At 54.9% G+C, this 140,705-nt stretch overlaps 2 protein-coding genes across 5 annotated transcripts in view; one reads left to right on the top strand and one right to left on the bottom strand.

Annotated features, from left to right (window-relative positions):
- The first annotated feature begins 46,713 nt into the window (after window positions 1-46,713).
- On the top strand, window positions 46,714-131,694 carry COL18A1 (collagen type XVIII alpha 1 chain). 3 transcript variants are annotated; one of them, XM_080656449.1, is made up of 42 exons: window positions 46,714-46,813; window positions 46,921-47,015; window positions 93,585-94,129; window positions 100,677-100,766; window positions 101,636-101,695; window positions 104,279-104,408; window positions 108,206-108,267; window positions 108,647-108,766; window positions 109,150-109,176; window positions 110,470-110,532; window positions 110,623-110,709; window positions 111,110-111,163; window positions 111,327-111,485; window positions 112,368-112,430; window positions 113,422-113,448; window positions 114,643-114,774; window positions 115,360-115,422; window positions 116,388-116,414; window positions 117,312-117,347; window positions 117,839-117,910; window positions 118,255-118,290; window positions 118,518-118,610; window positions 119,121-119,150; window positions 119,233-119,259; window positions 119,528-119,590; window positions 119,939-120,013; window positions 120,992-121,018; window positions 121,219-121,272; window positions 121,654-121,728; window positions 123,141-123,218; window positions 123,816-123,858; window positions 124,106-124,168; window positions 125,300-125,343; window positions 125,614-125,736; window positions 126,422-126,575; window positions 126,658-126,731; window positions 127,308-127,436; window positions 127,898-127,930; window positions 129,174-129,419; window positions 129,925-130,122; window positions 130,449-130,564; window positions 131,276-131,694. In XM_080656449.1, the coding sequence occupies exons 1-42, from the start codon at window positions 46,803-46,805 to the stop codon at window positions 131,484-131,486; spliced, it is 3,915 nt and encodes a 1,304-aa protein (XP_080512575.1). In that variant the 5' UTR covers window positions 46,714-46,802; the 3' UTR covers window positions 131,487-131,694. The 3 variants fall into 3 exon arrangements, with proteins under 3 accessions (XP_080512575.1, XP_080512574.1, XP_080512573.1); XM_080656448.1 differs by lacking the exons at window positions 46,714-46,813; window positions 46,921-47,015 and adding an exon at window positions 81,749-82,420; XM_080656447.1 differs by lacking the exons at window positions 46,714-46,813; window positions 46,921-47,015 and adding an exon at window positions 81,752-83,128.
- A 3,488-nt stretch (window positions 131,695-135,182) lies between these two features.
- Window positions 135,183-140,705, bottom strand: part of SLC19A1 (solute carrier family 19 member 1) — a 16,217-nt gene continuing 10,694 nt past the window's right edge. For both annotated transcript variants that reach the window (XM_080656971.1, XM_080656970.1), the window contains exons 5-6: window positions 138,798-138,939; window positions 135,183-136,578 (exon numbers count right to left, since the gene is read on the bottom strand). In XM_080656971.1, the coding sequence (XP_080513097.1) occupies window positions 136,303-136,578; window positions 138,798-138,939 (418 nt within the window). In that variant the 3' untranslated portion in view covers window positions 135,183-136,302. The remainder of the gene's footprint in view (window positions 136,579-138,797; window positions 138,940-140,705) is intronic.

Here is a 140,705-nt window from a genome sequence, read left to right as displayed (position 1 = left end):
CCCCAGCCAGCCCTTCCCCCAGCAGGCTGCCTTTTCAGAGCTGGCCCTTGCGTGGGCTGCACTGGGTCCTGGAGTCAGGAACATCCCAGCAGGTGGAAGGCCACACACAGCTTCCCGAGGTCCAAGGCTGGACCTGGTCCGCCCCTGCCTGCTTGGCTCACACGCTGTGCCCAGGTGGCAGACCACGGCACCCCAGGGTTTCCGTCACTAAGGGCATGGACTTTTTTTTTTTAAGGGCGTGGACTTTTGCTTTTCTGTCCAAGTGCTCTTTCCACACGCTGTGGGTCAGCATTGTAGACTAGCTGTCCCCACGGTGGGTGCACAGTCAGGACACTCTGGTCACCTGTGGGAGCTCCACGTGAAGCCGGCCAGCTGCCTCTCAGCCCCATCAACTCAGCTCCTCACACAGCCTGGCCCCCGCCCGCCTCAGGGGCCCTGTAGGAATGCTTGCCCCTCACTTCCTCAGCTCTCTAGTTACCAAGGGACTTAAGGGAGAAAAGATGGAGAGGGGCATCTTCAATGGCAGGAGGAGCAGATGGTGGGTATAACTAGCCTCATACATGCACACACACATATGCACACACATGCATGCACACACATGTATGCACATGCTCATGCATGTGGTCCGGAGTGAGTGACTGAGGCAGAATGCTCACAGGCCAGGTGTCTTGGCTGCTGTCCCAGAAGTCTGGGAGGAGCTGGCCGTGGGGGGAGGGCACCGGGCCCCGACCTTGGGCCGGACGTGTAGTGAGAATAGAACAGAGATTCAGCAGATGTCTCAGGTGGGCCTGGGAATCCCACAGAACTGGGATGTGGGCAGAGAGCCAGACTGGTTCTCCGTCTCCAAGGCCAGGATGATGCAGCCATCTGGGCAACGCCCCCACCCAGTGCAGAAGGGCCTGAGCTCCGCCCTCCCCTGCCCAGCTGGCCCAATTACCTCGGAGGCTGCTCCCATTCCCAGGCCCCCTGACGCCACTGCTGAAGTGGCTCTGAGCCTGGAGGGCTGCCAAGGGCACTGACCTTCCTTCCTGACTTCCAGCCCGCTCTCCAGCGCCTTCCGCTCTCCGCACCCCATGAGGGCCCTAGATGGCTGGTACCCCTGAGGACCTGGGGTGGGGTAGAGAGTCAGACTTTGACTCCTCCCTTCCGTCTTGTGAGCTTTCTCAGAACGTGCTGCTAACACGTCTGAGATCCCTGCTGACACTTAATCTACCCTGGGCCTGAGGGAGGAGGCGCCTTCATTGGGAGGGAGGAGGCTGTGCAGCGGGCCAGCCCCTCCTGCTCTCCCATCTCCCCGGAGCCCCTGAAGGTCCGGACAGGGCTCTCCTTCCCCGGGAATGGGCAGCCTGGACGCATCTCATTGATTGTTAGTGAAAATGCTGACGCGGTGATTTATCTGCCCATCTCCCCGGGAGGTGCCAGTATCACGGGCTCCTCGTATAATGGGGGAAACGCTAGAATCAGGCTGTTCAGACTCTGGCCGGCCTCCACCTCACTGTTCACGCTCCAGCTCCCACTTCCTCTGGTCCTAAATGAGCAGAAGTTGTTGAAGGCTGTTTACCCCATCAGAGCTCCAAGGGCCTGTGTGACTCATGGTCTGGCTGCTTGCTTCTGGATGCCTTTACCAAACATCCACTGTTTTAGACCCAGAGGCCAAGAAATTTCCATCTGCTCAGGACATACAATCAAGAAACATCCAACCTCAGAGGAACCAATGAGTCAGCAGAATCCCCAACGCACTCACCAGCACTGAGAAACTGGCTCCACTTTCCTGTTTTAATTCACCCGGGGAGTCCTCGCCAGGCCGCTGCTCCGTGCCAGGCACCAGGTGGACCGGCTCCTGCTGTCTCCACACCCAGGAGCTCACAGTCCATCGCGGGAACAGGCCGGGCCGTCATCACATAAGTGGAGCTGTGCTCAGGGCCTGGCAGGACCGGGGAGGAAGTGAGGTGCCCGTGTAGCATCTCAGGGGCCCTCGCACCCAGATTCCCATTGCACCCCCACCCCCTCACAGGGACCTCCTTACGCCAGCTCTTCCCAGCCATCTGTGCGTCTGTCCGCGAGGTGTGCCTCTTTGCTGCGTGCAGCAGAACTTGGTTTCGTGGCTGCACGGTGTCAAAATGCCAAAACCATCCCACCCTCGCTCGTTCCGACTCAGGGCACCGGAACAGGCTGCTATGGATAACCCCGTGCGTGCCTTCGGGTGGGCATGAGCAGGTACTTCTGTAGGGCACATATGGGAGTGGAGGTGCCAGGCCACAGGCTGTGAAAAGGTTAAGCTTCAGCCAATAGTGACCGGCGGTTTTCCAGAGTGGCTGTAACAGCCTGCCCACCCACCAGCTTCCCCTGTCCTTGCCCACAGCTGGAACGGTCAGTCTTCAGTTTTAGCCACTGTGGTGGACAGAGTCTCATCGCCCGACGAGTAAGGGTGGGAGCTACATTCCATGTATTCACCGGGCATCCTCCCCGGGGCGGTGACTAAGTGTCTGACCCTGTGTCCAGAGGGTCGTGCACTCCATTGTTCTGGATTTGTGAGAGTTCTTTGTAATTCTCCAGATAACGCCCTTGTGAATTCTACGTGATGTGCACCGTGGCACCTTCTCTCTCGCTGACTGACGTTCTCGCTCCGAAGCTCAGGCTTTCCACAGTCTTTAGGACACACACTTCCGCTGGTCGTTTAGGTTACAGCTGTATCTTCCCTTATGTCATATATTTTAAAAAATATATATTTTATTAATTTTTTACAGAGAGGAAGGGAGAGGGATAGAGAGTCAGAAACATCGATGAGAGAGAAACATCGATCAGCTGCCTCTTGCACACCCCCTACTGGGGATGTGCCCACAACCAAGGTACATGCCCTTGACTGGAATCGAACCTGGGACCCTTCAGTCCGCACCCGACGCTCTATCCACTGAGCCACACCGGTCAGGGCCCTTATGTCATATTTTAAGTCTTCGTGGTTTTACCTTTCACCTTGAGAGCAGCCATCCCTCTGGCACTGGTGTCTTAGGGCAGCGGTCGCCAACCTGTCGGACCTCACGGACCATGTGAGGTGAAGCTGAGATTGTTTTTCTTCCTGGAGAGATATCTCTACATGTTTTCTAATTACAGTTCACATGAAATATTACGTTAATTTCAGGTGTATAACATAGTGATTAGACATGTATACGCCTTACAAAGTGATCACCCCAGTAAGTCTCATGTCCATCTGGCACCATACAGTTATCACAATATTATTGACTACATTCTCTATGCTGTACTTCACATCCCTGTGACTATTTTGTAACTACAAATCTGTGCTTTTTAACCCCTCCACCTTTTTCACCCAGTGCCCCAACTCTCCTCCCCTCTGGCAACTATCAAGATGTTTGGTTTAGCCCAGCCAGCGGTGGCTCAGTGGTTAAGTGTCGACCCATGAACCAGGAGGCCACAGTTCGATTCCCAGTCAGGGCACGTGCCTGGGTTTCTGGCTCAATCTCCAGTAGGGGGTCTGCAGGAGGCAGCTGATCGATGATTCTCTCCCATCATTGATGTTTCTATATCTCTTTCCCTCTCCCTTCCTCTGTGAAATTAATAAAAACGCATATTTTTAAAAAAATTTGTTTTAGCCCTGGCTGGTGTTGCTAAGTGGTTAGAACGTTGATCCGTACACCGAAGGGTCACAGATTCAACTCCCAGTCAAGGGCATGTATCTGGGTTGTAGGTTCGATTCCCAGCCCCAGTCAGGGTGCGTGCAGGAGGCAACCCATCAATGTGTTTCTCTCACATCAATGTCTCTCTCTCTCTTTCTCTCTCTCTTTCCTCCCCCTCCTCCTTCCCTTCCACTCTCCTTAAAATCAATGGGAAAAATATTTTTTAAATGTTTATTTCTTCATTTATTTTGTTTTTTTAAGATTCCACATATAAGTGAAATTATATGCCATTTATATTTCTCTGTCTTAGCATAACACCCTCTAGGTCCATTCACGTTCTCTCAAAAGGCAAGATTTTATTCTTTTTATGGCTGAGTAATATTCCGCTGTATATACCGTATTTTTCCGTGTATAAGAAGCTATTTTTTTTTCTAAAATGGTTAAGACTTGAAATCTGAGGAGTGTGCCGCGCCAGCACAGCCAAGGGTTCAGCGAGCCTGAGGGAGGGCGGTGAAGGATGAAGAATAAGACAGAACAAGAGAATAAGCTGGATCTAGGTCAGGGGTGGGCAAACTTTTTGACTCAAGGGTCACAATGGGTTCTTAAACTGGACCGGAGGGCCGGAACAAAAGCATGGATGGAGTGTTTGTGTGAACTAATATAAATTCAAAGTAAACATCATTACATAAAAGGGTACGGTCTTTTTTTTTATTTCAATAGTTTTATTCATTTCAAACATTTTAACAAGAAGAATGTAAACACTAATTATTATAATTTGAAACTTCAAAAAATGGAGGAATCATAGCACAATAACATTCCTTATATTGAAGATGGCAAAGGCAAAATAAAATTGCCTAACAAAGGAAAGGTACAAAAGCCTTTCAAATTAAACTTAAATATAATAAAATAATTTAAAACTAAAACAAATAGAAAAGAACAAAATGTGTAAACAGTAAATTAAACATTTTCTTTAGTGCAACTTCCAAATTATGCCCGGGACGTAGATGTAGATGGCAATGTAGACTGGGTTGAAAGGTTTTTGGTCTTTAAAACATCAACTTCAGTGGGAACAGTGTTGTTGGTCTCCTTTTTAGCTAATGCTTTGATACTGTGCTCTCCAGGGGCGTGTCTCCCTACATCACCACAATAACGTGTCTACGCATTCCCAGGGTGATGTCGGGGGACACGTCCTCGGGCATTACAAGGAGCCTCTGGAAGATTGAGAGGTTGTTCCTTCTACTGAATGGGCAGATATAAATCTGCCCACTCAGAAGAAGGAGCTGCGGCCCTGTTTCCCAACGTTGCCATGTTAACACTGCTGCTGGTGAAAGAGCGCAGGGGAGAGCAAGAGAACCCTCCGCTCTTTCAGCTTAGCGGGCCGGATAGAACAGCCGAACGGGCCGGATCCGGCCCGCAGGCCATAGTTTGCCCACGGCTGATCTAGGTGGATCTTCTGTGCCTTGCTGAGGCCACAGAACAGATCCAGACTGCAAAGCTGATGCTTTATTTATAGTCAGGGACAAACAAGGTAATCTACAATGTTCTTGTAAGTTTCACTTGTTTTGGCAGCACTTGCTGCCCCTCCCACAGCCCTTTAGCTACCCAGGAAAGATCTAGGGAGCAGTCACAAGATCAAGCTTTATGCTTAGAGGACTGTGCCCTCCAAGCTGGGACTTGTTTGCGACTTTGCCAGCAGGTCAGTCAGAGGCTTAACCCTATAACCGCTCCCTACAGAGGAGGGAGTCGCGTGGGTGCCTAGCTGCCCACACACACCTTGTCAAACAGGCTTCCTCCAATCATGAGCCTTATTGTTACTGACGTCAGCTGATGCCGTAATTGGAGGAGGTGGAGAATGGGCAGATGCAACAGGAACCTCAGTGTTCTGAGCTCATAAAGATGTAAAAAAATAAAATAAAATAAAATAAAAAGATAAATACCTGTAAGTGATTGTCTTACTCTGCAAAATTCAAACTGAATGTGATCGGCCATGCAAAAGAGCATGGGAATAGAGCTGCAGAGAGACAATTTGGACCTCCTCCCACTGAGTGTATGATCAGACAGTGGAGAAAACAGGAAGAACAACTCCTTAAGATGCCAAAAAAGAAGAAGGCCTGAAGAGGAAAACCAGCAAAATGTTTAAAATACTGGTTTCTTAACTTTGGGTTGGAAAAGTGGGGGAGGGGGGGGCGCATATTATACACGGAAAAATACGGTGCGTACCACCTCTTTGTTATCCATTCTCCTGGATGGAAATTCAATCAACTCACCTCCTTGGATGAGAAGACCTCCCTCCCCTGCTGCATTGAGGTCACTCATGCTCCGTCCTCACTGCTCCTGGGGCTGCACCAGCTTTCTTTCAATGAAGGTTTAAATGGCATGTTTTTGCTTCTCTCACTTTCCTTCCTGTGTGTTTTTTAAGAAGTTTTTCCTACAAGCTGAATATTATTAGATTTGTTTTGTTTTTAATACAGTCTGACAGTGTTTGAAAGGGTTTAGTTCATTATCCATCAATATAATTTCCAATATATTTAGGGTTACAACCCTCATCTTACAATTCATGTCCTCATGCCAGGGTGGGGAACCTTTTCTCTGCCAAGGGCCATTTGGTTTATTTATGACATCATTTGCAGGCCACACAAAATTATCAACTTAAAAATGATGCTGCTATGAAAATAAGCTCTTAGATTTATTGAATTTCGAGTCCCACCTGCAGTTGCCTTGGCAGGGCCAGACCAATGATTCAATGATATAGCCTGAGGGCCAGACATTCCCCACCTCTGCTCTATGCCCATCTATTCTCTGTTCCTTCTTCTCTCCTCAATTCTCCTCTTTTTAATTTTATCAACTATCTTCATTTACTTTTTTTAATCCTCACCCGAGGATATTTTTCTATTGATTTTTAGGAAGAGAGAGGAGAAGACAGAGAGAAACATCGATGTGAGTGAAACACATCAATTGGTTGCCTCCTGCATGTGCCCTGACCAGGGTCCGGGTCAGGGAGGAGCCTACATCCGAGGTACGTGCCCTTGACCAGAATCGAAACCAGGACCCTTTGGTCTGCAGGGTGACGCTCTATCCACTGAGCCAAATCCTCTAGGGCTCAACTATCTTTTTAATTATTCCATATTCTCCCTCTATTAATTTGCTTCTTATACACCTTTATTGTTCAACGAGGGATTACTTTAGAAATTATAATATTCATCTTTGAATTCTGAGTCTAATAAAATGTATACTTTTATCTCTTCTTGGAAAATGCCAGGGCCTTTGAACCCTTGAATTCCTTTTATTCCCATGTGGTAGATAAAATGGACACCGCCCTCCTTCCCCCCCCCCCCCCCCCCCGCAAGATGTCCATGTACTAATCGCCAGGACCAGTGATATGTGATGTCACATAGAAGAGAGCCTTTACAGGTGTAATTAGGTTACAGACCATGGAATACAAACATTATCCTGGTCTATCCAGTGGCCCAGTCTAACTACAGGAGCCCTTGGGGGCGGGAGACTTTCTCTGACTTCAGTCAGAAAGATTCGGAGCAGCAGCAGGACTCGACGTGTGCTTCTGGGTTGGAATGAAAGGGACAGTGACAAGGAATGTGGCAGCCTCAAGAGCAGAAGCCTAGCTGAGAGCTGCAAAGGAAGGGGACATCAGCTCTGCAAGGTGGAGGACCGGAATTCTTCCAAGAACCGGAGCGAGCCTCTGCTGTGGATTCTGCCCTGGGCCTGCAGACAGAGCCGCCTGCTGATGCCAGGACTGGCTGTGTGAGACCCCGAGCAGGGAGCCTAGTCCAGGCATCCAAACCTCAGGCCTATAGAGTGGTGAGACTAAAAATTCATGTTGTTTTTGCCCTACATTTGTGATAATCTCTTACGTTGCAGTGGAAAACAAACACCGTCCCCTCCTGCCTTGTCTGTGGCCGAGATGTTCACTTCCACACATATGTAACCCCAGCAGACCTCCTTACTCAATGTCTTCAGTGATAGGGACGTCACTTGCACCCACCCCAGGGCTGCCCTCGGCCCTCCTCCACTGTGTGTCATCTGTAGATATGACCGCCCTCTTTCATCAGAACAACACCCTTTGGAACTTCCCTCTAGTGCTGGGTTGTTGGAGTCAAATTCTCTCTGTTTTTGTTTGTCTGAAAATGTCTTTATTTTGCTTTCATCTTTGAAGATATTTTTGCTGGGTATAAAATTCTTAGTTATTGACCAACATAAATAATAATATTATTGACTTATAGTCCTAAGAATAAAACAAATATCCATAAGTCCATATTGATTTAAATAGTGATTGAATTACATGCACAAGAAGGGGGAACTATTCCTTACAGTAAAGTCCAATTAGTAAATATAAAAGGAATAAGGTAAACAGAAAAATCATTATTATGACACTATAGTAATGATTGCTGTAGCCAAGATCCATTGATAAATGCTAAAATTGCGGGGGAGGGGGGACTTTAAAGGAAAAAGGATATTTGCAGAGCTCAAAATATTAAGTGTTGTGGTGGCTCCAGCATGAGCCCACAAGTTTGTTTGTCCTGCCCTCTCCAGGAGGGGGCGCTCTCTTGTCCTCTCCTTTAGTGTGACCTGAACGCAGTGACTCCCTTCCACTCAACAGAGCATCAAAGGGGAAATTTGTAACTTTGTGTTGGAGGAGCCTGCAGCCTCTACCTTACCTGAGTGAGCAAGGACAACGTAATCAGTAATAGGCACCTTGCTATCCTGTTCCCTGGTGTGATGTATTGGGAAGGACATTTCCCTCTGTGGTGATCTTTCCAAAAACCCCAAACCCTACTGTAATCGTGAAAAATCATCGCACAAACACCCGTCAAGGGCCATTCTATGAAATGCATAGTTAGTACTTTTCAAGAATGTCAAGGTCGAGGAGAAACCAAGATGGCAGCATAGGTAAACACCTAAACTGCTGCCTTGCACAACAATATCAAAACTACAACTAAAAGACAAAACGGACACCATCCAGAACCGCAGGAAAGCTGGCTGAGTGGAAATTCTACAACTAGAAGGAAAGAGGAAAGCACATTGAGACTCAGAGGAGCTGCAAAAGGCTGAGGTACAGAGACACGTGTGCGCGGAGAGGACGGGCAACTGAGTGCACGGGCAGCTGAGTGTGTGGCTGGCTTTCCCAAGCAGGAGGGAGACGGAAGCTCCCGACTGCGCTGAACTCCAGTCCCAGGCGAGACTCTGGGAACCCAGACTCATTCGGGGAGAAACTGGACTGTCTGGCAGCGGGCAAAACTCAAGGGTGGCTTTCTCTCAGAGGTGCTTGCAGCGATTACCGAGGGACACTGAGACCCAGGGGCCTCATAGGGCAGGGCTGATGGGAAGCCAAGGCTGTCTGCTCCGCCCTGAGACTCCGCCCCATCCAAGCTGAGCACAGAGGCTTTTGCAATTTTGCAAGTCTTGTCTCATAAGGGTGTCTCCAGCACAGAAGTTTTCCCAGCATAGACACAAAGGAAGGGGACATCAGCTGATCCTCACAGCCAATTGGCCTGGAGGTTAATTCCTCCCAGTGATACCAACAACAATCAAGACTTAACTACAACAAGGCTGTGCACACAGTCCACAAAGGGGTGCACCAAAAGTGTCCACCTCAGGTAACTGGGGGAGGCTGAGCCACTGGGCCCTATAGGACACCTACCACACAAAGCTACTCTACCAACTCAGGGAAGCAGCGAAAATGTGAAGACAAAGAAACAGATCACAAATGAAAGAAATGGAGGAAAGCAAACGACTGGATATAGAGTTCAAAACCACGGTTATAAGGTTTTTCAAGAATTTCCTAGAAAAAGCCGATAAATATAGCGAGACCCTCGAGGATATGAAAAAGGACCAACTAGAAATTAAACATACACTGACTGAAATAAAAAATATTATACAGAGACCTAACAGCAGACTAGAGGACTGCAAGAATCAAGTCAAAGATTTGAAATACAAAGAAGCAAAAAACACTCAGCCAGAAAAGCAAAAAGAAAAAAGCAACCAAAAAGTTGAAGATAGTGTAAGGAGCCTCTGGGACAACTTCAAGCGTACCAACATCCGAATTATGGGGGTGCCAGAAGAAGAGAGAGAGCAAGATACTGAAAACCTATTGGAAGAAATAATGACCGAAAACTTCCCCCACCTGGTGAAAGAATAGACTTACAAGTCCAGGAAGTGCACAGAACCCCAAACAAAAGGAATCCAAAGAGGACCACACTAAGACACATCTTAATTAAAATGCCAAGAGCAAAAGACAAAGAGAGAATATTAAAAGCAGCAAGAAAAAACAGTTAATTACCTACAAGGGAGCACCCATACGATTGTCAGCTGATTTCTCAACAGAAACTATGCAGGCCAGAAGGGAGTAGCAAGAAATACTCAAAGTGATGAATAGCAAGAATCTACAACCAAGATTACTCTACCCAGCAAAGCTATCATTCAGAATTGAAGGTCAGATAAAGAGCTTCACAGATAAGAAAAAGCTAAAGGAGTTCATCACCACCAAACCAGTATTATATGAAATGCTGAAAGGTATTCTTTAAGAAGAGGAAGAAGAAGAAAAAGGTAAAGATAAAAATTATGAACAACAAATACATATCTATCAACAAGTGAATCTAAAAATCAAGTGAATAAAAAATCTGATGAACAGAATAAACTGGGGAATATAATAGAATCAGGGGCATAGAAAGGGAGTGGACTGACAATTCTTGGGGGGAAAGGGGTGTGGGGGGTGCGGGAAGAGACTGGACAAAAATCGTACACCTATGGATGAGGACAGTGGGGGGAAGGTAAGGATAGAGGGTGGGGTGGGAACCGGGTGGAGGGGAGCTATGGGGGGAAAAAAGAGGAACAATTGTAATAATCTGAACAATAAAGATTTATTAAATTTTTAAAAAACTACCAAATACATATAATCTAGTCAACGACTTCAATAAATACCCAAAAGTGACTTGAATGGAAAAAAAAAAAAGAATGTCAAGGTCATGAAAGACAAGGACCAGCGGAGAGACTGTGCAGATTGGGGGAGACTAAGCTGGCCATGAGTCCACAGCCTACAGTGTTCTTGCCCTGAAGGTCAGGGTCAGCAGGTCTGAGAAGGGACAAGGCTCCTCTTGACCCCCTTCAGTTCATTGTCACCCACCTGGCCTGAACCATTTCTGGGGCAGAGCCCTGGAGGCTGGGTTTGGCTGTGGGTCCTTCCCCATGAGAGTCTCTTCTAATGGGTGAGGAACTCAGGGAAGGGCCTAGAGGGCTGTGTGGTGAGTGGCTTGCAGCCCTCCTGAGACCAGAAAAGCTGTGGAATCCAGGAGGTCGGGCCATGGCCAGAGTTCCAGAGCCTGGGGCCCAGCTCCTTGGTGCATTGAGTAGAATCAATCTTAAGTGGGATGGAGTGGGGCTGTGTCCTGGGCAGTTTTGGGGGAATCAGAGGAATCCAGGATGATGGCACTGCCTCAGGCAGGTCACCCCAGTCCCCCGCCTGGGGTGGGGCCCAGAGAACATACATGGGCCCACCATGAGGGGCCCAGCCCTGCCCAGAGCAGAAGTATACCCTGGTGGTAGGCATGGTCCAGAGGGACCAACACAGCCCACCCAGGAGCTCTGCCCAAGGGGAATGGAAACAGTGACCCAGACACAAAGTGCCCACCCCCTGGTGGGTGCCACCCCCTAGTGGGTGCCACCCCCTCCTGCCCCACATCAGCCGGCTCAAATTCCGCTCCTTCCAGCCTCCAGGCGCACCCCCAGGGATGACGCCTGAGCCAGTGATAAGAGCAGAAGCCCCTGAGGTTCCTGGAGACTCCATCTGGCCAGGGAGTCCCCGGGCACCCAGGTGCTGGCACACAGGGCTGGACACAGGGATTTGTACTGCTGTGTTTCTTGCAAGGAGGAGCGAGTGGGCTGTGCGGACGCTGCCCTGCCTCGGGGACATCGGCGTGCGTGTGAGCTGCCTGTGCTGTAGCTGCATTTGCTGTGGTCACGGCCATGTGTCCTTTGTCTGTGGTTGTTGGCCCGGGACTGTCGGAACGGTTTCTGTTTCCCATCCCCTATTATATTATCTTGGCACCGAGGGAAGGAGCCACCTCCTGGAATTGTTTGCTGCGTTTATTGTTGTAGAACCCTGAACACGTGGGAGTGATTACGAGTCTGGGGGCTGTGTCACTTTTTCCCCCGCCACAAACCTGTTTCCATCCTGGCCTCACATTCTCATGACGGCAGAGAACAAGAGCTGGGGAAGCTGGTGGATAACAGGGCGAGGATGTGTGTGAGTGTGATCTGTGTTGTGTGTGTGTGTGTGTGTGTGTGTGTGTGTGCATGACTATGTGTTAGTGAAGAGTGATGTATGTGATGTGTGAGTGTGTGTAAGTGAGGATGTGATGTGTGAATGTGTGATGTACATGAGTGTGTATGAGGATGTGATGTGCATGAGTGTGTGTAAGTGAGGATGTGATGTGTGTGTGTGTGATGTGTATGGGTGTGTGTGAGTGTGTGATGTACATGAGTGTGTGTTAGTGAGGATGTGATGTGCATGAGTGTGTGTGAGGATGTGATGTGCGTGCATGCAGGTGTGTGAGTGTGTGTGAGGGTGTGTGAGTGTGAGGGTGTGATGTGTTTGTGAATGAGTGTGAGTGAGTGTGTATGAGTGTATGTGCATGTGTGTGAGTTAGTGTGAGGGTCTGATGTGTGTGTGACTGTGAGTGTGAGAGTGTGATCAGACCAGAAGTCGATTCTTCTTGGACACCCTCCTTCACTGTTGGTCAGGACGCCTCTCCGGTGATGGTGACCCGGAGAGAGGAGGGGACACCAGCTGAAGCATGACGGGGGAGCGTGTTCAGGCGCAGGCCCCACGGCTCTGCGACTTCCTAGGAGGCTTCTCCTGGTTGCCACTCGCCCTCGGTAGAAGTGACTGGTCAACTGGGGGATGGGGTCCAAAGGCCAGACCTCCTGCTCTGATGGGGGCTCTCAGAAGGGCCGCCCAGGAGCCCCAGGGCTCAGAGGTTAACATGCCCGTCTTGCACTTTTTAAGACGCAGATGTGACATCAGCACTGGCAGGTGTGGGGCCTCCCTTGGAGCGCAGGGGTCCCAGCCCCTCAGTCTGGGTGGGAAATACCAGGCCAAGGGCCTCTGCACAGGGACCCCCTCCCCGCCCAGGCCAGAGAGAAGCTCACACTCGAAGTGAGGAAACTCGCCCCCGTCCTGAAGGGCCTGGGAGGAGTCCTGGGGTGTGACCTCTCTGGAAAATCCCTTCCCGAGGCCCTCTGCTGTGAGGGAGTGGGGGGAACACCTCTCCCTCCATTCGTCACCGCCCTTGGGTTTATTATTGTAGCCTTTCTCTGACATTTGTTGGGGCAGATATTTATTTGCTAAAGGAAACCAAACATTAAAACATTTGCTTTGTTACAAGTAAAAGCCACATTCCAGGAAGCAGACAAGGATTTTAAAAACCCACAGAGACTTTAAAAGCCAGACCCCGTGAGCACAGCCTCCGGCCTCCGCACAGAGCGTGTTCCAGGAGCCCCAGGGTCTCCATTCCTCCATCAAAGACCGGAAAGGAAAGGAAGCGGCACCAACTAACAAACACACATCAGCCCGAAGCTGGACTCTTCCTGAAAATATAACAAACCTCCCGGGCGGGCGATCCAGCCAGTTTAAGTTCACACTCCCTGGGCCCACGGGGCTGGGGTGGGGGTGGGGTTCCCATCCAGAGTCGCTGCTGTTGTACCCCAGTTCACAGGGACCGTGGGCGAAGGCTGCCTGTCCCCTCCACGCTCCCTCTTTGCATGACAACCGGGCTGTGGTCTTAGTCCAGCAGAGCCTCAAAGCCCAGGGGAGCCTGACCCACTGACTCCTCCCAGGGCCTCCCAGGGGCTCCCAGGGGCTCCCAGAGGCTTGGTCTGCCTGAGTCCACCCACCCCGCCCTCCCGGGCGCCAGGAGTGGAGCCCCTGCCACTCAGGTTAACAGGAGACCCACATGCTCTCACTGTGAAAACCTCCCTACCAGTTGTGAAATTTGGGTTCCGGGGGACGGGGAAAATACTCCCATGGACTCAGGGAGTAACAGAGTTTGTTCTGCATCTCTGCAGCTTGATGGCCTCATTTGCACCCCCTCTCCCCACCCAGGATACCCCTCGGGCTGCAGCTTCGGCCCAGCCTCTGCGCCCCCTCTCTGATTTGTCCATCTAACTCTGACCACAGACTCAGGCGGAACCCTCGCCTCGGCCCTAAGCCGGCATCTGGCATCTGACTCACAGGTGTGAACACCACCCTCCCCTCCTGCCCGGCCAGAAAGGTGAGAAAACTGAGCAGGGAGGCCACGAAGCGGGGCCAGCGTGGAGCCAGGCTCTCAGCTGGGTGAGCTTGCCCAGAGCCCCTCCAACAACCTCCGCCCGATGTCCACCACAGGGGGCGTTCTTCCTGCGGCACCCACTTGTTTTCCATTCTGTCTGCCTCAGTTTCTCCTTTTGGCCGGTTAACTCCAGTGCCACGGTGCCTGTCCTGGCACTGTGCCCCACAGACTCCAGACCCCATGCCAGCCTCCACCTCTCCCTACGTCAGTCATTTCTCTACCATCCACCCACCCCCTGCCCCCCTTACACATGTGCGCGTGTGCACACACACACACACACACACACATGCACGCACACACGATTGCTTTTCCTCTCTCTACCGTTGCTCTGCTGTGACACAAGAAGAAAACGGCTCTCCCTGCATTTTCTCCTAAACACGCAGACACCTGCACTATAACTCTGGGGAATATATTGGACAGGAACAAGGAACGCAAGCGATCGTGGCCAAGACCGGTGGCCCCCGGCCAGGCAGCTCACCCCTTTCCTGTCAGAACACGCGGCCCGTGTGACTTGGTCCAAATCTGAAGCTTCCCCATGATCTCCGAATGTGTCCCTCATGGTCTCAGATACGACAGGAGACCCAGTGGGCACTGTAACTCACACCTGGTAGATGCGGCCGGCGCTTCCGCACGTTGTTATCACATTGGGGCTCACACAGGAAGGTCCCTGGCCTCGCTGCTCATCCTGCTGCCTCGTCACCAATGGGGGACACGGGCAGCCCGTGGCCGGTAGGTGCCTGGACAGCTGCAGCCAAGGAGCGAACTGAGAAATGCACAAAGACGCAGGCGGGTGCAGGGCGGCTTTCCGCCCAGTAAGCTGCACACCAGCAGTGACAGGGACCCGAGTTCTTGACGGAGACACGCAGCCATAGTCTACGTCCTGGGAACTCTGTGTGACTAAGAATGATGTTTTACAGAGATTTTCTTGGTTTTCAGAGAAGGGGCTAAGAGCAGGAAGAAGTGTTCACGCCACCGGGAGACGTGTGAACCAGGGAGGCATCCGGAGTCCCAAAGCCTGGGCTTCTCAGGCACTCGCTACTTCCCACAGAGCTGCGTTTCCTGCGGGGCCAGGCTGGCCGCCCTCCCCGGGCCTCGAGGAAGGAGCGTGAGTCACCAGCGGTCAGAACCAGGCTGCCCTGGACCGCGAGGTTCCTGAAAGCAGGCGCGGGCCGTGGAGAAGGAGGCAGATCTGAACTGGCCTCTGCCCTCCAGGGTGGAGGACAGGGAACGGCCAGCCCTGCAGGGAGCACCCTGGGAGTCCAGTTTAGGGGTAAAGAGCCTGGATGGGAAAGAAGTGCCCTGCAAAGACGCCATAAACCCTGTAGACCCGTGAACGAACCTCATTTGGAAGAGGGGCCTTTGCCGATGGGAGTAAGCTAAGGGTCTGGAGACGGGGAGACTTCCCTGGACCTTCCCGGGGCCCCAATGCCGCGATGCGTCCTTATAAAGGGAGGCAGCGGGAGGCCTGACAGACAGAGAGCTTGTGCCAAGGAGGCAGAGATGTGAAGACTCTGCCCGTGAAGACTGGACGGCATGGCCTCAGCCAAGGGCCCCCAGAAGCTGCCAGCAGCTGGGAGAGGCAGGAGGAGCCCCCCTTCCCTGGGGCCTCGGGGGGAGCTCTGCCCACACCTAGAGTTTGGGTTCCGGCCTTCAGAACGGTGACACAAAATACGTTTCTGCTGCTTCGAGTCACCCAGTTTGTAATGATTTGTCCAGCCACCCCAGGACACTCACACAGCAGAGAGGAGAGGCGTGAGAGGAAGGTCTTGGCAGAGCCGTGTGGAGTGGGTGCTGTTCATGGGAGGGGCCCCAGAAAAAGGAGGGGCTGCCAGCTTGTGTGACTGTGGCAGGCCTTGCCCACCAAGGGGCTTCTCACCCCCGTGCCCCATGAGCGGAGAGCCTGCTTAAGGAGCAGTCAGGCAACCACTGTGTTGACCTGTCCCCGTCACAACCCTCCCCCCTGAGGGACCCCTCAGTGACTACAAGCCTCACACACTCCCACCTGCTGCACGAGGACTGGCTCGATCTACACTTCGTAGAAAGCGAGGTGCAGGGCTGTGGAGGCTCTGTCACCCCCAACAGACGTTGCCCCATGTGCCCCCCTCCCCCTCTAGTCCACATTTCCCAGGCCCTTGTGGTCAAAATGCTGGGCTAACCATTGGTCACTCGGGGAAGTGGACACACGATAGTGCCTTCGATGGCACAGAGGCTGGGCGCCCAGCTCCCGGGGAATCCTGAGGGATCCAGAAGCCCTTACCGCAGCGGGCAGGGAGCCCCGAAGCAGGGACTGTTAGTTGAGGGTGACAGCAGTTCCACTGAAGCTTGGAAGGGTCCTGCTTCTCCTCCGCACTGTGCCCACAGCGGGTGTGGGTGGCTCAGTCTCAGGTGAGATGCCCTTACCTGGCCCTGTGTCACCTTCAGACACATGCTCTGGTCCGGAGTCCTCTGCCCTGGCTGCACGGTCGCATCACCAGGAGCGTGTCAAGCACACGGACACCTGTCGCCTCCCACATGACCTGCCCCGGCCCTGGCTCCTACGGGCGGGGCCCAGCACTGGGGTTGGTGGGAGGGGTTAGTTCCCAGGTGACTTCCCATTGGGCCACCAGGCTGAGCACACGGCCAAGCTGGCCCTCCGCTTCCGTAGACGGCAGTCCGGTGAGGACCCCGGTGCGGCAGGAGCACAAGGGCTAGGGAGCACAGCCTGAAGCGCCACTGCCTGGAAGGTGCCCTTTCTCCAGTCGCGAAGGCGGCTAAACCTTCTCAGAGTTCCCCGGAGGGTCAGTGAGGGGCAGTCTGTACCCAGCACAGGAGAGATTTTCCAAAAATCAAAGCGGCCATTTTCATGCCTAAGAGACACATTTTTTAGATGAACTGAAACAAGAAAACCATTCAGGGGTCAGAAATCTCTGTCACTGAAATCAGGGGCTCCGATTTCTCCAGCCCAGTTAAAAGCAATGCTAATAGAAACACGGTGCTTGGCCTGTGTGGCTCAGTGGTTAAGCATTGACCTATGAACCAAGAGGTCACAGTTTGGTTCCCGGTCAGGGCACATGCCTGGGTTGCCGGCTTGATCCCCAGTGGGGGGCGTGCAGGAGGAAGCCGATTGATGTATTTATCTCTCTCCCTCTCCCTTCCTCTCTGAAATCAATAAAAATACTTTTTTTTTTAAAAAAAAAGGAAAGAAACGTGGTTAGTGGTGTAATAACTAGAAAGCCTGGAAATGCTGAATGAGGAAGAAAGTGTGCTCAGGGACCTGACCTCACTTTTGGGGTGGTTTGCCTGGGGGTGCAGGTCGCCTTAGGTAAACACAGATGCAGGTGTGCGCACACCTGGGGAGGTGTTCGGGGAGGTGAGTGCTGTGTGTTTTGTTTACCTGCCAGCAGCTTTTGGCTGAATGAGTTCTCTGGTTGCATTTTCATAACAAAATGTGCGTTCTCAGTAAAGACAAAAGGAAACATATAATCTGTGACATAGATACCTCCAAGAAGGAGGAGAAGAAAGTGCCCTCATTTTCCGGGGGCTGCCTTCAGCTGGGCCGGAGGAGCCCTGTGCTGGGGTCAGATCGGCAGACACACTTTCCATCAACCAGCCATCAGCATTTCCAACGCCCGTAGGAAACGCTGGCCCCGTATTCATTTCTTCCTCACCAAGGCCTTCATCAGAACCACCCACCAAGTCACTGCCCCTGCCCTCTTCCTCCAGAGTCAAGGATGTGCCACAAAAGTCAGCAGCGCAGCTTGGTGGTCAGGAGAACGGACTGGCCTGGGCTCTGCCCCTTTTGGGTTTGTGGTGACTGTGCCCAGCTCCTGGTGGAGCACCTTAGTTCCTGTGTGCAGCCTGGGTTGGCTATCATAGACCATTTCCAGGGTCACCAGTCCCAAGGGTTTGTGACCACCTCTGAGGCCACTCATTGCTTTATAAAGATAGATGGAGCTAGAACCAGGGATGGAGATGGAGTCAGAGATGGGGAATGTGATGAGAAGAGATGAGATGAAATGAGATGAGATGAAGATGAAAAGAAATGAGAGGGCCAGCCAGTGTGGCTCAACAGTTGAGTGTAGACCCAGGAACCAAGAGGTCACTGGTTTGATTCCCAATCAGGGCACATGTCAGGATTTTGGGCTCAATCCCCAGTAAGGGGAGTGCAGGAGGCAGCCCATCAATGATGTTCCTCTCTCATGGATGTTTCTATCTCTCTAACACTCTCCCTTCCTCTCTTCCTAAAAATATACACTAAAAGATATAATAAAAGAGAAAGATGCAAATTGACCGTACCTTTGTGATGCACAGCAGCCAATCAGGAGCAAGTATGCAAATTAACCCAACAAAGATGGTGGGTTAATTTGCATACACAGGTGTGGAGTGGCCGGGGGCAGGACGCAGGTGTCCCCCACCACCCCAGCCACTCCGGACCTCTGGGCAGCGTGGGAAGGCAGAAAGGTGGCTCTGGGCTGGAGCAAAGGCAGTGCCAGCAGCCAGGGGAAGGAAGGCCCATTCTTGCACAAATCTTCATGCATTGGGCCTCTAGTCAATAATAAAAACATATTTTTTAAAAAATGAGATGAAGATGGAGATGGAATGAGATGGAGATGAGAAGAGATGAGATGGAGATAGAGATGGAGGTGGAGGTAGAGGTAGGGATGGGTATAGGAGTAGAGATGGAGATGGAGATAGAAACAAGAAGGATTGGAATAGGGTAGAGACAGGCAGATTCAACCAGCTGAAAAGCCCTGGCCCGGCAGACTGTGGGGGTCCCAGTGGGGAAGGCTCGGAAGAGGGGGAGGTGCTATCCTGCCTCTGTCCTGCCCAAGGCAGGGCCCTCCTTGTGGGTGAGGTTTGCTTTCAGGCAGGTGCCCTGGCTGGGAGCCCAGCTAGATTGGAGGGAGCGGGCCATGTGCCCCTGTCATCCAGCAGCTGCTTTAAGGCCCAGTGGGGTGCAGAGCCACTCAGGCCATGCTCCTGAGGACCCCCAGCAGAGGTGCCACACCCTTCTCCAGGCGCGTCTAGGCACCACGACGCCTCACTGGGGAGTGGTGCCACCGAGCACAGAGGCTGGTGGGGAAGGAGCCGACTCAGCGGACAGAAGCGTCTCTGCATGAACCATGCTTTCTCCATCAATGGGAAGGGACAGTTTTGTTTTTTTTAAAAAGGAAACAAACGTTGAGGGACTATTTCCAACACAGAGGCCAGTTCCCTCAGGTTTGGTCGATTCATGCATCGCAATCCCTGTGGACCTGCCGGCAGACCCTGAGATGGGAGGAGCCTGAGACTCCGGGCACAGGAGCTGGTTCAAAGGGCACAGAAGTGTTCTCCAAGGAGCCATTCGTTCTACGGAAGCCAGATTCCAAGGGCGGCCCTGCTCTGGGCTCCCACCCTCCTGGGGACCCTGAGCTATGTGAGGAATCTGTCCTGTGCAGCCCCCACATGCATCAGCGTGGCCCTGCCTGGGAACCGCACCGCGGGGTCAGGCACATCCCATTCACAGGAATTCCCCGGTCAGCAGGTCAGGGCTTCCAGGCAGGCGGGGCGGCCCGGGCCACCACCTGAGCTGGCCCTCGCCTGCCGGCTCACAGCCTCGGGCTGTGTCAGGTCTGTGGGTGCTGGTGGGGGACACACCCTGGGCTTCCTTCACAGGTGCTTTCACAGGAAGAACGTCAAGGTTTCGATCTTATTTCCACTGTGGCAGCTCCACCGATTGCTCTGCAGGTAAAGGATGTGCTGAGGTGGGAAAGGTAGGAACCACACCTGAGGACCAACTTAGCCCAGGCGGAAAGCTAGGCCTCGGTCATCATGCTCAGCCCTACAGAGGGCCCATCTGCTTTCTATCTCTCAGATCTGACTGCGCACTAAAATAGACCAGAGAGTCACTGTGACCTTGCAAAAGTCCCCACTATTTTTACATTCGCTGTCCCAAGGGACAGCAGCCGTGAATCATCCATGACAAATCTTTCCTTTATGTCCCTTTTATGTTTATTTTTTTTTAAAAAATCCTCACCCAAAAAATACTTTTTTCCTTGATTTTTAGAAAGAGTGAAATGGGGGAAGGGGGGGAGGTAGAGAGAGAGAAACATGGATGTGAGAGAGACACATCGATTGTTGCCAGCTGGGGCCAGGGATGGAACCTGCAACCCAGATTTGTGCCCTTGGCTGGGAATCGAACCTGCGACCCTTCAGTGCGCAGGCAGATGCTCTAATCACTGAACCAGGGCTTTTATGTCCGTTTTGAGCCCACCATCCCAGGGTAACACAGCCTCACAGGGAGGCTCCATTGGGCTTGAACTCAGTGCCATGAAGTAGGTTGCAAACTGGGGAGAACTTGCTTCATAATTGGCATGAAAAGGATAGAGCATCAGCCAGGGGACTGCAGGATCCCGGGTTCGATTCCCATCAAGGGCACATGCCTAGATTGTGGACTTGATCCCTGTAGGGGGCGTGCAGGAGGCAGCCAGCCGATCAATGACTCTCTCTCATCATTGTTGTTTCTATCTCTCTCTCCCTCTCCCTTCCTCTCTGAAAATCAATAAAAGTATATTTTAAAAAAATAATAATTGGCATGAAAAAAGTCTGTCCTGGAAAAGACACTGGCAAGGGCTGTGGCCCAGCTGCCTCCCTGCCTGTCCCACTCAGGCGGGGACGGGGGGTGGGGGGGGGCTGTGCCAGGACCCCAGCGGGGCTCCCTGCACAGGAGACTAGAGCCCAGCTCCCAGAGAAGCCGCCTGCAGGTCTGACGGCCCAGCCTCCCGGCCTGGCTTCTCAGGCAGCATGCATTCGGGAGAAATCTGATGCCTTCCCATAACGTTGTTTCTGTATTCCTTCTCACCTAAGATTTCTTCAAGGAAAAGCCACTCAGACCTCATTATTCACAAGTTCCACGTGTGCGAACTCACCTCCTCACTAAAGTTGACGTGTAACCACAAAATCAATACCGCGGTGCTTTCGTGGTCATGCCGGGACTGTGCAGAGCCGTGAACGGCCTGAGTGGCTGGCGCACGCTCCCGGCTGCGGTTGCACAGGCGACACCCTGTGTCCTCTTGCTCCAGCACCCAGGCTGTGAATGTCTCCTTTCATGGTCTGCTCACTGCCACGGCTTCATTCTTTTAAACGGCCCCCGGCCAGTGCTGCAGTGCCAGGAGGCTGAGATGTGCTTCCCACAGGAGATACAGTCAGACTGGCTTCCTTCAGACCCCAGTGACGCCCCGTCACCACCAGTTCAATGATCATCGGTCATTGTGTATTAAAGATCAGTGCGCATTAATTAAGGTGTCTTTAAGCAGAAATACACGCTAAGCAGGTTATCTATTGGTGGGTGATGTGATCAGAGGCTCTCCCTGTATTTCCCCAGGAATGACGGCTCAGTGTTCTCCAGTTCGGCGTTTGAGACGACTTTATAGGATGTGACTCCCATAGATCATGGAATTGGCTGTGCTGAGAATGTGTGACCCCCACAGATTTCAGTCTCCATCAGTATCCACTCTTCCTTGTTCTCGTTCCCTTTCAGGGCTTGGTATCCTGAGGCGGGAGGCCTGGCTGGTCTGCCCTGGCTGGGCTGCGGGCCCTGGCCCTCCGCAGGGAGGGTCCACGACTGGGCGGATGGAGTCGGGGACATTCAGTGCAAGGGGGGCTGCTGTGTGCTGTTGGCCCAAAGAAAGAGTTTACTCGTCCAATACGACTCTCGGGAATCCGGGGTGTTTTCTGAAAACTTATGAGACCCGTAACCCCCCTGAGGATGGTGACGGGGGCTGCTGTGGGCAGTGCCAGAGGCTGGCAACCACGTCTGTCTGCCCACGTCTGCCCTTTCCATGTGGGTGTGACTCTGTCCCTGGCCTCCGGGGGGACCGTGTGCTGCCTCCCAGCCTTCCACTTTTGAGCCTGCCCAGCACAGCCCTCCTCCAAGAAGGGCTCAGCTGGCCCCAGGCAGCGCTGCCCTTAAAAGGAGCTTTTCTGTGGCCCTATCTGAGGAATCCCAAGCCCGATTGGAGGCAGGAGTCCAGGCCTTAGGCACTTCCGTCCTGTCCCCAAAGGTCACGGCTCTCCAGCTCTGAGGAATTCTGGATGTCTCCCAGAGCGACCGGCTGAGACAGGCAGAATTGTTCCAGCACATCAGCCTGCCCTGCAAACCCCGCCTCGTGGGCCCGGAGAGCTGGGTGGGCACTGGAGCTGGGAGCCACTCGCTCAGGAAGCATGGGAGGCAGGAGGACATTCCTGCCCGCCCTTTCCTTTCCTATTATTATTATTGTTGTTGTTGTTGTTATTTCCCCTTCCTTTAGGCCACAGTGCACAGGGCTGGGCTCCTTGTGGTCCTTAATCGGAGACACTCCCTCCCCACTGGTCCACGGCCGCTGCTGGGTTCATGGGTTCCTTTTTACCTTAAGCCCTGGGACTAGTGTCCACCTGAGGCAACAGCAGGGCCCTTGCAGGGCCTCCCTCAACCCCCAGGTCCCCTCCATCACCCGGGCCCACAGGAAGAGCATCGTGTGCCACCGGCCCCACACCTTGCCTTTCTTCTTCCTGGTTGGATTGCATCTTGTTTCTGTTGTTGTTGTTTTTGTTTTTGTTTTTTTTAATTTTTTTATTAAGGTGTTATATGTGCACATATCTTACCATTGCCCCCCCCACCCCACTCCCATACATGCCCTCACCCCCCAATGTTTTGCATCCGTTGGTTACTCTTATATGCATACATAAAAGTCCTTCAGTTGATCTCTTATTTCTCCCACCTCTCCCTAACCTTCCCACTGTAATTTGAAAGTCTGTTTGATGCTTTACTGCCTCTGTATCTTTTTGTTCATCAGTTTATAATTGTTGTTGTTTTTTAAGTGATTTCTCTCCCTGACGGGATCCCGATATGCAAGGTTGCGGGTTCGGCCTCCAGTCAGATACATACAAGAAGCAACCAATGGTGTGGCTCAGTTGGTTGAGTGTCGTCCCCTGCACTGAGAGGTCGCCCATTCAATTCCCGGCCAAGGCACACGCCTGGGTTGCAGGCTCGATCTCCAGGGGGGGTGGGGTGGGGATTCAGGAGGCTGCTGATCAATGGTTCTCTCTTTCTCTCTCTTCCTCTCTCTCTAAAATCAATACAATTTTCTTTTTAAAAAAAGAATCAACCAATAGATGCATAGATGGATGGTACAATAAATCAATGTGTGTTTTTTCTTTCACTCTCCTTCCCTTCCTCTCTCTCTCTAAAAATCAACTAAGACATTTTTTAAAAAGTGATTTCCTGTTTCAGTTGTTTCTAACCATATAGAAAGGGTACCACACTGTGTGACACCTCTGAGCTTCCCTGCTCGCCGTGTGAGCAGCTGCGATGCACCCCTGTGGCCGGTGCCTCTGTGCTCACTCTTTCTGGTGGCTGTTCCACGTGTGGACACCTCCAGGCTTCTCACCCGGGTGCCCTCGGGCTTCGCTGCTGCGAACACACTTTCACACGCCTGCTACTCCTAGGAGTGCACGTGTGGGGCCATGGGCTCAGACGCAGGGGAGCGTGTGGAAATATTTCCCAGAGTGGCTGCACTAATACAACCTCCTTCTCCCCCAGCTGTGATGAGACACCAGGGATTCTTATTCTCTCTGACTTGGTGTGATCAGACTTTTACGTTTTCTCCAAACAAATGGGTGCATCGCGGCGACTGATGTACTGCTGAGCCTCTCAGGATCCCTGCTCTGGGTTCTGTGCGTATTTCCCTCTTCCTTATTGGGTGGCTGTGACCTCACTGTCGATTCATTGACATCCTCTCTGCAGCCACACCACCACCTCCTTATGGCATGTGCACTGTAAACATCGTCTCCCCGTTACAATTTGCTTTTTAAACATTCTTTGGGGTTTCCTCTCACTGACGATGTTCTTCACTGTAACACAGCCAAGCGCACTGAGCTCCACTCCCCAGGTGCGCATGGGGCATTCAGTCCCTCTCCGGCTCTTATCTCCTCCTGCACCCACTCCGTGCCAGAGGCCTGAGAATGGCCTGCACCCTGGCCCCTGCCCTTCAGCCTCTGGTGGGTTCAGCTTCAGGGAGGCAGCAAGAGCAGAGACTGGGAGCAGAACAAGGTCAGGGACAGGCTCCCCAGATCCCCCGCTGGGTCACCAAGGGTCAGCAATTCCCTCCACCAAAGGCCACAGCTCCTGAAGGGCCACTCCCCAGAGCTCCCTGGTGTGACCTGCCCATGTCTTGTTTGCTACTAGTGCACAGAAACCCAGATGGCTTTTGTATATTAATCCTATATCTAGTCACTTCACCAAACACTCCCATTACCTATTACAATGTGTTTGTGGACTCTGGGGTTTTAATGTAAACAATCATAGCAACTGAAAATAACAGCTTCGGTTGCTCCTTTTCCGTCCTTGATGGTGTCACACCCACCGTGCGCTAGAGTCACAGGGTGGCGGGTCTCAGATTCATACAAGAGGGGCCTTTCTGGCAGTGACAGCAGCACAGAGCAGAAAGGCCTGCCGCCTCTGTTGTGCTCTCCATGCAGGGAGCACCAGTGACACTGAGGCCCCACATTTCTGAGGAAGCGGGAAGAAGGCTGGCGCACAAGGTGAGGCAGGTCGAGGTGACGCCAGAGTGCCTTGCAGCTCCCATAGCTTGAGGTACCAATTTATATCCCCCCCTAGGGGCCTGGTGGCAGTGGGTCTCAAAGTCCAAACTCCATGCCCTGGCCGGTTTGGCTCAGGGGATAGAGCAGTAGCCTGCGGACTAAAGGGTCCCTGGTTCGATTCCGGTCAAGGGCACATGCGTGGATTGTGGGCTCCATTCCCAGTAGGAGGTGTGCAGGAGGCAGCCAATCAATGATTATCTCTCACCATTGATGTTTCTATCTCTCTCACTCTCCCTTTCTCTCTGAAATCAATAAAAAATATATTAAAAAAATAAAGTCCAAACTCCAGAAACTGGAAGTGTGGGGCGGTCTGGCTTAAGAGTTCCCAAAGAGCAGGGTGTGGCGGAGGCTCTCAGGTCCCTCCCTGCAGCTGAGCACAGTGGCCTGGTGGGAGGCACACTCCCCAGGGCTGGTGGCATTTCCCCTCCCTCCCGTCTTGTACCCTCAGTGTGGATGCTGAGAATCAATACATACCTGTTAAAGAATGGCTAAAATGCCAGATATAATTCTTTAAAATGTATCGCCACTCCTTGTGAGAGGAGAGCAGAGGGGAGGGAGGGGAGGGGAGGGGAGGGAAGGGAAGGGAAGTGGCACAGAGAGGAGTTGAGGGGGAAGCAGAGGGAGGGGCCAGGGAGGCTGGCCTGTATCAGCCGTAGTGAGTGCTGTTCTTTGCCCTCCTCTAGTTTTCTGTACCTGCACTTTCCTTAGCGTCAGCCATACCATGTGCTCACTCTCGTGCCTTTTTATTGAATGCAGAAGACATGCTCCATACATCCTTACAGACTTTACTGTCATTTTCACCACTGCATAATATTCCATTTGTTGATATACCCCAACTTACCCATATAAGTTTCAATAGCTGATCATTTAAAGTTCTTGTTTTATAAGGGTAAATAGTATCACCAGCACAAGGGGTGGCGCCCAAATACTGGAACAGCCAAGACGTTGGACGTGGAGCTCAGACCTCCCAAACCGAATCAGCTGGGCCATGGGGACAGGCAGCAGGGGGGCAGGTAGGTGCAGGCGCCACCAGAGCTGGCTCCCCGTCCCCGTATTTCTATAGCTCAAAGCCTGAGACTTAGGGCTGGCTGGCTTCCCAGGCTGGTTCCCTTTTCCTTTTGCCATAAATAAAATTAAGACAAGTTAAAGGCGTCTCTAAGGGATCTTTGCACCGACTTGTTTGCGGCTGGAAGAGCCTCGGGGTAGATGGGGAGAGTCAATGCAAGCTAGGAACTCTCCTAGAACCTCCATCACTGCGCAGACAGAGCCCCAGCGGGTCCCAAGAGCAAGGTTGACCGGAAGGAAGTGCCAAGCCTAGGTGTCCTGCCGGCCATCAGTCTCTCCTCTGCCGCCAGGCCCGGTGCCTGCCCTTTCCTTTTCCTTCACAGACAGAAACCCCTGGAGAGAAGTTGAGGTGAGAGAAAGAAGGCAGACAGAAAACAGGAAAGGGGGAAGCAGATGGGAAAGCCTGTCTGAGCTCAGAGGAAAGGGGGACAATGGAGGGGGGTAGGGGAAGGGAAGAGGTGGGGGTAGTGGGCAAGGGCATCTGAGCTGGTCCTCCTGGGCTCAGTCCTCACCAGCCCCTCCCCACTCCTGGATTTCACAGCCCCTGGTGATTCTTGGTGGCTCCTGCCAGCACTCCCAGTTCTCCCATGATTCACAGCTCCGAATGGCACAGGAGGGGAACCTGGTCTGCATGGCCCCTCTTCAACTAAAAACTTTCCTGGAGAGTTCACACTTGTCATAAGCATATAGTCACCCTTGTAATTCTTATCTTACTGTTGTTATTTACTTTTCTTATGTTAAGAGACACCGGACTTCTGGAAGTGTATTCATAATACATTTGTGGAATTTAAAGACTAAGAACAGCCCTAACCGGTTTGGCTCAATGGATAGAGCATCGGCCTGTGGACTGAAAGGTCCCAGGTTCGATTCCGGTCAAGGGCATGTACCTTGGTTGCAGGCACATCCCCAGTAGGGGGTGTGCAGGAGGCAGCTGATCAATGTTTCTCTCTCACTGATGTTTCTAACTCTCTATCCCTCTCCCTTCCTCTGTAAAAAAAAAAAAAAAAAAAAAAAAAAAAAATCAATAAAATATATTTAAAAAAATAAGAACAGAAAAATCATCCCCAAGCACACCTCTGTCTCTTCAGTTTGAGCCAGAAGCCAACTTTGAGACAAAGGTTCCTTGGCACGGAGGTAATCCCTGGAGATACAGGGAGTTGGAAGAGAATCAGCCACCAAAGGGCATGTGATCAAATCAACTGCCACCTGGGCCCTGTGGACTTCTGGTAGACCATGTGGCTCATTTAGCCCATCTGGTAGGAGAGGGAGTGGACCCTCTGGCTGGCTGTGTGCATCCCGGAAACCCTCAGGCCAGGGCACATGCTGGTGATGCACTCATCTAGGGTGTGCCCTGGACTGGTAGGGCCCTGAGAGTTCAGGGAGGGCCCCAAAGGTGTGGCTTGCACTGCTCACTTGACTTGACTAGAACATCCTGGTCCTCAGGAGCCCCTTCCCAAGACTTTTCATTACAGTGTTTCTCTAGGAGTATGGGTACTTCTAACCACTCAGTTTTGGTTTTTGAGATTCATAAAGAATCATGCTGTAGGTCTTCTTCTACTGCATGGTATCTCTTACAATAAGGAAAGAAATATAAAGAATGGGCCTTGTATTTCTGAGGCCCATTCATGTTGGTGCACGTTCCTCGTATCACTCAAGCTGTGAAATGTCAGGAAGACCATCCACATCAAGTAGTTCAACCGAGGGAGTTTAATGTGGGGAGCTGGACTCAAAGGCATGGGTGGGCTGAAGTATGAAGTGGGCGTAATGAGGAAGCCCGAGATTAGCAATAACAGGACCACTACTGTCCTGAGGTGGAGGGAGCAAGGGAGGCAGTGGTATTACCAGAGCCAGGAGCCACGCCACCTGCTGGGAACCAAGTCAGCCCACTGGGTGGGAGTTGGTACCAAGGAAGGGAGGCGACACGGACTGACATGCCCCTGAAGCAAGACAGAAGAGAGAAACACCCTGGCTTCTCCCTTCCACCTTTCAGTCTCTTGCCAGCCCCTCCCATTGGCTGAAACTTAACGACAGCTAGTTGACAAGGGAGCATGGGAAATGGTTTTTGGATACAGAGCAGAGTGCAGCAAGGGAAGGGTGGGAAATGGATCTAGCACAAGCAGGAACGTGTCTGTAGCGTATGTTCGTGTCTGTATACTATTCTATGCCTGAAGGACACTGGATTGGTTCCAGCTTTTTTCTCCTATAAGCCCCTTTGTGCATGCCACCTGGCACACATGTGTGCAAGCATTTCTCTAAGACAGTGTTTTCCAAACTTTCTGACCACCATATTTTCACGGTGATGCAGTGTACACACACAACTGAAACCAATGGCTATGGAGCAATGCTTGCCTTTGTATGCAGTGCTTGCTGACATTTTCTGTTCTTTTTTTATTATTGTTATTGTTGCTGTTGTTGTTTTTACTCTTATCACATCACCATCATCATCACCACCATTACCATCATCACCATCATCATCATCATCACCATCACCATCATCACCATTACCATCATCACCATCATCATCACCATTACCATCACCATCATCACCATTACCATCATCATCACCACCATCATCACCATCACCATCATCACCATTACCATCATCACCGTTACCATTACCATCACCACCATCATCATCACCACCACCATCATCACCACCACCATCATCACCACCAGCATCATTATCACCATCACCATCACCATCATCATCATCACCATCATCACCACCAGCACCATTATCACCATCACCATCATCATCATCATCACCATCACCATCATCACCATTACCATCATCACCATCATCATCACCATTACCATCACCATCATCACCATTACCATAATCATCACCACCATCATCACCATCACCATCATCACCATTACCATCATCACCGTTACCATTACCATCACCATCATCATCACCACCATCATCATCCCCACCACTATCATCACCACCAGCATCATTATCACCATCACCATCACCATCATCATCATCACCATCATCACCACCAGCACCATTATCACCATCACCATCATCATCATCACCACCATCATCATCACCACCAGCACCATTATCACCATCACCATCATCATCATCATCACCACCATCATCATCATCACCACCATCATCATCATCACCACCAGCACCATTATCACCATCACCATCATCATCATCACCACCATCATCATCACCACCAGCACCATTATCACCATCACCATCATCATCACCAACATCATCATCATCACTGCTTATGTCCTGCTAAGTTGATTTCATCACTCACTAATGGTCTGCAGTTTGAAAAGCACTGCTTTGCATACATTTCTAAGAATAGCATTGTCACATCATTGGGTTTGCATAGCTTAATTTCACTAGGAAATATCAAGTAGTTTTCCAAGGCAGTGCTACTCCACATACCCATCAGCAATGCAGACATGTTTCAGTTGCTCCCCATCCTCACTGACAGGGGTGCATACACAGGGGAAGCTCCTTGTGGGTTCTGATTTGCATTGTTTCCCATAGAAGGATAGCATCTCAGTATGTGGTCTTATTTGGAAATAGGGTCACTGCAGACATAACTAGCTAAGTTATGATGAGGCTAGATGGAATAGGGCGGCCCTTCAATCCGATATGACTGGTGTTCTCATAAGAGAGGGGAGAAGAGCACAGCTGGTGTGGCTCAGCGGTTGAATGTTGACCCATGAACCAAGAGGTCCCTGGTTTGATTTCCAGTCAGGGCACATGCCCAAGTTGTAGGCTCAATTCCCAGTAGGGGCCATGCAGGAGGCAGCTGATGGATGTCACTCTCTCATCAATGTTTCTATCTCTCTATCCCTCTCCCTTCCTCTCTTTCTAAAATCAATAAAAACATATTTAAATAAATGAGTAAGTAAATGTATGTTCTTAGGGGGAAAAGAGGAGAGGGGAGGAGACACAGATGGAGGCAGAGACAAGCCAGTGAACACCAGGGATTGCCACAGCCACCAGCAGCTGGGAGAGGCCTGGAGTGGATTCCCCTCACAGCTTCAGAAGGAACCAGCCCTGCCCACACCTTCATCTTGTACATCCAGCCTCCAGACTGGGGGACAATAGATTGTTGTTGTTTAAGCCACAGGACACTCACACCTGGGATGGCTGTCTCTCACCTGAGCTGATTTGTCTTCATTACCATGCGGGTTCGAGCCTGAGACAGACCTGGACCTTCTGTGGTCACACAGCAGGATGGGCCCCCATCCTGCACATGCTCCAGAGACAGCAGTAGGTGTGTGTCTACCTTTGTAAGAAACTGTAAAGTGTTTTTCAAAGTGGTTGTTGCATAATTAGTGGTGAGAGTTCTGGTTCCTCCATCCCCTCACTAACACTTGGTATAGTTGGTCTTTTAATTTTGGCCGTTTAATAGGTATGTGAGGCATCTCACTGGGGTCTTAGCTGTGTCTCCCTAAGGACTAGTGATGTGGAGCATCTTCTCAGGCTCAGACAGCACAGTCACCAACTCTGCGTTGGCACGTGCCACCACTCGTCCCCTGGTGTCATTGGTCTTCTCCAGAGCCCTGGCATGAAGAAACTCAGGTACAAGCCCTAACTGGTTTGCCTCAGTGGATAGCATGTCAGCCTGTGGACTGAAGGGTCCCAGGTTCGAGTCCCGTCAAAGACACATGCCCAGTTTATGGGCTCAATCCCCGGTAGGGGGCGTGCAGGAGGCAGCCAATCAATGATTCTCTCTCATCATTGATGTTTCTTTCTCTCTCTCCCTTTCCCTTCCTCTCTGAAATCAATAACAATATATATATATTTTTTAAAAAAAGAAACTGAGGCACAGAGAGGTTAAGAAACTCTCCCAAGCCACAGACCTACTAAGTGCTAGAGCCAGCAGGCCTCTGAGACAAAAGCAGAGCTGGTGAGCATCAGGCCACCTGTGTTGTCTGGGGTGCGTTTGTGGCCTCAACAGCAACCTCACAAGGATCTACAAGGTTTTCCCAGGAGCTGCTGCCCATCCACCCTCGATGGACAGAGGCACCCACATCAGCTGTGATGTCTGAGCTGTCCCTGAGGGGCCAGTGCCCCTGCGTCCGGACAGAGCTCTTTGCAACAGAGGGGGAGCCGAGGTGGGGAGGGATGGAGCTGAGTTGCCCTGGACATCTGCTGCTCACATTCACGTCAGGGCTTTGCTCAGTTCTGCCAACAGGGAAGAGGAGTTGTGCTCGTTTTTGGTTAAATTCTTGAGGAGAGAAGCCCATGTGGTCCAGGGCACGTGGTGTTCAGACACAAGAGCAAGTTGGATGAACGTGGGCCCCGCTTCTTGCTCACGTTGACTCCTTTCCTGCACAGGCTCCTCAGTTATTTGTTGCACAAAGCCATCAGCCAGAGGGCCAGGCCCTCAGTTCAGGGTGAGTCAGCGCCCATTTCTCATGAATGCAGGCGGTGTCTTCCTCCCCACGCACGGTGCCTCTGAGCCCAGACAGTGATCTGGCGCGCATGGGTGTGGATGCCTCTGAACCAGCATGCTGCCAAGCAGAGGATGCTCCTGGGAGAGGATGAAGTGAGAGTCAAGCTGTGAACCGTTTGTCTGCACCATCTAAGAAGAAAGGATCGTGGTGATGCCCATCTTTGCAATGAAACTCAACAAGAGGCCGTGCTTCCGAAACTCTCCAGGAGCCTCTGAACATTGGCACGTTGCAACACATTCACTGACGAGCAAACACAACAGCAAAGCAGATTATAAACACATTGCACTCAACACACACCCAACACTAAGCAGGTTGTCACTCAGACATAAGGCAACTGGCATACGTTGTCAAACGTAAAAGAACTTTGAGGGGAAAAAACCATCCAGGAGGTTTTCTAGAACCTACGACTCAGGAATAAAATCCAGGCAACAAAAAGGTGCCTGAAGAAGCTGTAGAGAGAAGACAAGAATGACCTCCCAGCCAGAAGGCAGCCGAGAAAGGCCAGCACATGTGGGTGCTGGGGACAGAGAAGTCCATGCTCTAGTCAGGATGGGACTATGGTGTTATGAGGGAGACAGAGCGTGCTCCTGGGATGAGGCCTGAGGAGCCAGCATGGTAACCTCATGAAGAGAGACAGACGCACATCCTGGCTCAGGGAACAGCATGAGCAAAGTCTCAGAGAAGGAGGCAGCATGGTCAGAATGAGGGGTGGGAAGCAGGTGGGAGATGGATGGAAGGAGGTTCAAGATGAAGCTGAAGAGAGAGCAGGACCAGCAGCTGTGGTCTGCAGCCCACGACACCAAGCTGTAAAAGTGACAGCCACCATCAGCCATTCAGCATCACTGAAGTTGTCTTTCACTCCAGTGGGGGAGGACAGATTGGATCAGGGGAGAGAGCATGGAGTGGCCTTGCAAGTTCCCTAGTTTAGACTAGAGTGGTAGTGGTGGATATGAAGCCATGGAGACAAAATCAAGGAGCTGGGAGGGATGCAGTGGAGAGAGGAAGGTGGCACAGACTCCAGATCCTCTCTGAAACTTGCTATTGTCTATTTAGCCAATTCTGGTGGGTGAGTAAAAGATTAACCTAACCCTTCATCATCTCCATGGATGGAGATGATATATATATATAACTTTCTAACCACCAGAGGCTTGCCCCGGTGACAGTGACCGGTGCCCCACCTTGGTCTGGTGCCCCTGCTCACCTGCTCCACCATCCCACCATGGCCGATGCCCACCATGTTCTGCAAGCACCCCCAGGTGGTCAGCGCTCGTCAGAGCAACTGGTTATTCGTTTGTTTGGTTGTTCCACCATTTGGTCTATTTGCATATTAGGGTTTTATATATATAGATTATAATTTGTTTTTGAATGTTAAGCCAACCTTGCATTCCTAGAATAAATCCTACACATTTGTGATGTACTATCCTTTTATATATAACTAGAGGCCCGGTGCATGAAAATTCATGTACTGGAGGGGGGGTCCCTCAGCCCGGCCTGCCCCCTCTCACAGTCCAGGAGCCCTCAGGGGCAGGAGGCGACCTGGCAATCAGGGGAAGGCGATGCCCCATCACACCTCTGCTGCTGCCACTGCTGGCAGCGCAAGCTTTGGCCGGCCCTGGTTACCTGAGCCTTGAACAGCCCTGGGCAGCTGGGCAGCCGCCACCTGAGGCTTGCCTGCACCTTGGGCAGGCCCTAGGTGGCTGGGGGGCTGAGGGGACTGGATGCCTCCATCTTTGAGGGCGGGGCAGTCAATTAGCATATTCCCTCCTTATTGGCTGTGGGTGCTGCCATCTTTGAGGGTGGGGCAGTCAATTAGCATATTCCCTCCTTATTGGCTGTGGGCACCAGAATCGAACCCGTGACCCCTTTGCAATGGCATGAGGGTCAATTAGCATATTCCCTCTTTATTAGATAAGATTGGGTTTTATCTATAATAATAAAAGCATAATGTGCTAATTAGACCAGACATCCTTCCAGATGACCTTCATAATGAAGCCAGGGCTGTGAAGGAAGCCCGGGTCCCAGGTGCCTGCTGGCGGCCAGAGGGAAGCCTGGATCCTGGGTGCCAGAGGGAAGCTGATGCCAGCAGCTGGGGAAAGGAAGGCCTACTCTTGCACAAATTTCGTGCATCAGGCCTCTAGTTTGTTAATAATTTTGTTAAGGATTTTTGCACATACTAGCATTATTCATGGAAAATAGTGATTTATAGTTTTGTTGTAGTGTCTTTGTTGGATACCAGGGTAATACAGGCCTCATGAAGTGAATGGGGGAAGTGTTCCCTCTTCTATTTTCTGAAAGAGCCTATATGGGTTTGCAATTATTTCTTCAATAAACATTTTTTTTAAATATATTTTATTGATATTTTACAGAGAGGAAGGGAGAGGTATAGAGAGCTAGAAACATCGATGAGAGAGAAACATCGATCAGCTGCTTCCTGCACACCCCCTACTGGAGATGTGCCTGCAACCAAGGTACATGCCCTTGACCGGAATCGAACCTGGGACCCTTCAGTCCGCAGGCCGATGCTCTATCCACTGAGCCAAACCGGTTTCGGCTTCAATAAACATTTTATAATATTTAGCATAAAGCTATTTGCTGGGTTTTCTTTGTAAGAAGGTTTTTAGTTATGTCTCAATTTCTTTAACAGATATAGAGCTATTTGGATTTTTAAAACTTTCCTTTTATTTCAGTTTGGATAATCTGTCTGTCAAGGAAGTTGTGTATTTCATCTAAGCTACAGAATAAATTAGCATAAGATAGAATTGTTTATAGTATTCCTGTATTAGCTTTTAAAAAACTGTAGGATCTGTAGTGATGTCTCCTCTTCCATTCTTGAGATTGGTAATTTATGCCCAAACTCTTTCTTTCTTGATTAGTCCAGCTCAAGTTTCTAAAAAAACAAAAAAAACAAAAACAGCTTTTAATTTCAATAATTTTCTCTATTGTTTCGTTTGTCTCATTGGTTTCTGTTCTGATTTGTATTATTTCCTTTCTTCTACTTTCTTTGTGCTTAATCAGCTCTTATTTTCCAGTCTTGTAAGATGGAAGCTGAGGTCACTTTGTGATCTCCTTTTCTGATTTAAGTATTCAGTGCTATGAATTTCCCACTAAGCACTATTTTAGCTTCTTGTATTTTCATTTTCAATTAATTCAAAATATATATTTTTTTATTTCTCTGAGAGTCTGTTCTCACTTATGGCTTATTTAGAAATGTTTAAAAATTCCAAATAGTTTGGGACTTCAAAGATATCTGAATTTTTTAAAATATATTTTTATTGATTTCAGAGAGGAAGGAAGAGGGAGAGAGATAGAAACATCAATGATGAGTTTGATCGGCTGCCTCCTACACACCCCCCAATGGGAACCAAGCCCACAACCCAGGCATGTGCACTTGACCAGAATCGAACCCGCGACCCCTCAGTCCACTAGTCAACACTCCATCCACTGAGCCAAGCTGGCTAGGGCAAAGATATCTAATTTTTAATTCTTGTTCTGTTATGTTCTAGAAGCACACTTTGTGTGATTTTTAGTCTTTTAAATTTGTTAAGGTGTATTTTATGGCCTAAAATATGGTCTATCTTAGTGAATGTCAATGTGCACTTGAGAAGAATATGTTCTTCTCAAGAAGTATCCTTGGGTGGAGTATCCTATAAATATCAATGAGATCTATATAATTGATAGCATTGTTCAAGTCTTCTATACCCTTGATTTTTTTGTCTACTTGTTCTAGCAATTGCTGAGTGTTGACATCTTCAATTATAAATTGAGATCTGTTTATTTCTACTTCCAGTCCAATCAGTTTTTGCTTTATATGTTTTGGGGAAGTGACTCCTTCATCACTATCTGTGATATTCCTTTTTATGAAATCTGTCTGATATCAAGATAACTACTCTGGTTTTCTTTTGGCTAGTGATTGAATGGCATATCTTTTTTTTATCCTTAAAATCTATATATGTCTTTATATTTAACATGAATTTCTTGTAGACATAATTTAGTGGGGTTTTTTTTAATCCAGTCTGACCATCTCTTAACCTTTTAACTGGTGTATTTAGACCATTCACACTTAATGTGATTATTGATAATATTGGATTAAAATTAAAATTTTGCTAGGTCTTTTTTATTGATTCATCTGTTTCTTATTTTTCTTTTACTCTTTTCTGCTTTCTCTTTTTTTTTCTTTCTTTTTTTTCTTTTTTTTTTCTGCTTTCTCTTAACTGAGCAATTTTTATATTACTGTTGTATGTCGTCTTGACTTATTACTTATATCTCTTTAAAAAAAGTTTTAGTGGTTGCCCTAGGGTTTAAAATATAAATCTTAATCAGAATTTACATTCAGATAGTATCAGACCACTTCACATGTAGTGTAAGAACCTTACAATGATATAATTCCAATCTCCCATCCTTCCTGTTAGCATACATTTTATTTTTATGTGTGCTCTCAACCCACTACAATGCTACTATTTTTCCTTTAGAAAAAAAAAGCTATCATATATAGTAATTAAAAATAAGGGAAAAAGAATTTTATCTTATCTTCATTTCTTCCATTTCTAAGATTCTTCATTTCTTTGTGAAGATCCAGTTGGCAGCCTCGGTTCATTTTCTTTCTGATTGCTGGAAGTCATTTATCACTCTTTGGGGAGTAGGTATGCCAGCAATATATTCCCATAGTTCTTGTTTCTCCGAGATAGTCATTTTATTTTAATCCTTAATTTTAAAAGACATGTTCCCTGGTATAGAATTCTGAATTGACATTTTTCTTTCTTTCACGGCTTTAGACACCCCTGCGCTGTCATCCGGCACGCATGGCTTCTGAAGGGCATTCTGCTCTGATCCTTCCCTTCGCTTCTCTGCAGGGAATGTATCTGTGTACTCCGCTTGCCGTAGAGATTTAGAGATTATCCCTCTCTTTTCCCCCCTTCAGTTTAAATGTGTTACCCAGATGGGCTTTGTGTTTGGTTCCGTTTGCTTGTTGTTTTACCTTGTCAACGTAAGAAACATTCAACCCTGTAGAGAATGTTTTATGAGTTTATTTGAGCCAAACTGATAACCATTGCCAGGAAGCGAAATCTCAATGGATTGCGAATGCTCCAGAGAACAGCAGTTTTGCACCTTGTTTTATATTTCAGAACAAAGGGGAAGGAGATATTGGTGGGGTCCTGAGCTGCAGAACCGCCCCCCCCTACACACACACACACACACACACACACACACACACACACACACACACACACAGCTCCTCTCGGCCTAGCCACCTATGTGTGGTTAGGAGCTCAGGAGCCCTACTTAAATCTGGCTCCTCCCTGCCCTTTTGCCCTAGTACCAAGCGGCTCCTGAGACGCAGATGGATGTCTGGTACCCGGCCATTTGCATCCAGGCCAAATGTTGTAGCCTCTTTGCTTCTTGGTCTAGGTGTGGACCTGGCCTAGGCAGTGCCTAGAGCTTGTCATAACTCAGGCTTTGCTGCAATGTAAGGAGGTTACCTGAAATTCATTGGTGATAAATTAGGGAGGCAGAAGAAAGCAAAGCGGGGTGGGGGTGGGGGTGGGGGTATGTCTGGGATTGGATAAAAGTAAAAGGAATAGACACTTCCTTTACATAGGTGGGTAAAGGATTTTAACAGTTAACAATTAACTTGATAATAACAATGAGGGGATTTGTGGTTTCCGCTCTGGTGGGTGGTTGTTCTTTGAGGGGTGGGGTGGGTGGGGAAGGAAATTATGTTGATATTCCAAAGGTATGTTATCAATTTTGTTATCGTAGATTTGGGGGGAAAAAAGACAGCAGGCTCAGTTAAGGCAAAGATTGACCTTTGTTAGAGAAAAATACAGGCCTAGGACAGGACTACGCGCCATGAACGGTTTTTAGTTAGAAAGTTTTCATTTCAGAACATCCTATGTGGTTACTCTAGGTCAGTGGTTCTAACTTTCCTAATGCCCTACCCTTTAATACAGTTCCTCATGTTGTGGTGACTCCCAACCATAAAGTTATTTTCGTTGCTACTTCATAACTGTAATTTTGCTACTGTTAATGACTCGTAATGTAAATATCGGTGTTTTCCGACGGTCTTAGGCTCTACAGCAGTGGTTCTCAACCTATGGGTCGCCTAAGACCATCGGAAAACACCGATATTTACATTACGGTTCATTAACAGTAGCAAAATTACAGTTATGAAGTAGCAACGAAAATAACTTTATGGTTGGGGGTCACCACAACATGAGGAGCTGTATTAAAGGGTCGCGGCGTTAGGAAGGTTGAGAACCACGGCTCTACGTCTTTGAATTTGCCGCCACGCAGGCCTCCCCTGAGCTTGCCAGGTTTGTTATGTGGCCCCTTTTTGGTCCACAGCCTTTTGGAGCCGAGCATCCTGCTGTGTTTTTTTTGTGCTTCTTTGATCCATAGTTTGGTGTCTGTCATTAATCTTGGAAAGTTTCAGTCTTTTTTCAAATATATCCTCTACCCGCCACCCTCTCCTTTTCCTTCTGCGATTCCAGTGATGTGTGCCTTAGGCTGTGAGATACTGTCCCACGGCTCGCTCTCTCTCTCTCTCTCTCTCTCTCTCTCTCTCTCTCTCTCTCGGACGCACACCTCTGTTTTATTTCCATCCTTTTTTTCTCTTTCTGTTTCAATTGGGATAATTTCTGTAGCACTGCTTTCAAACTCGCCGAGTCTTTCCTTGGCTAACTTGAGTTTGCTAATGAGCCTGCCCAAACCATTCTTTATCCCCTTTCCTGGGCTCTTCATCTCTAGCATTCCCATTTCGTACGCTCTCACAGGTTCCATCTCTTTTTTAAGGCAGTCCATTACTCTAAGCAAAAAAAATGGAAAACAACCCAAGTCTTACCCTAGTCGGTGTGGTTCAGTGGTTAGAGCATGCTCTACTCCCCCCCCCCCCGCCCCCCCCCCCCCCGCCCGCCACCCAAGACCAAAGGGTTGCGGGTTTGATCCCTGGTCAAGGGCACGTACCTGGGTTGCAGACTGATCCCAGGCCCTGGTTGGGACATGTGTGGGAGGTAACCAATCGATGTATCTCTCTCACATCTGTTTCTCTCTCTCCCTCTCCCTCCCACTCACTAAAAATCAATGGGAAAAAATATCCTTGGGTGAGGATTAACCAAAAAAATAAAAAGAAAAGAAAACAAGCCAAGTCTCATTACGGTGGGACCACTAGGTATGCTATTTCCATGGTATGGAATATATGTGCAGTCATTTGGGTAAATGTATCTATAGAGACATGGAAAGAGCAACAACAGGTATTGTGTTAATAAAGCAAGTTTTGCCCTAGCCCAGTGGTCGGCAAACTTATTAGTCAACAGAGCCAAATAGCAACAGTACAATGATTGAAATTTCTTTTGAGAGCCAAATTTTTTAAACTTAAACTTCTTCTAACGCCACTTCTTCAAAATAGACTCGCCCACGCCGTGGTATTTTGTGGAAGAGCCACACTCAAGGGGCCAAAGAGCCGCATGTGGCTCGCGAGCCGCGGTTTGCCGACCACTGCCCTAGCCAGTTTGGCTCAGTGGATAGAGGGGCAGCCTGTGGACTGAAGGGTCCCGGGGTTTGATTCTGGTCAAGGGCACATACCTCCTTGGTTGCAGGCTTGATCCCCAGCCCTGGTCAGGCCTTGTGTGGGAGGCAACTACTGGATGTGTCTCTCTCACATGGATGTTTCTCTCTCTCTCTGTCTCTTCCCCTCCCTTCCACTCTTTCTAAAAATCAATGGAAAAATATCCTCGGGTGAGGATTAACAACAAAAAAAGCAAGTTTTGAGGGGATATCTGTAATACTTTCAACAATAAATTTTAAAAAAGAGCAAGTTTTAGAACCACGAGCATGATCTCATGTGTCAATGTAAGAAACATTCAACCCTGTGAAGAATTTTTGTGAGTTTTTTGGAGCCAAACTGTTGACAATTGTCAGGAAGCCAGATTTTGCTCTGGAGAATGGCAGTTGGTGATAAATCAGGGAAGTGGGAGAAAGCAAAGTGGGGAAACCTCTGAGATTGGATGAAAAGTAAAATGATAGACACATACGCCTTTTACATAGATGGGGACAGTGAACAGTCAACAATTAACATGATAAAACAATGAGAGGATGGATGGTCTCCACCCTGGTGCACCGGTTGTGCCCTGTGGGGTCTGGAAAAGGGGGAGTTACCCTGCCCTTTTAAAGGAACGTTATCGTAGATGCAAATGCCAATGCACAGGCTTAGTGAAGGTAAAGACTGACCTTTGTCAGGGAAGATACCGGCCTAGGTCATGACTACCCACCATAAACTGCTTTTAGTTAAAAGAGTTTTAATTTCAGACCGTCCTTTGTGGTTACTCTTAGGTCTCTGAATTCGCAAGGCTGCCATGCAGGCCTTCCCTGAGCTAGGCAGGGTAGCACGTGAGCCCTTTTCGTCCACACATGTATGCTTTTAAAATTTTTACAAAACAACTTTCTACATTTCTGGAGTAACAAATACCTATAAAATGCATTTTATAAAAACCAGCAGAAGGATAATAATGGGGACTATGCTTGGCAGGAGACTGAGATGCGGAGGCAGGCCGAGTGGGAATTCAGCTTTATTACTAACATTTGGACTTTTTACACTGAGTTGTAATCATGTCAGTTGTATATGTTTAAATGGCTCAGGCTTTGATTGGGAGTGAGGAAGAGTGGGGGAGGGGTGCACAAACTGCTGGAATATAAGGTGCCAGGCAAAGGGGGCTGGCGGTTGTTACCTACAAATCTTCTGCGCTGAAGGGTTCATGCTGGGGAAGGGGCACTTTGATATACAGCCTGGCTCAGCTGTAGTATGCTTATCTCCCTCCCTCCCTCCCGCCCTCCCGCCCTCCCTCCCTCCCTTTCTTCTATCCTCCCTCCCCTTCCTTCCTTCCTTCCTTCCTTCCTTCCTTCCTTCCTTCCTTCCTTCCTTCCTTCCTTCCTTTTGTTCACTGGTGAACAAAGCAGAGAAGCGGTGTGGAGGGGCCTGTGTAGAGGGAAGTGGGAAGCCCATAAGCAAATAAATGAGCAAATGAACAAATAAGGGCACAAGAATATTAAACAGCGGTAAGTGCTCTGCAGAAAAGTAAACTAGCTGGGTGGTAGCAAGTGCTGGGCTCCTGGTGAGACTGGGCAGTTCCAGCCAGCTCTGAGGACCACGGGCGCTGCAGACAGTGAGGGCGGGGAAACCAAGACCGAAGCCCACACCCCTCGTTGAGGGGCCGAAACTGATAGGGTTGGAAATGTTTTAACACTGATCTCGAGTGTGAGCAGAGCCAGGCTGTGTGTGTGTGAGTGTGGGTGTTGGGGGTGTACATAGATGGGTGAGCAGGAGTGGAGGGAGGCCCATGGCGAACTCACCCGAGGGAGGCTGTGACGTGGCCCCGATCGGGAAGGAAAGGGGGTGCTGTTTGTGGAAAGCTGCCAGCAGGCAGGAGGGAGGCACCTGGACTTCCTGCTCCGGCCACGTACAACATACAAAGCCCGGTGTTTCCGTGGGTATTGATGCCGCTCAGTGTGGTCTCTGTGGGGATGAGGACTTCCTGAGAAATGGGGTGGCCCAGGTCATTAGCTGCTGCCTGGAGAATTCAGGGACCCCCTTCCTTCCTCCCCTCTGCCACCGGTTGACTCATTGTGAGCTCAGGCATTTCCCTGCAGCAGTGAAATGAGGAAATGGCTCTGACATTAGCACAAATGTCTGTTATGAACCTTTGAAAATGTGGGAAACAATGGAGAACAGACCAGAGCTCACCTGTCATTCCAGCACTCAGAGCAAACCACCTCTCCAGCCGGGGTCCGCCTTCCTCACAGGCAAATCTAATCCCGACCACCCCCTCGCGTGCGTGCTGTTGGGCAAAGCCTTTCCACGCAAATATTTCTTATTTAATTAGATTTCTTTGTGGGGATGTAATATCCCACTTCCTGGCCATCTCATCATCCACTTGCTGTTTCCGAATCCTGCTAGGAGAAGTGCCTCATGAGCATCGGTTCCCTTGGCTGCCCTGCCCGGTGCCCATGCTCGGCTGCTCAGAGGCTGACATCCAGCTGAGCCACCAGCCAAGGGCAAGGCTGGGCAGGAAGGGTCGAGAGTCATGGACGCGTGTGGTCTTTCACTCGGGATGTATTTATTGAGCATTTACCAGAGGCAGGCACCACCCCAGGGGCTGCAGGTGCAAACACAGAAAAGGTACAACACACCTGGGATGGTGCTTGAGCACTTGGGAGGGAACCAGTGGTGCAGCCAGCAGGCATGAAGACCAGCAGGTACAAACTGTCATTCCTACGTGGTAAATGCGGTGGGAAGAATGAACCAAGGCACTGGCGTCAATGATGCGAGTGTGGGAGTTTGTGTGTGTGTGTGTGGGGGGTGTGTGTGCGGGTCGACAGAGTCCAGCAGAGGCCAGAGTGTAGGGCCATGGATGGGACTCCGTCTCTTTATCCATGTGGCCAGGACATGACGGGACCCAGTTGCACAGATTGGGGTGGACCATGTGACCAGGGCCTGAGGACTGAAGTGTGTGGCTGGTGTGGAACCGGATACACTTTTGGGTACACTGTGCTTGTCACAGCCAGCCCTGGTGCTGCAGGGAGAAGGGACAGTCTGGGCAGAGGTCACATGTCCTGCCCTTTCCATGTCCATGCCCAGCTGGCCCTGAGACACCTTCCTGCCTGTCCCACCTCTCTCCCTTCACAAACGCAGAGCCCCCACCCCAGGACCCACTGCCCATGGAGCAGGACTGGAGGGAATCCACTGTAGTTTGGGAAAACCCTGCCAATTTAAAACAAAAGCAGTTTTAAAACGAGCCCAGCATCGGGTGTGAGTGGACCGGGAGCCTCTATTTCCAGCCACGCGGGCACCGTCGGCCAAGCCTTTGGGCAGCGCAAGTTGGTCACTGCTGGACCACTGTCTGTTTCACAGGCCAAGCCGGGGACAAGCCCAGCACTCTGTCATTTCTCCTGTGTAAGGGCATGTGAGACACGTAGCGTCAGAGGAAACAGGAACTCAACACAAGGAACGGGCAAGAAATGTGGCTGGAGCCAGAGTTCTGGCCCTTCTACCCCAGGACACCCTCCCACTCGCTGGGGCCTTTGCTCTGGACCAGGGGTGGGTAAACTTTTTGACTCGAGGGCCACAATGGGTTCTTAAACTGGACCGGAGGGCCAGAACAAAAGCATGGATGGAGTGTTTGTGTGAACTAATATAAATTCAAAGTAAAGGAGCGGAGGGGAGAGCAAGAGAACCCTCTGCTCTTTCGGCTCCGCGGGCCGGATAGAACAGCTGAAGGGGCCGGATCCGGCCCGCGGGCCGTAGTTTGCCCACGGCTGCTCTGGACCCTCCCACCCTGGGCATCTCCACCTGCCTCCTCAGCCCAGTTGAGGAGCCCCTGCTGCCCAGACTTGCGGTGGTCCCTCGGCACCCCTGGGACTTCTGAGTCCTTGGGATGAGCTGATAGTGTACACCCCTCCCAAGGCAAAGTGGGGGGGGGGGTCTCTGTGGACGAGGGTGGGAGAACACACCGCAGTGTCAGCTGAGGGAGATTTGGGGTCTTCTTGTTCTACGTGCACATCTACATTTTCTACAGTGATCACCTGTCCCTGTGGACCATGGGGGAGGAAGCAACTGTCCTCTCCCATCCCAGGTTCTTCAGGCCCCTCTAATAATTAAATCAACATGAGACAGGTTAACGAGAGAAAACAACCACGTTTCATGCATATATATGTGCATACGGGGACCCCACATACAGGAGAGGTTCAGGGACAGACAGGGGAAATGAGGGGTATATGACGTTCTGAGCTAAGGCACCTGGGGCTTCAGAGGGGAGGAGGGCCATTGCAGGATGATAAGAAGATCAGATATCCAGTCCTTCCTATAGATAGGATAGGCCCTCCCCTATAGATAGGCCCCAAAAGTTATTTCTGGTGATAACTCTTATTATGGGCCAGGTCCCTAATTTAAATTCTTCTAGATAGTTGGGGGTGGTGGGGGTGCAGAAGTTTCTCTAGAGCCCAAAAGGTCTGGGTTGCCTTTCACTCATAATAATCCGCATACCACCCAGGCACTTCTTGGGGGGACTGGTCCTGAACCCCTACAGTAAATAAAGGGGAAAATGGAATTCTCATAAGAACGAGATGTGGGACGACATGCACGCACCCTCTCCCGCCTCCACCGTTGCCTCCTCCTGCCACTCCTGGGGCTGCTTGGTGGGTGCGGACCTCGCATCTCTTTTGTGAAGCACCAGCCGAGGAGACCGTGGCGCTCACCGTGGCGGACGAAAAGCCCAAGGAAGGAGTCGAGACTGAGAACAACGATCATATTAATTTGGAGGTGGCGGGGCAGGGTGGTTCTGTGGTGCAGTTTAAGATTCAGAGGCAGCCTGGCCAGCATGGCTCAGTGGTTGAGCATCGACCTATGATTCCCGTCAGGGTACATGCTGGGTTGTGGGCTCGATCCCCAGTAGGGGGCATGCAGGAGGCAGCCGATCAATGATTCTCTCTCATCTTTCTATCTCCCTCTCCCTCTCTGCCTCTCTGAAGTCAATGCAAACCAATAAAAATATATTTTAAAAAATTAAGAGGCATACTTCCTAGCAAACTAACGAAAGCCTATTGTGAATGGCAGGGTTTGTCAACGAGGCAGATCAGATTCCGACTTGACGGGCAGCCAATCAATGAAACACTGCGCAGTTGGACATGGAGGATGAAGGTACAAGTGACATGTTCCAGCAGCAGGCAGGAGGGGTCAGCTAACAAGGGAACCTGCTACTTTACTCCAGAACTTGGTTCCTACAGACCAAGAAGACATTCTCAATGAGAAAAACGCAATTTGGTTTCAACGCATCTGACTGCTACAGTATAGCTTTCTCGATTCTTTTGTTTTCCCCTTCCCATTCCTTTATTGGACATAAAGTAACTGATATATGTGCACAAAGCATTTGCCTTCTTTAGCACTAAATGGCCCATGGTATGTTTTGATCAACATCAAACGGAGATGGGTGGGGAAAATACTGGTTCTGTGGAAACCCCTTCTTTCTCCATGCGTGGAAGCTCATTCATCCAGCTCTCATCTTTATATCCCAGGGCATTATTTTGCTCTCACTGTTTAACAAAAGAACAACATAAAAATCCTTGCACACCTTGTTTGGAGAATTTTAATGTTTTTCATTTATCATTGTAAAACCAAGAACAATTTTCTAACTTTTTGTACGTAGCTGTTACATGTAGGGCAATCTGTCTTTAAGAAGAGATAAATTACTCTAAAAAGAAATGAATCCTAGATAGTTTTCCCTTCAAGTCAAGCATCTTGTATAAACATCTTCATGAGTGTTTCATAGTAAAAAGCCTTATTTTAGTACTTTTGTCATTGATAGCACTTTTCATTACACAAGGGTCTTTGAAGCTAGCCCTCCCTGCAAAGCCCCTAAAGGTGGGCTCACCCTGCCCTGGGGCCTCCAACCCAGAGACTAGAGAGGTGGTGATTAAGGGGGCAAACTGGAGAGAGGTGATGACGCCGGTTGGAGGTGGGGAGGACAGGAGGGACAGTAGGGAGGTACTGAATCCCAGGCCCCATGTGCACTGCCCTCCCCCTCCCAGCCGCTCCCTCCCAGAGCTGCAGATCAGCCAGTCACGCCTGCAGAGGCAAGTCCTCTGACTGCAGGTTTAAGAATGGGTGGGGCTGAGTGGCAGCAGGATGGGCCTGAGGGCAGGTGAGATGGAAGAGACCGAAGAGCTCCTATCCTTCAGATTTCTCCCCCGGAGCAGGGCTCAGGCCTGAGGCCTCGGACAGATGGTCAGGCAGATGGACAGGAACCACTCTAAGGAGTGCCGTTAGGACCGAGGACATGCCAACCACATGCATGAACACACCCCATACACGTGCATGTTACAGAAACGCACTAAACATAGGCACAAACAAGCACCCACAGATTCACCCACCCCGTCAGAAACAGACACCCCCCACACACAGGGGCCCCCACCCTACCCCTCCATCCATACAAAAAACAAAAGTTTTGCAAAAGAGTGTGCTAATCCTCGGCTCTATGAAATCCTCTTCATTTTTTAAAAAACGTGGGTGACCTCTAAGTTGATTTCTCTGCCCACCTTGTACCCTTGTCATGAAACCTAGAGAAAGACCCCAGGTTCCAGGACGATGGTGGAGTTGTGGGGCAGGGCCTGGGGCCAAGGCAGGGACTGGGTGGTGGTGGGGGGACCATGGGCTGCAAGCCAGGCAGGCCTCTCTGTGGCAGTGTGGAGAGCAGGGGCGGGAGGAGGTGCTAAGGGCAGCTGTCAGGTTGGTGGGCCCAGGGAGGAGGTGGTGGAGGGGCACATGGGGAAGGCTGCCTCCCTAGGGCATATGGCTGGGGCCTTGCCAGGGACAAGGTCTCTAGGCTGGTTGAGAAATGAAGTCTGGGATTGTCCAGCAGAATGTGCTGGGGGTGGGGGCGCAAGAGAGGTGCAGAGAGCCTTAGTGGGGTATGCAGCACAGATGCTGCTGAGGTCCAGGCAGGAGATGACCGGGCCAGGAAGGGATGTGGGGGCTGAGCAGGGCGTTTAGGAGTGATCCAGTAGGTTTCACAGAAAGTTAGAAGCCAAGGGTGATGGCACTGGGGCCTCTGTTTCCTGCAAGGGAGTGGGACGAGGTCCAGGACAATGCCAGGTAGTGTAAGAGGTCGGGTATGAGGGGTTCTCTGTGGAGAGGCCTGCTGGGTGGGTGTGAAGACAGGATCCCACGCACAGCTGCTGGGAGGACGGAGCTGAGACCGGGTCAGGAGCACCAGCCAAGGCGATGGAAACCAAGTGGACATCACTGGGGGTGGGAGGCTGGGAAGGCTGTGATGAGGGGCAGCTGGACCTCCGGGAGGGAGAGGGGCCCAGGCCCTGGGGGCAGGGGTGCACAGGTGGAGTGGGCCGGCCTTCTCAGCGACCCTCCCGGAGTCCTTCCCTCTTTGTAAAATGGGGCAGGACCCAGCGGAAGTCGCGGCCGGCGCTGTGGGGACGGCCACCTGAAGCCTCGTGGGGCACTGGGTCGTCGTGGGCGGCCGCAGGAGGCGGCGGTGGGCGCAGCGTGGGGAGCGCTACGGTTCTGGGCCTGAGCCTGCCGAGGCAGCGAGGCTGGAGCCATTACCTCGCGGCTAATGTGCTCACGAGGCTGGGCAGGAGCCCAGCTTCTTCCCCCTCCATCCATTGTCCCCCAGCGATAAACGCCTTTGTTCAAATCGCCCGTCTTCCCGCTGCCCCACCGGATTCAGGGCCCGAGGAAGACTCCTCTGGGGGCCGCGAAAGACACCTTCCCCAATAAAACCCGGGCCGGCTGCGTCTGTCCAGACCTTGCCCCGGGCTGGGAGCCCGGATCCCACGTGCGCCCCGTGCTGGGGCAGGACTGGCTCTCTCCGGGGGCGGGGGCGCGGGTGGACCGCGCTTGCTGGGGCAGGGAGGTGGGGAGAAAGCGCCCCACGCTACTGCGCGGGGTGCTAGGACCCGAGGGAGCGGCCGGTCACCTCTCCAAGCCAGGGGTTTGGCCAACCGTCCCCCAGCCCCAGCTCAACCCAGCCCACCTCCTGGTTCAGCCCGAAGTCCGGGCCCTGCTTCCCGGCCTCACCGCCCCGCCCCCTGCCCGCCCCCGCCTCGCGCCCCGCCCCGCCCCGCCCCCTGCCCGTCCCGGTGGCGGCCGGAGCGTGAGGGCCGAGCGGGCGCACCGCCGCGGAGGGTGCAAGATCCGCTGAGCAGACCGTCCGGGCCGCAGAGCATGGCGCCGAGGTGCGGACCGCGGGGCCGCGAGGCGGGCGGGGGCAGCGGGGTCGCACGGACGGGCGGGCGGGCGGGGGACGCGTGCGGAGAACTAACCTGTGGCATGTCGCCCGCAGGTGGCCCGGTCTGGGGCCGCTGCGGCGATGCCTCTTGGACGTGCTCCCACTTCTGGCCCTGCTGCTCCGGGTTCGCGCGGCCTCGGCGGAGCCAGGTAAGAACTGCGGGGACTCCAGGCCGCCCGCACCCCAGCGCTGTGTGCGGGTCTTCGGCGGTGCCGGCCTCCTCACCTCCAGCCCATCTCCGATTTGGTCCCAGGAGGCGGCCCCAGCTCTGCCCACGCGCACTGGTGGCTCGCGGGCGGCTGGCGGAGGAACGGGGTGGGGCCGCGGCTCTGTGTTCCGAGTGTCCCGCGCTGGCCATTCATTCTTCGGCTACAGGGGTTCGCGCTACCCCCGCCACCGCAGGATCCAGGGAGTGGACTGGGGTGGTGCGGGCCCTCCACGCCGTGAGTCCTTCGGCACCAAACTTCGTGACCAAACTTCGGCCACTCCGCAGGGAAGTTGGTGCACTCGGCGGTCCGTTCTGCCGGCCGAGGGCCACCGAGGGGCCGGGGCTGTGGCCGCGGGGACAGTTGTTAGAACTCGCGGTGGCTCTGGAGGCGCCCGCGCATCCACCGCTCGGGGGCCTGTGTCGCCGTCACTGGCTTCGTCCCCTCCCAGCTCCTGAGCGGCCTCAGTGGGTTGCGCCTCTGGGCTCCGGGGGTGACCGCGCCCGGGGCTGGCAGGTCTCCGGGGAAGACAGTGCGGTCTGGAGTGAAACCATTTAGTTTCCAACCTGTTGAGGCAAAAACTGCTCGCGTTCCCCAGGGCCAGCCTTTGTGCGTCGCAGGGGCCGCCAGGCTTCGGTCCCGCGGTTGCTGCGGTGTCGGGTTGCGAGCGGTCCCCTTTGATGCCGCTGAGCCTTCGGAGAACAATGCGCAGAAGTCCGTTGTTTGGCTGCGCTCGCCGCTTTTCCCGCGTGCGCCGCAAACTGTGCTGAGGGCGCCGTTCCAGGCGCGCTAACGCTCCCTCTGCCACTTGCTTCTGGGACTCTGGGACCCGGTTCCCGACCACGCGGGGCTGCCAGACCCTCTTCCTGACATGCCCAACAATGGCCCGGGAGAGGCGGTGTTGCGGGAGTGGAGGGATGCCAGACCCCAGGGGAGCCCCCGCCCCAGGGACCCGTGTTTGTGCCACTGGTAGACTAGGATGCTGTGCGGAGACGTTCGTGAGCCCTCTCCTCCTGGCTCCATTGAAAACAGGAAACTAACTGGTCACCGCCGAAGCAACACACCTGCTTGCCAATGCTTTCGAGGGAGGAGGCACCTGACTGGTGGCACCATTCTGGGGAGAGAAAAATGATATAATTTGTTACATTGTTTCCAGCCGGTTTAGGTTAAATAGCAGGGCAGACCTTTTTAAATAGTATGTTGTAAACATCTTCCAAAAGCACCTGCTGGTGGGTAGCAGGTAATTTCTTATCTACTCCAGGAGGGAATTGGGGGACGTTTGACCTTTCATGATTGAGTTCCTACTGACCCTCAGGGCCACTTGGGGGGTGATAGCCATGGCTTCAGGGCCCTTCCTGTCAGCTTACCAAGGACAAGGACACCCACAGGCCCAGACTCCTGCTGCTGGAGCAGGAATTTGTAAGCCTAAACCCTCAGGTATAAGCAGGTCACAGGGAGAAAAGTAGACACTGGAGGTTCGAAAATGGTGTGTGTTTTAGCTCCTGTCCCACCACCAGGGCTGCAGTGGGATTTATTGCAGAAGGGAGGAAGGAAGGCTAATGGGATGCGGCTCTTTCTGAACCTGGAGGTTAAAGCAGGAAGCAGGCTCAGCAGGGGGCTGTGGGCTGCCCATCCCCCACCCACCCGCCCCTCCTGGCAGGGAGGACACAGGTTCCATACCCAGCTGGGACTGAGTCCCCTGGAATTGGGATGGTAATTGCTTCCCCGCAGGTGTTACCAAAGAAGAACTAACCTGTATGAGATCCTGACTTAGCAGGGGCTCAATTTGTTCTAGAAACCCTTAAAAAACATTCTAGGCCCAGTTTTCAGATTTGCACATTTTTTTTTCTGACCAAAAATGATGCACTTTTCCATGTCTCTGTCTTGCACTTGACACACAAAAAAAGTCTTGCTGTTTTGTGCAAGGATTGGTTCCGTGATTCTGATGCTCTGGAGTGGCATTTTGTGCATTTCCCCCACGAGGAAGCCTGGCAGAAGCAGGGGCTGAGCAGTGTTGATGACTCTGGAGGTTCAGTGTTGTGCCCCCCCCCCCAACTTTGCAGGTGGAAGTGTGTGGACTCACGGGTACTAAAATGGCCTTGGCCCCTGGGAGGTGTTCGTGAGTCAGAGTCAAGGCTGAGGCAGAGGACAGTGTCCAGCCTGGTCTCTCCCACATGTGACCTCAGCATCAGACTCTGCCAGCTCCCCCACCCCCCATTACTTGGGGGAGCTGCTGGATTGGGCTTATAAAACACAGCCAAGATCCGATGGCCCTGTGTTGGTGGCATCTGTCATCGTGCACCGAGGCTGATGGGAAAGAGGTTTAGTCCCAGGCTGGCGTGTTTCTAGGTAAAGCTGTCACCAGAGCTAACCCGCTGGGGAGTCTTCAGGGTTCAGGTGTGGGACCTCTAAGATAGTTTTGAATTTCAGCAAAACTTGTTTTTCAAGGTACTCCTGTTTTCCTTTAAAAGGAGAGGGAGGAAAGTCCTGAGCAAGGAAACCTAGAAGGAGCAAAACCGACTCCATCTAGAAACTGACTCCAAAGAGAGTGCACGTGGGACTCTGGGAGAGCCCTGCCCCACCTGCCTTCGCTTCACCTTAAAAAATACACATGTGCACACACACAAATGTGCATGCACATATGTGCACACATGTACATACAAGTGCACACACATACACACAATGTACATGCACACATGTATGCACACACCTGCACACACATATACTTGATTTCTCTCCACCAAAGTGTCTGGTTTTCTCTTCATCCAGACCAGTGGTCGGCAAACCGCAGCTCGCGAGCCACATTCGGTACTTTGGCCCCTTGAGTGTGGCTCTTCCACAACATACCACGTGCGGGCGCGCACGAACGGTGAGATTGAAACTTTGTGGCCCATGCACAGAAGTCGGTTTTCGGCTCTCAAAAGAAATTTCAATTGTTGTCCTGTTGATATTTGGCTCTGTTGACTAATGAGTTTGCCGACCACTGATCCAGACTGTTGAAAGGCGTGGTTCTCTGGGCCCCTGGGAGAGTGGGAGGGGCCCTGTGGGGTGTCAGTCCCGCTCTGGTGTGGGCAGTGGCACTGCCCCAGAACAGCTCCAGGCTGCAGCCCACGTGCAGCACAGGGAGAGGAGTCCCTTGATGCCCACAACTCAGCTGTCCGTCCAGAGTTGGGTGGCCCAGCTGCTTCTCAGGATGGTGCTGCCCACCCAGCTCCAAAGGGCGCTCTGTCAGGCTCTCCATGCTGCTGAGGTCAGGGCACACTGGGCCCCTGCAAGTCTTGGCATTGGAGCGTGTGTCAGAGACCCTAGTCCACCCTGATACTTTTTCCATGAGGCAGTGAAGGAAATAGGGCAAAGCCCAGTCTTCTGATTCCATGTGTGCAGCAAGCCGCCTCATCCCTCATGGCATCAGGGCTAAATAGGAAGGGCCAGTCAGCTGAGGGGTGGCATCCAGGATGGGAGCTCAGGGGTCCGATGAGAGTGTGGCTGGAGCAAGCTGGCCTCGCTGCAGCCCTGACCGATGAGCAGGCCCCAGGCCAGGTCTGCCTCAGTGACCCCTCCCACAAGGCCCACCTGCAGAGGTGTCCCTCTCCTCTCTGAGGAGGCTCTGGGTTAGCTGCTAGCTGTGGGAACCAGATGCTGCCCAGACGGCAGCCCCTCCCACTAGAACACAGCTGGCTAAGCAGCAGCTGTTCCGTGCTTCAGGCACCAGCCTGGTTGAAAGTGGGCATCACAGGACCTGACACGTAAAACTCCTTGAAATTTGATGCAGTTTGTGGGGAGGGAGATACAGTAGTGAAAAAACTAAAAGACATGTTTGGCGTGCTTATAACATTATTAATTTGGACACATTTGACAACAGTGGCCCAGAAAGACAGTGAGAACAGATGGGAGAGGTACCCATGCTCTTGCCTCAGAAGCTGCCTGGCTAGGTCACATGGTTCTCTGGGCCCTAGGTCTGCTATAGTTGATGGTTTAGGTCTGGGACCAGCCCTCTGCCAGATACCACAGGGCCCTGGCCCCTACGTGCCCCCCTTCAGTTCAGGAAGGAGCCAGCATTTCAGCGCAGGTCTGGATCCCCCTGAGGCAGCTTGGGGCAACCTGTGCCTGACCCTGCTCCAAGGCTATCTGGGGCTGCTCCCCGCCCCCCCCCTCCCCCGCCAACCTGCTCCCGTGAGCAGCAGGTGGTCACTTTGTAAAGCCACACAGTGTGTATAATACATGTGCATTATATTTTATACCACACATTGTGTCTCCATACACCATGTGGTGTGTCTCAGTGCCGGGAAGCCCCCAGTGGGCAGGGTGCTTTTCTGTTCTCCCCAGCACTGCCCAGTGCTGGCAAGGGTGGAAGAGGGATGCTGGCTGGCCGATGGCATACCTCATACTTTAGATTGGCGGTCCGGGCCACGCAGAACGGCTGTCAGAAGGAGCTTTTGATCACGGATGCGCTGAGTCAGATTCAATTTGGACGCTTCAGGGCAGAGTGTCTGCTCCACCCGCTGCGCCTGCAGGAGCGTGTCCTGCCTGCCGGCTCCTCCGGCACAGGCAGGCCCAAGCATGGCCTTTCTGGCTGGCCTCGGTGAGAGCCCAGAAAGGAGAGCCTGTGTGCCGGCCCGCTCATCTTTCTGGAATTCCACGCTGGCCGCCGGGGTCACTCCTGGGCTGATCTGTGATGAGGCTGGGTAGGGCGGGGGCCCCCAGGACTGGGCTGGAGTGACTGGTGGGCTCTGGCCACTCCTGGTGTTTGGAAGACCAGGAAGCTTTGTGGTGGGCATGAGCCAGTGTTAGGTCCAGTTGGCCCAGACACTGGCTATGGGTCAGGGTGGACCTTTACAGGGTGTTTCCTGGGAAGGGACATCAGACCAGAGCCAAAGGCTGGGGACCGGGCTGGGAAGCTAGTGGCTGGGCCTGTGTGACGAACATGCTCAGTGATGGGTTGCAGTGGCAGGGCCTGGGTCTGAGCTGCAGACACCCTGTGCTGTCGACGGGTTGATTGACTGCTTTTGGTAGAGCCTGGACGGAAAGTCTGTGATTTATTTAAATTTTTATTCTTTCAGTGTTTCCTTTCTTTTGGTCTGAAGTACTCACTTTTACATTTCGCACTATTCCTTTGAGTAGATTCAGAAACCTTTGAGACTGTCAGGCACGGGCAGCAGAGTCTCCTGTCTGCAGAGGACCTGCTAGCACGGCCGTTCTCTGTGACTGTGAGAGGCGCCCCTCTATTTTGGAGTGATTGGAGCTGGTGTGAGAGCAGTGCTGGGAGGGCGCATCTCAGTATCCGTTAACCGCATCACGGTGCCCGCCATCCGAAGTGAGCGCCCTAGCCGGTTTGGCTGAGTGGCTAGTCTCGACCTGTGGACTCAAAAGTCTTGGGTTCAATTCCGGTCAAGGGTTGTGGGCTCGATCCCCAGTAGGGGATGTGCAGGAGTCAGCCGATCAATGATTTTCTGTCATCATTGATGTTTCTCTCTCTCCCTCTCCCTTCCTTTCTGAACTCAATAAAAATATATTTTAAAAAAGAAAAGAAGTGAGCTCCTGGGAGCACGCAGCTGGAGAAGTGCAGCTGGTTCAGCTGCTCAGTGGCTGGAGGTTGGATGGCCTCTGCCAGGCCCCGAATCCGTACGCCTCTCGGCCCCAGGGTGAAGGGAGAGCTTTCTCCACGCGAACATTTAGACACCAGGGGACTGCATGTTGTGAGGAATCAGGTGGTTCACGTGGATGCTGCTGCTTTGACTCTGTTAGGGCAAGAGTGGCCCTGCCCTGTGCAGTGTGTGTGTGTGTGGGGGGGGGGGGGAGCGGGTATGAGAAGATAGGATGTGACACTCCAGGACCCTCGACAGGCCTGCCAGCCAGCCAAGACCCAGCCCCCCAGGGGGCTTGGTGTAGGGTGGGCTTGGGAGAGGAGGGAGACCATCTGAGACTATCTTCTCTGAGGTCCCTTTGTTCTCTTGACCCCAAGGAGGCAATGCCTGTGACCTCTTCCAAGCTAGGGCTGAAGTGGGCAGGTGTCGGGCCAGCATTGCTGGAAGGCCTTACCGTCGGCTCCTGGCTGGTCCAGGGCTGGGACATGAGGGTGAGGCCTGGCTAGTTTCCCTGCTGGGTCCCATAGGGTGAGTCCAGTCGTGTAACTGCTTTGTCTCTCTGGCCATTGACCTGTTGCCTGTGTACATGACTGTGCAAGGTGCCCTGCCCCCCCCCTCCCCCCCCCCCCCCCCCGCAAAGAACAGGAGGCAGACCACAGAGTTTTCCCCGTGGGGGCCCTGCGATGAGCGAAGGATGAGGAAGGCGATGCAGATCGATTCCTGCCGGCCGGGCAAAGTGCGTCCATGGTGGGGTCTGGGTTTCCCTGGGTGCTTTGAGTCCTCACGCTCCTAACCTCGGGAGTCCCCGCAGCCAGCGTTGGGGCTGAGTGTGGGGGGCTGTGGATGGGGACTTCAGGGGACACCCCTCCAGCTGGGCATGTTAATTTATACTTGGCTTTCCCTGATCTGGGCGCTATCACTTTGAACATCTTGCTGATTTGACAGGTGGAAAACACTCTTTAAAGTGTTTCATTTTGTGTTTTCACTCATTAGTGAGGGTGATGTTCTAATGTATTCACTGGTGATTGAGGTTCTCCCTGGCCCTGACGTCCACTCTGGGTCTTTCCTTGAGGATTTCCGTCTGCTCGTGGTGTCATCTCTGCAGTGGCAGATTTTGCATATTTTTCGAGTTTGTGAGCAGCCGTCAGCAGGGGATGTGGTACTTCCTAAAGCATTAGAGTTGTTTTGTTTTGTTTTTTCTCTTTAATTTCTATGCCCTGCCTCTTAGAGGGGACACAGGTGGTGAGCACGGCTCAGGGACCACGGCTGGGCTTGCATTGCAGGGATGATGAGGGGTAGTGAGGATTCCGTGAGCGCAGGTGTGCAAGGCTGGTGAGCAGTGCATGTGGGCGGGGGGGCACATACTACATGTCAGCTGTGATCTTTTTATTTTTAAAATGTGTTTTTATTGATTTTAAAGAGGGAGGAAGGGAGAGGGAGAGATAGAAACATCGATGGGAGAGGAACATCCGTTGGCTGCCTCCTGCACACCCCCGACTGGGGATTGAGCCCGAAACCCTGTCTCTGCTCTGTGAATGGGGAGGATGGTGGTTCCTCCCAGGCTTAACAATAGGGACCCCACACCACATGTTGGCTTCCTGGGATGTGGCTTTCTGGGGTGCATCCTGACCACCCCTCACTGGGCTCTGAGGACACACGATGGGGAAGGCTCTCACCCAGCCATCAGGGCAGGGCCTGTGTGCGCTGTGAGCTGGAAATGGGTTCATGTGACCGGCACGTGGCTGTGGGCTGTGCCCACTGAGACCATCATATATTGGATGGAGCCCACTAGCTCCCGTCACTGAGTCCTCCAGGTGTTCTGGGCCACGCAGCCGCATGGCCACGCCCACCCCACACACTGCCGGGATCCAGGGAGCACACACCTGCCTCTGCTTGTTGGGTCTGGTTACTGGGCTGCTGCGTTTTTAAACATAAAATCTCCTGTTGAGATTCCACAAGGCTGTCAGGAGACACCTGAGAAGTTGGGCCTCTTGTCCTCCCTGATTGGGTGGGGAGCCGTCCGGCAAACAGGCTTGCCCGTGGCCTGTGGTTTGTAAATCTGGACGGAGCCTGATGTGGTGCCGTCAAGGACAGCTCAGAGGACAGCCTTCAGCTTCCTTTCTGTCACCTGTCCCATCGACTTCCAACCAGAAAGAAGGAAAGATGTCATTAATTTCTACCTGCGGGGTCCTCTTCACCTATCCCTGGGTGTCCAAACGGCTCCCTGTACTCCACGGCCCCCAGGATCCATCCCCAGGGGTCCCTGGCTCAGACACCTTTCTCCCCTCATGTTCATTCTCAGGGTTTTAAAAAGGCAGGTTTGTCTTGGCTGGTGCTACTAAGTGGTTAGAGCACCGGGTTGTGCACTGAAGGGTTGAGGGTTTGATTCCTGGTCAATGGTTGCGGGTTCACTCCCCCACCCCTACCCATGATTGGGGCATGTGTGGAGACAACCAATCAATGTGTCTCACATCAATGTTCGTCTCTCTCTTTCTCTCTCCCCCTCTCTCCCACCCGCCCCCCCCCCCCGCTTCCCCCCCTTTCATTCTCTCTGAAAAGCATTGGAAAAAATATCCTCAGGTGAGGATTAACAATAACAACAACAAACAAAAAAAGGCAGGTTCCCCCAGAGCTCTCCTAGGATAGGGTTGAAGGGGCTCTGGTTCCAGGCAGGCAGGTGTCCAGTGGAGCTGGGAGAGGCTTTTTCTAAAATAATAACTATTTCAGCTGAACAGCTTCTGTCACCCCTAGCATGGGGCCACAGTGAGCTTGGAGGGGTGGGAGGCTTGAACCAGGGATGGAGGTGGTTGGACTGAGAGCGATGAGTGGGGCCCAGCCAGTGGAGATGGCCCAGTGGAGGGGGCCCTGCCGGGTGCAGTGCTGACTGCTAATGAGGCCCCTGGTGTGGGGGCTGTCCTGGGCTCGGGGCCTGCGGGCCTTCGTAGGGCCGCCTGGAGTGTTATCCTCCACAAGGTCAGACAGTGACCCGCCCTTCTGTTTTTGGAGAATTAGACAAATGGTACAAAAGCAGGTTCCCACAAAGTACCAAATGGCCAAGACCCCAGAAAGAGTTTATGAAGTAAAGCTGACCGGGTGTGCAGGGCACGAGGGGATGGGTGCTGTGAGCCCTCGGCCATCGGATGCTGCGATGGCCTTCTGTTGTCTGGATGGTGAGTGGGAACCGGGTGCCAGGCTGGCTTACTTAGGAAAATGGCCGAGCTGGCCACATGCAGGAGGCTGTGCTCCCGAGACTTTTTAAGTTACATCTGTCCTTTGCCTCCATAGATTGGACATTTTCAACCTGTTTTTGGTGCGGGGACCTTTTCTGAGTTCATGCCTTTAGCAGAAGCAGAGGACATCCCGGCGAGGGGGCAGGAGCTCAGCTTGGTCCTGTGGGCAAGGAGGGCAGCACAGTGCAGGGGCTGCATGTGTGTGTGTGTGGTGGTGTGTGTGGGGGGGCGCGTTGGGAGCTGGCAGCGGCCCAGGGGCTTTCTGGGTACAGGTAGCTCTTATTCCTACTCCCACTTCCTGGGCCTGTCTTGGCTCAGCAGCACCAGGGCTGGCCCAGCAGGACAGGCCAGAGGGCTGGGGCCATGGGGAACCTGGGGGTCCTTTGTGAAATAGGCCTTCTGGGCCTGAGGGGCCTTGGGGAGGGCAGGTGTGAAGCTCCGCCTCAGGGTCTTGGGGTGGGGGAGCCACAGGGTGGCATTTCTCTGCTTAGAAGCAGAAATCCAGGGCTGCAGGACAGGCCTGGTGATTCTGGGCCACGTGACCCCCTCCTGCATCCCCTTCCTTCGTAGTCTGTCACCCTGGCTGCCGAATGGCCCAGCCAGCAGGTTTAAGTGCTAATGACTTGGGCTGTTAAATCTCCCTGGTGAGCAGAGGAGTTGGACAGCAGTGCTGTAGCCCACCCCGCCCGTGCAGAACTTTAACCAGAGGGAAGGTGGGTCTGGGTGGAGGACATCTCAAAACCCCATCATCCTGCTGGGCCCGTAGCACGTGGGAGAGACTGCACGTGGAGGTCAGGGAGGCTGGTCCCCAGGACAGGTGGGACCCCTCAGAGCCTTTGCCGAGCCCCGTGCCGAGGGAAGGGATCTGGCCCACCAGGTTCTGTTGTGCAATTTTAATGATTTTTAATTTCATTTGTGAAATTATGCAAGTCAAACAGGAAAGCACACCGTATTTGAAACAACACAGGACGCATGGCCCCAGTGCCTCCCCGAAGGTTACCCTCCAAAGCCAGCTCACAACTCCAGATTTCACATACTCCGCTGGGGGCTGGGCTCACGGGGTTCTGAGACGTTGTTTAGTTGCTTTTATGGGTGGAAAGAAAAACGAGAGATCAGCTTCTGGAGAAAAACGAAATTGGACACAAATAGCACAGCCCTGGGCTAGGCCACATGTGGGGACAGGTTCTCATGGGTTTAGGCACCCACAGACCCCCGGGGTCCACTGGAGTCCCACACTGGCCCCTGGGCAGGAGGTGAGGGAGGGAGCCACTGGTGGACACGGAGCACCTGGCAGGCCCCTCTCCTGGCTGATATGCCCCGGCACCCCGGCCTGCAGGGAGCATGGGCAGCACAGAGTTAATGGGCGCCTCCCCGCGGGTGTGAGGGGCACCGGGAAGCCAGGATCTGGGAGCTCTTTCATCGCCAATTGCCGATTGAAGACGGGTCGTCCCCTGGGATGAAAGCCCCTTTGTGCCCAGCCTGGGCGCAGCTTGAAGTCCTGGGCTGGCTCTCACGCACCCCCAGAGCAGGTAGTGGATGGCCCTCTCGCTGCAGGAATGTCCCCATGAGGCACCGCAAACAACCTCCTCCTTTATTCGTGCTATCAGCTCACGATGCCTGACGATTTGGGTCCCAATTATATCTAGAGAAGGAGGGGAAAGGTCGTGCTGTCTAGACACTAATCCAGCGCGATTCCGTTTCTTCCTGGGCCTGTCTCCTGGCAACAGGATTATGGCTGGCATTCCCCAGGCCCTGTGAGAGTGGGGGCCCCACTCCTCCTGCTCTCCGGAACCTTCTGGGGCCAGCAGTGGGGTGTGGGCAGGGAAGGCTGCATGGAGAAGGCCTGCTGCTCTTAGGCTGGTCACCAAGGGACCCTGGGCTGGGCTGGGGTCAGGGAGGCCTTGCAGTGAGGGGAGCCCCGGTGTTTGCTGGAAGCGGTGTGTGCTGAGTGCCCTGCTCCCAGCCCAGTTCCATCAGCCCTGCCACATATGCCTGCCTTCTGCCAGTAAGGGCACTTGGCTAATGCCCCGTCTGAGCTACTTACCCTTGTGCTTACCACCCCCCGCCCCCCGCCTCCCGCCCAAGTTGGAAGACGCCAGCCCTTGCAGCTCCAGACGGGCTCCCACAGGGTCCCCAGTAGCATCTACACTGGTTCCTACTGTGTGAGGTTAGTTGCTGCCTGGGGTACCCTGCTTAGCACCCTCTGGGCTTCTGCTGGGTAGACGGTGTCCCGGAAGCATTTGCAGCTTTTGCCAAAAATTTAATCCTGTGCAGAGCACTTACAAGTTTCCTGCAAAGGGACCTGGGAGGCAGAGCTGCCATCCAGCCGGGAGGAGCAGCAGGGGGTGATGGTCACAGGGGTTGTAGCAATTGGAGGGCGGGGGGAGGGTCCAGTGAGTGGAAGCTGGGGGTCAATTAGTAACAGGGCTCCCCATTTCTCTCTAGCCTGGCAGACAGCTCCAGGTGGTCTACAGGGCCTTCTCTGTCAAGGCTGTTTTAGGGAGGCATCAGTCAGGTCCCCTTATACTCCCTTGTGTCCTGGCTCTGTCACGTGCCCCCATGCATCCCTGGGGGAGGCCTGAGGTTGGGGGTGCAGAATGTGGCTGAGCACATGGCGCCCCTCCCTCCTGAAAGTAAGGGGGTGGTGCCCCTCCCCTCTGTGGGGTTTGGGCTACCGCTCTGCCTGCCTGCCTCCCAGACAGACCCCTCTGACCTTAGAGATGGAATCATTGGTAGTTAGCAAACAAGAAGGTGGGTTCTTCTCTCCTTGCCTGTCCTGCTCTTCATCTGATGGGGAAACGTCTGCCTTTGCAGGCCCTTCTCTGCCTCCCGCCTGCATGAGACATAAGGACCAGCAGGTACACGAACTTAGGTCATTTCAAGGTCGGCCATGCACTCGTGGTGCCTTCCTGATAGGGAGATCCTCACTCCTGCGAGCTCCCAGGAATTGGGGATGATGGGGGAGCTGGCGGGGGGGCCTTTCAGATCTTGACACCAAGGCCAGGGACCAGCTTTAGGGGAGACCAAGTATACCACATGAGTGTTTTCCACAGGTCCTCTCTGGGATGGCTGTGCCTTTGGGGTCTCCGAGCACTCGCACCGACTACATGTGCAGGAGCCCCTGACCTTCAACTTGGGGCCACTGCTCCCTTTATTCCCACAGTTTGGTGGTGGTCCCCCACCCCCATTCCATTATGCTCACACACACTCACAGACACAGCCATGCTCACACATGCTGACATACACATGCCCTCACACACAGACACACACTTAACACAAGCCAACCTTGAGGCTTAACTGGAGTGGAACCTGCACCCCAGGAATTGGCTCAGAGGCCACACTGGGCATCCCCTCTATCCCGTGCACGCTCCCCTCCCTCTTGAACTCAGCTTCCTCCCATGCTCTTCAGCCCCCCCATAACCCCCTCATCCCAGACGATACCCCCCACCCCTGCTCTTGACCTCACCTGCCTGTCCTTGGAGGTGCTGTTGTAGCTGGGAGCCCAGGCAGGGGTTCCTTCGCTGGTCACTGGTCCCACCTAGACAGAAGAGACTGCAGACCCCCCTCACCCCTCCCCAAACTCCCTTTCCGCCTCTCTGCCGTCTGGGAAAGAGACTGTAGGTGGTGGTCCAAGGGGCACTGGGGGACCTATCCCTAGGGTCCTATCCCTACCATTCGAAACTCTGATTTGAGATTGCACTGGCTTCACGAACTGTTATGCTGCCTGGCAAACGCCTCCACCTGGACCTGGCACCTGCACCCTCTGCTCCAGGTGCTGGCCTTTGCCCTGCCTGCCTGGTGCCCTGGGCATCAGTGCCCTGGCTGAGTCCTCCCAATAGGACGGGGCCACCTTCCCAAGCAGGGCCTGCAGCCTCCTGGTACATGGTGTGCCAGGCACACAGCAGGGGCTCAATAAATGCTTCCCAATGGATGGATGGAGGGACTTTTGAATGAGGGGTTTTATGAAAAGCTCACGAATTAGGCCAGAGGTGTCCTCGGTTCCCTGCTCTAAGTGCGTGTCTGAGGGGCGCAGGCCACGGCGTCAGTGGCAGGTAGGCGGGATGCAGAGGCATTCCGCACCTCCAGGTCACGAGGGTCTCCTGGGTGGGTTCTGAAAGTGGTTGCTATGGAGCTGCGGGAATACAAAGGGGATGTGGGAAGCCGGGCAGAGGGACCTCCTTCACCATTTGGCCTGGCCCCTCTTGACAGCGGCCGGTGGATGCTAGTCACCAGCTGGTCATGATGGTCATGAGGCTGGAGGCCAGGTGGGGGCAGGAAGGGCTGACACACGTCTCAGGGCCCAGTGAATGCTCACGGGCCAAGCGAGAGCCAGCGTTGTCCTTCCTGGGAGGGTTGTCCTTCCTGGGAGGTGGCTGTCCTGTGGGGAGCTCCTCCGCCCTGGGGGCAGTTCCTAGAAGGCCAGGAGGCTGTAGGTGTCCTTGCTTGCAACCCCCCGCTGTCATCGCGGCCTTCCCTTCTCTGTAGGAGCTGGAGTTGGGAAGCCCCGTCACTAAGCTCGGGATTGAGAATGATGACACCCAGGTCCTGGAAACTTGATTAGTCACGCCTTTTAGTGTGTGTGCCTTGGAGTGTCACCTCCCCTTTTCCTCCCAGAATGTGGTCAGGTGACTTGGAGAGAGACAGATGTGGGAGCTGCCGCCCGCTGGGAGTTTCCCAGGTGGATACAGGACCACAGGAGGTCAAGTCCAAGTGCACAGACCAGCTTGGGTGACTAGGGTGCGTGTGCTCACTTGACTTCATTCAGGACAGTGGATCAGCCTCATTCTCCGAGATCTTGTCTCCGCAGGGTCAGCCCAGGGCAGCACTTTCTCCCTGTTCCTGCTGCGGGGCCCGGGCCGTGAGTCACCAGGTTGATGCTGAGGTAGTACGCTCAGACTTGACCAAACATTAAGTGGCCAGATCACACACACACACACACACCCCAGTTTTTTGGAAGAAAGACTTCGTTTTTACCCCAATGATTGTCAACAGCAGTCTGTGTCTGTCCTCCTGCAGTGTTCGGGGGTCCCAGGGCGGCTGGGGCCGTGGGAAGACCCCAGACTCAGGAGTTGCTGAGACTCACTCGGGGTCCTGGTGGTGGAAGGAGCTTCCAGTGGCAGGGCCTCCCTCCACTCACTGGCAGCCCCAAGAGGCATCCATCCCCTCCTCCCACCCGCGGGCGCTGGCCGGGATGCTGCTTGGTGAGGGTGTGGGTCGGACGCCGCCGCCTCCTCCTGGGCAGGCCCCCTCCTGCCCCTGGCCCATCAGCCTGACCTCACTGCCTGCGTGTCAGGGCACCGCCGTCCTCCCCGGTGGGAGGCTCTGGGTGGCCGCCAGGGCTGCGGGGCCTCTGCGCTGAGGTTGGGCTCCATTATTGATGTGTGGACTGGCTCTGGTCCGCTGGACCCGTGGTTTGGTGCCTCAGCTCCTCTGCTGGGCAATGGGGTCCCACGGGCCCTGAGTAGCCAGCGCTGTTAGCTGCCCTGAGTCCTACCGGCTCCGGGTTCTGATTTCTGTGCTCAGTAGACGGTTGGCTCTGACTTCTTGGCAGTCAGCTCGGGGAGTGCTGGGCCTGCTGCTGCTGCTTCGGGGCTGACAGAGCAAGGTGAGGCCTCGGGATTGGGCTCAGGAATTTGGACTGGCACCTGAGCCATGAGCTCAGGTCTGACTAACAGCTCTGACTAAGGAGGAGCCGAGCAGCTGTGACTCACAGCCCTGGGGCTCCAATGGCTCCAGCTCCTCCACAGCGAAGGCTGCTTCCCAGCTGCTTCCTGGCAGCTTCTCCGAGTCCTGCAGGGTGGCTGTGCTCATGTCCCCTCCCCTGTGCAGCCCTCCTGCTGCCCTTCCTGTCCCTCTGTGAGCACCCCTTGTCGTGCTGCAAGGGATCAGGGCCCAGGTGCCCGCGGGGCGTGAGCAGTGAGTGGGTGAGTGAGGCTGTTCACCTCCAATGTGTTGCATGGGGGGCGACCACCCTCAGCCCACTGGGTGCAGGTGGTGACTGGTTGGGTGTGGCCAGGGCTGGGGACTGGAGGTCAGGAGACTCCAGGATATGAGGGGGCGGTTTTCATGTGCATACTGTGCTCCCTCTCCTTGGGTGGGGAACAATCGGATTCCTTTTCATTGTAGTGAAATTCACACAGCAAAACATTAACCATTTTAAAGTGAACCATTCAGTGACCTTTAGGACATTGACAACGTTATCCAACCATCCCTATCTCTAGTTGCAGAACTCTGTCTGCTCCAAAACACTGCCTGTTGTCAGTCAGTCCCTCCCTCCCCTCCCCCAGCATCTGGCAGCCACTGACCTGCTTCTGTCTGTGGATTTGCCCCCATGGGATCCTACACTGTGTGTCCTTCCAGGTCTGGCTTCTGTCACTGAGCATCATGTGTCCATCTATACTACAGTCTGTCAATGCTTCACTCTTTTTCCTGGCTGAGTAATACTCCACTGTACATTCTTTAACTTTTGCCTTAGCTGGTGTGGGTCAGTGGATAGAGCATAGGCCTGCCAGTTGAAGGAGCCTGGGTTTGATTCCAGTCGAGGGCACATACCTCGGTTGCAGGCTTCTCTCCAGCCCAGGCCCTGGTCAGGGCACATGTAGAAGGCAACCAATTGATGTGTTTCTCTCTGTCTTTCCCTCTCTCTCTCACTCTCTCTAAAATCAATTGAAAAATATCCTTGAGGGAGGATTACAAAATAATAATAAAATAAAATCTTCAACTTTTAAAATAAATTTTTTAAAATATGTCTTTTCAATTGATTGTTTAGAGACAGGAAGGGAGAGAGATAGAAACATCAATGAGAGAGAAACATCCTGCACACCCCCCACAGGGCAAGCTGGCAGCCTGGGCATGTGCCCTGACGGGGAATTGAACCTCTTGGTCCTGGGTTGATGCTCAACCGCGGAGCTACACCGGCTGGGCTGAAACAATTTTTATGTAAAGGGAACATCTCTAGACTGGGGCTGGGGCTTTTGAGCAGGTGACCCAGGCAGCACCCCGGGCAGGCAGAGGGAAGCAGGCGCTCCCTGGGCTGCGCGCCATTCTGGGCGGTTACTCAGTGGCTGCCTAATTGGGGTTCTGTGCAGACACCGTCCTGCTGGGTCCGTTTACCGTCTCAGCTGCTGCTTCAGCAACCTTTGTGAGTTGGTCACGGCTGCCATGTGACCCTCAGCTGCGGGTCCCCCGCGGTCCGCTCCTGGCTGCCTTGCTCCTCCTTCTACACGGATGCGGGGCCGGAATGTGTGTCCAAGGCGTGGGGGTTGGGCCCTGGGGGTCTTGGTGGTGTCCCTGCTTGTGCTGCAACTCTGTGGTGGGTCCCTTTGCCCTCCGGCAGGGCAGGCTGCTTGAAAGGATTAACATGGCAGGAAGGGGGGCCTCCCGACACCCAGAGGCCCTCAGCCACCGGCCTGGTTGCTGGGGAGGGGGTTCCAGGTGGGGTGCCTCAGCCTTTCCCCAGAGGAGGGGCTGGGCCCAGCCAGGGCAGGCTCAGGGTCACTCTTGGTAACCCTGGGTCCAGTTACAAAGGCGGGTAGAGAACGTGGGTGGCTGCCTAAGCCGATGAAAACCCAAGAATGTGGAGAGGGCTGGTCCTGGCCTCAGGTCTCGTGGTCCTCGGGTGAGATTGCTTTCATTTTTAGGCAGAGACCCCCCCGGGAGGCCTTCTATGGCTGGGCAGATTTCTGGCAGAAGCCCCTGGCCCCAGCCTTTCATCAGCAGGCCCTTAGTAGGGACAGGCCAGCCCAGGAAGCGGGGGTCACGAGGCCCCACCAGAATGGTCACGCCACGGTCACCTCACACACATGGCAGGTCTGCGGGTGGCGCAGGCCCGAGGCAGGGGATCAGGAGGAACCAACAGGAACGTGGGGGGAATGGGCACGCCCGCAGTCTGCTGTCCAGCAGGCGCCTGGTCATTTGTCTTGCAGGTGATTTATTTGCAGGGCTGGGGGCTGACATCCCCAGAGGTCACATTCCAATCATAACAGCTTATCTGGGCTGTCAGGCTGGCCCGGGAGGGGGTCTGAGACAGAACAGAGCTCTGCTGGTCTCTCCCCGCTCCATTCCCTCCGTGGGGTCTAAGGGCAGCAGGGAGGTGTTTACAGAGACCTCCCTTAAGCACCTACTGTGTGCAGGGACAGTGCTGGGCCCTGGGTCCCCCCACCTCCCATTGCTCACAGCCAGGGGAGGGCGGGTTAGGTGGGCAGGACCCACCCCACACACAGCCATGGGGTTCAGGGAGGCAACCCTGATGGCCTGGGGGAGGAGGACTCATTCCAGTGGAGGCTCTCGATGCCCCAGAAGAGGGTGACATTCTCAGGGCCTAGTCGTTGTGCTGGGTACGTGTCCAGATCCCATAGAACCCTCCCTGGGGCCCCAGGAGGACCCCCGGCTGCTCTCTGTGGCTTTCCATATTGGTACTTGATGCAGTTTCAGACACGGACCCAGGACTAGTGCAGGCGCAGCAAGGGCTGGGCCGGCTGGGGCACACGTGGGCGGTGGAGGAAGGGGAGGTGTGAGGCCATCCTGAGCCATGCCCGGCTGGCTCTGCATCCGTGGCAGGAGGCATGCACAGATGGCCTCGGGGACCCAGCCTCCATGTCTTCTGCTGACTTGGTCCAATCAAGGTGGGGTCAGGTGTGAATCGGTCAAAGACTTTCCTGCACTGAGAGCCGCAACCTCGAGCTGGGAGGACATCTGGGGGCGTCTGGGTCACCTCAGGCTGGGTCCCTGGGGAGGAGCACTCCAAAGGCCTCTTCTGAGATTGGCGGAGGGTCAGCCTACAGGATGGGCTGACACAGGACTTGTGATTGGGACCTGCTCCAGGTGCCTGCTGGGAAGAGGCAGCCCAGACCGCTCCGGCCGGAGCTCCCACCCTGCTTCACTTGCCAGAAGGACCCCATTGTCCGCCCACCAGACTTGGCCTCGAGAAATGTCCCCTCCAGAGCACCCTCATTGTCCCCTTTCCCTGTGACGACTGAGAAAACTCCCAATAGGCTCCAGAGAAAAGCGGCGATGCACAGATGTTAATCTTCTCTGAGACGACATGATCGTTTAGCCAAAGAAAATAATGACACCGGTTTCACTTTGAAAGGGGTCACGGACTCTCTTTAATGTTTGATTTCTTTTGACCTATAAGTATCGTAGGAGAATGAGGAGAAAGAAGCCGTCGTTTGTTCAGATGTCGGGAGGAAGTTTGGATGATGTGATGGAACATTTCGTCCAATCTTAAAAGTAAAGAAAAAAGTCTTCATTTTTATAGGTACAACCTTACAAAACTTGCAAATCCTAGGTCCTTGCTACCGGCCACATGTGTGGATGGGACCATCCTGGTCCCATTTGGGGGATGAAGGTGTTGAGCTGGGCTGGGCAATACCCTGGGAGGGACTGGGGGCTGAGAAGGTCTGTGAACTGTGCAGGCGGGTCCCCAGCAGACCCTTCACCGAACCCGGCTGGCCTTCATCAGGCTTAAACTTACCAAGGTGCCACCTGTAAGAACAGGCTGGGGACCCGGTGGGGAGCCACAACAAGATGCATTCCTGAGTCCTGGCTCCCCGTGCGCCTCAACATCTGCTTCCTTTAGGCCTCTGGCCAGCTGTGTCCCAGGAGTGGGTCCTGTGTCTTCTCTGCACCTCGGTTTTTCTCTTGCAAATGGGCTCACAGAGCTCGGCTGCAGGTGGCACTGTGAGGATGTCGGAAAGGTGCTGAGAAACATGAGGCTGGGGACAGGCGCCAGGGGATGTTGGCCAGCCTCTCAGGGACCCCCAGGCCCACGAGCCAGCTCTCTGGAAACCTGAAGGGAATGGCTTCATGGGGCAGGTCGGGGGGACAGTGGTGCTTTTGCAGGAGGACTGGGGGGTGCAGCGGCATCTCTGCCCTTGGACACCAGCCCAGGAGCAGGGCATCAGGGTGACTTCTGCGGGGACAGCTGTGAGGGCCCTGAAACCTGCTCTCCACTCAGAAGCCTGGCCATGTGGATGGACGGGGCCCCGTTGAGAGTTTGGTCCTTCTGTTCAGCCCGCCCTGCAGACAGGGGACTTGCTGGTGACCCCACAGTTCTGGACTCTGTGGCATCTGTACTCAGGGCGGTTCCAACTACATTTATCATCAACGTGGAGAAGAAACCCAGAGCGAGGGAGAGACTGGATTTGCAGCTCGGGCCTTCTGCCAGCACCCTCCTTTACTATGTGACTGTTAGCCGGGTGGTTTTGGGTGAGTGTGAGGGTGCAAGCTGGCAGCTGGTGGGGAGAGAGATGGGGCACCACCTCATCCTGGCCAGGGTCCTGGCGGGGTTGAGCTTGCACACTGGAGCCCACGGAGAGGGGCTGAGACCCGAGGAGGTTCCTTGGGGTGAAGGGGTCAGGTCTGGCCTGGGCTGGGGTCATTTGGGGCCCTTGTAGACAGTGACGTCTCTGAGAAAGAACAGAGGATCCATCTAAAATCTTGCCTTGCCCAGCCGGGGTGTCTCAGTGGTTGAGCGTCAACCTACGAACCAGGAAGTCATGGTTCGACGGTTCGATTCCTGGTCAGGGCATGTGCCTGGGTTGCAGGCTCAGTCCCCAGTGTGGGGCCTGCAGGAGGCAGCAGATCAGGGATTCTCTCTTGCCATTGATGTTTCTATCTCTGTTTCCCTTCCTCTCTGAAATTAATACAAATTATTTTTTTAAATCCTGCCTTCGGTGTCCTCTTACTCCCTCTCTCTTCAGTGAAATGCCCCCCTGGGTGGCACAGATTTTAACAGTCAATTCTGTCGTCCCTGAGGGGGACCTCGTTTAGAAGTGACCCCGGCCCCCTGGGAGACGGGAAGCGTGCACACCACGCCTCCCTCCTCTCGGACATGGCTGGGAAGTAGCCGCCTCCGTCAGGACCGGGCCCAGCCGTGTTGAGGGGAAACGGCCCCGTGAGCTGGGTGGGCATGAAGAGGGGCTGTGCCTGGGGCCCTGTAAAACCAGCCTGTCCGCAGATGAACCAATGCTCGTTCTTACAACTTCCTGCGGACCACATCTCTTGTGATTTAAAAGCTTAATGGCATACCCATTTCCAGCTTGTATCTGGAACAAGATGGGTTTTTAATTAGGTGAAAAGGGTGACTGTTGGACGCTGGCTGGGCTGAGGCCAAGGACAGAGCTGCCCAGGCTGCAGACAGGAAGGGGCCGTGAGGACCCATGGACTGTCCCCCGAGTGTCCAGCCCCCGTGGCTCCTGTCAGCACGTCTCACTGTCCCCTCTGAGGTTTGTGCTGGCTCAAGTGCCCGAGTTCTGGAGGTGGGTGTGTCACCCACTCTCGCACTCACTCCCTTCCACACATACATAACACACTCACACTCGGCCTCACTCCGTCAGGTATAACACACTCCCATCCCCAGGTGGGCTCCCCGAGCTGTCGCTGGCTGGTGAGTAGGGTCGGGCGCACCTTTCCCTGCCTGCTCCTTCCCGAGCTCTCTTGCCAACCTCTCCTTCCTCCCTGCCAGCCTTGCCAGGCAGCCCCCTGCCTGGTCCAGGGCTGGGGCCCGTCTGTGGGGCTGGTGGGGCTGGTTTGCGGGGCAGCTTTTCCCCAGGGAAAGGCGGGGCCCTCAGGGTTCAAGCCTGCCCGAGGCCCTGTTTGCGGTGGGCCCTCCGATGGCCGCTTGATGACTGGCCACGCAGGACGGCGGGCGCCTGGCCCACCCAGCTGTCGGGAGTGTGCATTACCTGGGGTGCCAGAATGTCATTCTCGTGGAAAGCAGCCTCCTTGTTCACCGGCACGCCCAGGGCTGTCCGCGCAGCTTGAAGCACACGATGAGACACCGCTGTGACGGGAGTAAACGTGAATTCCAGCCTCTGACCAGTGCTCAGAGCGGTTGGGGCTGGGTGTGCACACAGCAGTGGCCCCGTCTGTGCTGAGGTGGGCACAGAGTGGCAGTACCTATTTAGAGGTGTTTATAACCATTCAGCATCGCCGTGACGTTTTTATCGTGTTTTACAAAAGTGTTTGCCACCACGGATTGGGGGGTGGTGGCTGGTCCTTGCCCGCAGTTTGAGAGGCAACAGCCTGAAGGTCCAGGTGTTCAAGGGAAATGGAACACATTAGGCTGCTGTTCAGGAATTACCCAGTGGCTCTGAGGGGACAGGTCAGGAACCCCAGCGCGTGGTGAGGGACCAAGGGATTGAAAACGTACGTGTGGTGGGAAAGCGAGGGCACACCAGAAGGAAGCGTGTGCTCTGAAAACAGGTCACCTTGACAGAGCTGCCAGAGGAGCCCCTGAAGTATTGGGGCGACGCTGGAGAAGGGGCCCCTTGACTGAGGAGCTGCAGGTGCCGACAGTCAGAGGTGAAGGTCACTGAGGAAAGGCAGGAGTGCGGGTGGACGCGTGTCCCGGGGCCACTATAACAAATGACCACAAAGTTAGGGACTTAAAACAGCACAGATTTATCCGTAAGAGGGAGGTCGGTCAGAAGACTGAAGGGAGCCTTGGGCTGAAATCTGGGTGTCAGCAGGGCTGGGTCCCCTGGAGGCTCCGGGGGAGAGTGTTTCCTGGCCTCTTCCTGCTTCTGGAGGCGCCCCTGTCTTTGGCTTGTGGCCCCTCCTCCATCTTCACAGTCAGGAGTGACCAGTTCAGCCTTAGTTCTGGATCTTCTACCCCCCCTTCCCCTGTGAGTGTAGTGGGCCCATCCGGATAATCCAGAACAATCTGTTTAAGGTCAGCTGGTTAGCAGCAGCCTTCACCTGCACCCTTCCTCCCCCTTTGCCAGGAAACATACCCACTCACAGCCCCAGGGAGTAGGATGTGGGGAGGGGGTGCGGGGGGACATTGTTCTGACCTCTGACCCCGAAGATTCATGTCCCTTCCACATGCAACACATCCATCCCATGCCAGTACCCACACAGAGGAAATACCACTACCAAAATACCACTTCCGACCACCCATGGCAGTGCGGAGGGAGGGCTGCTTTTGTGCACAGGGGCCCATGCTCAGGCGTCCTTGTGGGAGGGGACTCGGCCCTCTCTGTTACTTACATCCTGGGATTTCATCCCCTCGACCTGGTGACCCCATTTGGGGAATCTGTGCTCCAGGAATAAAGCACCCACCTATCTGAACATCCGCTCAGCATCACTTAGAGCAGTGGTCGGCAAACTGCGGCTCGCGAGCCACATGCTGCTCATGAGCTGTGGTTTGCCTCTCTGTTGACTAATGAGTTTGCCGACCACTGACTTAGAGTGACCCAGGCAGACAAAGTCCAGGGGGGAAACGCACCTGCTCTGCCAGGACCACCTGCTCTGCCAGGACCACTGGCACAGGGGCAGGGCTGGGTCCTGCTGCTGGCACAGGGGTGGTGGCACAGGGGCAGGGCTGGGTCCTGCTGCTAGCACAGGGGCGGTGGCACAGGGGCAGAGCTGGGTCCTGCTGCTGGCACAGGGGCAGGGCTGGGTCCTGCTGCTGGCACAGGGGCAGTGGCACAGGGGCAGGGCTGGGTCCTGCTGCTAGCACAGGGGCGGTGGCACAGGGGCAGGGCTGGGTCCTGCTTACCCCCCATGACGCAGCCCTCCCTGGCCTGGGGAGTCCTGAGTGACAGAGGCTCAGAGTATGCAGAGGTCACTGGGCCGGGGGAGTTATTAACCTTACTTACTAGGTCTTTATGTACTACGACATGTACATTGATTTAATTTTTAAAAAATCTAAGTGAAGAACAAATGTGAACTTTGGGTTCATTTCTTCTACCAGAGCACAGAGCCTCGGTTAGAAACCCCGGGTGTGTGGCTCCCCCTGGTGGCCATTTGCCAACATGACAGCCTGTTGCAGGAGGGACCCAGGGTGACTTCCACCCACAGTGGTTGGTAGATAGCATCAGCATTTGCAAACCTGGTCACACTCAGCATGGTCTTCCTCCGGTTACTGGCACTTCGAACACGTTGGGACGCCTGAGGCGGATGTGGTTTGGGATTTGAAGGGACAGCACTGAGCCTGGCGTTGGAAGGACCCTCCCTGCATGAACACCCCAGACGCTGGGTACGAGCCTGTGAAGTGAATCATGGCCTCCGGTCGTGTGTTCAGCCAGAAGTGAAAATTGGACTGAAGTGGGTCTGGGTGACTTCCTGTGAAAGCAAACTGAGAAACCCCGGGCCAGCTGGTAGCTCGCTTCCCTGTTCCTTCTGCCCCTTCCATGTTGCCATGGACAGGGAACATGGGTGGTGCTGGTGGGCGGCTGTTAGGTTTTCTCAGCGTCTGGGAGGCAGAGAAGCAGAGCTCGAACCATGGCTGTGTGTTCCATGACTGCTCTGGCACCAGCTTGCCGTCCTGACCGCATTCCCTGGACTCTGGGAGGAGTTGATTGTGCCCTTCCTTGGGGTCGGGGAGGTTATGGAAGGATCTGGGCCTCTGAGGTGCCCTGACTTTTTGGCTCATAAGTGGGGTCCGTGCTGGGGCGGTGACTCCAAAGGTCGGATGAGGGCTGACCTCCTGGGTGTCTGTCCCAGGTCCCCGGAAGCAGCCTGGGTCTGCCTAATTTATTGCACACTCACCTGCCCTAAGGAATTACCCAGGAGCTTTTCAAAATGCTAAGGCCCCCACGCACCCCTGGTGTGGGCATGCCCAGCACACCGGGGACCCCTGGCCAGCCCCAGGCTGAGCGCCTTCTAAGCCCCCAGGTTACTGGAAGGTGGGAGCAGAGCTGGAGCCGGGCGAGCCACAGCTTCTTCTGAATTAATGTGTGGGTCAAAGGAGGGTACACGCATTTGGATGCGCTGTGGCTGTTGTCCTGGACTGCAGTGGCCAGCGGCCTTGTGTCCCCAGGATGGACACTGGCACCTCCTGCCACCCCCTGCGGGCCCCGCCCTGGGGCTTACACAGACCGTCCTCGAGGGAGCCCACCTCCCTGCGCTGCTCTTGGCAGAATCTGCCCAGACCCCCAGGACTCTCACCCCATCTTTGTCAGAATCGAGCTTTGTCATTTTCTGGGGGTGTGGGACCATCAGATGCCCCCCGTCCCATGTCTCTTAGGCACATTTTCCTTCTTATCACCCCCCTGGTTTATTCCATGGAACAAATACAGTTTTATTTTTCTCGTGTTGGGGGTGATATCAGCAGAAGATGGTGTGCCCCCTCCCCATTCCCACAGGTCCTGGCAGAGCTGCCCGGTGTGGTGAGTGGATTTGGCCAAGGGCCCCTCCCCTCCCCCATCACAGACAGTGTGTGAGACACACGAGTCCTTTTTCTGGAGAGGGCTGGTCTTCCCTTAGGGAGAGAACCACGTCTCCTGCAGTTTGCTCCATACTCTTAAGGGAACGGGACAATTTCTCCCAGAAATAGTTTCCCAGCATCGGGCATGTGAGGGGAGACAGGTGCGAAGCTGAGCTCCGTGTTGGGACCCAGGCCACATGCCTCGAGCCCAGCTCAGCTTAGAGAGAAGCCTGCTGGCGATGAAGAGCGAGGTCAGAATGAGGACACCTGCTGTCACGTGTTATTAAAATGCCAGCTGCAGACAGGAGTCCTCCCTGTGAGCTGTGTGGGATTCTGCTGGTTCTTCTTGCCCCCAATGTAATACACATCAGCTCCTCTGAGTACAGACGGCAAATAGAGAGAGAGGGGCTAAGAGCGAGGAAGCCCCTTGGGCACCATGAGCTGCACGGTGAGGGCAGGTGAGAGGCGTGAGGTGAGGGCCGGAGCAGCCCCTCCGGCAGGAGCCAGGGTGGGGCCGCCTGGAGACAGTTGTGGGTGTGGAGGGAAGGAATGGACATTTGGGCATTTTGATGCTTTAAAACAAAAACACTGCGCCCGGGTGTCTGCATGTTCCCACACCCTCCTGGGCAAGCCACCCCCCTCTGCTTCCCTGCTCCTCTCCATAAAATCTAAACCCACCCGGAGAGGCCGCTCAGAGGGCCCAGGTGTTCTCCATTTGTTCCTCCCTCGTATCGGCCCGCTTCCTTGCCAGGACATTTTCACAGGGGAGAGAAAACAACTCATCACAGCCTTGTCTGCGGCCGTCGAGGCCCTGGAGCCCCAGGGGGTCGGGGCACACGCTTCCCTCCGCTTCCTGAGCCCAGAGCAGGGCCGGACCAGGGGACTGGGGCCAGAGAAAGGTGAAGGGCCCGTTGCACTGACCCCATTGCATGGACTATGTGTACGAGGTCACCTTCTTATGAGGCGGGTCAGTAGCGATGGGAGGCCATGTGACACTGGGACTCCGTCCAGGGGCCTGGGTGGCCTCTAAGGGGCGGCTGTGACCAGACCGATTCCGATTCTCCCGCCCCACGTTGCACAGGTGGCTGTTCCACGGGTCCTCCTCCGGAGGGCCTTTCTCGCTCCATGCTGCCTCACCTCGTGCAGATGCTCATGTCCCCAGCAGGCCCAGGGCCGGAGGAGGGCTCTTCCCACGGCAGACGAGGGCCCAGCACTGTCGGGGCTCGGGGCTCGGGGCTCGGGGCTCGGGGCTCGAGGTCCGAAGCCCGCCTGTTCAGGAAAGCCCTGATTCCGGGTAGGCTCTGCTGCTCTCTACTCCTGCCCTTCCAACTCGGCCCCTGACCTGCTCCCACCTGTCCTGAGCACCCCTTACGTTCCCCGGCTGCGTCACAATGATCACTCCTGGGGGCCTAAAACCAGCAATTGATTCTCGTTCTGGAGGCCAGAAGTCTGAGGTCCAGGTGTCACGGGCCAGGCTCCCTCCAGGGTCTCTGGGGAGGGTCCTTCCTGCCTCTTGCAGCCTCCCTGGCTCCAGGCACCCCTGGCTTTTGGCCTCGTCAGTCCAGGCTTTGCCTCCGTCACGTGACTTCTCCATTGCGAGTCTTTCCCTTTCTGTCTCTTACAAGGACACTTGCCATAGGATTCAGGGCCACTCAGGATGATCTCAAGATCCTTAACTCGCTGCACCCGCAAAGACCCTTTATCCCGCTAAGGCCATGTTCACAGGTGCCATGGGTTTTGGCAAATTGTTTTAGGGCCAACACTCAGCCTGCTGCGACGCTTTCTGAGCCCCCCAGGCCCTGGTGGCATGACATGAACGTGCGTGTGCGGATCCTTGGGGTGTTGGCACATGGGAGGTGCCTGACCCGTGACCCCAACCAGACTGGAGCATAGTTATCCCAGGTGGGGGCTGAGCAGGTCGGCTGCCCCCTCCCCCCTCCCCCCTCCCCGTGGGAACCTGGCGCGTGAGCTGGCCCTCTAGCCTCCAGTGAAATCCAGTTAATGAGCAACCTGCCAAACTCCTAAAGCCTAACTGAACCGTCCACTTGTTAATGTCTTGGCCGGTCCCCGTCTCCGCCGCTTGTTGCCCCGTAGCCCCCGCCCTCAGAAGCCCAGCTCAGCAGTGCAGCTGAGTTTGGGTGGTGGCGGTGTCCCTGTGTGGGTGCTGGGACCCCCCTGGTCCAGGCCTGCCCTCCTCCCCACATGCTCTCGTGAGTTCCAGAAGGTCACGGGGGCAGGCTGTGCCCGTATTTGGAGGTCGTGGGGATGAGTCCACATCCAGAGCTCACTCTTTCTCTGGAGGATGCTCTGTGGTGCCCGGTGTCCGGGAGGCTCTGGTGAAAACACTGGCTAAATATTAACCTCCCGGGTCAAGAACCTTTATTTGAAAGAAACGCCGTCCCCTGTGTGCCCTGTTGGGTGGCCTTGTTCTCGGGCAGGACACCCGGACTCTGCACCTGGTAAAGAACTGCTAAGCAGGTCTCATGGGGACACTGGGGTGACACTGGTCCTAGAAAGGGGCCGTCTCTTCTGCCGGCCCGCAGAGCTCTCTGTCCCCCTCCCGCTGGCCACGCAGGTGGCTGGCCCTTCCGAGGGAAAGGCCACGTCACCACACAGGAATGTAGTGTCCCTTGGTGGGGAACCAGCCTCCTGGGGGGATGGGAGGACACATTGCTGCTACGGTCCATCGTCTTCCGAGAGGCTCAGGCCCTGGTCCCACATCCTGTCTGGGGCTGTCGTCCCATGCGTCCTCTGCTCTTACCCCCCTGCTTTGTCTCCTTCATCCCACTTTGTGGAGGCTCTTCCTGCATTGTAGCTGATGCAGTTCAGTGCCCAGAGTAGGGCTGGGCACACAGTAGGAGCTCAATACATATTTGTTGAATGAAGGAAGGAAAGAAAGTATGTTCCTGAAAGGCGAAGAATTAACGCACAGGGACAGAGTGTAGTGTGGGGTCTGAGCCAGGGTCCCCTCGCTGCCCCATTCCCACTGCAGGGCCAGCCACCTCCTGCCCAGAACGCCCGTCTTCCTGACTGACGATGGCAGGTGTGAGGTTCGCGTTCTCCAGGCGGCTGAGGAGTGCGGTTCCCACCACGTGCCTTGTACACAGGAAGCACCCTACTGTCAGCCTCGCACACACAGCAGCGATCGCAGCAGCTCTGGTGTGCAGACGGTGAGCAGGAAGGAGGCCCTCTGTTTCCTGAATGAGGCCAGTCATGAGCTTGAAAAGCTCTGTTAGCAGCCAAGGTGACCAGGGTACAAATCCCTATTCTTTTTTAAAAAATGGCAAGAAAATGAATGAAGGTGAACAGGAATTTAAAAAGGAAAGAAATACATCAAGTATATTTTAAAACATCAATCATGCTAACAATCAAATAAATGCAAACGAAGCAGCACTTAGGATTGTGTAGTTTGAAATCTGACACAGTCCCCCTTGAGATACATACAATCCACATGCCATGCAATTCAGTAACTCACAGTCTATGGTTGAGTGGTTTTGTGTTTTCAAAGATACACGCACCCACCATCACAGACCATTTTGGAACGTCTTCATCACTTCAGAAAGAAACCTTTTAGTTGTCACCCCCAGCCGGGAGCAACCACTCACCTCCTTTCCATGGCTTTCTCTATTCTACGCAATTCATGTAAATGGAACCGTACAGTATGTGGCCTTTAGAGTCTGGCTTCTTACACTGAGCATAGCATTTTCAAGGTTCATCCATGTTGTCATGTGTCCATATGCCACTCCTTTTCATGGTTGAATAATTCTCCATGGCATGGGTGGGCCACATTCCATCCATTCAGCATTTGGTGGGCACTTGCATTGTTTCCACCTTTTGGCTAATGTGAATAATGCTGCCATGAACCTTTGTACATAATTTGTGTGCGGGGGGGCATGTTTTCATTTCTCTTAGGTATACACTGAGTAGCCAGATTATTATAATCTGTGAAATCATAATAATCTGGCCACTCAGTGTATATTCCTATATAATAAAAGGCTAATATGCAAATTGTTCCCTCAACCAGGAGTTCGACCAGCAGGCAGGCTGGCCAACCGCCCATGTTCCCTCCCCCTGGCCAGGCTGGCTGGACCCCACCCATGCACGAATTCATGCACTGGGCCTTCTAACACACACACACACACACACACACACACACACACACACACTAATAAAAGAGTAACATGCAAATTGACTACCTTCGCAACACCCACCAGCCAATCAGGAGTGAGTATGCAAATTAACCCAACAAAGATGGCAGGTTAATTTGCATACACAGGCACCGCACTAGCCGCTCTGGGCCTCTGGGCAGCATGGGAAGGGGGAAAGGCAGTTCCGGCTGGAGCGAAGGCAGTGCTGGCAGCCAGGGGAAGGAAAGCCCATTCTTGCATGAATCTTCATGCATCGGGCCTCTAGTGTGTGTGTGTGTATATATACATATATATACACACACACACACTGAGTGGCCAGATTATTATGCGTTCAGAGATCATCATAATCTGACCACTAAGTGTATATACCTAGGGTGGAATTTCTGAGACATAGGATAATTCTGTGTTTAACCATTTGAGGAATGGCCAGACTATTTTCTTAAGTGGCCACCTGTTTTACATTCTCACTAGCAGGGTGTGAGGGTTCTGACTTCTCCACATCCTCCCCAACACTTGTTATTACCTGGCTTTTTGATTCTAGCATCTAGCCCATACGAGTGGATGTGAGATGTGTCTCATTGTGGTTTTCATTTGCATTTCCTTAATGACTAGTGATGTTGAGCATCTTTTCATGGGCTTGTTGGCCATTGGTATGTCTTCCGTGGAGAAATGTCTATTCAGATTCAATTGCCTGCTTTTTAATTACATTGTTTTTCTTTTTGTTCAGTTGTAGTTCTTTGTATGTTATAGATAAAAGTCCTTTATGAGGTATATGATTTGCAAATATAGTCTTCCAACTGTGGGTTGTCTTTTTACTTTGTTGATGTCCTTTGAAGCACAAAACTTAAATTTTGCTTTATCCATTTTTCTCTTTTGTTGCTTAGGCATTTGCTGTCAAATGTAAGAACCCTTTGCCAAATCCAACGTCATGAAGATTTACTCCTATGTTTTCTTATAAGGGTTTTATAGTTTTAGCTCTTACATTTAGGTCCTTGATCCATTTTAATTTAACTTTTTGTGGTGTGAGATAAGAGTCTTAAGTTCATTATTTTGCCTGTGGCAATCTTATTGTTCCAGCAGCCATGTCGAAATACTATTCTTTCTCCACTAAATGGTTTTGGCACTCTTGTCAAAAATTGGTTGATCATAGAGGTATGAGTTTATTTCAGAACTCTCAACTCTGTGCCACTGATCTGTGTGTCTATCCTTGTGCCAGAACCACACTGTCCTGGCTACTTAGATTGGGAAGTGTGAGTCCTTCAGCTTTGTTCTAACCCCAGAAAGTGTTCTAACCTAGTACTTTGAGCCATTGTATGTCAACAAAGTAGATAACTGCATAGGAATTGGCAAATTCCTACAAAGATATAAACTACTGCCCGACTGGTGTGGCTCAGTGGTTGATGTCAACCTATGAACCAGGAGGTCGTGGTTGGATTCCTGGTCGAGGCACATGCCCAGGTTGCAGGTTTGGTCCCCAGTAGAGGGCATGTAGGAGGCAGCCAATCCATGATTCTCTTTCATCATTGATGTTTCTATCTCTTTCTCCCTCTCCCTTCCTCTCTGAAATCAACAAAAAAAATAATTTTAAAAAAGAAAAAAAAGATATAAGCTACTGAAACTCACTAAGAAATAGATAATTTGAATAGATCTTAAGTGAAGAAATTTACTTAATAATCCAAAAACTACATGAAGAAAAGCTCAGCTTCACGGACGAATTCTACCAAACATTTAAAGAAGGATTAAAACCAGTTCTTAACAAACTTTCAAGAAAATAAAAGAGGGCAATACACTTCCCAACTCATTTTATGAGGCTAGTATTATAACCTGGATACAGAAACCAGAAAAAGACATCACACACTAAAAGAAAAACTACAGACCAGTATCTCTTGTGAATGTGGACACAAAAGTCCTTAAATACTAGCAAACAAGTCCAGCAACATAGAACAGTTATACATTATGAGCAAGTGGGCTTTATCCCAGGAATGCAAGGCTGGTTAACATCCAAAAATTGATGTAACACATCCTATCAGAAGAATAAAAAATAAAAATCACATGATCATCTTAGGCACAGAAAAGGCAATTGACGAAAATCAACACCCTTTCATGTTTAAAAACCGCCCAGCAAAACAGGAATAGAAGGGAACTTTCTCAACCTGCTGAAAGCTCACACTAACATCGGGCTTCCTGGTGAAAGGCTGGTGCTTCCCACCATCTGTTAAGAAGCATTGTGCTCTGTTCACAGATGACATGAACACACACATTAGAGGCCCAGTGCACTGGTAGGGTCCCTCCGGGTACTCCCTCCCTTCCACCAGCCAGCCCTGCCCCCTGGTTGAACTCCTGGACGACCTCCTGGTTGAGGGGACACTTTTTTGCATACTATGCTCTTATTACATAGGATATATACTCTGTGTGTGTGTGTGTGTGTGTGTGTGTGTGTGTATGTCCCTTAGGAATCCACTAAAAAACTTTACAACTAAGTAATAAATTCAGTATAGTTGTAGGATTTGAGGTTAAGGAAGGGATGGCCGTCCCCTCACCCCACGGTGCTGGAGGGGAGCAATCCTGAGTACTGATCCTGGGGATGAGTGAGGGTGGTGCCCTTGCGCTCTGGACACAGGACGAGACAGGCACATGGAAGACCCGGTCAGCACACCGGCCTGAGGGAGCTGAGAGGCTTGGCGGCACTCGGAAGGTTGTGGATTCGGGATCATTCAGAGTGAGAGCCATGCGGACGGAGGTGTGTGCTCACCTTCCATGTGCAGTGCTAATGCCCCTCCCCAGGGCACATGCTGTGCGGCTGTGAAGGGCCAGGATGACCCAAGTTGGACCTGGAGCCTCCCAGGCATCCGGGAATCCCAAGGAAACTCTCTGCATGGGAGTGAGTGGAAATGTGCAGGAGCAGACAACACACATGTATGTGCACACACAAACACATCTCACATGTGCACACACATGCATGCACACGAACATAGTGACAAACATGTAGATACAAATGCACATGCATACATGTGCACAGAGACACAAACACATCCATACATGGACGCGCGCACGCGTAGAGTTACGGGGGTGGATTAATGTGTGGAGGGGTCGATGGACTAGAGCCATGAGCTGTGTGTCATGGACAGAGGAGAAGAGGGCGTTTCAGGCAGGACAGGAGGGGAAGTGAAGGCAGAGAAAGGTGTTTTGCTGGAGTCAGAGGCCCCCACTGTTCACAGCCAGTGTTTGATTGGTTTGCCCCAAGGATGTCATGAGAACCCCGGAAAGGCGGCAGCCACCCTGTGACTCAGTGCCGTTCACCTGTCTGCACTCGGGCCCAGGACTCCCCTCACTGTTTGGTGACATCCCAGGGCCTGCAGGCCGATGCCGCATTCCTCCAGCTGCATGTGACAGTCACCAGGAGCTCTGCAGGCATGTGATGCTCGGCAAGGGCTCGGGGCCGGGCGCAGGCCCCGCGGTGGGCAGGGAGGGCGAGGTCTGGAAGGTTAGGACGGAGGGGTTGCAGGGTTGCGTTGCAGGGTTGGCTCAGCCTGGTGGGGCCGCTGCTGCCCTCCTGTAGAGCCTGCCCCTCACCCGGGCAGCAGCTGCCATCTCGCTCTGCAGCCACGGCTCCTTGGTTCCTCGCTCCTGGCTCTGTCTGGAAACAGTGACTTGAGCAAGTGGCCCAGGGAGTAATGAGTGCCCAGGACATTGGACTGACAAGGGGGCAGCCCCCCAACAGGGCGTCTGGCTCTGCCACACATGAGCCCAGAGTTCCCTCTCCCATCCGGGCAGGAGAAGGAGGACGGCCTTTGGAATTTCTGTCCGGAGATTTTCCAGGAACACTTTAGGCATAAAATCACATTAGTGGCAGTGACTTTTCAAGACTATTGTCTGAGCATTTCTAAGACTTCTGAGCGTAGAGGGGATTATGTTGGTAACAGGGCCTCCCTGAGACACAGATGTTTGCATATGGATCCCCCACCTTTTGAGGGGGGCTGTCCTAAAGCGTGCTGATGTGCTGATTCCTTCCGATGTTCCCAGCTGGGGACCTAAGGGGGTCGGGGGGCGGGACTTGACTTCAGGGCTCTTTGAACAGAGCTGCTCTCGCTGCTGAACGCAGCCCAGGGGAAGGTGGGCTGAAACCCCCAGCACAGCCTGGAGAAGACGGGGTGACGAGGGGATTCAGGCAAAGGGATGGACAGCTGGTGTGCAGAGCACACGCAGGATCTAGTGTAGAGTGGTAGCTAAAGCAGTGTTGAGTGTGGATGTGCGTGTGGTTATGTGAGCAGGTGAATGTGGGTGTGCAATCCCATTCTGGCTCTCCTCTTTTGGGCTCTATTATCTAGATCAGGGTCCTCAAACTTTTTAAACAGGGGCCAGTTCACTGTCCCTCAGACCATTGGAGGGCCGGACTGTAGTTTAAAAAAAAACTATGAACAAATTCCTATGCGCACTGCGGGCCCGGGATGAGTCGGCTGCTAAGCAGGACAGGCAGCGGCACCCGGCAGGCCGGATAAATGTCCTCGGCGGGCCGCATGTGGCCCGCGGGCCGTAGTTTGAGGACGCCTGACTAGAGCCAGCCCTCAGGTCTCTGTGCCTCTGTTTCTTTATTCGTAGGCTGGCTGCTGGGCACAGGCTCGCAGAATGAAGGCAGGCACTTGACCCCGTGCCTGGTCAGCTGGGCATCTCTGAGCTACCGGCAGCCCTGTTGGGAGGTGCCAGACGGGACAGAGCTCGGAGCGGTTTCTGTCCAACCAGGGGTCCTTGTGTGGATGGGTACATCCCCCACCTGCACTCCTCCGGCTGCTGCCCACGGCTGGGACCCCCACTCTGGTGGGCAGCACAGAGGGTGGGTGTTGGGCAGTGGGGTCTGCCTGGCTGCAAAGGGAGGGTGGCAGCCATAATCAAAGCAGACACCAGCACTCGTGGTAAATCCGAGCAGCCCCAAAGCCGGCACGGGCAGAGCTTATGGCCACACGGCAGCATCCTTTTCATGGCCTGGACGAAGGAAGTGTTAGCTGAGGCTGTTACAGGGAAGGAATGGGGACACATGGGATTGTCCAGCTGCGGGCTGCCTGGCTCATGCCCTCTGGAGCAGTGGCAGTGCCCAGATCCCGTCCTTTCCTGAGACACAGCCCAGAAGAGGTGCCCGGTGAAGACAGGGCTGAGAGGAGGCAGGGTGGGGCCCCGTGCAGGGCTGGCACCCAGGCTGTGGGCAGGGGTGACCTGGCACTTCCTGCTGTCCACACAGAGACTGAGATCTGGGGGATGGTGGTGGCAGGGGAGGACGGCTGTCCCTGTGGAACCTGCTGTCAGCGGCAGCGGCAGTCTCAGTATGTCCCATAACCCTCCTTTCCCACCGTGTCATACCCCTGCTGCGTGTCCTGTCTCTTCTAAGTAGTTCTCAGGGTTTCACCAGAAACCCCTGCAGGACTGAGAAGTGTGATGAACGTGGCACGAGCAGGTTCAGCCCCGAGAGAGCCTTTCTGATCAGTGAGAAAGGGGTTAGGTCAGGGGTGGGCAAACTTTTTGACTCGAGGGCCACAATGGGTTCTTAAACTGGACCGGAGGGTCGGAACAAAAGCATGGATGGAGTGTTTGTGTGAACTAATATAAATTCAAAGTAAAGGAGCGGAGGGGAGAGCAAGAGAACCGGATAGAACAGCCGGATCCAACCCGCGGGCCGTAGTTTGCCCACGGCTGGGTTAGGTGTTACAGAAGGCCACAAGTCACCAGTGTTTGAGCCCAGATTGAGGTCTCTGGTGAGATGGGGTGAGGACAGGCCAGCGTCTGCGAGAGATGGCGGAAGCAGGGGGGAGGGCAGGGGGGGGGATGCGGGCAGGCTAGGAGCTGCACCTCTAAGCAGGTGGGAGCCCAGGTCCCTCCCGGCTCCTCCTTGGATGTTGAATTTCTCAGAAGCAACAGTTGCAACTGAGGAGTTGGACTTGCACCAAGTTTCAGTTTTCACGCAGGGCGTGCAGTCCCATGCTGCGCAGGCGGGGACCCCCACTGTTCTTCAGTTGCAGCAGCTCTGCGCGCAGGGCTGGGGGCTGCCCCCTGGTGTCCTATGGCCCCAGCCCTGTCCCGAGCAGCCACCCCCAGGGGGCTGTGCCAGGCACCTTCTCTTGGAGCTGGGCTCTGTGTAGGGTGCTCAGGCTATAGGGCCAGCGAGAGGTTCCTTCCAGAAGCTGCCCTGGGGGTCAGGGTGCTGGCCTGGAGACCCCCTTTTCACACACAGCAGCACAGGGATCCGCGGTAGTCTGGCGAGGAGCAGCGAGGCCTGCAGCTCACAGCTCAGCGAGTTAGGAATTCCAGTGAACGTGCTTGAATGTCCCCTGGGCCTCTTGGAGTCTGTGGCTGTTTTAAGGAGGTGTGAGACCTTCTCAATGTCGCTCTGATATAGAAGTTTCTGTCTTTTTTCTTCCATGAGAGTGAAAAGAAAGAGCCGCCGGGAACATGAATGGGGTTGCTGACCGTGGGCGGGGAGGGTTGGGCAGGGAGGGTGGGCTGGGCGGGTGCTGGCTGGCCCCACCTCCCCAGGGCAGACGCCTGCCCGCCCTCCTCCGTGGTGCACACAGCCCGATGGCTCCCGACCCCAGCAGCCGCCTGGGCCTGCCCCTGCTGCTGCTGCTGCTGTTCACCTGCTGCCTCGCCGCCAGCCCGGCGGATCTGCTGGACTGGCTGTGGTCCACTAACACGGATCAGCCCATCACCTCCCCCGTCTCCGTGGCCCCAGGCAGCCCACCTGTGCAGCCCACAAAGGATACCACCACACAGGTAGCCCCTCAGGATGGCCCCACCGAGCAGGGGACAGCGCCTGCCAGCCCCGAGCTGCCCCTGGAGAGTCTGGAGGCTGGCCAGGGCGAGGCCTCCACTGCCCGTCCTCCTTCCCTGGCAAGCCCGGACACGAAGGGGGAGAATATTACTGGCGTCGGAGCCATGATCCTGAACGTGGCTATGGGTATCCGGAGCTTCATCCAGCTATGGGGTAATATCACCCCCGCCGAGAACGCTACCAGAATGGAGATGCCAACACTTGCGACCCCTACAGGCCCCCTCACCTTCCCAGGGCCCTCCAGTGCCCCCCAGGAGAATGGGACCACTCCCTGGCTGACCAGTGGGGCCCTGAGCTCTCCGGACACGAAGAGGACTGAGGCTGGCAGCCTGCCAGTGCCCACCCAGCCACTACCCTCCCCGGACAGGCCCCGGGCACTACTCAGGGAGCCCTCGGTGCCACGGAAGTCCCCAGGTAGAGCTGTCTCCTCCATGCGGGGCAGGGCCCTTCCCTGGGGAAGCCAGCAGTCCCCAGCTTGGCCCCCGGATCTGGATGGCAAAGGACTCTTGCCCGGCATCCTCGAGCGCACGCCGCTTCTGCTTCCCCTGGTGATGGGCTCCCTGGGCGCGCACGCTGCCCCCTCGGCTGCCTCCTCTGACCCCCCCGCCAGTCTGTCTCAGATCTCACTCTCAGCTTCAACCTGGGACCGTGGTGCTTGGGTTCCTCACGGGGCTAATTCTGTGGGGCCTGGTCTTGCTGATAACTTTGCACTGCTCAGGTCCCCCCGGCTGACCCCCACGGTGCAGCCTGTCCGCCACGTCGCCGGCCGCTGCCAGCCCCTGCCGCCCTCCCTGCCGGTCTGCGGCAGCCTGGGCATCGGGCGCTCCTGGCTGCCCAACCACCTCCACCACTCGAGTGGAGAGGAGGTCCTGGCGGCTGCCCGGGCCTGGGGCGGCCTCCTCCGGACGCACTGCCACCGCTTCCTCGCCTGGTTCTTCTGCCTGCTGCTGGCCCCACCCTGCGGCACTGGCCCCTCGCCCTCCCCGCCACCCTGCCGCCAGTTCTGCGAGGCCCTGGAGGACGCGTGCTGGAGCCACTTGGACGGGGGCAGGCTGCCAGTCGCCTGCGCCTCGCTCCCGGCCCGGGAGGACGGGCACTGTGTGTTCATTGGGCCGGCTGCAGGTAACGCCTGGCCCGCCCGCCCCACCCTTTCCATTTGGCTCTTTCATGGCAGCCTGGCCAGGGCTGGTGTGAACCTGGCATAGGCCCCTTTGCCCCCGGTGCTGGCCTTGGTGGACCCTCGGGAGGCAGGAGTGCCACACCTCCTTTGCTGGGGGCAGGCTGGGGTCTGGAGAGAACGGCACGTGACCCTGGGTTCTGTGTGCGAAACGGCCGTGCGTGGGGAGCAGCCCCTGCCCAAGCATTTTCACTCATGAGTGCTCTGAGACACCCCGTCATGGAAGGGAGGCTGAGGGCACGGGCATGATGTGCCGAGGGAGCCAGGATTCCCACTTGCTTCTGGCTGCTGCTCCAGTCTGATTGGGGCAAGGGGGTGGGGGTGAGTGCCACAGGGAGGGGCAAGCCATGCCAGCAGGCGGTGAGTCTGGCGCTCAAGTGAGGCCATCCCAGCCTGGGGCCATGCGCTCCAGCGCACATCTCTGCTCCTCTGGTGGGGAGCGGGAGGGGCAGCCGCAGCCTTCTCAGCCCCCAGCTCCACGGTGGGGCCCAGCCCCCGAGCAGAGCCCGCTCCCTGGTTGCTCTTAGAGACCCCATCCGTGTCGGGCTCTGCGTGTCCCCTCCCTTTCCTCTCTGTGGGGAGCAACCTTGCCCACTCATCCGTCCCTGCAGGCACTGGGCTTTGGAGCTGGGCAATGGGGGTGGGGTGGCTGCACTGGATCTCAAGGGGGTATCCCCATACTGGGCCCCTGAGGGTTGTGTGGGTGACTCCTTGGCACCCTGTGCCAGGCCTGGGGTGAAGTGAAGGGGGCTGCTAGCACCCAGGCCCCAGCCAGGGCAGGAGCAAGTGCCAATGATGGGTAGTGCCCAACCCCAAGGAAGGGGCACACCAAAAACTGGACAGGAGGGAGGACGGCTGCTGCGGACAGCGATGGGGGGCTGGGCCCTGCTGCCAGCAGGAATGGTCAGAGTGTGTCCGGCAGAGAAACAGCCCATCAGGGCCTGCGCTGGGAGGCCCGGTACGTGCAGGGTTGGGGGCCACAGTGAGCTGCACGTTCCCGCGCCCCATACATATGTGGTGCCTGGAACACCCAAATATTGGGCTGGCCAGGGCCTTCTCCTCACCTTGTCCCCTCCGAGTGTGTGTGGCAGGGACCGCCCCCCAGGGAGTGGCTTGCTGGGGCCCCTTGTTCCATGTAGAGGAGCCTGGCCGCTCCCCACTCCACCTCCTCCTCCGCCAGGGGCTGAATACACCAGATCTGCTGGGCCTCGGACAAGGCCTGGGTCTCCTGTGGGTGTGGGTGTGGGGGGCGCAGACGGGGAATCTCTCTGACCGCAGCTGGCCTGGTCAGCCAAGTGGTGTAAAGAGGACTCCTCACTGGACATCTGCACCATTGGCAGGATCCCCGCGTGCGAGGGAGGCCGTGTTCCCAGCAGGGTCCTGGGGGAATCTGCCGTCAGCGCTCACTGCTTGCTCCCGCCCCCTCGGGCTGGTGGTGGGTTTCAGCTCATCTCACCAGGGACCCTCCTGGTGTGGCCTGGATGGGGAGGGTCCCCCGGGCGTTTCCCTCCTCCTCTGGCATTTTAGTGAGGACCACCCACCACCTGGCCTTCCCACCCCTGCATGCTGGAGGCAGGCGGAGGAGGAGGAAGGCCAGGTGGGGAGTGGAGGGACCAGGAAGGCCCCAGCCCCTCTCCTGTATTGGTGAATGTCCCCCTCCCCACCCCATGACGAGGTGGGGGGACAGGTGAGTGGGGATGCTGGGATGCAACAACCATCATTGGCCTCGTGAGGTCCTTGGGCTGTGTGTGTGTGTGTGTGTGTGTGTGTGTGTGTGTGTGTGTGTGTGTGATGGGGGGGGGGGCTCTAGGTGGGGGAGGGGGAGGCCTGAGCCCGGGTGCTGCTTCCTTCCCCGGACCTGTCCAGCACCGCCTGTAGGGTCTCAGCTGCCCCACCACCTTTCCCATCCTTCCTCCTGAGGGTGCCCTGCAGGGTGGCTGCAGGCCCTGGCGGAGCTGGCCCCCACGCCCCTCGTGCTGGGCCAGTGGGGTGTGGATGGGTCACCTGGTCCCAGCACACCAGCCTGAGGCCACAGCTCTGTCCACCCTCCAGAAGGGCCTCCCCTGTACCTGCTCCTCTAAGGAGAGTGGGGTGAGGAGGAGCTGGGGCAGTCCAGCCAGTGGCTGGGCGCGGGGAGGTGGTCAGGAGGGAGGAGGCCACCTTGGGAGCCCTGTGCTGGAGCTGCCGGTCGGTCAGCTCACTGTTGAGCACTCAGTTCATGGTCTTGCCATCTGTGAACGTGTCCCTCAGGCCACAGAGAAAAGTGGGTGAGGCCCCACCCTGGGGAGGCAGGCGCCGGTCCCAGGTCCTCACTGTGTCCACATTGGGAGGGCCAGTAGGGGATTGCCCCTTAGCAAGGAGGGCGCTCAGGTCAGAGGGACAGGGTTGGGGGCGAGAGGGGCAGGTGTCTGTAGGCGGCCCCTCCTGGAAGGGGAGGTTCTGCAGACCTGCATTGTGGGGGACTGCCTTCCTCCTCTGCCCTCACCCCCAGGACCACTCTCCCCATGTCTTGCCCTCGCTGCTTCTCTCCTGTGTCAGGTTTCATCCCACAACTAGCTGTGGACACACTGTCATCAGGATCCAAGCTACACAAGAGAGGGCTGAACACAGCCCAAGCCCCTCAGGGATGGGCGTCCTCCGTCCCTCAGAGTATTGGTATAGATGTGTGTGCGGGCGTGTCCTGGGGCTGCTGTGACAAATGACCACACACTTAGCGGCTTACAACCACGCAGTTGTGTTACCTTAACTCCTGGGGTCGGACGTCAGAGGTCCTCCCCCTGGGCTCGAATGAAGGTGTCGGGGCCGGTTCCTCCTCAGGCTGCAGGGAGATTCTGTTCCCACCCTTGCCCACATTTGTGGCCCGTGGCCCCTTGTCCCTTTTCAAAGCCAGCAAGGTCAGCCAGGCCCATCTCAGGCTGCCATCTCCAGGTCTTCTTCCCTCATCACAGGTTCCTCTGCCCCAGTGGGAGAGGTTCTCTCTTTTAAGGGTGCATGCGGTTAGATTTGGACAACCTCCCATCTTAAGGGCCATCACCGTCATCACGTTTGCACAGTTGTGTTGGCCATGTGGAGTAATAGTCACAAGTTCCAAATGAGAATGTCTTTGGGGCCATCATCTAGATCATCAGAAATCGTTCACGGAGGCCTTTGTGGATGTGAAGTCAGATTTGGACATTAGAATCGTGTCACATGTCCGTGGTGTCCCCACCCAGTGACATGGGTGCCTCCAGTTGCCCATCATACTTATTAGTCTTCCAGTCAAGTGTTGAGCAGTAGATGTCCCTGAGGGGTTTGTTCCCTTTGATACTGAGATGAGGTTCTTCACCCGCCCCAGACGCTTGCCTGTGGAATTGCTGCTGCAGGTAATGAAGTGACAGGTGTGGCCTGCTCTTCACTCTGAGGTTCGGGGAGTCTCTCCGAGTGTGTCAGTGAGGTCGTGCTCCATTCTAACGGGAGAGTGGGGCAGGCAGCTGCCTCTGGGTTGGCATCCTGAGAGAGAACTTCCCACCCCCCTCACCGTGTGCCGTGTGTATTGGGGGGTCGGGTGCATGTGGGTGGTACCAGGCCCATTACGTGTCAGTGCACTAAAAGTATCACCTCCTTGTCCCACTTAATGGCTTCAACTTAACTTCTGTTTTATCTGATAGTTCGTGTTGCAATGTTTGCTTACTTTCTGCTGTCATTTGCCTGTTCTGTTTCTTTTAAAAAGACTTTTTTTTTTTTTTTTAAAGAGCAGTATCAGGTTCATAGCAAAATTGAGGGGAAGGTACAGAGATTTCCCATATGCCCCCATTCCCCCTCCCCTCCCCAACACACTCAGCCTCCTCCATCTTATGTTGTATGTTCCGAGGATTTGGGCAAAAGTGCAATGGCATGTGTTCATCATTACAGTATTACACAGAGTGGTTTCCCGCCCTAAACAAATCCCCTCTTCTCTGCCTGTTCATCCGGCCCTCGCCCAGTCCCTGCAACCACTGAACCTTTTCCTGTCTCCAGTTTTGCCTTTTCTAGAACGTCATAGAGTTGGAAAAATATATGATGTAGCTTTTTTAAAGACTGGCTTTTTTCACTGAGTACGCATTAACGTTTCCTCCATGTCGTTTTATGGCTTTATAGCTCATGTCTCTTTATCCTATACCAGCAGCCCTGCGCACGAATCCGTGCACGAGTAGCTCGCCAGTAGCTCACTGCCGCCCTCCAGTATCTCTCTGCCCGTGCCCCACCCTCCTGTAGCTCCCTCCGCCCCCCCGCCCCCTCTCATAGCTTGCTGCCCTGCCCGCTCCTGTAGCTCTCCGCCGTCTGCTTGAGCTCGCTGCCCTACCCTCCTGCTGATCCGTGATCCAGTTGTTACTCAGTCGGTCATTACACTTCACAGCGTAACAACCATTTGCATATTACATCTTTATTATATAGGATAATAAAGAGCTGATATGCTAATTAGACTGAACAGAACGACTGTCCAGATGACCTTCCGGATGACCTTCCGGATGAAGCCGGGGCTGTGAGGGCCAAGCCCCTTGCACGAATTTCGTGCATCAGGCCTCTAGTCACTGAATAATATTCCATTGTTTAAATGTTCCACAGTTTATTTACTCATTCACCTGCTGAAAGACATCTTGGTTGCTTCCAAGTTTGGGCAATCCTATATAATAAAAGGCTAATATGCAAATAGACTGAATGGTGGAACAACTGGTCGCTATGATGTGTACTGACCACCAGGGGGCAGACGCTCAACGCAGGAGCTGCCCCCTGGTGGTCAGTGTGCTCCCACAGGGGGAGCACGCTCAGCCAGAAGCCAGGCTCATGGCTGGCGAGTGCAGCGGGGGTGGCGAGAGCCTCTCCTGCCTCCGCAGCAGTGCTAAGTCGTCAGTTGGACTGCGAGAGGGCGCAGGTGAGAGGGCGCAGGCTGGGCTGAAGGACCCCCAACCAAGTGCACGAATTTCATGCACCAGGCCTCTAGTTATGAATAAAGGTTCTGTACACATCTGTGTGCAAGTTTTTGTGTAGAAATAAGTTTTCAAGTCCTTTAGGTAAATACCAAGGAGTGTGATTGCTGGATTGTAGGGTAAGAGTATGTTTAGTTTTGTAATAAACCACCCAGCTGTCTCCCACAGTGGCTGCACCGGGTTGTATTCCCACCGGCATGTGACTGTGAGTTCCTGTTCCACACCCTGGCCAGCACTTGGCTGTCAAGTGTTCCTGATTGTAGCCCTTCTAATAGGTGTGAAGTCGTGTCTCATGGTTGTTTTAATTTGCATTCCCCTGGTGAGTGTGATATGGGGCATCTTTTCATATGTTTATTTGCCATATTTACCTCTTCTTTGGTGTTAGAAATAAGGCGAGCCACCCAAGTCAGGGGTCCTGGTAGAACACAAAACATACTCAGGAGCCAGGCAGCAAGGCAGACATCTTTACTTCTACGTAGAGGGGTGTGCCCACATGGTCTGGAAGCATGTGCACACCGAGCAGGCGGGCTGCTCGGGTTTATAATCCCTGATGCACGTGACCTGTCCTTTGCTCTTGATTGGAGCTCAGGTGCACAGTCTTTCCCAATTGGCTAATTCAAAGGGAGGGGTTGGCCTTTGCTGTTTCAAGATGGTGGACCCCAGGGGAGCTGCAAGCCATGTGGCCAATATGGCGGCTTCCAAGCCACGCAGTCCAAAATGGCAGCTGTCTAAACTGTTCTTTGACAGAAAAGATGATTTGTTTATTCTCACATTGGTGAGGTGTCTGTTAAGATCTTTGGCCCACTTTTCAATTGGATTGTTTTATTGTTGAGTTTTGAGTGTTCTTGTATATTTTAGATATATCTCCTTTTATCAGATACATGTTTTGAAAATATTCCCTCCAGTCTGTGGTGTGTCTTCTTATTGTCTTAATGTGCCTTTCGTATAACCGAAGTTTCTAATCTTAAAGACATTAAATGAAGCTTAGCTTATCAATGATATTTTTTCATGAATTGTGCCTTTGGTGTTATATCTAAAAGGTCATTGCCATATCCAAGATCATCAAGAGTTTTTCCTGTTATCTTCTAGCAGTTTTATAGTTTTGCACATTTCTTTTAGGTCGGTGAGTTAATTTCTGCAAGAGGTATGAGGTCTGTGTCTAGATTTAATTTTTTGTACATTTACTGTTCAGCAGTTCCAGTAAAGATGAAAACATCATCTTTACTCCATTCTATTGCCTTTACTCCTTTGTCAAAGATCAGTTGTCTATATTTATGTGGCTCTATTCCTGAATTCTCTATTCTGTTCCATTGATCACTTTGTTGTTTCAGGAATACCACACTGTCTTGATCACTGTAGGTTTAGAGCAAGTCCCCAAGCTTTGTTTTTCTCCTTCAGAATTGCATTGGCTATTCTGGGTCTTTGTCTCTCCATATATTTATACTTTAGAATCTATTTGTCGATATTCACAAAATAACTAGCTGGGATTTTGATTGAGATTTCTTTGAATCTATAGATTAAGTTGGGGAGAACTGACATCTTGACAATATTGAGTCTTTTTATCTATGAGCATGGAATATATGTACATTTCTTTAGTTCTATGATTTCTTTCTTCGGAGTTTTATAGTTTTCCTCCTATAGATCTTGTATATATTTTGTTTGATTTATATCTAAGTATTTACTTTTGGTATTCTGTAAATAGTATTCTGTTTTTAATTTCAAATTCCACTTGTTCATTGCCTGGTATATAGAAAACAGTTGACTTTTGTATATTAATCTTGTATCCCACAACCTTGTTATGATCACTTATTAGCTCCAGGAGGTGTTTGTGTGGGGGGTTGTTTGTTTTTTAATTCTTTTGAATTTTCTACATAGATGATTGTATCATCTGCAAACAGACAGTATTATTTCTTTCTTCCCAATTTGTGTACTTTATTTCCAATTCTTGTCTTATTTCATTAGCTAGGACTTGCAGTATGATGTTGAAAAGAAGTAGAGAGGGGACATTCCTGCCTTGTACCTGATTCTAGTGGGAGAGGTTCAAGTTTCTCACCGTTAAGAATGATGTTAGCTGTAGGTTTTTTTGTAGATATTCTTTATCAGGTGGAGGAAATTCTGCTGTACTCCTAGTTCACGGACAGTTTTTATCATGAATGGGTATTGGGTTTTGTCAAGTGCTTTTTCTGCAATTTTGATATGATATTCTGATTTTTCTTCGTTAGCCTTGATGTGATGGGGTCCATTAATTAATTTAAAAAACAGCCTTGCATGCCTGGGATAAGTCCACTTGGTTGTGGCTGGCCTGCTTGCTGAAAGGAAAACGTGTCTTCAATAAGACTAGTCCCCTGATTCCTTGATCTGAGGGGAGTGTGGGCCACGGGATGGGCCCCAGCTTGCCAAAGGTGTCACCCACTGCGTTCCGGGACACGGCATTCTGGGAAGGCATTCCTCTGAGCTCGCATGGCTCACCTTTTAGAGAGATGCTGATTTCCCACCCAAGACAGCAGGGCCAGTGCTGTGGGCCTTGACCCCAGCACAGCAGCTGCCAAAGCTCTGCGGGGAGGTGGCCGCATCCTCCACTCACGCTCTCGGTGCCTGGAACTGGCGAGCTGGTCAGTGATCTCAGGGCCTTGGCGCTCGGAGGCTTCCTTCCAACAGGCACCTGAGGGCGTCGCGGAGAGGAAATGGGAGCCCTTTGAGAAGGAGCTGCTCATCCATCTCTGGGCTCCGTAGACTGCCCGGGTACCATGTTGCTGTCCTCCAGCCCAGGAGTCGACAGCTGCTGCATCTTGTGTTCTTTCATTATTTTTAAAATCCTTACCCGAGGATATTTTTCTCATTGATTTTTTTTTTTAGAGAAAAAGGAGGGAGAAGGGGGGGCGGGGAGAGAAACATCAATGTGATTGGTTGCCTCCCGCATGCACCCCGACGGGAGTGAGAGGGGTGGAGGGGGACAGAGAGTGAGCTTGCAACCAAGGTATGTGCCTTTGACCGGGAATTGAATCCATGACCCTTCAGTCCGCAGACCGATGCTCTAACCATGGAACAAACCGGCCAAGGCTGCATCTTGCCTTCTTAATTAATTTGGAAAATTTTCTAGCCCCGAATGAGGAAGGGTGGTGGTGGAACATACCTGTGTTTAACTTTGGGGACAGCTGAGTCAGGACACCGTGGCTTCTGGCACCCAAACTGGTGACAGTCCTGTTCCCAATCTTAAACTTCTCCCGGAGTGGACACTCAGGCCCCAGGTCCTTCTGATACAAGGTGCTGTCATAGCAACCGCCATCCTGGTGGACAGCAGTCTGTCTTTGAGCAGGAAGTGACCATTCACCTCCACAGGCAGGGTCTTCCTCTAAGACCCCTGCTCTCAGGAGGGGCCCTTCGCCCTCAGCAGAGGCCAGGCCACTGTTCCACCGAGGCTGCCATCCGCTGCTCCTGGATGTCCCCCACTTCCCGTCTACATGAGGGTCTTATCCTCAGGGAGGGTGAGATCAGTGGGAGCCCTGGATGGCTGGCAGTGCTGCCACGTGGCGGGCCGTCAGGGCCACGCAGAGCCACACCGCTGACCCTAATGAGGGTCTTATCCTCAGGGAGGGTGAGATCAGTGGGAGCCCTGGATGGCTGGCAGTGCTGCCACATGGCGGGCCATCAGGGCCACACAGAGCCACACCGCTGACCCTGGGGAACCAACCCTGGCAAGTATCCACAGTGCATGTCCCCCTGCAGTAGCCCTTTCTCCTGTTTTTATTTATTTTTTCCTCAGGGACTCGTATAAGACAACTTGCCTTAGGAAGTTGGGGTCAGCATTTCTTCCCTCTGCCTGCCCCAGAAAGTCCCAGGTCAGCCTGGCCTTGCTGGTGGGCCAGACCCAGGTGCCCATCACACACAAGCAGTCACATAGATGCACATACTAGACGCATGCATGGACGCTCACAAGCGCGCGCGCGCGTACACACACACACACACACACACACACACACACACACTTGCACTTGCCAAGGGTCAGGGCTCTTGGCCAACTTTGGCCGCAGAGTCAGGCTCCGCTGGGCAAAGTGGATGTGCGGGGAAGTCATGCATGCACCGGTCTCCTTGAGCTGGTGCCTGCCCTCTCCTGTGTCCAGCAGTGACCACACTCACTGCATGGGGACGTAGCTGGGCCGTCTGCCCCAACGCATAGCACTCCTGGCTCCTAGGGCATGGGAGCCTGACACTAGTGGCCCCCACATGCTCCGTATTGCATGCGAGGGCTTGGGCAGGTCCAGGCACACGGTCGGGTCAGGCCCTGCTCCGGCCCAGGATCAGCATCATGGACAGCAGGGCCTCTGGTCCCTCCTCCTGGACAAGAAATGAGGAGAGAGAACCCAGCACCCTGGCTGTGTCCCCACCTGGGCTCCTGCCACCGAGGGGCCTCCAAATGCTGGGATGTCAGTCAGAACTCATGCTCGGTGACACCGATGGCCCAGGAGGAGGACACACGAGTGGTTCTGACTGTTGGCTCCTGAGGGGCATGAGTGGAAGGGATGCATGAGCCTCCCGGGTGTTTAGAAGGCAGGTGGGGCCAATGGGGCCGCGCTAGCTTGAGCATCTGTGGGTTGAGAAAGCAGACCTCCCTCCGGTGGTTCCCCCTCATGAGGCTGCTCTCCAGGTCACCCCAGTGTGGACACACCAGGAGGGGAGGAGAGCCCCAACACTTGGAACCTTAAGCTGGAACCCCCGCCTCCTGGAAACACTGCGTGGCACCCTTGGTCCGAGCTGACTTGGTTCCCAGAAGCCCATGCAACAGCTGTCACATCTCCTAAGCCCCAGCCAACCCGGGGGACTGGGTGTGAGTTGCTGTGTTGAGTGTCAGCACAGACGTGGAAACCACAGGACCGATCCAGCTAAGCCAAGTCCTCCAGGAGGCACAGCCCCTCTCGTTTTCTGCTGTCCTAGGAGTGTGTTTCCGGGCTGGTTCTGGTGAGGGTAAAGCTGCAGGGGACAGCCCGGTGCACAGCTTTCTTTTCCTTGTTTGTGAGGGAGGGAGTGATGCTATTGCCCGTGCCCTGCACTGTTCCTGTGGATCCCAGCATAGGGGCCGAGCGTGGGGATGATGAGTGATGGGGGCGAGGACATGTTCTAAGCATGGGATGAGGACAGGGTGCAGAGCAAGGTTGCAGGTGGGCTCAGAACCCCCAACCCCTCCACAGCAGGCTCCTTGCCCCTCCTCCTGCCACGCTGGTTTGGGATGGTCCCTGCTGCGTCCTATCCCCCCGGGCCAGTAAGCTTGTTGAGGGGATGGTTTAGTGGTTTATGGCCACCATGTTCTGGCGCATTGTGTGTCTGGATAAGATGGGGTATCCGTCCACCTCCCCGGCCAGCAGAGCCCAGAGGAGCAGAGCAGGTGCCAGGTGCATGACGCGGTTTCCCTTTTGTGCTCTGCACACAGCCTCACAAGGTGTCTTTTTCCTCTTCACAGAGAGCGTGGTCACAGAGGTGGGGCTCCTCCAGCTGCTCGGGGATCCCCCGCCCCAGCAGGTCACCCAGATTGATGACCCCGACGTGGGACCAGCCTACGTCTTTGGTCCAGACGCCAACAGCGGCCAGGTGGCCCGGTACCACTTCCCCAGCCCGTTCTTCCGTGACTTCTCGCTGTTCTTCCACGTGCAGCCGGCCACCGAGGCCGCGGGGGTGCTGTTCGCCATCACGGATGCAGCCCAGGCAGTGGTCTCCGTGGGCGTGAAGCTGTCGGGCGTGAGTGACGGCCAACAGCACATCCAGCTCCTGTACACCGAGCCGGGCGCGGCCCGGACACGCACGGCTGCCAGCTTTGCCCTGCCCGCCTTCACCGGCCAGTGGACGCGCTTTGCCCTCAGTGTGGACGGTGACACCGTGACGCTCTTTGTGGACTGCGAGAAGATCCAGGGGGTGTCCTTGGCGCGGTCCCCGCGCGGCCTGGAGCTGGAGCCCGGCTCCGGCTTCTTTGTGGCTCAGGCCGGAGAAGCGGACCCTGACAAGTTCCAGGTAACTGTGGCTGCTGCTTGAGGACTGGACTAGCCCTGGGGGAGTAGCCATCGGTCCCAGCTTCGGGCCCCAGGGTCTGCCTGGCCCCAACATGCTTATTCCCTGGTGCTCTGGCCCCTTGGGGTCTCTCTGAGGCCCCCTTAGGACCATCTTTCTAACTGCCACCATCTGCACGAGGCAAGTGAAGGGCCCCGGGGTCCATAATTAAGAATTTTAAGATGGCAGCAGCAGAGGGTAGAAGCAGGTATGGGCCCTTCTGGGGATAAGCTGTACCCCACGAACACTGCACGCCCGCTGGGCCGGGCCGGGCCGGGCCGGGGCTTTATGCCCAGTGCCAGCATCAATTGTGCTGTTGTTATTATTTTACCAAATTTCTCAGCGGCCCTCTCAGAGCGCTGTGGGCAGGACTTCCCCACCAGTGCTGTCTCCACTGTGTCCCCAGGAGGTCCCCACTCCCTGGGCCGGACCCCGGCCTTCATCTGGGGGGAGGCCAACCCCAGAACTTGGGTGGGTTCTTTGTCCTGAGCCCTTGGCCCCTACACTTGGAGCCTTTAGCTGGAACCGGCCTCCTGGAAACACGGCGTGGGCACCCTTGGTTCGAGCTGACTCCATTCTAACATTACAGCCGGCCTGCAGCTGGCACGCCCCGCACAGGGGTCCCTGTGTATGCTGACGGGGGACGTGCTTCAGGGGACAGAAAGTTAATTATTACCCAGACAAAAGCTGCTTGATGAAAGTTGTTCTAAGTCCTGGTGATTCGGGTTCTGAAAGCTGGCCTTTCACCTTTGGCAGAAACTTTCACCCGTGGGGTCTGGGGGCCAGCAGGACTTTGATACCAAACTGGGCCTCTTTGTGTTTTCATTTTGATCCTCAAACATGATTAACTGGAAGGCGGCACAGAGAGACGTCTCATCCAGGGAGGGGCTGTGTTCGCTGGCAGTTTGTTGTGTGACCTCGCGGGCATTTCTAGACGGAAAAGTATGCCATTGTTCCATATGTCTTTGCCGGTTTCACAGAAAACTGACCGTGTGCTGCCAGAGATGGGGGCTGCCTAGGGCTCAGGGTGCTCAGGGAGGGGCTTCCCCCCAGGCCTGGCCAGGGCCACACGTCCGTCATTTGTGCAAAAACATGACTGCCAGTTGGATGCATAAGCAAGCTGCACCTGGGGGTTTTAATTGGCGTTTCTTGTTGTGAGTGAAGACAGTCCTTGATTTTTTTCACGTGTCTATTGGCTATTGGTATTTCTTCTTTTGTGACTGGCCTGTTTATGTTCTTTGCATTTCTGTTTTGATGGGTTCACGCCATTTCCTAATGGTTTTTACAAACTCTTTACATTTGAAAGAAACCTATCCTTTGTTTTGTGTGCTGCAAATATTATTTCCCAGTTTGTCATTTGCCTTTTTAAAGTATATATAATCGCTTCTCGGCCTTTTGGTTAAGATCAAGTGTAGTAATATATATATATGTGTGTGTGTGTGTGTGTGTGTGTGTGTGTGTGTATATACATATATATATATGTATATACACACACACACACACACACATATATATATACATATTATTTATTTTTTCAGAGAGGAAGGGAGCAGCAGAGAGAGTTAGAAACATCAATTATGAGTGAGAATCATTTATCGGCTGCCTCCTGCACACCCCCTACTGGGGATCGAACCCGCAACCTGGGCATGTGCCCTTGACGGGAATCGAACCTGGGACCCTTCAGTCCGCAGGCCAACACTCTATCCACTGAGCCAAGCCAGCTTGGGCTGTCATTTGCCTTTTTACCTTGCATTTCTTAACCATTTGTATGCCAAAATAAGCATCTATAGATGCAAGTGGCAGACCTTTTTTAATTAAATTCAAAATATCATGGCAGTTAACTGGTTAAAGACCATTGGGGTATTTAAAGTGTTTGTGTGGTTTAATCTGGCCCGGGGAAGACTCCTTTGACTTTGCATGCTAGCCAGGTCTTTGAGATTAGAAAGGCAGAAGTGGGGAGTTTAAGGCTGCTGTTTGGCTCTGGCTGTGGCCCTGCTTCCTGGCCGCTGTGCCACATTCAGTCCGGGCAAGGTCTGACTCCTATGTCTGCGCAGACGAGAATTCCAGGCGTGTTCTGTGTGGGTTTCTGGTCAGATTCCAGCTAGGTGAGAGCAGCAGCCCGTTGTCTGACGAGATTGACTAGTACAAGGTGTTTCAGACGTTCGCCTTGAGATTCTTAGGAAAGAATCACTCAAGTCGAGTGATTTATATGATTTGGCAGAAACGAAAGCTCCGGGGCGTCCTCCCGACGGGTCCCCATGGCTCCTAACAGAACCTTCATTCTTTTCTCCTGACAGAAAATTCTGGAACCTCATTGGTCTTTTCAGGTTTATTCTTCTTGTCAGATTTGGTTATAAATATCCCTGGGAAACGGTTTGTTCCACGCAATCATTACAGTGTTTTGCTTGTTAACATGCTACGTCCGACTCTTGTTCAGTGTCTCTGCACCTCTCCCTTTTCCACCGGTTCAGGTGCTCTGCTCACATTTTCTTCGCGTCCTTGCTCTTTGGGGAAAGTATCCCCATTTGCTCATTCCCTGTTTGCTTCTTGGTGAAGCCACCTTCCTCTTAGTCGGGGGTTTCCTTTATGGTTCTGTCTCGGCCTCAGGGTCTGTTGTCAGACGAACTGCCCTCGAATCCCTTGGACCAGGCGTCCTCAAACTACGGCCCGCGGGCCACATGCGGCCCGCCGAGGACATTTATCCGGCCCGCCGGGTGCCGCTGCCTGTCCTGCTTAGCAGCCGACGCGTCCCAGGCCCGCAGTGCACATAGGAATTTGTTCATAGTTTTTTTTTTTTAAACTATAGTCTGGCCCTCCAACGGTCTGAGGGACAGTGAACTGGCCCCTGTTTAAAAAGTTTGAGGACCCCTGCCTTGGACCCTTGTCCGCAGCCTCCAGGCAGGCGGCACTGGGCCTGACCTGTTCCTGGCACTTCCTGCGGTCACTCTGTGAGGTATTCAGTGAGAAGTGCGGACATTGTCACCGTTGCTTACCTGTGGCTTGGTTGGCTGTATTACATACACCAGCGCTTGGCCCGCGGAAGCCAAGAGCTTGCCCACCGGCCACCTGGGCTTGGGCCACCAGGGCAGGCTCAACGCCGAGGATGGCGCGGAGCAATAGGGGAGGTGTGAGCGTCTCCAACCCCCACAGTCCTCCCCCCACCATGGCCACACTCCTGATCAAGGGGCTGCTGGGGCCTCCCAGGTCATGCTGACCAAACGCTTGGAACCCTGTCACTCATGGGAAGTGGCGTACGTGGATATAACACAGACACAGCGCTGCAGCCACCATGCGATGTCCTGACTCTGTGGAACGGAGGGCAGGAAAGGTGTTTGTAATGGAGGAACAAGTCCCTGCGTGACCCCACGGGGAGGAACCTCGAGGCAGCCAGATGCTGGTGTAGATAGGGAGTCTGGCAGGATCTCAGTGAGATGGTCTGAAGTATAAGGAAAAGGGGCGGTGAGGGTGTGGCCCAGTCACAGCTGTGGCTGGGGTGGGTGACAAGGGACCAGGCCAGCAGAGGAGGGAGGGGCCGGGAGGTGGGGGTGAGGCAGGCCTCGGTGGTTATCGCTCTCCCCACTCCATACAGGCTTATCTGGTCCCACTGCCTGGCCAGTATATGCCCTTTAGGCGGGGGCAGAAGGGGTGGGTCAGAAGCCGTCCCCAGAGAATACTCAGGGTCCCAGGGAGGCAGCCCCAACACCAGCAACCTCAGTGACATGATCGTCACACGCATCTTAAAGACACGTAGCCCGTGGGGTAGCAGTGGCAGGACATAGTTTAAATGGTCTTTATTAACGACATCTCTGGATTTCCTAACGTGGTTCTAAGTCTGTTCAATATTTGCAGTGGGTCTTGTGACTTTTGCACCAGTGATGTCTTCCCCAACTAACTCTGTCCTTGGGAAGTTGCCAGCCCCAGCCGCGGCTGGGATCTGAGCTTTTCTGCACTCATCATTCAGGCCTTTGTGGGCCTGGTCTCTCGGAGGCTCCGAGCCTCGCAGGCAGGGTCAGTGAATGGATGGTCATGGGGGACATACAGTACCCTGACCCCCTACCTGCCAGAAGCACCCCTGCCCAACCCTCACACACAAAGTGCCACCAAGGGGCATTCCAGAATTTTAACATCTGTCCCCTCCTGCCGTCTCTTTGAGTTCTCAATCTGGGTGACTGTACCTGGGGTTCTCCCTGGCCCTCCCTCAGCAGGGCTTGTGGGCCAACAGTTTGCATCTCAAATGTGATGCTGCTGCTGACCCCAGAGGCTGACCCCTGCAATTTTAAGTCCAGACTGGCCTACACTTCCTTTGGGTGATGGTACCCTTAGAGCCTGGGTGGTGGTGGACACTTGAGTGTGTGCCTCTTCTACACCCGTGCCCACATGCGTGCACATATCCACATAACACACATGCATGTACGTGTACACACACACACACACACACACACACAGGTACACTGTCCCACAGGCCTCATCGTCACCAGTGGAGGTGGGTGGGGGAACATGGAGTCAAGCAGAACTGGCCCCCAAAGAGGCTAACCGACCTGGGGAGGGAGTCCAGGGGTACTTCCTGGAGGAGACAGCCTGTGTGGAGTCTCAAAAGATGAGTGGAGCTCCAGCTGAGGGCTCAGCTGGGTGTTTGGTGGTTTGTGGTCACGTGTCCCTTGTTGGTACAGAATAGGAAGGTCATGAGCTCAAGGGTCAGCTGATAAAGGGAGTCCGAAGGGCATTTGAAGGAATAAACAGAATGACCTAGGCCGGAGTCTGCACTGGCCCTCGGACAGGTCCAGCCTACCACCCGTGTTCATACAGCCTGTAAGCTAGCCAGCCTTCCGTGCTTAAATGGTTACGAAAAAAAGAAGAACATTTGTGACATGTGAAAGTCTTATGATGTAAAACGTTGGTGTCCCAAAGTTTGGTTGGACAGCCATGCTCCATCTTTTACATACTGTCCTGGTCGATTCCTAGTACAATACAGTCCTTGTGACAAAGGCCTGGACATACTGACCAACTGGCCCTTTCCAGAGAATGTCTGCTGACCTCTGACCTGGGCCTTCTATTGAAGGGTGGTTAAAATGTGCTTCTTAGAACTGAACAGCTGCCTTCTGTTTGCTCCGTGCCCGCTGTGTGGCCGGTGCGCTGATAAGCCTCTGGGCCGTTTTCCAGGACAGGGACCCGGGAACAGGATGACACGTGGAAAGGAAGAAACGTGCTTCTTTATGGTCTTTATTTAAGAAAAATTGCACTGAAGTGAATCCCAGTGGGTCAAGATGTTAAGTAGAAAACTGCCCTGACCAGTTTGGCTCAGTGGATAGAGCATAGGCCTGCGGACTGAAGGGTCCCAGGTTTGATTCCGGTCAAGGGCAGGTACCTTGGTTGCGGGCACATCCCCAGTGGGGGGTGTGCAGAAGGCAACTGATCTATGTTTCTCTCTCATCGATGTTTCTAACTCTATCCCTCTCCCTTCCTCTCTGTAAAAAATCAATAAAATATATTTTTTTAAAAAAGATGTTAAGTAGAAAACAGAAAATGCTAGAGAAAGCCCTGAGAACACTCCAGATTTCCAGGTAGGGGAACCATTTAGGAGGTGGCATCAAAGACAGAACTCACAGTGCACAGCAGAGCCAGCTTGTGCTGTGTCCCGGGACATCACATGTTGCAGACACAGGATCCTCCTGGGTGTGTAGCTGCCCCGTTGGCTCTGGAGGCCCCAGACACTGTACTTAATGCCACCCCTGCTCCTCTACCCTTTGGCGATCAGAGAAGGCCCCAGTGCAGCCAGGGTTGAGGTCCTCGTCATCTGTGCTGTCCCCAGCTGGCTTCCAGCCTCATGCTCAGGGCCTCCTCTTAAGTAGGTGCCCCATGTCGTCTCCACAGGGTGGACCCTCTGTACTCCCAGTTCAGGACAGTGCCCCACCTGTGTCTGCTGCCCTCCCGGCCTTCCCCCACCCAGTGCCACCTGCCTCAGATCCCTCAGGGGCACCACTTTCAGGGATACACCTCATCTTTTTCTTACCTGGGCATGATTGCCTCCGAGATCCACACTAAGCCTTAAGATGGCAGGGCCCTGTTCACCGCCGTGTCCTGGTGCTCTGGTGCCCGGTACAGGGCTGAGAGCATGTGAGGGAGCCTGTGTGGGAAGGGATCGAGAGGGTGAGTGAGTGAGGAAATGAATGAGTGAGTGAACGGGTGAAATTGACCCGGCTGAGTGGCCATGTGCACAGAGAACCAAGAGCTCGCTCCAGTTGCTGTGGGCTGTTTTGTCCTCTGCTTCTCACTTGTTTCAAAGAGAGTTAAGACCTGGATTCCGACCAGTTAATTCAACTCCGTTTCCTGCTGCGCCTGAGGTTTGCCCAGGAGCAGCACCGGCCTGACCCAGGGCAGGGCCCCTCTCACGCTGGTTTATGTCACCTGAAATTTTGACCTCATGATGCCAGGCTCCATGAGTCAGAGTCTCTCGGTGCCCCTGCCGCCTGCCTCGGGACCACCCATGACCTCTCTCTCCCTCTGCGTGTAGGGGATGATCGCGGAGCTGAGGGTGCGCAGTGACCCCCAGGTGAGCCCCATGCACTGCCTGGAGGACGATGACGACGATGATGATGACGGGGTGAGTCTCCCTCCTCCACCCCCACCCTCACCCTGTGGGAGGAGAGCCCCAGCCAGCAGGGGCCAACCTTCACCTCAGGAACCCCAAAGTGATGGGACTAGAAAGGTCTCTCTGAAAGATGCCATTTCAGGTACCAGGAACCTGGTACATCTTCAGTTGCCCTATAGCCTCGCCTTCCCTAGAACTCTCCACTCCAAACACACATGGAACGCAAAGTGAATGCTGGGCGGACACTGGCCCCAGGACAGCCAGGAGGTGATAGTTGATAGCACCGCAACGTGTGTCAGCGGTGTGAGTGTGCGTGCACACAATCAGGTGGGACCTGAGGAGGCACATCCCCCTGTTCTTGGGTGTGGACAGATAGGAGGAAGGCCGTGTCCTGGGGCAGGCTCCAGGCCACAAACCTGCCCCTGTAGACATAGCTGTGACTAGAGTGAGGTCGTCTGGTCCTGGCCCCGCAGCTGCCTTCTGTTCTGCTCCGAGACCACCGTGTGGCCTGTGCACTGATAAGCCTCTGGGCCGCTTCCCAGGACAGTGACCCGGGAACAGTATGACACGTGGGGAGAAAGGAACATGCTTCTTTATGGTTCTCTGTGTGTCTGGCCCGGAGCCAAATTGATTTCCAATGGGCTTCTAATGGGTCTGACTGAGCATGCCTCCCTGATAACCGGCTGACGCCTCGGAGGGCCAGCTCCCTCCTGGTGATCACAAAAGTCCCCCTTCCTCCCCCCGCCTCCCCGTCTCCGCTCTCCCTCCCGCCCGGGCCTGGGATGGGTCTGGGACAGGTGGGACCTGCCTGGTTTGCTCTCCAGGCCGTGTTGGGGCCGGGGCTTTGGTCACCAGCTTCGTCCTTTTCTGTAAACCCTCAGGCGTCAGGGGACTTCGGAAGTGGACTGGCGGAGAACCCGGAGCTTCTCAAGAAGGAAGAGGTGAGTGCCAGCAGGGTCTCCGCCCAGGGCCCCATCCCAGCCTGGCCCATGCTCCCTCTTTTTTTTTTTTTAAATATATTTTTGTTGATTTTAGAGAGTGAGAGAGATAAACATCAGTGATGAGAGGGAATTATTGATTGGCTGCCTCCTGCACGTTGGACCGAGCCCACAACCCAGGCATGTGCCCTTGATCAGAATCGAACCTGGGACCCCCAGTCCGACGCTCTAACCACTGAGCCAAACCGGCTACAGCGCCATGCTCCCTCTCATTAGAAAATCATTTTTTCTAATTCTACACACTCCGTGAGTCCCTCAGGTGACCTTGACTTCCTGATTGTGCCTTCCCATTGGCTGGTAGGGCCCTAAGGGACTAGAGCAGTGGTTCTCAACATTTCTAATGCCGCGACCCTTTAATACAGTTCCTCATGTTGTGGTGACCCCCAACAATAAAATTATTTTCGTTGCTACTTTATAACTGTAATTTTGCTACTGTTAATGAATCGCAATGTAAATATCTGTGTTTTCCGATGGTCTTAGGCTCTACAGCAGCGGTTCTCAACCTGTGGGTCGCCTAAGATCATCGGAAAACACAGACATTTACATTACGATTCATTAACAGTAGCAAAATTACAGTGATGAAGTAGCAACGAAAATAATTTTATGGTTGGGGGTCACCACAACATGAGGAACTGTATTAAAGGGTCGCGGCATTAGGAAGGTTGAGAACCACTGGACTAGAGTAAGTCAGAGAAGGGGAAAGCCATGCAGGGCAGCACGAGGCCAACTCAGTGAGTTTCTCAGCTCCCGCTGCTGATACGACACGCAGGAGGGTATGTGTCTCAGGGACGTGAAAGGGGCTGGGCCCCTCTGCTCCCATCATCTGTCTCACGCTGTCTGCTCCAGGGCTCGGGCATCCAGGGCGTAACAGGAGGCATGCTGAGCTGCCCTGGGATGGACGGTCAGCACCCTCCCCCACATGGGGCTTGGGACCCCTGGCCTTGCCAGGATGGAGGTGGGGCAGGTGGCTCTTAGGGAAGCAGGGCCAGGAGGCTCGCCCACCTGCATGGTGGGCTCCTGGACACGGGTCAGTGGGTGGTGGCCCAAAACAGCCCCCCAAGGGTCAGGCTGCCTGTGTGTCCCTCTACCACTAAGCCTCACGGACACGGCTGGATTTGAGATCGTGCACTTTTGCCCGCCAGGCTCCTATCTCTACCCGGGTGCCTGGGCCACACACCAGCCATTCGTTGGGGATGCAATGACCCCCCAAAGCCATGGGACCACAGCGTGAAATGCCACAGCGTGGTGGCCTCTCTTAACACATGACGGACCAGTCGTTTTATCGCTAGCTTTACCCAGTGGCCAGATAAGTTTCTATGGAACGAGTACAAAAAACGTCTTACATAAATGTTAAAGGCACGCTTTAAAATTAAATACCCATTGCATTTTGAAGTTTTTTATCACATGTTCTTACAAGCTAATAGCTTTTTAAAGTATGATACTTGGTAAAACACCGCGTAATATGAAGCGAGAATTCTTGTGATCCGTCCGCTTAATAGCCTGGAGCAGCGGTTGCCAACCTTTCGGACCTCACGGACCTATTGGCGACCGCCAGCCTGGAGGGTCAAAGACCAAAAATGGGGTCCCTATTTAGACAGGTTGACCCTGAGCCCACAGCCTGTCCCTGGCTATGCCCACTAGCAGGCCACTGATGAGTGAGGCTGCTGACCATCAGAGGTACCGGGCAGAAGCCTCTCTGGGGTGGGCGGGCCTGTTCCAGGTGGAGGTCCCAGCCACAGGGAAGGCCTGGTGTCCCGGCTCTGGCTGCTGCTTGCCTGTCTGTTGTGCAGGCGCGGGGAGCTCAGACAAGACTCCCAGGGTGACCATCACCCACACACAGGGTCCCCAGGGAGTTCATGCCAAATGGGGCGTGGCCAGCTGCAGGAAGTATCTTGCCTGCGTATTTGAACATCCACTGGCACCATGTCCTCGACTCCATGGTGCCCCTGGGAACAGGGAAGACCGGTTTTCAGGGCAGAGTGGCCTCGGCCCTCCGGGCGGGGTGGGTGGCAGTCACCCAGCCATGGGGTGCCAGGTGGGGCCCTCGCCAAGGACACGCCACAGCCACACCAGCGTGTGCAGTGAACTACCGGATCCCCCGCAAGGGCATCGGTGACAGTGCTGACCACGGCCCTTCTCTGTGGGGCCCACGGGAAGGAGTGGGCTCTGGAGTGTCCCCGAGTTGCGGCCCTGAGCCCTGAGCCTGGGGAGTGGGTGCTGGTCCCTCCCTCACATGGGGAAGTTGGTGGGCCTGGGGAGTTCAGCAGCTTCCTGGGCTCTCCAGGTGGGACTGCCTGGCGAGGGGACCCCACCCCACGGGCTGTTTAGAAGCAAGTAGCTCTGGAGGGCCCTGAACCTCTTCTGCCTGAGATGAAGTCCTGATGGCTTCATATCTTTCTGAGAGTCTAGAAAGATGTTATTTTACAAATGACATAAACCTAAACCTGACATTTGCCAGCACACACATGCACAGGACGTCCAAGTTTGCTGACTAACGGAGCCGTCTTCCCACTCTCACCTTGCCAGGGAGCACCCCTAAAACCCAGCCCTCCCGAGGCTCCCCCGGTCACTTCTCCGCCCTTGGCTGGAGACAGCCACTCAGAAGATTCCAGAACAGAAGAAATCGAGGAACAAACCACTGTGTCTCTATTGGGAGGTAAAGCTCTTGTGGGTGTGTCTGCTGTGCGTGTTAGTGCTGTGTGCGTTACTAGTGTGCATATTAGTAGTATATGTGCATGTTAGTGCTGTGCATGTTCGTGGTGTGTGTGTTCCTGGTATATGTGCGTGTTAGTGCTATGCGCATGTGTGTGTGGTGGGTAAGGGTCTCCTGTCCATCGCAGACATAACCCCCAGACTGGGGAGTGGTCAGCACCTGCCCCGCCCCCTCACCTTGGCACATGCGGGGCCACCTGTGGGAATAAGCTGCCCCAGGAGAGATCGGGCAGAGCGGCTGCTGGGACACGTCCTTCTCTTTCCCAGGGTTTGTTTCTTGTGTCTTATTTCTGGGGTCTTTGTGGGACTGTCTGGAGTGTGCTACCCGAGTGCCATGCCACTGCTCAGCCTGGGGGCCAGAGGGTCGCTAGCCTCCGTGAGATGGGTCCACCCTGGGATTAGCACGGGGGTCAGGATGTCCCCTGGCGGCCTGGGAGGTGCGCTGGCTGAGAGAGTACACAAGCACAGGCCTGTGGAGCGGGGGCAGCGTGCTCGGAATGTATGGGAAACGGAGTGTGTCACGGTTCATTGCTGCATTGCAACAAACTGCCACAGATCCAGCCGCGCCATGTCTTGCCTCGAGGCTCTGCAGGTAGGAGTCCTGCTCGGAGCCCGGGCTGAAAGCGGAGGGCAGGGCTGCTTCCCTGCAGGAGGCCCGGGAGAGGTCGGCTCGCTGCGGTGGTAGGGTGGAGAGTCCAGGTGCTTTACTGCTGTCAGCAAGGGATCATTCTCGGGTTCCAGAGGTCGCCCACCTTCCTCAGCTCCTCCTCGGGACCCCGTCTGCCTCACCTCTCCTGCCTTCCTCTTCTGTTTTGGGACCTTGAGTAATGATCGGGTCATACCCCAAATTTCCAGAATAACCTTCCTGCGTTCAAGTCCGCTAATTAGTCACCTGCCAATCACATCTCACAGCGGTGCCTGGATGCGTGTCAGGCTGAATAACCAGGGAATAGGAATCTCAAGGGGACTCTGCCCAGTTCTGTCTGCACATTTATGTCGAGGTTTTAGAAAATTACGTAGACCTTTTTCATTTAGAATAAAAGCACTGATTGCTTTTTAAGTTAATAAAATGATACATGGTCAGCGCAGCCAAATTAGAAACAGAAAAGAATAGATGAGTGAGAACGGTCCGCAGTCCCCCAGGATCTTCCCTCAGAGGCTGAGGATGTGGTGCATGTGGCATCTGTCAGGGACGTGCTTCCCCAGGCGCAGGCAGGGTGGGCAAGGTGGTCGAAGCGCCTGGCCCCTCAAGAGTTCTGAGTGAGGGGCACACGCCCACCTTGGCCACGGGGCAGCCCAGCCCCTGCCTCACTGTCCTATGCGTCCAGGGGCTGTCTAGGCATAAAGTATGGATCTCAGTTCTTTTTTATTTTCTTGCTTACACAGGTTCAGTTTTCCTAGCTCCATTTATCAAAAAGCGTGTCCTTCCTCCCCCCAAGTTGCCTTGGGGCCTTTGCTGAGCGCCAGCTGCCGTCTGTCAGTGTGGGCCTGTCTCTGGACTCCCCTGTGTCCGTGGGTCTGTCTGTCCTGACAGTGGGACGCATTGCCAGTGTGTATGCGGCTTTGTGCGGAGGCCCGAGATCAGGTCCTTATTGTTTATTGTTTCCCAGATCTGCCCGTCCTTTACACAACTGCTTTGCTGTTCTCTGTCCTGTGCCTTTTCTTAGGAATTTTAGAATCAGTTTGTCAGTGTGTGTTTTTAAGAACAGCCTGCTGGGATTTGGGTTGGAATGCCATTGAATCCATAAATCGGTATTGGGGGAGGGGCCGGGACAGCTCAAGAATACCGAGTCTAAAGAAAGAAAAAAGAGCCGAGACCCGTTTGGCTCAGTGGATAGAGCGTCAGCCTGCGGACTGAAAGGTCCCGGGTTCGATTCCGGTCAAGGGCATGTACCTTAGTTGCGGGCACGTCCCCAGTAGGAGGTGTGCAGGAGGCAGCTGATCGATGTTTCTCTCTCATCGATGTTTCTAGCTCTCTATCCCTCTCCCTTCCTCTCTGTGAAATATCAATAAAATATATTTAAAAAAAAGAAAGAAAGAAAAAAGAACACGGAGTCTCCTGACCCAGAAACACCGTCCCTCTCCCTGTACGGAGGTCTTGCTTTCCTCTTCTCTTAGTGATGGTTTTCAATTTTAAATGTTCGCGTAGGCAGGGCTTTTAAATTTGCCTTAAACCACACTAATTCTTAGAATGCATCCTGGGAGGTTTCCGCCCCACACGGTCGGGGAAGGGGCTGGGCTGCCCTCCTGTGGCTGACGTGTGGCTCAGTGGGTCCTACGGGTGGGGCGTCAGGGCTGCTTGGGCGGCATCCACCTGTGCCAGGAGGCAGGGCTCTGAGCAGAGCAGAGGGTGGGGTGGTGGGAGATGCCCACACATGGATGCAGCTTCGGTTTCTGCTGGAAACAGGACAGGAGTCCCCCAGAGCTCTGCACGCGGGTGATGCTGCGCAGCCATGGCAGTGAGAGCTCCCTCGGGAGTCGTCGGGTCCACAGTGGGATGAAGGGCCTCAAATCCACCCAGTCCCCCAGCTCTGCTGCTAGGCTGTCCCTGGGCCGATCAAACTCCAGGAGGGTCGGATGCGCCTCTGAACTTCCCTCAGAAGATAGGGCCTCTGCAGGTCACCAAGTGCCCGGGACATTTCAACCCAGCACGAGCCCCGTGTTTGCTAATTGACTCTGTGATGCTGGAATGATTGGGTGAAAGGTTTTGGGGAACAGTCTCAAAATTCACCCACAAATTACGTGTCAAGCACAGAGGGTAAGGCGCCCACCCTGCAGCTAGTGAGGAAATTGACAAATGGGAGAAGCAAAGAGCAGGGGCGATGGGGAACGGGGTCACGCATGCACGCACGCACGGCGCTGGCCTGGGGCGTTCCTTTCTGCGGGTGGTGCGTGCACAGCTCTGGGACATGTGCAGCTCAGGCAGGGCTGATTGCGCCAGGGTTGGCCTCTGGGCAGGATCCTTGGTGGGGCCTGGTTTCCCCACTGTCACCACTTCCCAAAAAGAAGTCACACAGGACACCACTGGGCAGTGGGGAAGCCTGAGTCCGGCCGCCTTAGGTCACCGTATGTGACAGTGCTGTTTCCCAAATGAGACCATCAGGTTGTTCGACGTACTCGTTCTTGGGAGACGTGGCATTCAGGGGGAAGAGTCATGATTATGCCGGGAATTCTCTAGGGCAGGGGTCCTCAAACTACGGCCCGCGGGCCACATGCGGCCCACCGAGGACATTTATCCGGCCCGCCGGGGGCCGCTGCCTGTCCTGCTTAGCAGCCGACTCGTCCCGGGCCAGCAGTGCGCATAGGAATTTGTTCATAGTTTTTTTTTTTAAACTATGGTCCGGCCCTCCAACGGTCTGAGGGACAGTGAACTGGCCCCTGTTTAAAAAGTTTGAGGACCCCTGCGGGGCTTGGCGAGAGAAGTGGAGTGTGTGTGTGTGTGTGTGTGTGTGTGTGTGTGTGTGTGTGTATGTGTGTAACAGTGAGTGTGAGACAAGTGGAGTGTGTGTGTATGTGTGTGTATAACCATGAGTGTGTTACAGTGAGTGAGAGAGAAGTGGTGTATGTGTGAGTAACAGTGAGTGTGAGGGAGAGAAGTGGAGTGTGAGTGTGAACAGTGAGTGTAAAGGAGAGAGAACTGGAGTGTGTGCTTAGGGGCGACGGGCGGCCCTGGAGGGGAGTGTGAGCTGAGGGCAGAGGCTGGGCCACGTTCAGGGCCTGACCTCTGTCCCCCACCCCCAGCTCAGACCCTTCCTGGCTCAAGTACAGTCATCACCTGGGACAGCAGCGATGTCCTGGAAGAGGTGAGGCCGCATCCCTGGCCCAGAACCATGGGGGCCCCAGAGTAGTCGGTCCCTCTGGTCCCCTCACTGGTGACCCGGCCGAATTCTGAGCCCATACCCTTCCTCTGTGTCCCTACGCCTGGCACCAGGTGGGCACGGCTGGGAGGCTCTGGCCAGAGCATGAGGAGCATGTGGGCAGGGAGAGGGGACAACTGGGCAGGCCCCTGTCAGTGCCACCAGCCCGAACCCTGTGCATGTCCACTCCTGTTTGTGTCCCCTGTGTCTGTCCACCCTGTGTCTCTGTGTGGTACTGACCCAGCCCAGGACACAGGAGTGTGGTGGGGTGGGCAGGTGAGCGTGTGTATGGCCCCCCAGCCTTGCCCTCTCCTCCTCCTCCCAGGGTCTCGCAGGCCCAGTGGTGCAGAGCCCCCATGCACGGGCCGTCCCTGGGCCGCAGGGGCCCCCTGGACCCGCGGGGCCACCAGGGAAGGATGGCACCCCTGGAAGGGACGGTGAGCCAGTGAGTACACATTTCTCCTTTTCTCCTTGGTCCCACTGGGTGGGTGCTCAGGCAGGAAGGGGAGAGGGTGCGGCTGATCGGGCAGAGCAGTGGACCCTGGGGACCCTGGAGACCCCAGGATGGTAGGCACTGTGTGGGCTGCTCCCCTTCCTGTGGGAGAGCGGGAGGGTGTCGGTGAGGCTGCGGGCAGAGCCAGCTGAGGCCAGCCCACCGCGGAGGAAGGTGGTCAGACGCTGGGTGGGAGGTACTTCACTCCCACACAGACCGCTCTCCCATGGGAGTCAGGTCTGTGGAGGCGTGCAGCCCGGGTCCGATTCCACGCCAGATGGGGTGGGGCCAGAGCCCGCCAGTCCATCACTAACCGCTTCTCTCGCATGTTCCAGGGCGACCCTGGGGAGGACGGAAGACCCGTAAGTATGCTTTTCTCTCTGAGCCACCTATTACCTGTGACATTCATGTCAGACCCTCAGCACTTTTTATCCTGTGACGCTCCTCAGGCTCAACACGGTGAAGAGATTTCAAAATGAAACCATTTAGAAAATGCAACTTTACTTTAAGAAAATACAAGTTAAAAAAACACAAGTATAACTCTTGGTAGAAAAGTATAAAGTTACTAGAGGCTCGATGCACAAAATTTGTGCAAGGGGTTCGGCCCTCGCAGCCCCAGCGTCGTCTGGAAGGTTGTCCAGAAGGACATCTGATCTATTTAGCATATTATGCTTTTATTAGTATAGATGCCCTGGCCGGTTTGGCTCAGTGGATAGAGCATCAGCCTCCAGACTGAAGGATCTGGGTTTTTATTCTGGTCAAGGGCGCATACCTCAGTTGGCAGGCTCAATCCCTGTCCCTGGTTGGGGCATGTGCAGGAGGCAACCAATCACTGTGTCTCTTTCACATTAATGTTTCTCTCTCTCTGTCTCTCCCCCTCCCTTCCACTCTCTCTAAAAATCAATGGAGAGATAGCCTCTGGTGAGGATTAAAAAATAATAATAAAGTTATGTGTATATATTGAGATGTTTAGGCTAATTACCAGGGGTAAAAAGCGGGGGAAAAGGTATAGCTTCCGAATCCTTAGAGGGAAAAAGTGCATAACAGAGAAAGGAAAGGCTGCCTGTGGTCGGAGGCAGCACACACAGAGCAGGAGACGGTTATTTGCAGGTGTTAGTTACAGATTCGTTAGTTGCTGTCTCAATCCATGTAGTTTTTTATCTTAAAATTCTTTGTTTGGATTTTTAAAAACCAACAAACACTCATCCCAAGAAACACAATAAAATGACACAAGAGAGTCATCACCAATAAAGATTGGGAAGCAACAGACCGGCAAAGGGCAGCAGGCAGGAGGGAGTGGCGCATGACCAACCCGGACAGGAACGGTAGTACGCACATGGCACGAACCCGCACAAGGGGCAGAGCGGCCACGCTCCGGTGGGGATGGCCAGCTGCAGGCAGCTCTGCAGGTTCTCCCAGGTGCTGTCTGTAAGGCGGGGTCACGTGCAGAGCCTCGGGAGCCCCCAGGGTCAGAAGTACCCACCTGCGGTCCCAGCTCAGGCTCAGCTCTGCTCCTCCTTGGTGCTCCGTGCTCCGTGCTCTGAGCAGAAGCAGACATCCAGGGCTCACAGCCACAACGCTGCATGTCTGTGGCTCAGACGTGATGGGACAGAGAGGCCTTCTCCCTGCCTAAGCTGCCTGTCTGTGTCTTCCAGGGTGACATAGGCCCGCAGGGCTTCCCGGGAACCCCAGGAGACGTGGGCCCCAAGGGTGAGAAGGTGAGTCCAACCTGGCTGGGGCTGTGGGTGGACCCCTGATCCATAGCAGGGCTGTGCTCCCAGGTGTGACCGGGCATCTTCTGTTCCCAGGGGGATCCTGGGGTTGGGCCAAGAGGACCCCCAGGACCCCAAGGGCCTCCGGGGCCACCAGGACCCTCCTTCCGACACGACAAGCTGGTGAGTCCTGCACGGGCCTCTTCTACCACGGGGTCCGCCCGCTGTCCCAGAGGAGGGACCCTCTCATCCCAACCTTGGCCTCAAATCTGGAGCCAGCCTTCCTGGGGGTGTCTGAGCCCAGGGGAGTCAGGTGTCCGGGCCTATGGTGCCCAGGGAGTCGGGCAGGGGCCCTCCGGTTGGTTCTGGGCCTCAGAAGGGCCTCCTTCAAGCTTCCTTCACTCAGTGGAGAGGGCAGGGTGTTCACTCTCTCTCTGCTTCCTGTCTTTCCCTGGTGGTGAGATGGGAAGTGTCTAGGGGACAGCGTAATGCAGGGGTGGGTGGGCCTCCCCCGACTGCAGGCAGGTCTGGGCGGGGGGACAGGTCAGGGCTCCGGGTGACGGGTGTCTGTTCTTTCCCTCAGACCTTCATCGACATGGAGGGGTCCGGGTTCAGCGGTGACCTGGAGAGCCTTCGGGTGAGTGTTCCTCGGCCTGGGTGTCTCCATGCACAAGTGGACCCGGAGGGGGGGGTGGAGGGGGGATGGGGATAGGAGGTCGGGGGGGGGGGCGATGTGGGGGGAGGGGCGCTGTCCTTTGGCAGATGCTGTGTGCATAACTGTTCTGTTTTCCTGTGTCCAGGGCCCCAGAGGTTTCCCTGGCCCCCCAGGACCCCCCGGCGTCCCAGGCCTTCCCGGAGAGCCAGGCCGATTCGGGGTGAACAGCTCCGTCATCCCAGGACCCGCAGGCCTTCCTGGTGTGCCTGGGCGGGATGGACACCCCGGGGTCCCCGGCCCCCCAGTAAGACCTGCCTCCCCTCAGCTGTCCTTGTCCCCATCAGGGTCGGCTGGGAATGTGGGGGAACACTAAGTATGGGGGCCTCTTCCTGTCTGGGCAGGAGCTCCCCTCACCACCTCTACTCCTCTGTCCTCACCACTGAGTCCTCAAGGAGGGAGGGCTCCCCACTCTCGGTGGGGAGGAACCTGATGGTTCTGGGCCCTGACCTACTGGGTGACCGCATGCAATGCCAGTCACCTCTCTGTCCCTCAGTGGGCAGCCGACTTCACAGAGGTCGTCTCCAGGGGTGATTCTCATGGGATCAGGGTGGGCCCCACTGCCGAGGACCGGGGGCTGTGAGGGTTCCACGTTTGGCCAACTCACCATTCACAGGGGTCTCAAAGCCTGGCTACTCCCTTGCTCCTGTCACTGGGAACAATACACAGGGGCCTGGTGATGCCCACAGATGTCACTGTTGCAATCAGGTCACAGAAACCAGGTGCGTGGAGCCTGGCTTTCACTTGATAACATGCTCTGGACACGTAATTCACCAGGTGTGGAGTCATCCTATTGACAGCACGCCCTCCCACTTCAGTGAGAGTCCGCCCCAACATCGTGGGTGAGGCAGCCCCCTCACCAGGGGTCCAGAGGCTCCTCAATTTGACCAGCAATTAAAAAAAAAAAAGGAAAGAAATTTAAAATCTGAGCGGAACAGCATGAGCTTCCTGACCTGTGTTACTGTGGGGTTACTGTGAGCCACGGGGTTTGGGTGTGTCCTTGATCCTCAGGAAATCTGTGGACACCCAGATCATCTGCTGTGGACACCCAGATCATCTGCTGTGGTTACCACCTCTTTCTCAGCTGCTGAATTCCCTCCGGCCCCACACTCTGCTTTCTCTCCTTTAGGGACCTCCAGGAGCCCCAGGAAAAGACGGGCGGCCAGGAGAAGCCGGCCAGAAAGGCAGCCTCGTAAGTCACTTCTCCAGGCGTCTGGGGTGGCTGTGTCCTGCAGCCACATAGTGTGGCCAGAGGGTGTCCAAACCCCGGGTATGGAGTTTGGCCCTGGTGACTTCATGAGGAGAAATGCCATAAGGGTGGCAACACCCAAGGTTGTGGGTGGCTTTACTCCAACAGGCAGCCTCCATCACCACTGTCATCACAGTGCAACAGCGGGGGCCTCGGGCTCCCCAAGTTTGCTCAGAGCCACGAGTTTGCTCAGAGCCGCGGCTAGCTGAGGCTCGTGTGAAAATTCAGGGCCTTGTTACCACTTTCTCTGACAATCGGACTAATGTATTTTTAAGAATATTAACACTTCATTTGATTTGGACATTTTGTTTCAATTGTGGTTGCATTGGTAATGGAGGAATTTTCAAGGCTGCACAATCTTCTGATTGGGGTTGTGGTTTCCTTCTGGTTTCCTGCAAATAAACGAGGGGCTGTGGGCAGTGCCAACCCGCAGCCATTTGAAGATACTTCCATGTGGCACCTCCTGTGAGCACATGGCTTCTTTGGGCTCAGCCGAGGGGGTGAATTTTAAGAGAACCCCTCTGCTCAGAGCTCCTCGCTTTGGCCACCTGAGCTAGAAGGGCTCTCCTGGGAATTCACTGCTTGGCACACAGTTGTGGCACAGGCTCTCAGCAGTGGTTCAGTACTGGCCCCCACAGCCGAGCCTCCCCTGGGGCCTCTGTCCCCACCTGAAACAGGCAATGGTGGGAACAGCCAGAGAGGTACACCAGGGCCAAGAGGGGCACTTGGAGTTTTAGATGCACGTCTTGTGGGAGCAGCAGCTAGGCATCCCAGCTCCCAGGTCCAGAAGAGAGGAAAATCACAAGCGAGTCAGTCCACAGAAATGGGAAAACAGTGGCTTGTGGGCCGGGATAAACGAATGAAACCCTGCGTGCTTTTCTCTTGCTGGCTGCTCACTGGTCTGTTTGTATAGTAATTACTCTCTTTCCTGCAGGGCAAAGTGGGCACCCCAGGACCTAAGGTAAGATAGACTTCCAGATCGGGATTGGCCGCTGGGTGGAAGTAGCCCCTGCCCCCACGAGGGCACAGGAGTAGGCGGCAGGCTCAGGAGCCAGGGAGCTGTCCTTGGTGCTGATCATGTGCTCTGTCCATCCTGCTGTGGTCAGGACTGCCTGGGCCAGAGAAAGGTGCCCTCCTGCCAGTAGGCAGGGCGTGCTGCCAGCATAGGGCAGTGGTCACACTTGTGCCCTTGTTGTGTATCAGTGGGCTCGGAGTGTCCTTCACAGCCGATCCCAAATCTGGTCATCTCCATTTACCAGTACAGATGAGGAAACTGAGCTCAGGGGTCAGGTGGCCACAAGGGGGCGGCACTGTGTCCATCTTTGGACTCAGCATGAGGGCCTCCCTGTCTTGGGTCCCAGTGTCCTTCTCTCTTGCACTGGGCTCCTACCTGACCCTTGGGATCCTCAAGCTCTGAGCAGTAGGTCTGTGTCTGAGACTGGAACCCCACATTGTACCTGCATCCTGGCTCTTGCTCCTCCCTTAGGCTGTGCCTCATGTTCCGTCCCACCCACCCCCACCCCAACCTCTGCAGTGGTAATAGGGTACCAGGCTTTCCAGACTCACTCCAAGCCCCCCTGCCTCCTCCCTGGCTCTCCATCTCCATCCCCACCAGCCCCATCTGTGCAGCATGCTCTGTGCACGGTGCACCCCAAACCATGAGCGTCTCGCGTCTCGCTCCCCTGGAATGAACATCTCAGTTATTTCATTTTTAAGTGGATGAAATCCTCTCGTAAATTCAGAAGAGAGGTGCAGTAGTGTTTGCTTGCTTCATGGAACATTATCTCTTTGGCTTTGCAGATTTGTAAAAAGCTTTGTAAGGAAACGTAGGTTTGTCGGGGACACAGTGACTGCCTCAGGGTTCAGCCGACACCCACCCTGATGGCTCACTGCAGGGGTCCTCAAACTTTTTAAACAGGGGGCCAGTTCACTGTCCCTCAGACTGTTGGAGGGCCGGACTATAGTTTAAAAAAAACAAAACTATGAACAAATTCCTATGCGCATTGTGGGCCCGGGACGAGTCGGCTGCTAAGCAGGACAGGCAGCGGCACCCGGCGGGCCAGATAAATGTCCTCGGCGGGCTGCATGTGGCCCGCGGGCTGTAGTTTGAGGACACCTGTCTCAGAGTGATGGCTTTCTCTCCCCACCTGTGCAGGGAAGCAAGGGAGACACCGGTCCCATGGGTGCTCCTGGAGAGAACGGCTTGACAGGAGCCCCCGGACCAGCAGGACCACCAGGACCCCCAGGGCCCCCCGGGCCTCCAGGACCAGGACTTCCCCCAGGGTTTGTGAGTACCAGCTGCTCCTGGCCCCAGAAAGCCTCAGTCTGTGCCCCACGGCTCCCTCCCAGCATCCCACACCAACTGCCCGTAGTGGAGTCCCCACGTGTGAGCTGTGAGTGGCTGGGCAGGCTCAGCAGAATGGGCTGGTTGGCAGTGAGTGTGGGTGTGTCTCCTGAGTCCCATCACTGCCTGGACAGTGCCTCATGGTGGAGCCATGGCCGCTGGGAGGGAACAGGCTCAAATGGTCTCTGCTCGGGGACCGTGTCCCTGAGTGATGCTGAAGGGCTGCTGCAGGGAGACAAAAGCAGAAACTGAGCGCCATCACACAGCCAGGTCCCTGGCACACGCGCGGAGCAAGAATGAATGACCTAAACTTACGAGGCTCTGTGAACGGGCCCCCATCCAGCAGGTCTCTGCCCTCAGCCAGACCCTTCTTATTCGAGGACAAGGATGGCTGCTGCCAGGCGACCAGGCCCTTGGTGTCCGCCCCGCTCAGCCATGGCCAGATCTCCACCTCGGGCCAGTGGCTGGCCTCAGAGAGGGTCTCTTTCTTTAAGAAGAGACACAGACTCGAGTCACTGTGTTTTCCAGGATGACATGGAAGGCTCCGGGGGACCCTTCTGGTTGACAGCCCGAGGTGCTGATGGGCTGCAGGTACTGCTTGTGAACGGGCTTGGTCAACTCTGGGGTTCAGGGGCACCTGGGGCAGGGGCGTCCCTGGGACAGGCCTGAGTGGGGACCAAGAGGAGTACTGCAGAGCCAGTGAGACCAGCTGAGTCTGGGGTACTGTCCACCCTGGAGGCTCTCCCACGTGGGAACATGCCCTGGTGGTCAAGATGAATGAGTGAGGGGTGGAATGAGCCCTGAAAGATGCTCCTTCCTGCGAAATCTCTGTCACTGAGTTCTCCTGCTTGGCGCCTCGGCCGTCTCAGCTAGAGGGAGCGGCCGGACAGACACCACATCCATAGTCAGCTGGGACGGCTGTCCCATCGGCTCAGCGCCTTGCCGTCTATGTATTAGAACATCTCAGTCCTTGTCAGTACCAATTCGCTGCCCTGGCTCGGGTGAGTTGTGAGCCAGTAGGTGAGAATCGTTGCTGTGACACAGAGGTGGGGAGGATCCTGTGGGCAGAGGCAGCAAGGTCTGGGGGCACAGGTCCCCTCTTTCAGGCTTCCGGGCCCAAGCACACAGCTCCAAGGCCCCTTGACCTCTAAGAGGGGTCTGTGGGACTGTTTCAGGCCTCAGAGGTGAGGTGATGGAGACCCTCAGTGGTCACAGCGCTTATTTTTAAGTTCATGTACTTATTCTTAGTTAAATAAAATGCAAATTTTTTTGTGTTGGGGTGGTCTGAGCTGATGTTCCTGGGGGGCTGGCACGGGTCCTGGCACGCCCACTGCAACTAGTTGGTGTCATGGCTGCGGGGCCCTAGATGGTGTCAAGGACAGACCACCCTCTTGGTAGGATTTTAAGGGTGGGGTGCTGGCTGCTCTTGACAAACTTGATCTTTTTTTTCTGTTTCGGGAGCGGGCAGTTCTGGGAAGGGCTTGTTTCCTTGTGGGAGGGAGAAAACTCCCAGGAGAGCCAGGCTCTGAGGGCCTCTTCCCTCTCTGCCCCCACAGGGAGCGCCCGGCAAGCCTGGAGCCAAGGTAAGCACGAGATTAGGGAGCGATGCTCCCGCCGCACTCCGCCCCGCCAGGAGTTAGTTACCACTTCTCGCCCCGGGTCATCATGGGAAATGTGGGAACAATGGTCACTCACTCCAACCCAGAGCCTGCGTGTTGGGGGGCCTGGTCCATCTTTCTAAAGCCGCGTGACCTGAGATCCCTGGCCTCACACATCTGAAGTGTGTGCTGATCTGGGGAGAAAAAGGGCTTCAGGGGGAACCCCTACAGCCTCCAGGACAGCAGATGGTGCCCCGGAGACCCTCGGGGCTTCTCTTGGGCCTTCCCCCACCTCGTCTTTTCTCCTGTTTTCTCTCTGCTCTCCAACCTATCCCTGAAGGACACCTGCCCCTCTGAGGCGGTTGCCCCCCCTCCCCATGGGTGATGAGGGCTAGAGGAGCCCTGGGAGGGGTTGCCCCTTGGGCTGCTCTGTGCTCCTGCTCCCCGAAGGCCTCTAGGGCGTGCGGGGCCCACTGTGGGATCAGCCCCTGTTATTCCACCTCTTACTTCCAGAACGTTTTGCTTTGATTTGCAAAACTTTGGGACATTTCAAAAGTTGAGTTTTTAGAAGTACGTACCTATTGGATTAAGTTGTAAAAAATGAAGCCATCTCATAGAACGACATGATGGCCTGGCCTCCAGAACAGCCCCAGCCGTGTGCCTTTAGCATGTGGCCAACCCTCAGCCGTGCCGGCTGCAAAGTCCCTGCACACGGTGCTCAGTGTCCCTTGGACACTCAGCTCTGAGCTGGGGGAGGGGAGCAGTGTGAGAAGCTACCTGAATAACTAACCCTTTCTTACCTTTCTCCGGGGGAGGGTGGATGTCGCCACGGGGTTGGGCTCACCCAACACTGCACTCACAGAACCTCTTCATCCACTTTAGGGGGATCCTGGAATAGCTGGCCCACCAGGGACCAAGGTAAGAACCTTCCCTCGGGTCCTGGAAATTGGCAATCTCTATTAGCCCTGGTCTGGGGGCAGGAAAGGGTCCTTGGCCTGCGCCCATCGGCTCCTTTGGCCTCATCGGCCCAGTCCCCTCGCAGCCTCAGAAAAAGGCTCCCCTCCAGGCCTGGCCCAGCATCATATCATTCTCCCACTCTCCCCTGGTTCATCCCGTGCCGTCTCGGCCCTGACTTCATTCCTCAGAATTTAAGTCCTATTTGTCCCAAGGGCGCTCACCTCCACCTCACCCCCTCTCCTCTAGACTTGCCTGTTGCTTTCTGTCTCTGCCGCAGAAATCATGGGAACCACACGTGTCCTCTGACCCTCCTCCAACCCCTGGCCCCAGCCCCCTCCTGCCCTCCTGACCCCTAAGTGTTTCCAGGAGACTGCGCCCCAGCCTGTCACCTCCCCCACACCGGCTCACTGGGCTGTGTCTGACGCATGCTCTGCTCCTCGTGTCCTTTGCAGGGAGAAGTCGGTGCAAACGGACCCCCTGGGTTTCCTGGCCTTCCCGGCAAAGAGGGCGTAGCTGGAGCCCAGGTAGGTGACCACCCAGGGCTGCCAGGGGGGTGATACCCCGAAAGTGAGAGCTGGCACTCCAGTGTGTCTCTCAGGCGGTCCCCCAACTTAGTTCTCTGTATGCCAAGGGCCTGCAGACTCACTCCCTGGGATGAGTCGGGAGTCCAGGCTGCCTGAGGGAGTTTCCTGTGGTTGCCTGGCTCGTCTACCACCCTGCTCCCTCCCCTACCCACCGGCCAGTTGTCAGTGAAAGAACTCTCCATACCTCATTCAAAGCGGGGACACAGCCATCCGGGGTGTCCTGGGGTGGGGGAGGGTGGCTTGGGGTCTGTTTATGATGAAACATTTCCTTCCTGTCTCTGCAGGGACCAAAAGGAGAAAAAGGAACCCAGGGAGAGAAAGTGAGTGGTGGTGGGGGGGGGGGGGCGGGCTTAAGTGCACAGGTCGGGTGGTGGGTGCATGTGGGAGGCTGCCCTCTGCCCCACCTATTCTTAGAGACTTGGGGTGAAGACCACAAATCTGAGGGCTCTCCTCACACCCTGTCAGCTCTGGGGTCCCAGCCAGAGCCCCTGTAACAATTCTACCCCTACAAGCAACCCAAGCACTGGACACAGGCTTCTTCTTCCAGGGTGACCCAGGGAAGGACGGAGTGGGGCAGCCAGGGCCCCCCGGGCCCCCCGGACTCCCGGGGCCCGTCGTCTACGTGTCGGAGGAGCAGGACGTAAGGACACTGCATGGGTGGGCACATGCTCTGCCTGGACCCCCAGTGCAGGGTTGACCCCCAACTGCCAGGGCCACGCTCTGATTCCAAAGTAGGACATGGGTCAGAGCCACCAGCCCTCCCCCCGTAGGATGACCCCCAAGGGCATCGGGGCTTCCAGTCTTGGTTCTGCGGGGTTTCTCGTTATCGAAGCCAGGCCTTCCAGCATCTCGATTGGCTGAGTTGCACCCCCTCCGGAGGCTGAGTTGCCCCCTCCAGCCCCCATTGCACTGCTGGGGAGGCGGGGGCACTGGTCCCAGAGGACTGGATGGTTCTCCAGTCCAGGAGGCGGCTTTACTTCTCCTCTGAGGGATCTAGAGGCACAAGCCAGGATGGTTGAAAGCAAACCTTTGTCCCATGTTTGATTTCTAGAGTTGTTCTGTTTGTCTTGTGACCGTGATGAGAGCGGGATTTTAATTGTAAACGTGGTTTTCTTTTCATGGTTTTGTGTTTCTGCCGCCTTGGTGACAGAGAGCAGTGTCCGTGACCCATGGAGTCAAGGTACGTGCTGCCCTTCCTGGAACGCGGTCTGGCTGCATGGCGCCAGTCGGCGCCCCGGTGACACTGTTGCTTTATCCCACAGGGCCAGCCGGGGTACGCAGGCCTCCCCGTAAGTAGCCTCAGCCCTACCCCCGCCCTGGCAGGGAGCAGGGTTTCCATGTTGTGAGGAACCCCAATGCAGGCTGGGCGCCCGCTAGGCTGAGGAACCTTCTGACCCCTTAGGCGCCCCCGGGATCTAGCATGGGGTCTCGGGCCTGTAACTGGTCAGGACCACGAGGCAGGTGCCTCCTGGGCAGCCATGCTGGGAGAGCGCGTGAGTGGCCGGCACGGGGACTGGTCGCTCGAGCCGCCTTTCATTCCCGCCTGTCTCCCTGCAGGGACCAGCTGGGCCGAAGGGAGACATGGGCTTCAGAGGCCAGCAGGGCCCCCCGGGACCCAAGGTGAGGAGTTGGATGTCATCTGCTCAGGGACGGCCCCCTCTGTGAACCCTGAGGGGCAGTCCTGGTCCACCCAGGTGATCACTGTCTGGGAAGGCGGGGGACCTGGACGCTCCCACAGCCTACCTGAAGTCTGGGACAGATTCTGACCTGGGTTCTTCTCTTAGTCACTTCAGTGTGACCCATGGGGGACCCACCAAGACTCCCAACCACAGAGCCCCAGAGGGCAGGCCTGCTTACATGCACCCGTTGTGGGTGTTTGTGTGGACCCCAGAGTTGGGGCTCTGCTGCGGTGGTTGGAGGGCCCTCTCCCTGGAGCTGACCTCCCTGACTGCGCTGCTCGGGTTCTAGGGTGAGAAGGGTGAGCCTGGCATGGTCTTCAGTCCGGACGGCAGAGTGCTGCCCCCTGCCCAGAAAGGAGCCAAGGTGAGCCACCGGGCCTTGCTTTTCTCTCCTGTACCAGCTGGGGAGCAGGATTTCCAGGGACCAGGGAGCCAGCATGGCGGGGGGGAGGAAGGGGTGGCTTCCTGAGAGGGGCCAACTCCTGTCCATGCATGGGTTCTGGAACCTTCCATAGCCTGGGCCCCCTTGCCCTTCCCTGTCTGTTCCTCTTTCACAACCACATTGGGAGGGTTCTGCAAGCTCAGATGCACTGCAGCCCAGCTGGCCCTGGTCACACCCTGCCTCCGTTGGCTGAGCCAGCCCTGCATGGGGCCTGGAGGCACTCCCAGCCACGGCTCTAGGTTCACGCCCTGGCCTGGCCTCACCTGCAGGGGATGGAGTCCCCAGCTTTGCCCATGGGAGCTGCCCATCCTGCTGTGTCTGCTGCCCCTCAGCCTCGGGACTGCTGCTGGGGTCCTGGCCCTCCTTCCTCAGGAGGGAGCAGGGCCTGGCTGGGGTCAGGCGTGGGCTTTTTGAGGGGCCCGTGCCCTGTGTCCCCTGCCCCCAACAGATGACTCTCCAGACGGGCCCTTGGGTGGGTCCTGGGAGTAACTGGGCCCCGATCGGGTGGCTGTAGGTGCAGGCCTGCAGGGGCCTGGAAGCCCTCAGAATTGTTGGGGATGGCCATGGGACCTTGGGTCCCAGGCCCAGAGAATACTCTGCCAGTCCCACCTGCCATTGTACCTGAGGTCAGGACCAGGGTGACTCTAACCAGGACACTGCAGGGCAGCCTCTCAAGCTGCAGGCCTCTCAGGGTGCGCCCCATTCACCCCCTGGGACAGGACACCACTCCAGCACCTTCTCTCTGCTGTTGTTTCCTTCCCTCCTCGGTGATCAGTGCTTCAGTGCTGCCCGGAGGGATGAATCCAGAAGGGGAATCCAGAAGGGCACGGGGACCCCTTGGGGTTGTCTGGGGGGAATGACCTGTGCGGTCACCTAACAGTGCTTCTGGTTTCTGTTCAGGGGGAGCCCGGCTTCCGAGGACCTCCGGTGAGTAGGCCCTACTTCCCCGACATGCACATGCGTGTGCTGTGCTCTGAAAAGCACCTGTCCTCGCCTGGCTACTGAAAAGCATGAGTGACCAGAGCTTACATCCCAGCTTCACGTTCAAAGCACAGGACAGGTGTTGGTGGGAGACCACAGCGGGTTCTACCTCTGCTCACCTGAAACGTGGCTCCTCCTCTCTGCAGGGTCCGTATGGACGGCCTGGGCACAAAGGAGAGATTGGCTTCCCTGGGCGACCAGTAAGGATCGAGGGTCTTGTTGTGTAGGTGGTGGGGGGAACAGGTAGAGTGTGGCCCAGGCCCTGGGGGGCAGTGGGCTCTGAGGGGAGTGGATTGCCATCCTTCCCACTGCCTTCCACCTAAGGTGGCCCCTGCCTGACATGGCTCTCTTTGGGACATGGGTGAGGAGGCCCTGCTCATGGACAGCTCAGACCCAGGAAGGGCTGACACCCCTCAGGAGGCGGGGGTGGGGACAGGAGCGTCTAGGCCCAGCCCCCTGGGGCCTGAGGGCTGGAGTGGTGTGAGGCTGGAGGTGGGCTGGGTCTGTCCTGGTGGGGACTGAGATGGTAGCTGAGGCTGAAGTCTTGGCCAGCACCCAGCAGTTCCCTACACTCTCCCCAGGGTCGTCCTGGAATGAATGGATTCAAAGGAGAGAAAGGGGAGCCAGGAGACACCAGCATCGGATTTGGTGCACGGGTGAGTGTCCTGCAAGGGCAGACAGCACCCAGAATGGCCTGGGGCAGTGGTCAGCAAACTCATTAGTCAACAGAGCCAAATATCAACAGTACAAAGATTGAAATTTCTTTTGAGAGCCACATTTTTTAAACTTAAACTTCTTCTAATGCCAGTTCTCCAAAATAGACTCGCCCAGGCCATGGTATTTTGTGGAAGAGCCACACTCAAGGGGCCAAAGAGCCGCATGTGGCTCGCGAGCCGCAGTTTGCCGACCACGGGCCTGGGGGAACAGCCTCGGGTTTCAGGCTCGTCTTCAGGAGGCTGCTTCTGAGGGTCCCTGTGGTGTGACCACGCTGTGCTTGTCCTGACTCACATGCACATACGTGCACGCACACACACAGCTCTAGCACAGCGGGAACAGACATCCTTTCTTAGAAGGGCATCCATGTTAGCGTCGGTTCTGAGCTCCAGGCTTGTCTTCACTCAACACCACGTTATTACTTGCAGTAACTCTGCCATCTTTTGAGCCAAGGGTTTTATTTTAGCAAGGTTGGCAGGGTAGGACATGTAGCCATTTTGTCCTGAGAGTTGGGGCTTGCTTCTGACACACTGGGCACCCAGTGCCCCTCCTGCCACACTCGTGCATTCTCTCTGGGAAGCCCAGCCCCACCCCAAAAAATCTCAGCCTGGGGCCCCTCCCACCCCTCCCTGGTCCCTGACCCGAGCTCCCACAGCTCAGCCGGACGGGACGGTGGTCCTGAGTCATGTTCCAGGCAGTCGCTCTTCCAGTTTTTTATTTGTTGCTGGTTCTTCCTGGGAACTTCCTTCCCTCTTGATGACTAAGACTGGGCCGCTGTGAAAAATTAAGACTAGAAGTCAACACTTTTCAGGGTTCTGATGCAGTGATGGAACAATAGGTCACATTTGTGAATAAGGAAGAGAGGCTCTTGAATTCTTTTCATGCTGTTGAGTTTTATTTTATTTTTTATATATACATTTTTTTATTATTCATTTCAGAGAGAGGAAGGTAGAGGGAGAGAGATAGAAACATCAGTGATGAGGGAGAATCATTGATCGGCTGCCTCCTGCACATCCCGCACTGGGGATCAAGCCCGCAACCCGGACATGTGCCCTGACCTGGAATCAAACCATGACCTCCTGGTTCATAGGTCGATGTTCAACCACTGAGCCACGCTGGCCAGACAGCTGTTGAGTTTTAAAGGCAGCTATGAAGTGGCTGCGCACATGCCCCCTGGTCAGGGGCGTCCCACCTCTGGTTCTGCTTCTGTCTCTCCTTCCCCGGCCACACTTGGACAGTGGCTAAGGGAGGACCACTGTGACTTTCAGAAATGCTGCTGCCCACATCTGCCGCCCCGGCCAGTGTCTGACCTGGCTGTGGACGTGACTGACCCGAGCTTTCTGTTCCCTCACAGGGCCCACCTGGCCTCCCAGGGCCTCCAGGGCCTCCCGGGCCGCCAGGCCTTCCCGGGACCCCTGTCTACGACAGCAATGTAAGTCGCCTGGCACCTCTCGCTCACCCCTCCCAGTCCTTACACAGAGTCCTCGGTTGCTGCCACCTTCCCACCACCAACCCCCATGCACCCCAGGGAGGGGTAGCCCAAGCCCCTGGAGGCTTCCTCCCCTCTGAGTAGGGGAGATGGGGTCCTTCTGGGAGGGAGCCCTGTGGTGGGCACCAGGCTGCCTGCCTCGGGGGCCACAGTCAATTAGAAGATAAGCCCCCATGAAAGTACAGGCGGGGGCGGGGGACAAGTGGGGGCGGCGGGGGTGGGGGCGGGGAGCTCTCTGGATCTGGGTACCTGAGCCCCAAGACCCATTGTCCCTGGGAAGGTGGACATGGCATTTCACGAGGCTCAGAGACGTGAAGTGCACTCATGAGGGGCTCCACCTGTCATGACCAGGTCTCCTGATTCCAAACCCCGTGTCCTCTCCTCCCCCTCCCTGCTCCCCAGTCTCAGGGTGGGGGTGGAGGGTGCCTCTGTGCCCTCAAAAAGGATGCTGGGGCTTCTGGGCTCAGAGACCCCTGGGTGGGTGGTGACCTCAGTTCCCAGTGTCGCCCTCAACAGCTACCTTTGGCCTACTCTTTGCAGGCCTTTGTGGAGTCTGGCCCTGCGGGACCTCCCGGTTTGCCAGGTGAGGGCTCCTGGTGGCCCTGGAAGAGCTGGGGGCGGGCGGCCCTTTACTGGGGTGCTGGATGCTCCAGGACTTGGCACCCCCTGCTCACCCGGCCCTGAGGCCACATGAGTTCCCTGGGGACCTAACCTTGGGTGGGAGTGGACACAGTGACCGCCCACTTGCTGCCCACAATTTAGATTGGGCTCCAGAGGGCATGTTCCTCTCACACATCCAATAATGGGCACTGGGGTCTCCGTCCCTCCAGGGCACCAGGGGCCTTCTGGACCAAAGGGGGACAAAGGAGAAGTCGGCCCGCCCGGACCACCAGGTGAGAGTGCTGGGCGGCCCCGGGCTGAGGGGCTGCTCTTGGGGTGGCTTGTCCTGCCCTCCAGGAGGAAGGAAGCCCCTTCTGGGCTCAGGGGGGCCCTCACAGGACCTGGAGGGCATGGGCTGGGCTCAAGGACACCTGGTTGGCCCCATCGCCACCACAGGGCCCAGGGCGGCAAAGACAGTGGCCAGGCAGCATGCCCTATCACCCACCTGCTGAAAAGCAGGGCTGGACCCAGGGTGTGTCTCCCAGAGAAGACCTAGCCCCCCAATGGGGATGCTGAGGGGAGGAGCAGAGAGGTGCAGCATTGTGCTGGGGAAGGGGCTACCCTGCAGCTGGCTGAGTGTCCATGGGAACTGACACCCACCACCCTCAGTGGGGTTGTGCGACTCCAGAGTCGGGGTCCAGGTGGGATGTCTGTGGTCCTTGCTGTGGGTGCAGGGCCTGGCCAGGGGAGAGGCAGGGAGGGAATACATGGAGCACATTTTTGGAAGGGAAGAAATACACCTGCCATTTTCATAGACATCACGTTTTTGATCAGCAACCCAAAAGGAATCGCAGATAAACTGTTAGAATCAATAAGGAAGTTAATCAAGGTCACGAGGGCAATTTACAAAATCCATGACCAGTCATAAACAAAATGGAAATTTTAAAAAGTTACCATTTAGAAAGATATCAGATTGGTCATTGGGAGGTGCGGGGAGGGAGAATTGGACAAAGAGGGTCAAAAGGTACAAACTTCCCAAACTTTTTCCTTTTTGTACCCGTATGAGATGATGGATGTTAGTAAACTTACTGATCACTTCGCAGTATATGTAAGTCAAGTCATCCTGCTGTACGCCTTACACTCCCAACAGTGCTGTGTGTCAGTTACAGCAATAAAACTGAAATGGATAAAAAGGCACCACTAATAAACACATCCCCCCCCCCTCCAAAAAAAAACCCCACAAAACTGGCAATAGGTTGGAAGAAAATAGGCCAAGAATCTCTGCAGAAATACAGAACTTTTATAGAAAGAGATGAAAGAAGATGGAGATGGGTGCGTGTGTCTGGGCGGGGTTGGGGGCGGGTGTATAAATGAAAGAGGCTGTACAGTGTCTCACTGAGGCCCCATTTGAAACCTTCCTATAGGGCAGTTCCCATTCGACTTCCTCCAGCTAGAAGCTGAACTGAAGGTGGGTGACCCCTCACCCCTGCGCTGAGCCCTCCTCCGTCCACTGGCCCACCCAGCACTCCCCTCTGCCCATCCCACATGGGGCACTGGCCATCCCTGGCTTGGTTTTGTGGGGACTCCCTGGGGTGCAATGGAAGGCCTGCCAGGCCTGGGCTCCAGATGCTCCCAGCTGCCTCACCCTGCCCCCTCCAGGCTGGTGGGGGTCAGCACCACCCCTCCCCACACCAGCAACGAGAGCTGGCCTGTCTGAAACAAGCATTTCCGTCCACAGGGGGAGAAGGGTGACCGAGGGGACACCGGGCAGAAAGGAGAAAGGGGTGAGCCCGGGGGTGGCGGATTCTTCGGCTCTAGTATGCCTGGACCCCCCGGCCCGCCAGGCTACCCCGGCATTCCGGTAAGTCTGGGCTTCAGGCCACCCTGTAGGTGCCCGCACACAGACCCAGGCCTGTGCGTGTTCCCAGAGGCCCCTGGGGCCAGGAGCCGAGCACAGGGCCAGTCTGGCCATGAACACCCGATGAGGCCCACAGGCTACGCCCTACAAATGGCCCCGAACACTTTCATCCTGGTTCTGCCCTATGGGGGGCATGTGGCAGGCCAAGTGGGTGCACAGTCACTGGCCCCCAACAGGGTGGGCACACTGACTGGGAGTGTCTCCAGCAGGGAGGTGGGGGATAGGGTGGAGCCCCCACCCAGCTCTCCTGCCTGATCTTCTGCAGGCGCTGTTCCTCCTAGTTGGGACCCCACCAAGTCCCCTCAAGGAGACCCTTTGCCCTAAACGATTCCAGGGAACAGTGGGCCCAGCCTCTGCCTGGGGGGTGGAAGATTAGGGGCCCTTGGGGGCCACACCTGTGTTCAGGGGCTGCTCTGGTGTACGAGCTGGGGTCAAACCCCAGCAACAGGGACGCGGGGTAGGGGTGGGGTATCCTCCCAGGCCTTGGGGCATGGGCAGGGAGGGGCCATGGCTCAGAGGCCGTGCTTCCTGCAGAGGTTCTTGGCGATGCCTCCCGGCCCCTCAGACTTCAGTGCCCTTGGCCTAGGGCCCTAGCTGACATCAGCACATGTCTTGTTGTCTGTCCTAGGGTCCTAAAGGAGAGAGCATCAGGGGCCAGCCCGGCCCACCTGGACCTCAGGGACCCCCTGGCATTGGCTATGAAGGGCGCCAGGGGCCTCCGGGACCTCCTGGCCCTCCAGGGCCCCCAGGGCCGCCTTCCTTTCCTGGCCCCTACAGGCAGAGTAAGTTGGGTGGGGAGTGATCTGGGCTCCAGCCTCGTACTGCTGGGGCTGGCGTGTTCCCACTCTGGCTTCTCTCTTGTAGCTATCAGCGTTCCTGGCCCTCCAGGCCCACCTGGGCCCCCAGGCCCCCCTGGAACCCTGGGCACCTCCTCAGGGGTAAGCATTCCCCTGCCCCCGCCCCTCATTGCCTGGTTGCCTGCCCAACCACCCTTCCCTTTGGAGGCCTGTGGGTGGGGCTGCTTGATGAGTCCTGGGTAGACCCCATAGGGACCCTGCTTTGCCCCAAAATGTGGTTTCTGAAGCGGAAGTGGGGTGCCTGGGGGCCATGACTGAGATGGGCAGGGGGAAGGGGACAGCCATGGCGGAGGTCCTGGTGGGCAGGACCATGCGCAGAGGCCTAGGGACTCATGGACTCGTGGGTACCCGAGAGACCATGCGGAGTGCCCTCTCCTCCTTCCGAGGGCAGCCTCACCCACCCCGCCTTCATGGGGAGTCCCTAGGGCTAGCCTGACAAGATGGTGCCCAGTTAAGTCTTAAGGACTGTCCTCTGTCCGGGGTGTCCATGTCCCCACCCTATCACCTGGAAATATCCAAATGCGGTCCCCTGAACACCACACCTGTCGGGATCATCTGCCGTTCCTGTCCCCACCCCCCCTCACCACCCCCCACCCCTGGTGAGCCCAGTGCCGCCCCTGAGTGCAGTGGGGCCCCATTGGGCCGGGCCTCCAACAGGTGAGGATCTGGCCCACGTACCAGACCATGCTGGACAAGGTGCCCGAGGTGCCCGAGGGCTGGCTCATCTTCGTGGCTGACAGGGAGGAGCTGTACGTCCGCGTCCGAAATGGGTTCCGGAAGGTCCTGGTGAGTTCTCTGGATGGCCTTTTCCTGCACCTCCTGTCCTCACTCGTGGGGGTCGGACATGGGAGAAGGTGGGGAGCGCTGCATGGAGGAGGAAGGCCCCAGGCCTATGGGCAGGGGCACAGGGATCCAGGCCACTGCCACACCCACAGCAAGCCCCCTCCGCCACGGTCAGGACCATCCTGTTAGGGCGACACCCTGCAGGGACAAGTGACAGCCAGCGCTCCTCATGCTACTTTTTTTTTAATTAGTAGAATTTCTTGAGGAGTTCTAGGCTTACAGAGAAGTAGCCCTCACCCTTTTGAAAATGTGTGGTGTGCCAGGCACCGGGCAGGCCCCGGATGCAGCCGTGCTGGCTTCCATGGGGAGGCAGGGCCCGGGCTGGGCACGTGCATTCGGGAGGGTTGCCCACTGTGGGTGCTGGTGAATCAGGTCATTGAAGTAACCCCCGTGTTTTCTTCCAGCTGGAGGCCCGGACGCCACTCCCGCGTGGGACGGTAAGGAGCCCTGTTCTTTCCCAGCTGTCAGTTTTGGGGTGCAAACCTTTGAGCCTGGTGGATGGCCAGGGCGCATGGGGCATGCAGTGGTGGTCTGCACACTGCCTCACATTTCTGGAACAACACTTACTAGTAGTGCTTTAGCATCCTGGGGCCTCCCCTGCTGGGGAGATGGGTGCCCATCGTCTTTCCCAGGCTCCTGGGGCCAGAATCCACTGCTCCTTTGAGTCTTGCCGTCCTTCCTCCAGAGTGCAGGGCACACGGACAGACCGAGGGTGGATGGAGGGTGGACGGAGGGGGAACAGGGGAGATGGAGATGGGGGATGAATGGGCTGAAGCGAGTACTTGAGTTTACGTCTCACAGCTGTAGGCTCCTTTGAAAAAGCATGACTTCTCATATGGCCCAGCCCAGTGAATGAATGGGAGTCGATTCTCTCATTCATTCATTCAGCACATAGTCCTGGGTCCCTCCCATACGCTGGGCCTGTTCTAGGCATGAGGTACAGCTGGGCAGGAAAGGGGTAAAGCCACTGCCGCCTGCAGCTGACATCACATGGGGGAGACGGGCAGTAAAGAGAATAGGTTTGCCAATATTTGAAGCATGATATGAAGTATAGTTATACAAATACAAATCTTTTATGTAAATACTACATAGTATATGTTAATTACATGAACTATAAATATAAACTATCCACGGGGACTAAGTACCTAATAATAGGCATATAGGTAACAGTAATACATTGTAGGGTGTGTCCTAAGGCTTTCGGTGCTGTGGGAATAAATAATTGGGAAGTGGGTGGGGGCGCAGGAGTTGGGATTTGAAGGTGGAGGTCACCTTGTCTCTGCGGTGGGAATGGAGCAAAGGCTTGAGGAACTGAGAGCAGGGGCCCGCCGTGTCATAACCGGGCATCTGAGCTACAGCGAGGAGGTGGCCTCAAGGTCAGGGGACGTGGTCGCCTGAGGCACCCCCCAGGCCACAGCAAGGAGGTGGCTGGGGTGTGCAGGAGCCAGGAGTGTGTGAGCAGAGGACATCCACTTGATTTAGGCATAAAAAGGATGGCCGGGCTCCCCCACCAAGAGCACAAGCTGGGGTGAAGAGGAACAGGGGTGCTCTGGGACAGGTAGCCAGGAACCTAGGCCCAGGCAGGAGAGCAGAGCCTGAGGGGCACCAGGGGGCCTCCCTGTGGCGCTGACAGGTGTTGGAGCCCCCCGTCCCACATACTGTCCACCCCTTGATCTGCAGGACAACGAAGTGGCCGCCTTGCCGCCCCCCCTCGTGCAGCTGCATGAGGGAAACCCGCACCCCCGGTGGGAACTGCCCCCCTCCACCTCACGACCCTGGCGGGCAGATGACATCCTGGTCAGGCCCCCACGCCTGCTGGACCCCCAGCCCTACCCTGGAGTGCCGCATCACAGCTCCTACGTGCACTCACGGCCAGCCCACCCCACTGGCGCTCCTGCCCATACCCACCAGGACTTCCAACCGGTGGTGAGTGACCCTGGGGGCACATGCCCACCAGCCCCTGAGCTCCCAGGGAGGGTTCTCGGGGCCTGGGACTGCCCTCTGGCACCTGCCTCTGAAGCCAGTCTCTGCTTAGGTCCCAGAGAGGCTGGGCTGGTGCCTATGACGCCCCTGGGGACAGGGGCCCCGCAGAGCCTTTTTCACAGAGGTGGCTGGCGAGGCCTGAGGACAGGGACTTGCTTAGGAGGTAGATGGAAGAGGTGGCTGCTTCAAGCTGACCACCCCCCACTCCCAGGCTGGGCGTTGCTTTCTGGGCCCCCGCACCTCTGCTGCCCTGGGCTGAAGGGCCCCAGGCTGGTTCTTCAGGGCCTCAGTGGGTGCACTCAGCTCTGCCAAGCCCTGTCTATGCTGAGACTCAACCCTACTGTCCATGCAGGGCCGGGGCGGAGGGAGGGCAGGCGGGGAGGGGGCGCCCAGAACTGTACCTGACGTCACCGGCGGCTGACTGCAGCTGACTGCTACTCTCCTGCAGCTGCACCTGGTCGCACTCAACGGGCCACAGCCTGGCGGCCTGCGTGGCATCCGTGGCGCCGACCTCCAGTGCTTCCAGCAGGCGCGTGCGGCGGGGCTGGCAGGCACCTTCCGTGCCTTCCTGTCGTCGCGCCTACAGGACCTCTACAGCATTGTGCGTCGTGCCGACCGTGCCACCGTGCCCATTGTCAACCTCAGGGTGGGTGCACTGCCCAGTGTGGGGGGCTCCCAGAGCTGGGATGAGGGACCTGGGAGTCAGGGGGAGGGCCCTGGGCTGGTCACACCCCTGAGAACCCAGCAGGGCCCCTGCACCACAGTGCCCTTCACATGGCTTTATTTCATGGCTCTTCACCACCACTGTGTGCTTGCCGGATGCTCCTAATGTTTCAGGACCACGGGTGGTGGATTCGTCCCAGACCCGGGGTCCAGGCTGGGGGAGGTACCTGGTCTGCTAAGGCGCCCAGCCAATGGTCCTCTGTTGGGGGGTGACCAGAGATGGGTAAACTGCCCCACTTCCCTCCGTAGGACGAGGAGCTGTTTCCCAACTGGGAGGCCTTGTTCTCGGGCTCCCAGGGCCAGCTGAAGCCGGGGGCCCGCATCTTCTCCTTTGACGGCAGAGACGTGCTGCAGCACCCCGCCTGGTAGGTGCCCCCGCGTGAGTGCAGTAGTTGTGGGGGGAGGAGGGAGCTCTGGATCTTACTGGCCCTAGTGCAGGCCCCTGACGCTGCACCTCCCTGTCTCGCTTGACCCTCTACCTAATGCATGCTCACTGTTTAAAACTCACAAGATCCAGAAGAGCATTAATGATACAAAGCATTCTTCATGTGTTGTACAAACACATTCACCAGCCTGCTCCCTGGGCAGGCCTCCCCCACACTGCTGTCCGGGAGACTGGCCAATGGTGGGTGCCCCAGGGGCTGCCAGGATCACCCAGCTCTCACTGTCTGTCACGCAGACATCACAGAAAGTGATTGCTCCTGTAAATTCCCCCAAATGGAATTTCCTATTGGAGGATGTGTGTACTTCAAACACTGGTGGAAGCTGTCAGGTTGCCCTCACACCCCTTGTCCCTCTGCTGGCATGGTATGAGGGTGCCTGTTCCCCCAGTGCATGCTCTTCCAAGGTGGCTCATGTGTCAGACAAGTAGGTGCCCCGCCCTCATGGAGAAGCACCCAGCCCCAAGGGACCAGTCATCAGGGTCACAGGGTGCACTGTCCCTGGTGGCTAGGGATGGCCCGAGTCCCTGCTACCACCTCCACATCTAGCTGCAGCCTCCGCCCTTTTCTGCCTGAGGGTGGCCTCTGTCCCAGGAGGAGAGGGCCCCAGGGAGACTGACGGCCTGTGTCCTGCAGGCCACAGAAGAGTGTGTGGCATGGCTCAGACCCCAGCGGGCGCCGGCTGACCGAGAGCTACTGTGAGACGTGGCGGACTGAGGCCGCAACAGCCACGGGCCAGGCCTCCTCGTTGCTGACGGGCAGACTGTTGGAACAGAAAGCCGTGAGCTGCCACAACACCTTCATCGTCCTCTGCATTGAGAACAGCTTCATGACCTCCTCCAAGTAGGGCTTCTGCCAGCTCACGTGACGTATGGATCGACGGCCAGAGAGGAGGCCAAGCGGCAGGGCAAGTGGAGAGGCCCCCAGTGACGGGCAGGGAGCGGCAGCCAGCACTCCAGACGGGACCTGGCTGGGACACATTCCTGTGTGGTTCACATTCATGTAATCCTCCAGAAATAAAAGAAAGCCAAAGAGTGTATTTTTTAAAAAGTTTAAAACAGAAAGCTTGGTGCCAACTCTTTCTCCTGCCCTGCCCGCTTCCAAGCCCCAGCTGGCCTGGCCTGGTCATGCAGGGCGTTGTCCTCAGATTACTGTCCTCAGATTAGACACCAGGGGGCGCACCCAGCCCTGTTTTTTCTCTCTCTTCCCCCCCCCCTTTCTCTCCTCTCCTCTCCTCTCCTCTCCTCTCCTCTCCTCTCCTCTCCTCTCCTCCCCTCCCCTCCCCTCCCCTCCCCTCCCCTCCCCTCCCCTCCCCTCCCCTCCCCTCCCCTCCCCTCCCCTCCCCTCCCCTCTCCTCCACTCTCCTCTCCTCTCCTCTCCTCTGCTCTCCTCTCTAAAGAATTTTTGTGAGATTGTTTGCGCTTGTCTACAATTGCCAGGAAGCAGAATCTCAACGTATTGAGATAATGCTCCGCCCTGGCTCTCTTCTCTTGTGGCCTCTAACATTCACTCCCCTGGGGTGGAATGTGCACCCCAGGCCCCCAGAGGGTTCTTCAGTTGCCCTAGGCAGGGGCTGACTTGGTTTTCTGCCTGGAACCCCTTATCTGCACAAAACTCAGACCCGCTTGCAGACTAGCCTCAGCCTCCCTCTTCCCTTCTCTGTCTGGCCCAGGGGCTGTGCCAGCAGTAAAGCGGGCCCTCCCGCCCCAGGCGCTCAGCAGTCCAGACGACTCAGGCCTTGGGTCTAAGGAGGACCACCTCTCCTCGGTCTCTTGCAGCAATACCCCCTTCCACTGGTGCCATTTCCAAGCTCAGTGCCCAGCTCAACACCCCACTGCTGACTCGGCTCCAGACGGGGGATGGGAGATAGCATTACCTCCCCACCCCCCATGCTGTACTAGTGGCCTATGCATCCCCTTTCTCCTGGAGTGAGCCCTGTCCCGTGGGGTCTCTGTCCCATGCTGGCTTCCCAGTTGATCTGTGAGGTTGAAAACAGTGCTGAGCTAGCCCCAGCCATAGCTGTGCTGTGTGTTTTTAGGGTCCACAAACCAAACATGGCAGCATCCTGTTCCTGGCCCCAACCCCACATTCAGTAACCCTTTAAAATACATATATATCCTCCTAAATAATAAAAGCCCAGTGACCAAACAGCAGAGTGACCAGTTGACCAGAGGCTATGGTGTGCACTGACCACCAGGGGGCAGACACTCAATGCAGGAGCAGCCACTCAGAGGGCAGGTCCACAGCCGCTCCGCTGACCGGGATGAGCAGCGCTCCCACAGCAGGCTGATCCCTGCAGGCCACACCCTCCCACCAGTGCATGAATCCCATGCACCGGGCCTCTAGTATAGTATCTATATAAAAGCCTAAGCAGCCGGTCGACTGGTAGCTATGATGCACACTGACCATCAGGAGGCAGACGCTCAATGTGCAGGCATGAAAACATGGAACAGACTGCTGAATCTCGGGGGAGAGAGGAAGGGGGAAGAGCAGGAAGAGATTAACCAAAGATCTTATATGCATACTAGAGGCCCAGTGCACGAATTTGTGCACCAATGGGGTCCCTCAGCCTGTCCTGTGGGGACCAGGCCAAAACCACAGTCCAACATCCTCCGAGGGGTCCCAGATTGCGAGAGGGCACAGGCCAGGTTGAGGGACCCCACTGCACAAATCTGTGCACTGGGCCTCTAGTGTGTGTGTGTGTGTGTGTATACTTTGATTTCAAAGTGGAAGGGAGAGGGAGAGAGAGAGAGAAACATCAATGATAAGAATCATTGATTAGCTGCCTCCTGCACACCCCACACTGGGCATCAAGCCCGCAACCTGAACATGTGCCCTGACCGGGAATCAAAAGGTGACCTCCCGGTTGGTTCATAGGTCGATGCTCAACAGCTGAGCCACCCTGGCCGGGCCCAGTCCCCATTTTCCAGGCTTAGAGTTCCCAACACCCGTGCAGCCCAAGCTCTGCCTGGGAGCACCTGCTAGGACTCCTCCAGTCCCTGGCCAGACTGCCTCCTGCTGAGCCCTGGATGGAGGCCGCGTGGAGGGGCTGCAGCGGGTCAGACAGGACTGGACCATGTCCACAAACTAGCTCCATGCCCATGAGAGAATGAGGCCGTGTGTTTTGCCTTGTTCACCACCATCCACAACAGCCTTGTTCACCACCATCCACAACAGTGCATCTCAAAACCCACATCGTTGTACTTGTTGGAGAACTTCAGGAAACATTTTGAGGTGCATGTGTGTCTCTGGGAGAGCTGGTAGGTGTCCCCTTTGGTGGCCATGCTGGGGGGGGATGGCAGGCCAGAGCCCAACCCCTTGAGGTCTGCTGTCCATGCACTATAGCCATAAACCAGAGGAGCTGGTCCTGGTGACTGAGATGTGGTTCCAAATAAAAACATCTATGTACATGGACACTGGTTTGCAGGTGGCCTGCGCTGTCCTGAGACCAGTTCTCTGGAGCCTAAGTCCCCACACACCCAAGTGGGTGGGCCCTGAGGGAGCCCAGGTGTGCAATATACAGATACACATGGCTGTGCATGGGTATGCATGGACATCCCCAGGTGTACACAGATGTACCAGGTGTATGTGGATGACCTTTCTCCGCTCAGGTCTCTCTGGGGCAGCAGGCTTCCCAGGCCCATGCAGGTGGCCTGCCCTGGGCTCACACCCAGCATCACCATGCTCTCCCCACAGGTGCTGCAGCCGGCCAGGCTCTGGGAGGTGTCTGACCCTGAGGGGCTATGCACACTACACAGAGAAGGCCTCACTGCGCCCTGGGAACAGATGCCATCCCTGCCCTCGTGGCCAAGGTGCTTAGGAGCAGCAGAAAAAGGCAGTTCTGGGAGCCTGGAGGCGGTTCTGGGTTTGAGCAGCACAGTGCACATGGAGGGCCTCAGAGGGAGCAGTTGGGCCAGCTGCTAATGGTGTTCTTGCTGGGGCGGGGGGTATCCCAGTGCAAAGGCACAGAGCCCTGATTGTGGGGTCAGTGACCAGAGGAGATCCCCCCAACCTCCCAACCAATCCATGAAGTCCTGCTCGATCTCTAAGCACAAATGGGAAATGGTGCCGGGCCCTGGGCTCAGTGCTGCCTTCCCAACAGGGTCGGGGCAGCAGTGGCCTGTGTGGACACCCCGGGGACCAATCCGTCAGTCTGACCCACACCATTGGCCATGACTTGGGCCAACCCTGTGTACACTCTCCACGACTCTCATGGTGCCCCGAGATGCCCCATTCAGCCAGCTCCAGCAGCCCCTCCTAGGCCAGGAGTGTTCCTGACCCTCCTTGCCAAGCTGGCTCCAAGCTGCAGCCTCTCCACCGGACCCTGCCTGTTGGGCTGCTGCTCAGCTGCCCCACTTGGCATGAGGACAGAGGGTCATGGGAGGAGCAGCATCAAGGACATGGTGGGCCCAGGTTGGGTCCCTTTCTGTGCCTGGGACAGGGGCTGGTCCCCTTTCTTGGCCTCCCAATAGACCCCAGCACCCCCCCCACCCTCCCCCCCCCCCCCCCCCCACACACACACCACCAGTTTGGAATCAGGAGCCACTCACAGGTCATGTGGTTTATTTAAAGTTTCAGGTCTTACATTTTCACATGACTGGTTCCTAGAGCCCCAGGTGGCATGTCCTCCAGGCTGGTGGGTGTGTGAGCAGCCCAGGTGGCCTCCATCACCAGTGAGGCAGACCAGGGTTAACCCACATCAGGAAGGGGAAGGATGACAGGGCCCAAGGCACAGAAGGAGCCAGCTCCGAAAGACCGCAGCAACACCGCTCATCCAGCGGGGGAACGCCTGCCTGCCCCAGACCAGCTTCTCCCACAGAAACAGAGGCCCGATAAGCGTTCTCATACAAGACAGTTTAAAAAAAAAAAAAAAAAAAGGAACACAGCATTGTTTAAAACGTGGGCACCAGGGCAACTAGAAATGTCAATTTAGCCACGAGCCCTGGGAACCTAGGCCCCCACCGCCACCCTACAGGGCCCACGACACCCTGCAGGGGCTGGTGTCACTTGGGCTAGCACAGGGGGCCATCTCCCCAGTCCCCAGGAACCAATGGGATCTGCCTCCCAAGGGGAGTGAAGGCAGGGAGGCCTGGTGGGCATGTGGAACCCCACCACTGGCCATGTGTAGGCAGGGGACACAACCCAACCTACAGTGCCCGGCAGCTGCCACAGTGTCCCCAGCAGGCTACAGAGCGTAGTCACGATGTGAGGCCTGAGAGGTGCAGGGCTTGGGGACACCACAGGGCAAGCTAAGACACCCCTGGCCGAGGTAGGTGGCCCTCGAGGTGTGTGTCATAGGGGCCCCATTGGTCATTGGTACCATAATGTGAACAGTGGAATTCAAACAATGCCAAAAACCCAGCTTCCTGATTCTGAGGACCGGCACCCTGCCAGGGATGGACCGTTCTGAGATGTCAAGGTTCCAGGCTCACAGGGACCGGCACCCTGTCAGGGATGGACATTCTGAGATGTCAGGACCCAGGCTCACAGGGACCGGCACCCTGCCAGGGATGGACATTCTGAGATGCCAGGACCCAGGCTCACAGGGACCGGCACCCTGCCAGGGATGGACATTCTGAGATGTCAGGCTCAGTGAGGATGTTGGAGGATGCAGAGCAGATTGCCTCTGGTGTCAGAATTTGGCCACTCACAGAGAGAGCAGGTCAGGCCTTGGCTTCGCACTGGTCCTTCAGGACTGGTGCTGCGGCCCATGCACTGTCCTCCGGGGCCAGGGTTGTGGCTTCGGGCTGCAAGTTGCTGAGGGCTCCATCCTGTAGGCTCAGTACCTGAGTAGCTTTCTCCTCCAAGGGGCTCCTTAGCTCCTGGCCCAGGGGCAGGGGCTGGTGGTGGCTCCCCAGGAAGTGCCACAGGGTCCCCAGCACAGCTCCCAAGAAGTAGGCAACAGACAGCACCACAAAGTACCCAAAGTAGACGAGGAACTGGAACAGAGAAAGGTGCAAGTGGGGGTGGGGAATAAGGGGCAGCCTGGGAGATGAGGGAGCTTTGGAAAGGGAAGGGGAGGCAGACGAGTGGATGGGGGACAGGGGAGGGACAGTCGGGAGGCAGCCCACATGGATGTGTATCCTCCCTCTTTCCCTCCTGCTCAGAGGCCACGGGAACACTGCAAGAGTGGGGTGGGCACTAGGGGTCAGAGGCCAGCCCAGGAGCAGGTCCCACAGTGCACAAGGCCTGCCCTCCACTCTCCGGCCGCCACACGGCACAGCCCTGGGGGAGCTCCCACACTTTCTCTCAGAACCCCGGCACTTTGTGCTGTCTCTGTGTGGCCTCTGTGATCTATCCCCAGTGCTTTGCTTATTTTGTGTGACCACACGTGTGCACTTTGCACCATGGGCAGAGTTCCCACACTGCTGAGGGCTCACGTGCGTGCGGTGGAGCCGGTCAAGGACGGGCAGCCCCACACATTGACCCAGTGGCCGCCCTGGTGACAGGCAAAACTGACCAGTAGTGACACAAAGAGATGCACACCCAGCCCACAAAAATGTCCCTCCTGATTCTCATGAGCACCCGGGGGACTGGAGGTCTGGATGGTCTCGAGGCAACTATTAGCCAGACCAGGCTCAAGTCCCTCCCTGAGCCCCTTGTGACACAGGCACCCTCAGCCCTTCTAGGAAACCTGCTCCTTTAGAAAGCAAAGCAGGAAGGGAACCGTGGAGGACTTTGCTCCAGGAAGATGGAGTCACATGGTTCCCGTATTCTTCCCCAGTATGACTGAAGCCCTGGAAGCCACACAGAGCACACATCAGAAAGTGACTGAAGGTGGGAGTGGGGGAAGCCCAGCTGGGACCCCAGAGCCCGAGGCACAGCATGGTGACGTGTGATGAGTCTCGGGCTTTATTTCCTTTTTGTTGCAGGTATTTTGAAACTAAAGATGCCAGCAACCCAGAAATGGCAACATGTGTAGAAAAAAAGCCCCAACAAAGCTGCTCTCTCTACCAGAGGACCAGGAGAGGGACACCCAGCAGGACAGGAAGTGACAGACAGAACAGCCCTGCTCCGGCTAGAACCACCCTCATCACCCAGGCTGTAAGGAGGCCCCTGCCCCCTGGGGGAGTGTTGCTCAAGGCCCCGTGGGGAGCTCACATGGAAAGTCTGGACTTTCACTCCCACCCACCGGTGGTGCCGACGCCCAACTCCACTCGGGCAGACTCAGGACTTTCACCCCCACCCCACAGTCAACCTTCTGAAAGCGAAAGACAAAGAAAAGAATCTTGAATGCAGCCACTTAAAAAAATGACGCCTTAGGGGAAGAACAATTAGAAGGGCAGAATTTTTCATCATCAACTACGAAGGCCAAAGGAAGTGGCACAGTTTTCACCTGCTGGATAAAACCTGTCAGCCCAGAAGCCTTCAGGAGTAAAAATAATGGCTAAAGGAGGCTCTCTGGGCCAGAAGGGGATGATTGAGACAGACCTGTACACAACAGGAAGGAAAAAGAACACAATGAGCAAAACCACAGATACAGAAGTGGTCGCGTGGTTGGGGAAGGGGGAGGAGTCAGGTGGTGTGGACATGAAAGAGCAGCCTGAGCGACCAGAGGGGAGGGAAGCTTCTGTTTCTTGACCCTAAAAGGTCAATAATCTGGTAGTGAGGTTGCACCAGAGACCTCAACCCGCCCATCCCTGGGCACAGGGTGCATGCCCTTCAGACAGCCCCGCCCACCACTCACTCCTGGCACACCTCCGCCCTTCCACCCCAGGGGATGCCCAGGGCCAGGAAGACATCCAGAAATGACCTACATCCAGACTCAACTAAGAGGCCTCATGTTCCAAGTGGAGTCGGGCGGCGTTACAGCTCCACCCTGGGCCCCAGGAGGCAGCAGGACAGGCCGGCACAGCGGATGCCAGATCATGGCTCCCTGGCGCTAGTCCTCTGATCCTTCCCTCCTTGCCTGGGGCCTCTCACTTCATACTCCTGCTCCGACTCAGTAAGTCTAGTGTACCCAGCTGGAGACGCCCGGCCCGCTCTGTGCATGCCCCCTGCCCTCAGTAGATCTGTGGTCTGGGGCCCATGGAGGGGACAATGCTGCTGGTTGTGTGAACACCAGGAGACCCTGGCCCAGACACCTCCCCTCTTCCCTCTCCCTGCCGCCCACCGAGTCCTCTCTCCCTGAGGAAGTGAACCCAACACAGGGGCTGACCTGGGAATGGACCTGGAGGCCCAGGCCCCGCTTGTCGGAAACGATGAGGGTGATGATGGTCTTGAGAACAGTGGCAAGGAATGTGTTGATTCCGAAGACCAGGGCACAGAGCTCCTTAGAAAGAGAAGACGCGATCTGAAAACTTAAAGGGAAAGCAGGACAAGATCAGCCTCGGCTGGGAGGGACAAGAAGTGCCCACAAGTACAAAGGTGACGTCTAGGCTGCCACTGGCTGCCAGAAACAGCTATGTGGTCTGATGACTGGCCATGCCTGCTAAGGCCACTGGAGACCAGCAAGCCCAGCCCAGCACCCAGGCCACCCACTGCATCCTCCCTCAATGACTCATAAAGTGAATGCAAAATAGTGCCAAATGCAAACTCGGGAAGACATTTAAAAAATCTCCTAGTAACCCTGGCATGGAGTAACTCATTCACTGCAGCATTCTCAGAAAATCATCCTCAGGAGAACGGGCAGAGCATCATGAGGAAAGTTCTAGAATTAAAGTCCTTAATGATAGTAGAGTCTTTAATGATTTTAAAGTCATTAAGTGATTCAATAAGTTAGAGAAAGAACAGTTAAACAAATAAGGAGAGAAGAAGGAATTAATATTCTCAGAGCTCCCAATCCCCTGCAAAGAAATTAACATTTGAACGTACTTCCAATTAAAATTCCCAAAGTGCCTTTAAAAATAATGACTAAACAAGAAATAGTCTAAAGTTCTCACCCAGCCATTATGGCTCAGTGGCTGAGTGTCCAGCTATAACCAGGAGGTCATGATTCGATTCCAGTCAAGGGCACATACCTGGGTTGTGGGCTTAATTGCTAGTGGGGGGAGGGGGGGGTTGCAGGAGGCAGCTGATCAATGATTCTCTATCATCACTGATGTTTTTGTCTCTCTCTCCCTTTCCCTTCCTCTCTAAAGTCAATTTAAAAAAGGAAATATTCTAAAGTTCTGAAGAATAAACAAATAAAAATACCTAACAAGCTTTTAAAGAGAATGACCAAGGCCAAGAGCTGTATGTACTGAGTCCGAGGAGCAAGAAATATATGAAAGGCCAGAATGAGCAATCACATGACCAAGACTGCACACAAACTGAGAAAAGGCCATGTCAATCGATGATCTGAGAGGACAGATTAATTCCTAGGACACCGGAGCTGGGTCAGGTCCCACCAGCACAGCGAATGCCACGCCACCCACACGCCACGCCCTCTGCATGAGTGTTTCACATGGCACACCTCCTCTGTAAGTAGGATGAAAGGCAAAGCATAACATACCTACCATATATGGTAGATGTCACTGTGCTACAGATAAAGAGGGAAAACAGGAAATCCCAGCAGAAAGGGGAGCCCACAGATGTGAAGTGTCCACTAACACCAGGGAGGAGCCGGCCCTTCTGCACGAAGAAAAGGCAAGCTTCCCTCAGGTCAAAGGGTAGCTCACTTGCCCACAGGCATCTGCCGTATCTACCAACACCCCCTCTCTACCAAAGCACATGCCCTTTGACCTGGCCAGTTCCTTTCTAGGAACATCTGAGACCATCATCAGAATTTGGAAAGAAAAATGCAGGTTGAGAGGATAGTGATAGTGTTGCCTGTCATAGCAAAATACTGAAGGCATCATTCCTGTCAATTAGGGATTAGCTAGGTGGTATGTCACTTGTCACCAAGAGGACCAATTACACCTGCATTTTGGCCAGCTAAATGGAAAGGTGTCTTCTGCCAGGAGTGTGGTCAGGGTGTCTGGCAACTTGGCCCTCAGGAGGACAGGAAGGACACTAGGTTTGACCCAGGCTCTGAGCCCAGGGCAGGTGCAGGCCGAAAGTGGGCAGGGCAGTGTGTGCCAGGGCTTCTGTGAGATGGCACAGGGGAGTCAGGCCACCACTCCATGGAGGTGGGAACTGCAGGGTC

Source organism: Plecotus auritus, assembly GCF_963455305.1.
Source record: "Plecotus auritus genome assembly, chromosome: 2".
NCBI lineage: Eukaryota > Metazoa > Chordata > Mammalia > Chiroptera > Vespertilionidae > Plecotus > Plecotus auritus.
This window is presented reverse-complemented; position numbering and strand designations above follow the sequence as displayed.

Coding starts and splice junctions, on each gene's coding strand:
- COL18A1 (XM_080656447.1), top strand. CDS start 81,754: ATGGCTCCCGACCCCAGCAGCCGCCTGGGCCTGCCCCTGCTGCTGCTG. Junction 83,129..93,584: donor GTTCATTGGGCCGGCTGCAG/GTAACGCCTGGC, acceptor TCCTCTTCACAG/AGAGCGTGGTCACAGAGGTG. Junction 104,409..108,205: donor CACTGTGTCTCTATTGGGAG/GTAAAGCTCTTG, acceptor CCCCACCCCCAG/CTCAGACCCTTCCTGGCTCA.